The 115,853-nt window shown below is 44.8% G+C and overlaps 4 protein-coding genes and 1 pseudogene across 9 annotated transcripts; 1 reads left to right on the forward strand and 4 right to left on the reverse strand.

Annotated features, from left to right (window-relative positions):
• Window positions 1-22,616: 22,616 nt before the first annotated feature.
• On the reverse strand, window positions 22,617-26,428 carry ITGB1BP2 (integrin subunit beta 1 binding protein 2). Its single transcript, XM_060003110.1, has 11 exons — window positions 26,313-26,428; window positions 26,009-26,058; window positions 25,863-25,919; window positions 25,640-25,785; window positions 24,667-24,761; window positions 24,502-24,560; window positions 24,289-24,359; window positions 24,070-24,169; window positions 23,686-23,799; window positions 23,375-23,437; window positions 22,617-23,013 (listed from the first exon to the last, which is right to left on the reverse strand). Exons 1-11 carry the CDS (start codon window positions 26,374-26,376, stop codon window positions 22,786-22,788), a joined length of 1,047 nt encoding a protein of 348 aa, XP_059859093.1. The 5' UTR covers window positions 26,377-26,428; the 3' UTR covers window positions 22,617-22,785.
• Window positions 26,429-26,993: 565 nt separating this feature from the next.
• NONO (non-POU domain containing octamer binding) lies at window positions 26,994-40,609 on the reverse strand. Of its 2 annotated transcripts, XM_060002783.1 has the most exons (12): window positions 40,506-40,609; window positions 39,767-39,823; window positions 34,957-35,116; window positions 33,628-33,821; window positions 32,090-32,391; window positions 31,101-31,196; window positions 30,709-30,905; window positions 30,281-30,365; window positions 29,749-29,851; window positions 29,129-29,168; window positions 28,791-28,900; window positions 26,994-28,056 (listed from the first exon to the last, which is right to left on the reverse strand). In XM_060002783.1, the coding sequence occupies exons 3-12, from the start codon at window positions 35,105-35,107 to the stop codon at window positions 27,922-27,924; spliced, it is 1,413 nt and encodes a 470-aa protein (XP_059858766.1). In that variant the 5' UTR covers window positions 35,108-35,116; window positions 39,767-39,823; window positions 40,506-40,609; the 3' UTR covers window positions 26,994-27,921. The 2 variants fall into 2 exon arrangements, with proteins under 2 accessions (XP_059858766.1, XP_059858767.1); XM_060002784.1 differs by lacking the exon at window positions 39,767-39,823 and having other exon boundaries at window positions 40,506-40,591.
• Window positions 40,610-52,431: 11,822 nt separating this feature from the next.
• On the forward strand, window positions 52,432-66,789 carry ZMYM3 (zinc finger MYM-type containing 3). Of its 2 annotated transcripts, none has more exons than XM_069540308.1 (25): window positions 52,432-52,533; window positions 53,290-53,975; window positions 54,959-55,002; window positions 55,326-55,398; window positions 55,828-56,122; window positions 56,356-56,533; window positions 56,887-57,105; window positions 57,398-57,548; window positions 57,782-57,897; window positions 58,065-58,151; window positions 58,279-58,429; window positions 58,682-58,854; window positions 59,057-59,222; window positions 59,872-59,969; window positions 60,052-60,214; window positions 60,491-60,603; window positions 60,744-60,918; window positions 61,103-61,249; window positions 61,698-61,801; window positions 62,131-62,299; window positions 62,585-62,736; window positions 63,331-63,445; window positions 64,033-64,287; window positions 65,077-65,194; window positions 65,311-66,789. In XM_069540308.1, exons 2-25 carry the CDS (start codon window positions 53,309-53,311, stop codon window positions 65,501-65,503), a joined length of 4,122 nt encoding a protein of 1,373 aa, XP_069396409.1. In that variant the 5' UTR covers window positions 52,432-52,533; window positions 53,290-53,308; the 3' UTR covers window positions 65,504-66,789. The 2 variants fall into 2 exon arrangements, with proteins under 2 accessions (XP_069396409.1, XP_069396410.1); XM_069540309.1 differs by having other exon boundaries at window positions 55,332-55,398.
• Window positions 66,790-67,680: 891 nt separating this feature from the next.
• LOC132418176 (large ribosomal subunit protein eL33 pseudogene) lies at window positions 67,681-68,013 on the reverse strand (annotated as a pseudogene).
• An 8,196-nt stretch (window positions 68,014-76,209) lies between these two features.
• Window positions 76,210-82,828, reverse strand: GJB1 (gap junction protein beta 1). Of its 4 annotated transcripts, none has more exons than XM_060003020.1 (2): window positions 82,744-82,828; window positions 76,210-77,729 (listed from the first exon to the last, which is right to left on the reverse strand). In XM_060003020.1, the coding sequence occupies exon 2, from the start codon at window positions 77,711-77,713 to the stop codon at window positions 76,859-76,861; it is 855 nt and encodes a 284-aa protein (XP_059859003.1). In that variant the 5' UTR covers window positions 77,714-77,729; window positions 82,744-82,828; the 3' UTR covers window positions 76,210-76,858. The 4 variants fall into 4 exon arrangements, with proteins under 4 accessions (XP_059859003.1, XP_059859002.1, XP_059859004.1 ...); XM_060003019.1 differs by lacking the exon at window positions 82,744-82,828 and adding an exon at window positions 80,420-82,157; XM_060003021.1 differs by lacking the exon at window positions 82,744-82,828 and adding an exon at window positions 78,779-78,799.
• Window positions 82,829-115,853: the final 33,025 nt, after the last annotated feature.

Below are 115,853 nucleotides of genomic sequence, written 5' to 3' on the forward strand. Positions count from 1 at the left end.
AAACATTAGTCTAAATGGACTTAATAGATATATATAGTACATTCCATCCAAAAACAGTGGAATATACATTCTTTTCTAGTGCACATGGAACATTCTCCAGAAGAGATCATATGCTAGGCCACAAAACAAGTTTCAATACATTTAAGAAAACTGAAATCATATCAAGTATCTTTTCCAACCACAACACTATGAGTCTAGAAATCAACTACAAGAAAAAAAATTGCAAAAAAACACAAACACATGGAAACTAAACAATATGCTACTAAACAAACCAATGGATCACTGAAAAATCAAGGAAGAAATTTTTAAAATATCAATACCTGGAGACAAATGAAAATGAAAACACAATGATCCAAAATCTATGGGACACAGCAAAAGTAGTTCTAAGAGGGAAGTTTATAGTGATACAAGCTTACCTCAGGAAATGAGAAAAATCTCAAATAAACAACCAAATCTTACACCTAAATGAACTAGAAAAATAAGAACAAACAAAACCCAAATTTAGTAGAAGGAAAGAAATCATAAAGATTAGAGAGAAATAAATGAAATAGTGACTAAAAAAAACAATGGAAAAGATCAATGAAACTAAGAGTTACTTCTTTGAATAAAAACAAAAATAAACAAACGGGACTTAATGAAACTTAAAAGCTTTTGCACAGCAAAGGAAACTATAAACAAGACAAAAAGACAACCCTCAGAATGGGAGAAAATATTTGCAAATGAATCAACGGACAAAGGATTAATCTCCAAAATATATAAACAGCTCATACAGCTCAATATTTTAAAAAAACAAAAAACCTAATCAAAAAATGGGCAGAAGACCTAAATAGACATCTCTCCAAAGAAGACACACAGATGGAGAGGCACATGAAAAGATGCTCAACATCACTAATTATTAGAGAAATGCAAATCAAAACTACAATGAGAGACTTCCCTGGTGGCGCAGTGGTTAAGACTCCACGCTGACAATGCAGGGGGCCTGGCTTCGATCCCTGGTCAGGAAACTAGATCCCACATGCATGCTGCAACTAAGAGTTTGCATGCCACAACTAAAGGAGCACACGTGCCGCAACTAAGGAGCTGGTGCACCAAATAATAAATAAATAAATAAAAAACTACAATGAGGTATCACCTCACACCAGTTAGAATGGGCATTATCAGAAAATCTACAAACAACAGATGCTGGAGAGGGTGTGGAGAAAAGGAAACCCTCTTGCACTGTTGCTGGGAATGTAAATTGATACAGCCACTATGGAAAACAGTATGGAGGTTCCTTAAAAAACTAAAAATAGAATTACCATATAACCCAGCAATCCCACTCCTGGGCATATACCCAGAGAAAACCATAATTCAAAAAGACACATGCACTTCAATATTCATTGTAGCACTATTTACAATAGCCAGGTCATGGAAGCAACCTAAATGCCTGTCAACAGAAGAATGGATAAAGAAGATGTGGTACGTATATACAATGGAATATTACTCAGCCATAAAAAAGAACGAAATTGGGTAATTTGTAGAGATGTGGATGGACCTAGAGACTGTCATACAGAGTGAAGTAAGTCAGAAAGAGAAAAACAAATATCATATATTAATGCATATACATGGAACCTAGAAAAATGGTACAGATGAACCAGTTTGCAAGGCAGAAATAGAGACACAGATGTAGAGAACAAACATATGAACACAAAGGGAGGAAAGTGGGGGTGGGGTGGGATGAACTGGGAGATTGGGATTGACATATATACACTAATATGTATAAAATAGATAACTAATAAGAACCTGCTGTATAAAAAAATAAATAAAATTAAATTTAAAAAATTTTTTAAATTAAAAAAATAAAATTGTACCCTACAAACTTGCCATAAAAAAAAGTTAGTTCTTTGAAAAGATAAATGAAATTGATAAACCTTTAGCCAGACTCATCAAGAAAAAAAAGGGTCCTGGGCATGCCTGATGGTGCAGTGGTTAAGAATCTGCCTGCCAATGTGAGGGACACCGGTTCGAGCCCTGGCCTGGGAAGATCCCACATGCCGTGGAACAGCTAAGCCCGTGCACCACAACTACTGAGCCTGTGCTCAAGAGCCCGCAAGCCACAATGACTGAGCCCATGTGCCACAACTACTGAAGCCTACATGCCTAGAGCCCATTCTCCGCAACAAGAGAAGCCACCGCAATGAGAAGCCCGCGCACCACAACGAAGAGTAACCCCCGCTCACCGCAACTAGAGAAAGCCCGCGCACAGCAATGACGACCCAACATAGCCAAAAAAAAAACAAAAAAACAACACCACAGGAACGAATAGGATCATAAGAGATTACTACAAACAACTATATGCCAATAAAATGGAAACCTAGAAGAACATTCCTAGAAATGTACACTCTCCCAAGACTGAACCACAAAGAAATAGAAAATATGAACAGACCAATTGCCAGTAATGAAACTGAATCAGTAATAATAATTTAAAAAACTCCCAAAAAACAAAAGTCCAGGACCAGATGGCTTCACAGGTGAATTCTACCAAATATTTAAAGAAGAGTTAATACCTATCCTTCTCAAACTATTCCAAAAAATTGCAGTGGAAGGAACACTTCTGAATTCATTCTACAAGGCCAGCATCACCCTGATACAAAAACCAGACAAGGATATCACAAAAAAAGAGAATTATAGGCCAATATCATTGATGAACTTAGATGTAAATATCCTCAACAAAATATTAGCCAACCAAATCCAACAATACATTAGAGGATCATACATCATGATCAAGTGGGATTTATCCCAGGTGTGTGAGGATGGTTCAATATCCACAAATCAATCAGTGTGATACACCACATTAACAAACTGAAGAATAAAAATCTTATAATCATCTCAAAAGATGCAGAAAAAGCTTTTGATAAAATTCCACATCCATTTATGATAAAAATAAACTCTCCACAAAAAGTGGGTATATAAAAAAAAGGGGAATTCCATGGCAATCCAGTGGTCAGGACTCTGCACTTTCACTGCCAAGCGCCCCGGTTCAATCCCTGGTCGGGGAACTAAGATCCCACAAGCCATGCAGCACAGCCAAAAAAAAAAAAAAAAAGTAGGTATAGAGGGAACATACCTCAACATAATAAAGGCCATAAGCCCACAGCTAACATCGTACTGAATGGTGAAATGCAGAAAGCATTTCCTCTAAAATCAGGAATAAGACAAGGATTCCCACTCTTGCCACTTTTATCAGCACAGTATTAGAAGTCCTATCCACAGCAATCTGACAAGAAAAAGAAATAAAAGGCATCCAAATTGAAAAGGAAGGAAAATTGTCATTTTTTACAGATTGCATGATACTATACATAGAAAATCCTAAAGACACCACCAGAAAACTACTAGAGCTCATAAATGAATTTGATAAAGTTGCAGGATACCAAATTAATATACAGAAATCTGCTGCATTTCTATACACTAACAACAAACTATCAGAAAGAGAAATTAAGGAAACAATACAATTTACAATTGCATCAAAAAGAAGAAAATACCTAGGAATAAATCTAACTAAGGAGGTAAAAGACCTGCACTCAGAAAACTATAAGACACTGATGAAATAAATTGAAGATGACATAAACAGATGGAAAGACATACTGTGTCAATGGATTGGAAGAATTAATAGTTAAAATGACCATACTACCCAAGATTATGTACAGATTCAGTGCAATCCCTAACAAAATACCCATGGCATTTTTCACAGAACTAGAACACATAATTTTAAAATTTGTATGGAAAAACAAAACATCCCAAATAGCCAAAACAATTTTGAGAAAGAAGAACAGAACTGGAAGAATCATGCTACCTGATTTCAGACTATACTACAAAGCTATAATAATCAAAACAGCATGGTAATGGCATGAAAACAGACAAATAAATCAATGGAACAGAAAAGAGAGCCCATAAATAAACCCACGCACCTATGGTCAATTAATCTATGACAAAGGAGGCAAGAATATACAATGGAGAAAAGACAGTCTCTTCAATAAGTGGTGCTGGGAAAATTGGACAGCTACAAGTAAAAGAATGAAAGTAGGACATTCTCTAATACCATATACAAAAATAAACTCAAAATGGATTAAAGACTTAAATATAAGACCAGAAACCATAAAACTCCTGGAAGAGAGCATAGGCAGAACTCTCTTTGACATAAATTGTAGCAATATTTCTTTGGATCTGTCAACTAAGGCAAAGGAAACAAAAGCAAAAATAAACAAATGGGACCTCATTAGACTTAAAAGCTTTTGCACAACAAAGAAACCATTGAGAAAACAAAAAGGCAGCCAACTGAATGGGAAAAAATATTTGCAAATGATATGACTGATTAGGCGTTAATATCCCCAATATATAAATACCTCATACAGCTCAATACAAAAAAAACAAACAACATGATTAAAAAGTGGGCAGAAGACCTGAACAGATATTTTTCCAAAGAAGACATACAGAGGTTCAACAGATACTCAACACTGCTCGTCATCAAAGAAATGCAAAATCAAAACCACAATGAGATACCACCTGTCAGAATGGCTATCATCATAGAGACAACAAATAACAAGTGTTGGCGAGGATATGGAGAAAAGAGAACCCTAGTACACTGCTGGTGGAAATGTAAATTGGTGCAGCCACTGTGGAAAACAGTATGGAGATTCCTCAAAAAACTGAAAATAGAACTACCATACAATCCAGCAATTCCACCCCTGGGCATATATCCAAAGAAAACGAAAACACTAATTTGAAAAGATACATGCACCCCAATGTTCATAGCAACATTATTTACAATAGCCATAATATAGAAGCAAGCTACGTGTCCATCAACAAATGAATGGATAAGGAAGATGTGTTAGACAATGAAATTTTGCCACTTGCAACAACATGGATGGACCTGGTGGGTATTATGCCTAATGAAATAAGTCAGACAGAGAAAGGTAAATACTGTATGTTATCACTTATATGTAGAATCTAAAACATCAAATAAATGAATGAATATGAGAAAACAGAAACAGACTCACAGATACAGAGACAAAACTAGTGGTTACTAGTGGGAAGAGGGAGGAGAAAGGGCAAAATAGGGGTAGGGGATTAAGAGGCACAAATTAATAAGTATAAAATAAATAAGCTACAGGGATATACTGTACAGCACAGGGAATATATCCAATATTTTATAATTTAAATGTGACAATCTATAAAAATTTTGAATCACTATTATATACCTGAAACTAATATAATATTATAAATCGACTATACCTCAATAAAAAAAAATTGTTAATAGTTGGCAAGGATGTTGGGAAACACATCCTTAAATATACTGTTGGTGGACTTATAAATTAGTACATCCTCTTTGGAAGGCAATTTGGCAAAATCTATTAAAATTAATAACGCACATAATTTAGCACTTACACATCTAGGATTTTATCCTACTGATATACATATTGGCAAAGATGCATGAATAAACACATGCAGTGCAGTAGTATTTATAGTAACAAAAGACTGAAAACCATTTATATATCCATCAATAGAGGATTTGTTAACTACATTATGATATATCCATAAAATGGAAGTTCATTTTAAGAAAGCAGACTTCTACACAGCAATGAAAAAGAATATATATATATATATATATATATATATATATTTTTTTTTTTTTTTTTTTTTTTTTTTTTTGGCCACGCTGCGTGGCTTGCAGGGATCTGAGTTCCCTGACCAGGAATTGAACCCAGGCCCCCGGCAGTGAAAGCCTGGAATCCTAACCGCTCGGCCGCCAGGGAATTCCTAAGAACAAACTACTGATATATTCAAAATAGATGAAGCTCACAGACGATGCTGAATGAAAGAAGCCAGATGCAAAAGAGTACACACTCTGTATGATTCCACTTATATGGAACTCAAATAAAAGCAAAACTAATCTATGACTATAGAAGCCAGAAAGTGGTTAATCTTGGGACTGAATAATGACTGAGAGAGTTCACAAGGAGCTAGCCTCTGTAGTGCTGGAAATGTTCTGCATTTTGACTTGGGGGAGGTTTCATAGATGTATACATACACAAAAACATATACTTCAGATTTGTACATTTTTCTATATGCAAGTTATACTTCAATCAATAAAAAGAAAGAAATGAGGGGACTTCCCTGGTGGTCTAGTGGTTAAGACTTCACCTTCCAATACAGGGGGTGTGGGTTCAGTCCCTGATCAGGGAGCTAAGATCCCACATGCCTCGTGGCCAAAAAACTAAAACAGAAGCAATATTGTAACAAATTCAATAAAGACTTTAAAAATGGTCCACATCAAAAAAAAATCTTAAAAAAAAAATAAAGAAAGAAAGAAATGAGGTAAATTATATACTGATATGGAATGAATTTCAAGACATATTTTAAGTGTGTATGAAGATATATATCTCTGTCCATATACACATATATGGCGCACTGGCAGTAAAGCAGAGGAAACAATTACAACTCTACTGGGTAATTTGCTAGAGCAGACTTTTGCTCTGAAGTCATCTGATCCCTCGTGGCCTACGGCCTTAGTTTTAAAAACCCCATACTTACAGGTGATGTCTAATTGGAGTTCAGGCAAAGAAAGAGAAAACAGTAGAGCAGCAGTATTTGAAAAGAAATAGCTGAGAATTGATGAAAAATGCCAAGCTTAAAACTCAGGAATCCCAAACAGGAAAAAGAAAACAAAGAAAGAAATCCCCACCCAGACACATTTTAATGAGACTTAAGAACATCAAAGACTTTTAGAAGTATACTACTTATAGAAGTATACAATACTACCTATGACATATTCTTGCCCCTCAATAGAGGAAAAAATAGAACCTAAATCTAAATCTAATCAAGCCTCTAGTTCTAATCAATATTCAGGAAATATAAGGAACAGGGAAACATTACCACAGGGATGCAATTACTAAAATCCATTTTATGCAAAATGCTATAGGACAAACCACCCAGTTTCTTGAACTAATAAATCCCATGGGAGAAAAAAAAAGGGGGGGGGAGAAGGAAGGGGCACCTATAGATTAAGAGATTTGAGAAACATATCAACCAATTGCAGTGTATAGCCTGTATTTGGATCCTGATTCAAACAAAGTAAAAATAAACACACAAACATTTATGAGACAATCAGGAAAATTTGAACAATGACTGTACATTTGATGTCATTAAAGAATTGTTAAGTTTTTAGAAGTGGTGGTTTTGTTGTAATGTTTAAGAAAAGTCCTTATATTTTAGAGATACATACCAAAATATTTATGGATGAGATGAAATAATATGATGTGGGATATTTGCTTCAGAATAATCTTGTGTGGGTGGAGGAGCAGGGGTTAGTGAAATATAGATGAAACGAGATTGGCCATGAGTTAATAATTACTGAAGCTAGGTGACAGGTACATGGGAATTCAGTATACTATTTTCTTTACTCTTGTATGTTTGAAATTTTCTATAATGAAAGTAGGGAAAAAGAGCCAAAAAGAAAAGGCAGATTGATTACCTACAAATAAATGACTGACAGCTGATTTATCAACAAAAAAAATCGGGGTTTAGAATAGTGTTTATAGTATGCCACTATTTGTGTAAAAAATAACATATTCACATATATGCTTATATTTGCATCAATTTATCTCTGGTAGTTCACCTAAAAATTGTTAATAGGAATTGCTTCTCGGTAAGGGAACTGGGAAACTAGGGAATACAAATGGGCAACTCTTCACATACCATTTTGTACCATTTGAATATTTTACCTTATGCTTGTAGTACCTTAAAAATATTTTCTCAGTAGGCTAGGGACAGGAGAATTTTATAACTTGATAAAGAATATAGAAAACAACTGCCATCATCATACTTAATAGTGAAATACTAGTGGCATTCACCTTAAAGTCAGAACAAAACCAAGAATATTCACCTGCTTTCACAACTATTACTGAACGTTGCTCTCCAGGTTCTAGTCAAAGCATTAAGACAAGAGAAGATAAGTTATAAATGTTGGGCTTCCCCGGTGGCGCAGTGGTTGAGAGTCCGCCTGCCGATGCAGGGGACACGGGTTCATGCCCCGGTCCGGGAAGATCCCACATGCCGCGGAGCGGCTGGGCCCATGAGCATGGCCGCTGAGCCTGCGCGTCTGGAGCCTGTGCTCCACAACGGGAGAGGCCACAACAGTGAGAGGCCCGCGCACCGCGATGAAGAGTGGCCCCCGCTCGCCGCAACTGGAGAAAGCCCTCGCACAGAAGCGAAGACCCAACACGGCCCAAAATAAATAAATTAATTAAAAAAAAAAAGAATCCGCCTGCCTACTGAATAATATTCCACTGTCTAGATATATCACAGTTTATCCATTCACCTGCTGAGGGACATCATAGTTGCTTCCAAGCTTTGTCAATTATGAATAAAGTTGCTATAAACATTTGCATGGAGGTTTTTGTGTCGCTGTAAGTTTTCAATTCATTTGGGTAAATACCAAAGTGTATGACTGCTGGATTGTATGGTAAGAATACGTTTAAAGTTGTAAAAAAACCACCAAACTGGCTGTGTTATTTTGTATTCCCACCAGCAATAAATGAGAGTTCCTGTTTCTCTTAAAAAAAACAGAAAAGAAAAGAATCTGTCTGCCAATGCAGGAGACATGGGTTTGATCCCTGGTCTGGGAAGATCCCACATGCTGTGGAGTAACTAAGCCTGTGCGCCACAACTACTGAGCCTGCGCGCTACAGCCTGCAAGCCATAACTACTGAGCTTGCGTGCCACAACTACTGAAGCCCACACGCCTAGAGCCTGTGCTCCGCAACAAGAGAAGCCACTGCAATGAGAAGCCCACGCACTGCAACAAAGAGTAGCCCCTGCTCGCCACAAGTAAAGAAAGCCTGCGCACAGCAACGAAGACCCAACGCAGCCAAAAATAAATAAAATTTAAAAATGTTGTAAAGTAAGCGTCATAAAATGTCCTTGTTTATATATGTTATATCGATAATCTAAGAGAATGAACTGATATACTATTAAAATTAAACAGAAATAGAGTTTAAGTTTTAAATCAATAACTTTTCTCTATAAAAACAATATCCAATTAGAAAATATAATGGGGGGAAAAGATCCCATTCACAGCAGTGAAAAAAAAAATGATAGGAATAAACCTAACAAGAAACGTACAAAATAATGACATGAATAAAATTAGAAAATATTACCGAAGGCTCTAGGTATGAATATTTGACAAATGGATAGATGTATAATATTCCTGAATGAGAAGTTTCATAATTTAAATTTTTTTTCAAAGAAGTATAAATTCCTATAACAATCTCTTTGGGATTTGAGAGGATAGGGTGGGAGTACTGAACAAGTTGGTTCTGAAGTTCATCTGGAAGAACACATAAAAAGAGCCAAGGAACTTTTAAAAGATAGAAATGAGGGAAGACTTACCTACTAGATATCAAATTATTATATAAAGCTGTGATATGGTTCAAGAATAGACAAATATATGAATGGAACTGAATAGAGAGGCGGTTACGTGTGAGAATTTAGTATACAACAAATATAGCATTCCAAATCCTGTCTGAGGCACCACTGAAAGTGTACCAAAATAATATATAAAATATGTACAAACCCAAAAGGACAAAAAGTTCTTGGGGTTTTCTAGATGCAAGAGAAATGGTAGCTGAAATAGTAGCTGGGAAGAAATTTTGGTCTAGTACAAAGGATACAGATAAGAAGGGGCCATTTTACCAGTAAAACTATGGAAAGATACAAGACACCAGGTACAGCAGAGGATGGACATGACATATGGGGCTGAAAACAGAGTTTAATTGAAATTCTGTACATTAATACAGTAAACCCCCCCTTATTTGCAGGGGATACTTTCCAAGACCCCCAGTTGATGCCTGAAACCACCACGGATAGTACCAAAACCTATATATACTATGTCTTTCCCCCTATACATACCTATGATAAAGTTTAATTTATAAATTAGGTACAGTAAGAAAATATCCGAATTGCCAGCATCTACTCTTGCACTTTGGGGCCATTATTAAGTAAAATAAGGGTTTCTTGATTACAAGCACTGTGATACTGAGACCTCTGATAACCTCCAGGAGGTTACTAAGTGACTGATAAGAGGGTAGTGTATATAGCATGGATATGCTGGACAAAGGGATGATTTACATCTGGAGTGGGATGTCACAAGATTTCATCTTGCTATTCATAACTGTGTTCAATTTAAAACGTATAACCCAATCAAAAAATGGGCAGAAGACCCAAACAGACATTTCTCCAAAGAAGACATACAGATGGCCAATAGGCACATGAAAAGATGCTCATCATCGCTAATTATTAGAGAAATGCAAATCAAAACTACAATGAGGTACCACCTCACACCAGTCAGAATGGCCATCATTAAAAGTTCTACAGGGCTTCCTTGGTGGCGCAGTGGTTGAGAGTCTGCCTGCCGATGCAGGGGACGCGGGTTCGTGCCCCGGTCCGGGAAGATCCCACATGCCACAGAGCGGCTGGGCCTGGGAGCCATGGCCGCTGAGCCTGCGCGTCCGGAGCCTGTGCTCCGCAATGGGAGAGGCCACAACAGTGAGAGGCCCGCATACCGCAAAAAAAAAAAAAAAAGTTCTAAAAACAATGAATGCTGGAGGGTGTGGAGAAAAGGCAACCCTCCTACAATGTTGGTGGGAATGTAAATTGGTACAGCCACTATGGAGAACAGTATGGAGGTTCCTTAAAAAACTAAAAATAGACCTACCATATGGCCCTGCAATCCCAATCATGGGCATATACCCAAACAAAACTATAATTTGAAAAGATACATGCACCTTTATGTTCATAGCAGCACTATTTATAATAGCCAAGGCATGGAAACGACCTCAATGTCCATCGACAGATGAATGGATAAAGAAGTAACATGGATGGACCTAGAGATTATCATACTAAGCAAAGTAGGTCAGAAAGAGAAAGACAAATACCATATGATAAAACTTATATGTGGAATCTAAAATACGACACAAATGAACCTATCTACAAAATAAAAACAGACTTACAGATATTGAGAACAGACTTGTGGTTGCCAAGGGGGAGGGGGGTGGGGGAGGGAAGAACTGGGAGTTTGGGATTAGCAGATGTACACTATTATATATAGGATGGATAAACAACAAGGTCCTACTGTATAGCACAGAGAACTGTATTTAATATCCTGTGATAAATCATAATGGAAAAGAATACATATATATATGTATATATGTATAACTGAGTCACTTTGTTATACAGCAGAAATTAAATACAACATTGTAAATCAACTATACTTCAATAAAATTTTTTAAAACTTATGAATTGCTTATTTCTGGAATTGTCCATTTAATATTTTCAGACAACATTTGACTGAGGGTAACTGAAACTGTGGAAAGTGAAACCATGGATAAGGGGGACTACTGTATTCAGTAAAAAATGCTTACCCTTTCCTGTAACCAGAGGAAGTGCAAAATAAAAATGAGATACCATTATTTGCATATCTGGTTGGTAAAAATATTTTTTAATGATAACATAAAGTATTGATGAGGGTATTAGGGAAAATGGTACCTCATACACTGTTGGGTGACCATATAAATTGAAACAGCCTTTGTGGAGGGAAATTGAGCAGTATCTATTAACACTTTAGATGTGTAAAGATGTATATACTTTCCTTCCAGCAATCCCACTTCTAGGAATCTATCCTCAAAAAATAGTAGCACAAATATTCAAAGATACATGTATAACGATTTTCATTGCTGCATAATTTGTAACAATAAAAAATTATAAACAACTTGTGTTCACCAATAGGGGAATAGTTAAATAAATCATGGCATATCCATATGATAAAGTACTATGCAACACAAAAAAGCATGTCAGAGATCTATATATATTGACATGGAAATATCTTAAAGTACAATAAAGTGATATGCTTAATGATTAAGTAAGTTACAGAAAAATATTATAGAATGATTCCAAATTGGCCAAAAAGAAAAAACAAATTTCTCTATATAAATGCAGGTATCTGCTCAGATTTTTACTGTCTGTACATGTTATATGCCAATATCTGTTTGTAAATATATAGAAAATATTTGTAATGATACACACCAAACTGCTAACAGTGACTTTCTCTGAGAACAATTTAAGTGTTCAAATATTGTATTTTCCATTTTTTTCACATCTGCGAGTATTTTTGTTTTTTTAAAGATGAAGGGAGCTCATACAAAGTAAGTTGAATGTTTAAGTGTCACATTGAGGCAGATGATACTCAAATCTATCTTCAGCGCTGACTTTTCTCATGAACTCTAATTTTGCATTTACAATTCACTGCCTGCTAGCATTTCCACTCTTATGCTTTGCCATCATTTCAAACTCGTACCTAAAATAAAATTCATTAGCGGATTATTCAAATAATATTAGTTCTAGTTCTCAGTTTTCCTGTTTCTGTTAAAAGTACTAGCCTTCTACCGTTACTTAAGTTTGAAGCCTTGGAGTAATTATTTTATACCCTTCCCTCCCCTATCAGAAAAAAAAAATCAAGTCCAAGTTTTTTTCTTCCTTTTAAATAATAACTTTTGGGGAAAAACAAAAGACCCCAAATAGCCAACGTAATCTTGAGAAAGAAAAATGGAGTTGGAGGAATCAGGCTCCCTGACTTCAAACTATACCACAAAGCTACAGTAATCAAGACAGTATGGTACTGGCACAAAAACAGAAATATAGACCAATGGTACAGGATAGAATGCCCAGAGATAAAAAACCCACACACATATGGTCACCTAATTTACGACAAAGGAGGCAAGAACATACAATGGAGAAAAGACAGCTTCTTCAATAAGTGGTGCTGGGAAAACTGGACAGCTGCATGTAAAAGAATGAAATTAGAACACTATCTAACACCATACACAAAAATAAACTCCAAATGGATTAAAGACCTAAATGTAAGACCAGACATTATAAAACTCTTAGAGGAAAACATAGGAAAAACACTCTTTGACATAAACCACAGCAAGACCTTTTTTGACCCACCTTCTAGAGTAATGGAAATAAAAACAAAAATAAACAAATGGGGGGACTTCCCTGGTGGCACAGTGGTTAAGAATCCACCTGCCAGTGCAGGGGACATGGGTTCGAGCACTGGTCTGGGAAGATCCCACATGCCACGGAGCAACAAAGCCCATGCACCACAACTACTGAGCCTGTGCTCTAGAGCCCATGAGCCACAACTATGGATCCTGCATGCCTAGAGTCTGTGCTCCGCAACAAGAGAAGCCACTGCAATAAGAAGCCTGAGCACCACAATGAAGAGTAGCCCCCGCTCGCCACAACTAGAGAAAGCCTGTGCGCAGCAACGAAGACCCAATGCAGCCAAAAGTAAACACATAAAATAAATAAATTTATTTAAAAAAAACAAATGGGACTTAAACTTAAAAGCTTATGCACAGCAAAGGAAACCATAAACAAGACAAAAAGACAACCCTCAGAATGAGAGAACATATTTGCAAATGAAACAACAGACAAAGGATTAATCTCCAAAATATACAAACAGCTCATGGAGCTCAGTATCAAAAAAACAAATAATCCAATTAAAAAATGGGCAGAAGACCTAAATAAACATTTCCCCAAGGAAGACATACAGATGGCTAAGAGGCACATGAAAAGATGCTCAACATCACAATTAGAGAAATGCAAATCAAAACGACAATGAGGTATCACCTCACGCCAGTCAGAATGGCCATTATCAAAAAATCTAGAAACAATAAATGCTGGAAGGGGTGTGGTGAAAAGGGAACCCTCCTGCACTGTTGGTGGGAATGTAAATTGATACAACCACTCTGGAAAACAGTATGGAGGTTCCTTAGAAAACTAAAAATAGAATAGAACTACTTTTTTTTTTTTAATGATGTCTTTCTTGGTCAGGACATTTCAGCTGGCTGCTTTTTTTTTTTGTAAGATGTTGGGGGTAGGAGTTTATTAATTAATTAATTTATTTTTGCTGTGTTGCATCTTCGTTTCTGTGCGAGGGCTTTCTCTAGTTGTGGCAAGCGGGGGCCACTCTTCATCGCAGTGCACGGGCCTCTCACTATTGCAGCCTCTCTTGTTGTGGAGCACAGGCTCCAGACGCGCAGGCTCAGTAATTGTGGCTCACAGGCCTAGTTGCTCCGTGGCATGTGGGATCCTCCCAGACCAGGGCTCGAACCTGTGTCCCCTGCATTAGCAGGCAGATTCTCAACCACTGTGCCACCAGCAATCCTACTCCTGGGCATATACCCTGAGAAAACCATAATTCCAAAAGAGACATGTACCATAATGTTCATTGCAGCACTATTTACAATAGCCAGGACATGGAACCAACCTAAATGTCCATCGACAGATGAATGGATAAAGAAGATGTGGCACATATATACAATGGAATATTACTCAGCCATAAAAAGAAATGAAACTGAGTTATTTGTAGTGAGGTGGATGGACCTACAGTCTGTCATACAGAGTGAAATTACTCAGAAAAACAAATACCAAATGCTAATGCGTATATATGGAATCTAAAAAAACGGCACTGATGAACCTAGTGGCAGGGCAGGACTAAAGATGTAGATATAGAGAATGGACTTGAGGACACAGGGTGGGAGGGGGAAGCTGGGGCGAAGTGAGAGTAGCATCGACATATATACACTACCGAATGTAAAATAGTTAGCTAGTGGGAAGCAGCCGCATAGCACAGGGAGATCAGCTCGGTGCTTTGCGATAATCCAGAGGAGTGGGATAGGGAGGATGGGAGGGAGGCTCAAGAGTGAGGGGATATGGGGACATATGTATGCATATGGCTGATTCACTTTAGTGTACAACAGAAACTAACACAGTATTGTGAAGCAATTATACTCCAATAAAGATCTATTAAGAAAACAATACCTTATATGTTTCCTTCATATCTTTCTTTGCCACCATAATTCAGGCCCTTCAATCAACAAACATTTATTAAGCACATATTATATATGTGCTAGGCAGTTTTAGGTGCTGGGTATAGTGAAGAAAGACATATGCTAGTGAAAGAGAGAAATAATGTATAAGCAAAAAAATAATTATGCAATAATATTGTTAGCATTTATAATGCTTATCCTGTACTAGGCACTGTGATAAGCTATGAGATAGATATGTTATCTCATTTAATATTCTTAATGACCCTATGACATAGGCACCGTTATTAATCCCATTTTATAGTTGGGGAAACTGAGGTCCATAGCTCTTAAGTAGTTTAAGGTCACATAGCCAGTAAGTAGTCAAGATTTGAACCCAGGCAGCGTGATGTTATAGTTTGTCCTCTTAACTGTTATGCTATATTGCTTCTCATGTAAGGAAACCTCAGTTGATGATAAGGGATATGGGGAAAATAAAACAGGGTAATGTGAGAGTAACTTGGAGAGTGGGTGCTTATTTAGAGAAGATGGTCAAGAAAGGCTCTACCTTTTTTTATGGAAGAACTCAAGTTTGACCTGTGAAACTTCTCACTCAGCAGTTTGCCAATTGCATAGGCATCATGCAGTTACTCTATCTGTATTTCCTGCAAATTGGCAGCTGGATCCAAAGACTAGATCAAACTGAGGTTCCATCCCTTTCGTATGACTACAGGATAGACATAATGTCTGATGTCTTTTTATAATCTTAGAAGCTGCTGATGCTCACTATCTCTTTATCAAGGATTGCAAAATGGTGATATTCTAAGTTCATTTCTTTTTATTAATTGGAATCGTTTTGGAAAACATGTCCTTTCATCTACTATTTTGTTACCCAGTTCATCTAGGAAAGGAAGGATAAATGCTTGATTCTCTCCCTTTATTGATTAAATTTTGAAATAATGAATTGTTTCTCTATCATGAGTGGTGATATTTGAGCTGAGACTTGTGAGTGACAAGAAAGAGCCAGCTATTCAAAGACCTGGAGGAAGATTATTCCAGGTAGGGGGAACAGATAGTACAGGGGCACTGAGGAAGGAGTGAGTTGCATAAGTTCAAGGAACACAGAAGACCAGCAATGGCCACATTACTTTCACTCCTACCTGTGTTATGGACTGAATGTTTGTGTCCCTCTAAAATTCATACATTGAAATCCTATCCCCCATTGTGATGGTATTAGGAGATGGGGCTTTGGGGAGGTAATTAGGATTAGATGAGGTCATGAATGGGATTAGTGCCTTTGTAAGAGTCATGAGAGAGCTTGCTTCGTGTCTTTGCTCTCCACCTGATAGATGTCCCTCACCAGAACTTGACCATACTGGCACCCTAATCTCAGACTTCCAGCCTCCAGAACTGTGATGAATAAATTTATGTTGTTTATAAGCCACCAAGTCTATGGTACTTTGTTATAGCAGCCTGAACTAAGACATATCTCTTAAATCCATTATTCTCTCCTCCATTCTTACTACCACACCCACTTAGTCTGAGGTCTCATCTTTCTCCCCTGCACCACTGTGATTATCTTCAACTGGTTTCACTGCCTCCAAGTATCTATCTCTTCCACCCTAGTCAATTAACTTCTTACCTACCAAAAGCTTTCAATTCAGTGTATAATTCTTTTTGGTGTGAACACATCTATAATTTTATTAACGGATGTCACTGGCAAAATAACAGTGATTTAATGGAAGGAGGTGTTTGCTGGAAAGTATGCTGGACACCAAAGAGCACAGGCTTTCTACTCAAACCTGGATTTGTGTCCCAGCTCTGACACTTGATAGCTATGTGACCTAGAGAAAATTACATAACCCCCCTGAAGCTCAGTTTCCTCAACTATTAAAAAAATAATAATGCTTTTAATACATTGTTGTGAGAATTAAATGAGAATATAAAATCTCATTTGATATATATAATATAGAGAGATAACAGAAAAAATGTGTATATATATATATATATATATATATATATATACATATTTTATTACAGTGCTTAGATCATAGTAAAGAGTAGGGTTTTTTTTGTAATTACTCCTCCCACCATGTGTCTTGCAGAATTTCCAGCTTTAGTGATGAATTCCACCTGTTTAAACTTCAGTCATTGCTAAGAGCTGTCTGACAGCCATCTGAGAATATCCAAAAGCTAAGGACCCAACGGGGATCTTTGAAGAGGAGCTTGATATCACATCCCTGTAGCCTAGCAGAGTCCCTTCGACAAGCCTATCTGGGAACCAGCGAGGCCCTTAGTTGATCAGTGATATCTCACACTGATATAACGCTTTCCCAACCACTTTTTGTCTCTGATCACCTCATCCCTAACCTAAGTGGGACCCCTGGGCACTTTACCTCTCACTTCATCCAGATCAGTAATTATCTCCCAGTTACACCAGATTTAGTGTTACTGACTCTGGGACCCCTGCTTCCACTGTCCTCTTTTTCCCTTTCTGCTCCCAAAGTCCAAGAACACTGCTAGAGGGAGAACCAAGCAGACCAATATGAATTCATGCTGTCCAATTTCAACTTGGCCCTTGCAGCTGCTCAGCAACCCTTTTATTTGTCTCATACATTCCCTGGCACTCTCCCCACAGAGGCTGTTCCAGACCTTCCTCTTCTCATATTCCAGCTCCTCCTGTTCCACTCCTTCAGACTAGTACACAAACTTTCATCAGATGTTTGACAATTCAGTAACATTTTAAAAAGCTTTTTAATGGAGAATTTAAAACATGTAAAAAAGTAGACTGGATAGTATAATGAATCCCCATTTACCAAACACTCAGCTTCAACTAGTATCAACTCTTGGGCACTCTTGTTTCATCTATTTCTCCGTCCTGTAATATTTTGGAGCAGATCCCAGACATGACATCATTCCATACCTAAATATTTCAGTATGTATCTTTAAAAGTTAAGGATCCTTTTAAAAAAAATCATAATGGTAATATCATTAGCACACATAAAATAAGCAATATTTCCTTAATATCATCAAATACCAAGTCAGCATTTAAATTTCCAATAGTTTCATAAATGTCAAAAGAATTTTTTACAGCTTTTTTGGTTTCAATTAGTATCCATATAAAGTCCACACATTGTGATTGGTGGATATGTATTATATGTCACTTTTAAACTGAAGGTTCCCCTTCATTTCTTTTTTTCCTTGCAATATTTTTGTTGAGGAAGTTGGACTGTTTTTCAGTAGTTTCACAGTCTGGGTTTTGCCAATTCCATCTCTGTTGTATAGATTAACATGTTTCCTTGACCTCCGTTTGTTGTATATATTGGTAAGATCAGTAATGTCTGTACAATGCATATTCTATATTCATTGTCCTGCTTTCAATGGTGTGAGGAAATTGTCCATGTGACCAAAGAAATGGAAGGTGTCTGGCCCGGAGACTTACTCAGGAAGGAGCTAGGACCTCTTTAGCAGGACTGAAACAGATGGCTCGATAAATAGTAACTGGAGGTCCAGGCAAGATAGAATGGGTGAGGGGCCATGTAGTGTCAGATTTCTACTCTGCTGGTATGTAGAGCAGGACAGTCAGGAAAGCAGATCATGCTGAAGTCAGAACTAGAAAAGGAGAGGTAGCACTTGAGGCAGCAGGTGGGATTATTTCTCAGGGGATTACTCTACTTGCTATACTCTGTTTTCTAAATATATTGTACTCATTTTCACCTCTGTGCCTTTGCCCCGGATGTTTCCTCTGCTTGGAATATCATCTCCTGTCTCTCCACCTATCCAAATCCTACTTATCTTTAACAACCAGTACAAGTTCCCTCCTTTCCGTATTTTTGCTTGTGGAGTCATAAAGTATCTCTGAAAGGATAAATAAGAGATCAAGAACATTGATTGCTTTCCCGGGAAGGAAACTGGATGGCTAGAGGACAGGGCTGGAAGGGAGAAAGATATTACTGATTTGCTGCAGGAGGGACAGTTAATCAGATGAAAGTGTCTAATATAAAATCTGTGTAAGTAGAAGCAGGGAGATTGGAATTTGTAGTCTGAGGAGAAAGAAGAAGTTCTGGAACAGCCTCTGTGGGGAGAGTGCCAGGGAATGTATGAGACAAATAAAAGGGTTGCTGAGCAGCTGCAAGGGCCAAGTTGAAACTGGACAGCATGAATTCATATTGGTCTGCTTGGTTCTCCCTCTAGCAGTGTTCTTGGACTTTGGGAGCAGAAAGGGAAAAAGAGGACAGTGGAAGCAGGGGTCCCAGAGTCAGTAACACTAAATCTGGTGTAACTGGGAGATAATTACTGATCTGGATGAAGTGAGAGGTAAAGTGCCCAGGGGTCCCACTTAGGTTAGGGATGAGGTGATCAGAGACAAAAAGTGGTTGGGAAAGCGTTATATCAGTGTGAGATATCACTGATCAACTAAGGGCCTCGCTGGTTCCCAGATAGGCTTGTCGAAGGGACTCTGCTAGGCTACAGGGATGCGATATCAAGCTCCTCTTCTAAGATCCCCGTTGGGTCCTTAGCTTTTGGATATTCTCAGATGGCTCTAGAACAATGACTGAGGTTTTAATTAGTAGCCATGTGACCTCAGGCTAGCTATGTCCTTCTCTGAGCTTTGGTTTCCTCATCTATAAAAATTGGGGATAATAATACCTACCTCACAGAGCAGATGTGAGGATTAAATAAAATAATGTGGGTAGAAGTGCCCCACACAGTGGCATTCTATACATGATACTTTACTCCCTCAGCAGGTGAATACAATCTTCCTTAATCCTAAAGTTGATGCAATGGTATGGTAAATATGTTATCACTTTATAGACTAGCAAAACCTGACTGTCAAGAAAAATCCTATTTTCGGGAATTCCCTGGCGATCCAATGGTTAGGACCTGGTGCTCTCTACTGGGACCCGGCTTCGATCCCTAATAGGGAAATTAAGATCCCACAAGCCACGAGGCAGCTGAGGGAGTAAATCTGACTCAAGCGAGACTCAAAAAAGAGATATCAGTCCCCTAAATTAAGAATCTACATTTAAGGGGATTCCCTGGTGGTCCAGTGATTAGAACTCGGCGCTTTCACTACCACGGGCCTGGGTTCAATCCCTGGTTGGGGATCTAAGATCCTCCAAGCCATGTGGCGCAGCCAAAAAGAAAAAAATCTACTTTTAAAAAGAAAAGGCCGGGCTTCCCTGGTCGCGCAGTGGTTAAGAATCCGCCTGCCAAGGCAGGGGACACGGGTTCGAGCCCTGATCCGGGAAGATCCCACATGCCATGGAGCAACTAAGCCCATGCGCCACAACTACTGAGCCTGTGCTCTAGAGCCCGCGAGCCACAACTACTGAGCCCGCACGCCTAGAGCCTGTGCTCCGCAACAAGAGAAGCCACCGCAGTGAGAAGCCTGCACCGCAACGAAGAGTAGCGGCCACTCGCCGCAACTAGAGAAAGCCCGTGCACAGCAATAAAGACCCAACGCAGCCAAAAATCAATTAAAAGAAAAAAAAGGCCTATAATGCCTTTTTAACTCTCTTTTAAATCATGTTCAAAATCCTTGATCTAGCATTTTAGGCTCCTGCCAATCTAGCGACACTTCACTTGACTTTTTTGTTCCCTTGCTTAAACATACCCTTCTGAGGGAATTCCCTGGTGGCCCAGTGGTTAGGGCTCTGCGCTTCCACTGCAGGGGGTATGGGTTCAATCCCTGGTTGGGGAACCAATACCCTCTGATATGTTAGCAGTGGTTACAAACAGCAAAAGGACTAAGCTTGGAGAGAATCTGAAGAGGAGCATTTACTTCTTACTCCATATACTTCTGCATTGAGTCTTTTACAGTGACAATATGTATTGCTTTGGAATTTATAATAAAACACAAAAAGTAAAATAGAACAACTTCCTACCCAAGCCTGGCTCTCCCTACTCTTCCATATCTATCCAAATTTCTCATTCTTCAAATTTCCATTCAAAATATATTTCTTAACCCTCACATTTATGGTTAAGTGGTTTTCAACTAGGGTGCTAGGACAATTCAATGGGGACAGAATAGTCTCTTCCACAAATGGTCCTGGGACAACTGGATATCCATATGCAAAAATGTAAAGTTGGACCCCTACCTCGTACCACATACAAAAACTAACTCGATGGATCAAAGACCTAAATGTAAGAGCTAAAACTATAAAACTCTCAGAAAACATAGGAGTAAATTTTCATGACCTTGGATTAGGCAATGGTTTCTAGGATATGACATCAAAAGCATAAGCAACCAAAGGAAAAATGGATAAATTAGACTTCATAAAAATTAAAAAATTTTGTGTATCAAAGGACACCATCAAGGAAGTGTAAAGACAACACAGAGAATGGGAGAAAATATTTATAAGTCATATATCTGACAAGAGACTTGTCTCCAGAATATATTTTTAAAATACAACTCAATAAAAAGACAAACAACCCTATTAACAAATGGGCAAAGGATTTGTATAGACGTTTCTCCAAATAAGATACAAATGGCCAATAAGTACATGTAAAGATGCTCAGCATCATTAGCCATCAGGGAAAGTCAAAGTAAAACCACAATGAGATTCTACTTCACACTCACTAGGATGGCCGTAATAAAAAAAGACAAGTAACAAGAGTGTTATTGAGGATGTGGAGAAATTGGAACCCTCATACACTGCTGGTGGGAATGTAAAATGGTGCAGCCTCTTTGGAAAACAGTCTGGCAGTTCCTCAAAAGGTTAAAAGTTACCATTTGACCCAGAAATTACATTCCAATTACACTTGGTATATATGCAAGAGAAATGAAAACATATGTCCACATAAAAACTTGAACATGAATGCATGGGAGCATTATTATAGGAGCGTTATTCATAATAGCCAAAAAGTGGGAACAACCCAAATATACCTCAACTGATGAAGAGATAAACACAAGTGGTATATCCACACAGTGAAATATTATTTGGCCATTAAAAGGAATGAAGTACTGATACATGCTATAACATGGATGAACCTTGAAAACATTATCCTAAGTGAAAGAAGCCTGTCACAAACAACCACATATTGTATGATTCCATTCATATGAAATATCCAGCATAGGTAAATCCACAGAGGCAGAAAGTAGATAAGTGGTTGCCTAGGGCTATGAGTTTGGGGGGGACACTGGGAGTGACTGCTAATGGGTACAGAGTTTATTTTTGGAGTGATGAAAACATTGTAAAATTGATTGTGGTTGTACAACTCTGAGTACACTAAAAAAAAAAAACCCTGAATTTTACACTTTGAACGGGCAAATTGTATGGGGTGTGTATTGTATCTAATTAAAGCTGTAAAAAATGTACTTCTTCCATGGAGCTTTCCCTTTCTACTACAGTCCACATTAATCACTCCATTCTCTCAACTCCTACAGCTTTTCAAAACTGTACTGCACAATTTAGCACTCAGTTAAACTACCTGATAATGTTTATTATTATCTCATGTAGAGCCTTGACTTGTCAGCCTGACTACAATTTTCCTGAGAGGAATGAATGAGTCTTCTGTTTCTCAGATACCTCTAAACCACCTAACATATAACTGGGCACATAGTAAGTACTCAGTAAATACTTGGTGGTTGTGAAGAATTGATTACATGTGCTTTTTTCACACATGTGTGTTGCACACACACGGAAGTTGGAGGGAACGAATACAATCTTAGATAGTGAGGTGAGAGAACGACACTATGTGAAACTGCAGAATACAAGATTTATTTAAGGGAAAAAAACAGAATGGTTGGGACACTTTTGTTCTCCCCTCCTTCTGCCTCCTGCTGCTCAATGACACCACATGGCCAACCATATCCTGGTCTCTGAGATCCTAAGGGAGTCACTGAGGTCCTATCTAGACACTTGACTGTCTGGTGTCACTACTCCCCCATCACTTCCTCCTCTTCCTCCTCCTCTGTCCAGCTCAGGTCATCATCTGAATCCTCAGATTCTTCCTCATCCGTCTCTAACCCAACCCCTGCCTTAGCCTTCTCAGCCAGTGCATCGGGGTGCTCCAGCTGGGCCCAGGATCCTGGGTCAGCCTTGACCAGGGAGATTTCAACCCGAGATGGCATCAAGGAGACAGAGCTCTGCTCCACGTTTATGACCTGAGGAGGAGGGAAAGATAGTGGAACACAGAAGAGAAAATGAGGAAATCAAAGGGATTGGAGTCAGGGTAGGATGGTGATGAATGACAGGGAGAAAAATAAAAAATGCAAGGTGGGGAAAAATATAGGGAAGAAATAAGTAAGGGAGAGAGAGAAAGAGGAAAGAAAGGGGAGTTGGGGGGGGAGAGGGAGAAAAAGAGGGAGGAAGAGGGAGAGAGAGAGAATATCAAAGCAAATGAAGAGAAAACCTCCACTTTCCCACTACAACTCCTTCCCTCAAGACACCCTCTATTCATTCCAGCCTGGCCCTTCTTTTTACCCCATCTGCCTCCCCCTCCTGTGCCCCCTTATCTTCACTTACCCCCCAGAGCTTCATCTGTGCTTGGAACACACGGTTACCATCAAAGACAATGTGGACATGAAGCTGAGAGAAAAGAATTACAGGGGTAGTAACAATCCCAGAAGGTCAGAACAAGTAATTACGACAGAGAAGCAGGCCAGTGGTGTAATCCCTACATCCACGGGTCAGCCAGATAACCCTGACCTAACAGCTCTACCTTCCTCTCAGAGGACTATGGAGCCTACATGTTTACTGCCTACGACGACTCTGCCTGTAAGATTATAATATCACCCAATTCACTGGCTTCCCATCCAGCATCAGACGTTCCTCACCTCAGTTTGACTGGCCTTCACCCAGTTGAACGCAGGAAGTGGAATCTGGCCGTATACAGTCACCACTACTAAGGAATCTGTCTGGTGCCAATCATGACGGCAAGACGCTGGCAGCTAAAAAGAAGACGTGAAAAGTGGGTGGTAAGAATGAACTCTTAACCCAAGGGGCGTTCTCATGGTATATGTGGAGAAGAGACAGAGAGTGTCAGAAAGATTAACACTACCTCATATTGCAAAACCACTGGGCTGGTAAAGGATAAGGAGCAGAATCTTATTTGGTCCATGCAAAAGGGAGAAGATACAGAGCTTGGCCATGAGGTACAGGGAGAAGAAATTATTTTGGAATTGGGTTCTAATCAAGAGTTCAGGAAAGTCGGGACTTACCTGCTTCCCCCAGTCATGTCTACCAACTCTGCACCCTGGCTGTGCCAGGAATGCCCCAAAATCCAGGGTCTGGATACCACAACAACTCCAAGATTTCATCCTGAGGTAGGAATAGAATTCAACTGACTCTCCTTTCCCGTCCCCACAAGCCCCCACTTCCATCTTAAGGTCAACATTGGGAGAAACCTGTCTCACAGCCCACCCAGTCCCCTCCATCACCCCTCATGGAATCGAGGTGCTCCTGGGTGGTAGGTACATGGAGTAGCATCACTCTCCGGGCCTTGGTAAACCTAAGACAGATAAAGGAGAATCAGGAAAAGAATTGGGTCATTTAAAAATGTACCCTATGCAGCCTCATATCTATACCCAGTTATCCCTCAGGCATGGCATCTCTCAACCACATGCTTGAGTCCTCCACAAACTCTCACTCACAGCATCACATCCTGGGTTCTGGCAGCTGGCACCAGTCTGGATCAGACTACTGTCAAGTCCTGGGCAAAGGAAACAGAGTCAGGAACCCTATTCATTTCCTCCACCCAATTGCCACTTTCACTAAGTTCCTGCCTGTGAAGCCTGTCCTACTAAAGACCCACTTACCTGCTCCAGGTTCTTGGTCTAATTCCTTCTGTTCCAGTGCCATTCCCAGGGCTTGGGATATATTTAGCGGAAGCAGCTTTGGAGGCAACTCTGACCTAGGGAGTATGGGTGGGGTGATTTAGTCCTGACCCACTAACCGTGATCAACAGCGCCAACCTTCCCACCACTGGTAATGGAATCGAAGAAGTCTGGTGAAAGTGGAGCAGGGTTAGAGAAGATGGGTAGCAACCCCATTGCCAATTTTCTTCTCTGTGGACATGCCAAATCCTTGAACCCTGGGGAATTCTCCAGGGCTCCTCTTGCCCATCTATTCAGTTGCTCTAAATCCAACCATATTTCTCTGCAGAACTGCATCATTCCCTCTTCTTCTTCATCTAATTAGTTATAGACCTAATATGACTTTCTTCTGTTGCTCATACTATTTCCACAAAATTAACTTATTCTTCTCTGCAGTCTCCTGGCTGCCAATACTACTACATCCTTTTCTTGATGCAAACCTTATTTTAAAGCTCTTTTCCAAAAGAAAAAAAAAGTCATTCTCAACAATCCCCCTTGTATTATAACTAAGTATGTATTCACGAGAGGCTATCTACTCTATTGATTCAAAATACCTATCCCAGGACTTCCCTGGCGGTCCAGTGGTTAACTGTGCTTCCACTGCATGGGCACGGGTTCAGTCCCTGGTCAGGGAACTAAGATCCCACATGCCAGACGGAGCGGCCAAAAAAAAACCCCAAAAAAACAAAACAAAAAAACCCCACAGAATACCTATCCCATCACCCCGTACCACTTTAGCACAAAGGACATTATTTCCGGACACAAATTTCACCTAAGGCACCAAAGATACACCAAGCCTTGACCCTTGGGTCTCCTGACACCTCTAGTGACTAGTCCCCAAACCTCAATGACCCATTAATCACCCCTAGTAAGCTCCGTTAATGTAGGAAAAACCCAGGGACCTCCTCCTCTTTACTTGGGCCTCTCTCGGCGCAAAGTCTCTGCTGACTTTGGAATCGTATTCGGAGGTTTTTGCTCCTGAAGTGAACTGCTTGTGGCAGGGCCCTCAGGTTGAGGGGTCTCAGGGAGCTTCTCAGCACAGTGTGGTCCCACAGTACAGCCCTAGTACAGATAAGGAGAGAGGATTAGGGATAGAATCCTTCTGTTAGGGGCAGAATCCCAGGAAGTAAAGAATTTACCTTGATGTTTAAGAACTCAGAGAAATCTACAGTTCGCTTCCGGCAGCAGGACCAACCCTGATAACAAGAGATCCAGCTCAGCTTAGATTCCTGGCTATATTTCTTTTGCGAAATGCTCTTGCTATCCCCCCTTGCCTATTCCTCACCTTAAGTGCATCATGGAAGATTGGGACCCCAGGGTGATGGCAACAGGAATCTGTGGATACCGGTAGAAGGATCAAGGAAGGAAAGATACTATACCACACATCACTTCTTACCTTTTTTCCAGGTTTATATGCTTACAGTCTTTCCATATGATGTAAAAAAAATCAGTAAAGACTGAAAATCACTCAGACCAATTAACTATGGCAGGTACACTAAATTTTTCTTTTCTTTCTTCCTTTAGCAGAGTGCCCACAGCTGACAACTCCCCCAGCACTCAGAGCTCCTGGCAAGGTCAGGATTACTCACCAGGAAGGTTGGTTTGGGGGTCAAAGTGCTGCCCACAGCCTTTGTTACGGCAGAGTAGAGACATGGAGGCGTTGGTAGAATTATTGAAAGGGTGTTTCAAGGAGTCTGGCTGCCGAGTGGGGAACACCTCTTAGTCTGGAGGCTTTTAGCTGCCTGGAAGGGCCAGCTGTTTCTATCTTTAGTTCAGGAGGCGTACACCTCCTAACATGGGCAAGGGAACTTCAATTGGTCTGCCCAGCCAATAGGAAAGAGCTCGGGAACATTTTAGCTCTGAGGCTCAAGAAAAAAGGATCAAGCAGAGTAGGGCTTGGAACTTGGGTGAGGTCAGCTAACCACTGCTGAGACGGTTTTAGATTTACCATGCCAATTCCAAGCCTCTGACATACCAGCAGCTGCTCAGAAATGAATACCAATTTTGAGCCCCCTCCCAGCTTGAAGGTATCCCAATTCCTCCAGCCCATTTTCTCCCTTTCAGAGCAGCAGCTTTCCTCCCATCCTCATTACTTCTGTGTACCACCAATAGCCCCGGATCTTTGTCAACCACTTCAGTCATAGCATGCATCCAACCTCCCCATGTTTGCCTGGATAGATGATTAATACTTTAAGCAAAAGGTCATAAAGGATTATTCTTACAGCCTTGTGCTCATCTGAGACAGAACTCCCCTCCCTCCTTGCCCCTTCAAAAACAGCACAGAAAATTAAAAGGCTTAAAATGTATTTTAATAAGTTGATGTTGCATTACTTCATTTCTCAGAAAAACTCCAAAGGTATCAGGGACAAATCAATCATGGTACACCAATAAAAAATGCACAGCATAACTACCTAAGATAGGCAAAGCTAAGAGCTACTGTCTGACCTTCAGCATACAGCAACCCTATTCTCAAGATTGTACTAGGCCTATCAAGAAAAGCTGTGAACAGCAATATCATAGACACAAAAGGGCCATTTCTGAGTTGTCCTTACCCAAGAAAAAGATGGAGGCAAGTTTAACACAACAGTTTTTTTAAAGATATACTAAATGAAAATCTCTAAGAGAAAATGTCTTCCTTAGGACACAAAGGCATAATATATGGGATATAACAGAACCGTATGTATGTTGCCTGTGACCTCTGTGGACATCTGCCTGAATTCCCACCTGGGAGTGAATGGAGCAATGGGGCCAAGGTCATTGGGGGATGTTTGGTTTTTGTGGTATATGTGGCAGTGTCTCTGGGATGGGGGGTGTAAGGACAAGAAAGCAAATAGAACAGGGTGGACAAAGAGTGGAATGATTAAGATTAATGGCCCTAACTGGATCCATTTTGTCATGGCTCCCCGCCCCTCAGGCTCTCAACAATCACATGAGACTTTAGGAATGCACCACACAGAACTGGTTAGTTAAAGGATATACCACACAGAACTGATTTGTTAAATATCGCCCCTCCCTTACCCTCTGCCTCCAGCATACTCCCTAGAGTACTACAGGCAGGGAAGACCTAACTATCGGGAGGAATCCCTAACACTTTTCCAGGGTAGAATTCACCTAGTACACTTTTCCAGGGTAGAATTCATCTAGTCCAAAAAGGGTCCTTCTTTTAAGGGTTTTGGGAAACTAGACACTGCAATTTTATTAGTATCGGCGACGTTTGTTTGGAGCAAATTCAGCTCCAGGAGCTGCACGGTTGAATGCAGGAGGGGTTCCACCAATTGCCCCAATTCCTTCCATTGTAGCAGCTTGGCCAAAGCGTTCAGTTGTTGGTGGGGTCTTAAAGAGAAAGAGAGCAATGTTATAATAGAACCTATGCCCTAGCTTCCCACCCATCTGTAGTCCCTCCCCGGAGGCCATTTCCACCCAACTATTCAAGGCTCCTGATGGTAGGGTTGACCAAGCCTGTTTAGAACTCTAGTGGCTATCCCTAAAAGGAAAGTAGCCTGAAATACAGTCCTACCCAACCATCCTACCTTTAACTTTTTATTCGTATTTCTACATGCTAAGCAATATTACATACTAAATTCCTAGGCTGGATAAGTGCTAGCCAAGTCCTTTTTCCTGAACCAGGTATATGGACGAGGGCAGGCCATCACTCTTCAGCAACCTTAAGCCTATCTAATTGAAACATTTTGACAGTAGAACTAAAACCACCTCAGGATTGTATGAGCCATAAAGCTTTTGGACTCACATCTATTTTATGTGATAATGCCTAGCCTTCGTTGCCTTCCCTCCAAAGAAGAACCTGTTCACCCAGGGTAGCAACTAAACAGTCAATCAAGACTACCCAGTCAGACAGTTATTTGCTTAACTCCTCGGTAAAATATAGTCTGAGACTGGGTTTGCACAAGACTCCAAACAAAGATCTTGAGGTAATATTTCATGGATAACAGTGATCCTAAAAACTGTTATCTGTAGCAAAATTGTGGCAGGCCCAGGGATCACGAAGGCAAAGTCTTTCCTCCTCCTATTACCATTTAGAGTTACTATAAGGCCCTGCAGTTTATTACCAATCCCAAGGTTCCATCTGGCATCATAGTGGCAGGTCCTGGAGGAGCTGGGGTACCAGCTGGCACAGGAGCAGGGGGCATAGCGCCTCTGTTGTTTATGCCCATAGCACCTAAAGCAGAGCAGTGTGATCAGTATAGGAGACAGAGATTGTCAGTCTTTTTCTATGCCAAAGGAAATAATTCAAGATCTCTGGGCTAAGACATGTTACCCTCCCACCAAAATGATGCTCCCAGAAATGTCAAGCCTCTTAAATTTGGACTAGGTAGGAGAAGCTACCTAGTTTACCAGAGACGAGACAAAAAAGGAAATCAGAGCCATTAACCCCTTAAGTCCTTACCTCCCATAGCCATCTGGCCCATTCGTATCTCCTGCTCTCTCTGAAAAACAAAAAATACTCAAGACAGTCCACGACAGCACTGCATTCATTCTACCACAATCCACTGAGGCCCACATACTAAGGGAAGTAGACAGTGATAACACATCCTAAGTGCACTGAGACCAAGCTGAGGAAGAACATCAACAACAGCTCCTTGAACTCATTACAGCTGTACAATGAATTCAAGATTAGAGCTACTAGGACACAAGTCAGAGTTTCCTATTAGGAACAGAAGGAAAGATGAAAGAAAAGGAGAGACATAGCTGATTTCTTCTAGGGCTCCAACCTGTACAGCTGCCAAGGACATCAGAAGACCAGTCAAGGCTGCTACAGGACTGGGTCTATCTGATCCTGCAGTCACTGAGTTTAAACAGCATACAATGGCCTCCCAGCTTTTCATCCTAAATTGCCTGTGAGGCAAGAGCTCCTCTTCAAACCTTACCTTTCCTTCCTATGAATGCTTCTTTCTATAAGGAGTGTCATAGAATGGAAAAATTGGTCATAGCCTAGTGTGTTTTTAATAGTCCTAATGGACAATTCATGATGAGTTTTTCATATCATGGGCACATGGGAGATAATACCGCATCAGGGAATGTTCCCTTGAATCCTTCCTGCTGTCGTCGCATCATTTCTTCTTGTTGCCGCCGCATCTCTTCCTCACGGCGCCTGCGCTCCTCTTCCTGCCTACAGAGAAGTCACCAAGATATTTAAGCAGAGGCATTCCAAAACTCGAACAGATTATCTTAATAGGGGACTCAGCCAAGGAGATCAAGAGCCTACTGAAAACTATCATAGCTCTCCAGGAAACTCACTGTTAAATGTGCCCAGCCCTAAAACAACCCAGATGTGTCCTTCAGGGAAAAAAGTTCTTTCCCAAAGGAGCCAGTCTCATAAGATCAGCACTCAGCTGCTTTCCTCTTTAGCGCAGTCCCAGGAATTCCTAGAACCATGGGTACCTGAAACATCTCCCATCTAAAGGGAGAACTTGAGAAGCAGCCAGGAAATATTTGCCAACATATTTACAAATGCATGAGGTAGCATGGTGGTAGGAAACAGGAGAGAGACATTACATTTTAAAGTTGTCAGATAAAAAGGGTTGGAGAAAAGAGTTACCTGAGCTCCAGCTGCTTTCGTTTTTGCACTTCTTGGTTGTGCAGCTCTTCCATCCTCCTAAGTTCTTCTTGACGCCTCATCAAATCTATGAAAACAACAGACTGACTGAGCGTATTCTTCATGATCCTCATATAGGCCCAGTAATTTTCCATAAAGATAGATCCAGAAAGCAAAGGGGATATTTAATCCCTGAGTGGCCATCCGAGGTATCCAGATTCCAAAAATGAAGTCAAACCTATTATTTCCTTCTCCACAGAATCCAGTATCCTCTGCCACATCTCCAAGCTCATTTGCCTACCAAGATCAACAAAATATTTCAGAGAATAAAAGTTGAAGTTTAGGCCTTTCTCTACTGATTGATAAAGAAACTCCTGAAAAAAGTTACTCTGTCCTTCTTCTAGTTATAAGACTTACAGGCCGATACTCACCCTGCCTCATTAGCATGACCTGGTGCTCATGGCGAGCAGCCTCCATCTCCATCTCCAGCTTCTCACGAGCTTCCTTAATGTTTCGGTCCACTTGGTCCTGCTGCTGCTTCTCCATCTCAATAAGTGCCTTCCAGCGCATGGCATACTCATACTCAAAGGAGCCAGGCTGTGCAAATCTGGGTGGCTGCTCTCGCTCCCTATACACAAGGTTCCTAGGTTACTAAAACTTTTGTCCAAGATTTTCCCAACAAAACACTACATTCCTCCTGAGGGCCAAGACGATGGCTGCCAGTGAACACATACAGCAAAGATGTGCCTCTTTTACACATCTCTTTACAAGCTTCCTTAAGAACAGGCAAATACCTAACAGGGAATCTATCAGGACCACATACTTGTGAAATTGCTGGTTCTTTATAACCAGCTTCTCTGGGAGTCCCTCTTCATCATCTAACTGGTCCATGGGCTCCACAGTCACAGGTCGAGGAAATCTGGGAGAGAGACGCTCAGTGTTAATCAAATTACACCGGCACAGTGAACTAGTTAGGGGTCAGGACTGGACAATTAAACATACTTCTGAAGGGGTTTTTATACCCAGTCCTAAGTAACCATGCCCTTTTAATGGCATCATGTGGAATCTGGGGTTGACAGGATAGAGTCAGGTTTCAGATCTCTGAATACAGTCTTTAAGTAGGTGGAGGACTTAAGTGCAGCCTTTATTTATTTATTTTTAAATTTTATTTATTTTTTTGGCTGCATTGGGTCTTTGCTGCTGCGCATAGGCTTTCTCTAGTTGCGGTGAGCAGGGGCTACTCTTCGTTGTGGTGTGGGGGCTTCTCATCATGGTGGCTTCTCTTGTTGAAGAGCACTGGCTCTAGGCACACGGGCTTCAGTCGTTGTGGTGTGTGGGCTCAGTATTGTGGCGCATGGGCTTAGTTGCTCCGTGGCACGTGGGATCTTCCCGGACCAGGGATCAAACCCATGTCCCCTGCATTGCCAGGCAGATTCTTAACCACTGGGCCATCAGGGACGTTCCAAGTGCAGCCTTTATATATGGTATCTACAGAACTCAAGGTAACGACTTGGGGTAAATACTAAGAGAGGTGCTACATGCACAAAACAACTTTTTAGAGTTCTAAAACTTCACCATAAGGGGAGACTTAACACTGATTAAATGACAACCTACTGAAAGACTGCAAAGGTTTATTTTTAAATCCTCATACCATTTCCATTAATTTAAGAGTACACTGAAAACTCTACTAGAGCTGAATTATATCAAAAGTCTTTAAATGAACACAGGAACATGGTTCTTAGAGGCTAGCTCCCCAGACCACAGAAGGAAGTAGCATTTAAGGTATGTTTCTGAAAATGACCCCTCACTCACGTGGTTAGCAGGAAGGAGCCTTCACTGCATCTGTCCAGAGCTTTCCGAGCCGCTGGCTTCCCTGAGAATTCAACAATGCCTTTTCCTGAGGGCCTTCCTCGATCATCCACAATGACTACAGCCCTCTCCACCTGGCCGAACACAGAAAAGGCTTCCTCCAGCAGTTCATTGGACACATACTGAGGAAGGTTTCGGACTGTAAGGGATGCACTATGGCAGGCAAAGCGCACACGCAGCTGCTTTCCACGGAGCGGCATGTTGTCCAGTTCCACTTTGGCAATCTCTGCTAGGGTTCGTGTTTCCTAGGAAGCAGAGGAAAGTCAGAATAACTCAGTTGGACAAAGATCACGTACACAGCCATCAAGAGCCTCAAGAAGAATAGCTCAATGTCTCCAAAAAAACCCAAAAAACCCTTGGCAACAAGCATACAAAGAAACATGGATAGAACTGGAAGAATGGAGTCAGGTGTTTCAGATAACTCTTTGGTTAGCCTAATTTCTCTGATGGCCTTGCAATATATCAACTGGAAATTCTAGAGTTAATACCACTTACATGGTCACTGGTATCATAGGCTATTCCCTGAAGTGTTAACAGATCATCTGGACAAGAATGACCATCATAAAGCCTACCCTTAAAATACAGCAGCCAGAATTATTTTAATTTTTGCTAGCTACATACAAGTTTAACCAGAATCACTATGCCCTACAAGAGGCCTCTTTAGAACCACAGACCTTGATGGGACCCTCCACATTACTGAAGAGGAAGCTGAGCCCTAGAAAAAATGACTTGCCTATATAGTTAGTGGTAGATCTGGAATGAAGACTAGTTCTGACCGTAACATCCAGTGATCTTGCTAGCACATTATGTCCCTCATTTATGGAGATAGATAATGCCCAGAAACGTTTCCCCCATGCACTTAAACAAATTTCCTAAATCAAATCAGATTTTTTTAAAAGATCTACACTTAAAATTTTTTAAAAAATAGATACAAATAAAACTGTTCCCTCAAGGTTTTGACGAATCTTAAGTGAGATAACATATGTGTAAGGGCTTTGGAAATAAATTATATAAACCTTGATCATTACTAAAATAAAAACCTTTTTTCATTTTTTTTTGGAAAAAAGTCTAATTTATTAAAATATTTGTGGGGAGCAGTAAATAGAAGGGTAGAGATAAAACAAAATTAACTATGAGTTGATAGTTACTGAAGCTGGGTAACGAGTACATGCAGGTTCATTATACTATTCACTCCACTTCTGTATGTTTGAAATTTCCGAATTAAAACAAAAAAAGTTCCAAAGGGCATACTTTATCCCCAGAGTCCTAGGCAAATAAACCTATGTTGTCCTTGAAACAAAACAAAAACCTATGAGGAAAAATTAAAATAAAATCTGCATTTTTGTCCTGTTCCGCCAACTGTAACTATAAGCTTTTAATATCATCTGAGAATTATTTCTACTGCCTAACTTTCCATATCCATCATTGCCCAGCTTCCCCACCTTTTAGAGCACATGCTCTAAAAGCCCACAGTTGCTCACCAAGCGGATAAAGCCAAAGCCCTTGTCCTTATGAATGAAGACTTCGCCTGCCTTCCCATATTTCTCAAATAGTTTCCTCATTTCCTCCTCAGTGATGTCAGGAGGAAGATTGCCCACAAAGAGCCGGCTACGCTGGGTGAAGGTCTTCTCTCCTGGTTTCCTAAAATTCTTCAGGTCAATAGTCAAGCCTTCATCTGAGAGAAGACACACAGTCACATTCTCAAAGAGTTACAACTGCCGCTAGATGGGCAATATAATTGCTGTAGAGAAGTCAAACACCATTTCCCAATGGAATCTATCCACTAACCACTTATCGGTAAATTGCACCTTAGAATGTGAAAGCAGTAGGCAGAGATCTGGGGAGACTTCTTAACAACTCTACTATGGGCCAGGAGCCACCCCGGACTAACTCAGAGACAGAAAGAGAAAATTAAGCAAGTCAAGGAGCCCTAGATCAGAAGAGATCAGATTTTTACATTTAAAACATAATTGTTCCATTTCCCAATCCCTCACTAATCTTCATAACCTTAACAGTTCCCATTCTTTCAGGCTTGGGGTAATGGAATGAAAAGAATGAGTTAGGAAAGAGTATTCTTTGTAGGAATCTCTGGAAATAAGAGGGTTGAGGTTGGTTGTAGTCTTAGAGGCACACAACAGGTGCTCAAAATTTGCTGAATGGATGGAAACATACCTTTAAAGACCTTTTACTCTGATTAAAAAATGGGGTGGCACAGAGACTTCCCTGGTGGCACAGTGTACAGGACTCCAGGCTCCCAATGCAGGGGGCTCGGGTTTGATCCCTGGTCAGGGAACTAGATCCCACATGCATGCCAAGGCTGGGAGTTCGCATGCCACAATTGGGAAGCCTGCCTGCTGCAACTAAGACCCAGTGCAATCAAATAAATAAATAAATATTTTTTTAAAAAATGGGGTGGCACAGGCCCCAAGATAAAAATATAATACTTAATACCAGATTTCTTCTCCATTAAGTCTTAAAGACCTTTTCTATATTTTCTCTATGTACTAGTCATCTGATGCTTACCTCTAAGAACCAAGCTCTGAGGTAAAGCATGCAGCCATCTGTCTAGCAACAGAATGTGCTAATGCAGCAAAGCAACCTGTACTCAACTGCTATCCTACATGTCTGCTCCTTATTTCAGAGAATCAGCCTTTTTCTATCCTAAGTATTAAGAGGTAAATAGAGAAAAGAACAACAAAGGTGTGCTACAAAGGCCCATTACTTTATAATCCCAAGAATCTAATCTAAAAATCCAGAAACTATTCCCAAGAAGGGACCTATTTCTACCCCACTACCTAGCATGTACTCACTTTGGCTGCTGGCTTGTTGCCCATTTGCAGGTATTGGTGGAGGTGGTGGCTGCTGCTGTTGCTGCTGGTGGTGCTGCTGATGGTGATGCTGATGATGTTTCCTCGGAGTGTGGTTTTGTTTCTCCAAGTTAAAAGTTTTATTGCTCTGCATTTTTGCACCCTAAAAAGAAACGGTAGGTCAAATACATTCAGTGCTAAGAGCACAATCAGCCATCTTCCTGATGACTTGTATGTCATTAATCACCTTTGGTATTATTTTTAACAAGTATGGCAAAGGAGTACAATTCAAAAATCTAAAAACCACCAGCACTAGCAGTTATGTTGTACATAGAAACTAGACAAGTACTAGATAAGAACAGCTTGCACTAGAATGACTTGAGGAAACTTCCAGTTCAATAACTATATGGATTAATAGGAAACTACTTTCCCAAAAGAATCTACTCCCTAAAAATTGGCCTTATCATAATATTAAAGCACACTTTAAAACACAATGACTAAAACAGATTCTAGTTATCACAAGGACTAATAATAAGTCTTGTTCTTCTCTGGTACCTTGCAGTCCTAGCCTACAGTAGATACTGTGGAATGAACAGCAGGAAGAGTATGGGCTGTGGAGTTAGACATACTTAGATTTGAAGCATGGTCCTAATACTTACTTACTAGCCATGTACTACTTAGTAAATTACTTCTGCACCAGTTTCTTAAGCTGTTACAAAGGGAATAATAAAAATACCTACCTCTTAAAGTAGCTATAAAGATTAATGAGTATGTGAAAACACTAGTTCTGTACTGGCATATAGTAAACACTAGGTAAATACTGCTATTAATCACAATGGAAAAATAAACGACTACCAAAGCAATAAAAGCAGCAAATACAAAATTATACAATCATAAAATCTTAAATTCTGTCATTTAAAAATCAACATAAGGGAGTTCCCTGGTGGCCTAGTGGTTAGGATTCTGGGCTTTCACTACTGTGGCCTGAGTTAAATCCCTGGCTGGAGAACTGAGATCCCATAAGCCACACAGGTGTGGCCAAAAAAAAAAAAAAAAAAAGCAGCATAAAATTAAATGAAAACTCCTGGTATAATCCAGACTGAATACAAACGTTGATGGTTTTAAAATGGAAATTTCCTAATGGATCAGGTTAACAAAGTGAGGACCATCTTCCTCATCCAAAGGCAGTTCTCCAGTAAATTAAAGGGCAAAATCAATCCTGAATCTTTTCCCCTCAACACAGGACCCTCCAGTCAGATTTAACTGAAGGAAAGATGCAGAAAAGGACCTTTTCCCTGAATACTCTATTATTAACATGATTCCTTTAAAAGAAATTATATTCCTCAGACAAAAAAAAATGTGACAAAGGCTTACTAACTGTTGATTTTGGATTATGGGTATATAAGAATACTTCTATGTGTATAAAAACTTTCTAATACATTTTATATCATATCCCACCCAAACTGAAAACATCAATGCAATTAAGTTCTGTATCCAAAAGTTGTTTCATAAGACAATAGGTAACAAGAGCTATCAAGATGTTCCTATTCTTTTAACTCAGGAATTCTACTTCCAGTAATTTATCCTAAGAATATCATTTTAAAATTTAAAACTACATCCAAGAAATACTCACTGTTATGGGCTTTCTGGTAACAAAAATGATAAAAATGACTCAGGTACCCAAAATTAGGGGCAGTGTTTTTAATAAATTGTGGTACATCTATACAATGGAATGTTACACAGCATTAAAAATTATAAAGACCATGTAAACATGAAAAATGTTTGATGCTTTAAGAGGGGAAGTGTTTTTTTAAATGCATGAATGTAGATAAGAAACAGAAGGTGGGCAAAAATGAAATCTGTCCTGCTTGTAGATTGATAATTTTTTTACTAATTTTTTAAACTAATTCATTCAACAAATATTCACTGAATGCTTCCTATTTGCTAGGCACTATTCTAGGTGCTTGGGATGCCTCAATGAACAAAGCAGATTCTTGCCTTCAGCAGTGATAGCCTTCCAGGGAGAGAAAACAATATATATAATAATTAAATTACACAGTACTTAAGAAGAGGTTAAGTGTAGGGGAAAATAAAGAAAAGGGGGTGGAGGGGGGGGAAAAATGGACAGGGAGTGGAAGGGGGAAGATTGCAATTTTAAATAGACCTGTGAGGTTAGCCTCACTAGAAACCTGACATTCAAGCCAAGACTTGAATTCTCATTTGTATCATTTCATTAATCTTTTGTTTCTCATTAATAAGGTACAAAATACATCTTTAACATAGAAAACGTAGAAATAAAAATAAAGAAAACCCCGAAGACCCACCACTACAAAAGTCACTGTTAACATTTTGGTATACCCTTTCAGTCACTGATTTATACATTTGTATGTATTCTAAATGGTATATTCCATGTCACTAAATCTTCTACATTTACTGTTGGCAGACAAAGTATTCAGCTGTCAACCAAGCCCCTATTGTGTTGGGACACTTGGGCTGTTTCTAACTTTTCACCATTATAAACAATGCTCACAGCTAAATCTTGGGGCACCTCCATGACTAAATATTCCTCCCACAATTTCCATTTTTGCTTATTTACCTTCAAAACATACACTATCATTTCAAAACTGTAATCATAAATGCATTGTTGTATATTCACCCTTTCCCCATTTCTATAGTGTCAACTTAATTATACTTGTTAATGGCTACATAAAGTCCAATTGGATGTACACTAATTTACTAAACTACTCTCTATGAGACATTTAGGCTGTTTTCAGCTTTTTCCTATTAAAATGCTGAAATAAATACCTTCTTGCTTATAGCTTTCTGTTGATTTCCTTAGGATAAATTCTTAAAAATAGAATAATTAAATGCCTTTGTGACTCTTGCCACATAGTGTAACAACTTTAAGCACCATGAATAAGTGTACCAGTTTCACAGCAAATGGGATACCTTAAAAAATGTTTTTAAAAACAAGATATAAAAGTAGGAAATTTAAAGTCTACTCCAGCTACAGGTGAGGATAGGTAAGTGGGCGTTAGAACCAGATCTTTTCCTATTTGAATCCCATGAATCAAACACCTCCATTCCCCTGACCTCAAAGTGGCCTACAGCAGAAACTTGAATTATCCACAGCCATTTCTCCAACTAGTTCTTACCTCTGGCTAGAATCCAAGGAGCCTCTTTGTTTTTTCCTCCAGCCTTTAATATAAGAGTCAGTGGCCCCAGCCTCAATACCCTGCATCCCATTCAGGAACCCACAATGTATATGTTAACAGAAATCCTTATAGCGATCCACTCAAAACTGAAATATTAAAAACTCTATATTTACATCCTAACCACACCTCACCACTCCATTTCAAAAAAAGCCATTTTACAACTTAGTAGAAATGATCTTGAGCACTGGGATGTCCTAAACCATTTAGAATTACTTCAAGGGAGGTTATTTTTGGTTTTAGAAAGTGTAGCCTGGTAGTTAAGATGATAATACCAGATATTTATTGACCACTATATGTCAGGCACTGTGCTAAGTCCGTATTATCTCATTTAATGCTCATAACTATCATTCTTCTGAATAAGAAAACTGATGCACATCCAAGGTCACACAAAAATGTGATGGAGCACGGAGTAGAACTCAGGTCTGTTGAACTCTAAAGCTCATACTCATCCCTATGCTACAAACTGTGTAATCAAGCTCACCTTGATTTTAGAGTTCAGAATCTAAAAAACTTACTAAAATGTCACTTAACTTCTGAGCCTCAGTTTCCTCACCTGTAACATCTATCTCACAGGGCTGGTTATTTTGACTAAATGAGGTCACTTGTTCCTGCTGGCAACCACTACCCTTAATTCTACATATGGTGGGTGCTCCAGTTAGACAAATGTCATCAATTACATTCTTCCCCTGCTCTTCTGCATTCTAGCAAAAATATTTTTACAACCAAACTGCCTACCTTTGTGTTGAATAAATGTCTCCATACTGCCAATCTTTATAATCTTTCCCTTCAGTTTTTTATTTCCCAAGCAGGCATTCAACGGTGAACACTAAATATTGTATAAATCACCTAAAACAGTGCCCACAAAGTAGCAAGTACTCAGTAAGTGTTGTCCCTATAATGTACTTCTGATGATGACCACCAATATAATTTGTAAGTATGTGCAGGTATCTTGGTAATAAATTCACTGCCCCCTAACCACTGGGCCTCTGAGAAAAGAACACAGCATAAAGATCATTAGTAAGGATTTCTGTCTACTTATCTGCCCTTAAGTCTAACCCTGATGGACTTTCTTGAGAGAAAACACATATTTATGTTAGAAAAACTGGTGCTATTTGCAACACAACTGCACAAATGTTGTTCAGGTACAGACCAAACACTACATCACATATATCTGAAATCTAAATAAATGTCCCCTTAATTTTCAGGAAAAGGATCAACTTTTTTAGTGGAAACTGTGGGGGTAAATCTAGTAAAAATCTACCAGACGGAGATGGCTGCCTGGATGTGGACCAGCCTGAAAGCTGTAGGAGGCACTGGCATGGTAAGGTCCTTTCCTAAGAGTCTCTTAAGACCTTTAGTAATAAGAAGTCGGACAAAGAAACAATGTAAGTGCAACCAGCACCCTCCCATTACAGTTGCCAGACGTATCAAATAAAAACACACTACAGTTAAATTTGAATTTCAGGTGTTAAAAAATGAATGATTTTTAGTATAAGTCCCATGCAACGTATACTAAAAAATAATCTGTTGCCTACGTGAAATTCAAATCTAACGGGGTGTCCTGTATTTCATCTGGCAACTCTACCCCCTACACCTACCTCAACTTCCACCGAAGATAGCAAAGTGCCTCCCAGTCCTCTCTAACCTCGACTTCTCTGTTAAGAACACAAAGAAAAGCATCAACTTTCGACAATAATTTTTCCAAATGTAAAATACCCAATAGAAAATCCATAACATTCATTTTCATTTTAAAAAGTGATGTCATAGATGGGTCGAGTAGCTAGGCAACAAGACCAAAAAAAAAAAAAAAAGCCTCCAGGAACCTGCCTAGGAAAGCGGCGAGGTCTGGACTAGCACATGAACTTCCCAGCTAAGAGTTTCTACAAAAAAACATCGCTGGGAGGGGGGGCGCTTTCTCCTCCGGAATTAATGGCCTCAAGAGGTCGAGAGGAGGAGCACCCGACAAAGCGCCTCCTCCTGCAGCCGCGACTTCAGGGCTCTCGGATAATAGACCCCACACCCTCAGGCCCAGGTCGGCTCAAGGGCCGGGGAACTTACTGACAGGGCTCAGATTCCAAGATGTGTCGCACAAAGAAAAGAGGCGGGAAGGGAAACGGGAACCAGGTTAGAGCCGAAGGCGAGGCGAGGGGAGAGCGATGGGCCTCCGCGGGTGGGCTGAGGAGGCCGTGTGGCGGCGGGGACAAGGCCTTAAGAGGCCTCGGAACGAACGGCCCAACTCCCTCCAAACCCAGCCTCGCTCTCGCCTCTATCTTCACCGACTGTCGCGAAAAATCCTACTCCCCTCTCGAACAAGAACTAAGTCGTCCCCAAACTCACCCTCTACCGACTGTTTTCTCCTCAGAGTAAAGGCGACGCTACACGGCCTCTACCGTCCCGAGAAAAGAGCGCGCGACCGCCGGAAACCAGACGACGGAGCTCTGTGGCTCCCAAGGGCTACAAAGTGGCGTTCTCTATTGGTTTTCTTACCTGCCAATCAACGTTTATCTCCAGAGGCGGAATCGGTTTTCCACGATTTCTTCGATCTTATTGGCTACCGAATGCGAAAGACTTGAGTTCGTGTGAACGACAGTTGGGGACAAAGAGCGAGGCTTTGTACCGAGTGCGCATGCGCAAGTTGCGTCCGCTAGAGGCGGAAAAGGAGGGGGGAGGGGGATAAAGGGTTGGAAGGAGAGACATCAACGGACTGACTGAAAGACCGAAAGACCAAGTGATGGGAGGGGGAAAGGAGAGGGGAAAAAAGGGAGAGAGGAAAGTGGAAAGAGAGTGAAACAGAAGGGGAGAAAATGTGCGCGTAGGCGTGCTCTGAGAATTCCTGCACTGCGCCTGTACAAGAAGCTAGAGTAACAATGTCATTGTATTCAGTGTAGTAGATCTAGACTTTTCCTACTGAAAAAATGCCCCGCCATGTTTCTTTTTTCACACTTCCTCATTAGGGCTTGCACTCTGACACTCCTTACTTAATCTGATTTTCTAGTTGCTTCTCCTGCTGCCAGGTTTACTCCTAAAGCCCAGCTGAAATAGTCATCACTATGGCTATGGTTATAGAAAGGGATGGGGGAGGGGGATCGATACTTTAGTCTCTGTGTGATTACAAAGAACTGTAACCAGTACCCTCATTTCCATGGTAACCAGGGAACCCAGCAGTCCAAACATCACTATTCTCATGATTTACAGAGACTCAACAGGTGTCATCATTGCCATGGATACATTGTAGGCCTCCAGATCAGACTGATTCTATATTCCAAAGGATGCCAATTAGGTAATCACCTTCATTTTTCAGTAACGCCTAACTAGCCCTGTGGTTAATCAAGGGCTACAACACTCAAGTGATAGGTGTTTGTAGTTAATTCCCACTAATTAACTAATTCACACTCAAGGTTTCAGGGTGTTCCGACTGGCTCCACCTTATGTGGGGGCACAGTGATCTAGAGCCTGTCTAGAACCTTCTGCAATGACAGAAATGTTCTATATCTTCTCTGTTCAATACAGTAGCTACCGGCCATATGTGGCCATTGAGGGCTTGAAATATGATGAGTGCAAGTGAGGAACTGAATTGTTAATTCCATTTCATTTTAATTAGCTAAAATTAAGTAGTCACATATGGCTAGTGGCTACCATATTGGACATATCTAGACCAATGGAATTGTTATTTTTGAGAATAAATAACACCTCTATTATGAAAAAAGAATTCCTCTATTCTGAAAAAGCCATTTTTTCTTGCTTACAGAAAAAAAAATCAAACAATACCCAAGAGTAAAAAGAGAAAAGTCTCTCCCTCTATTCATCCCAGTGATTACAATTATGACATTATTGCATTTCTATTTTCTATGTACTGTCCTGGTCAAAGGGAAAACTTCATACCTTTTTATACATGTAGGATTAAGCTATACATACTTTTCTGAGCCATGACTTTCTCACTTAAAATACTTTAGCTATCTTTCCATATAAATGCATAAAGATCTATGAGGACTTTTCATATCTAATATTTTAGAGACTCCAGCATGATGGTTTCTAGTATCTGTTAAGTGAAAAAATACATAGTTACAAAAAAGCTACTATGGGACTTCCCTGGTGGCACAGTGGTTAAGAATCTGCCCGCCAATGGAGGGGACACGGGTTTGTGCCCTGGTCCAGGAAGATCCCACATGCTGTGGAGCAACTAAGCCTGTATGCCACAACTACCGAGCCTGCATGCCACAACTACTGAAGCCCACACGCTACAACTACTGAAGCCTGCACGCATAGAGCCCATGCTCAGCAACAAGAGAAGCCACTGCAGTGAGAAGCCTGCACACCACAACAAAGAGTAGACGCCGCTCGCCGCAACTAGAGAAAGCCCGCGTGCAGCAACGGAGACACAATGCAGCCATAAATAAATAAATAAATAAATAAAGCTACTATGGATTCAATACCATTTTAATGAACTTATACTTTGTTAATCACAACAGCTGTTTACACCATTGAAAAACTAAAATAACAAATGAAAAGAAAAATTGTTGTACTTTTGTGTAGCTCCTCAAGGCAATCACAACATAAGCAGAGAAATGTTAATGTAAACAAATAACTTCAATACTGTAGGCAAATAAAATAATAGTATCATATTAGAGGTAAAGGTAGCTCGGCTTGAGTGGATCAAGAATGCCTTCACAGAAAAGAGCACCTTTGAATTGGGTCTTAACTAAGAAGTTGAAGTCAGAGAGATCAGTGTGCAAAGGGTCAGAGACAGAATGACCTATGTTTTAGGTAATTTGTCATGGCTGAAGAGAAGTGGGGAGGCTGAGTGACAGGAAATTAGCCTAGAGAAATAGACATAGGCCAAACAATTAAGGGCCTGTGCCATGCTTAGAATTTTTTACTTTAATCTGTAGGTGATGGAGAGATATTGAAGGGTTTTGTAAAAATAATGGGTTTTTTTTCTGATTTTAAAAGTAATATATACTTATTGAAGGAAACATTCAAAAATACACAGAAGTATATTGGGCTTCCCTGGTGGCACAGTGGTTAAGAAAAAGAGAATAACTTCCGGGTTAAATTCCCTGAGAGCCTTGTCAACAAGGTGTTGAATTTTTTTTTAAACTAGTCCCTTATCAGCTCTGTAGATGTGGTCCATGAGTTTTGGTGGACGTGTTTTCATGCCTTCTTTTAAAAGCAAAATAAAGTTAGTCCCTTCTGGCCACTGTTAACTTCCACTGAGAGGCTATAAAAGTGCTAGCAACTACAGATACTTTTTTAATGTGCACTGACTGAAATCCCAAAGAATAGCAAGCCCTTATTTTATGAGGCTTTCACTGATGCTGGGTGTCCCCCCACCAAATGCACACTTTATGTTATGAACAAGATCCTTTGCGTGGTGTGGATTCATTGCTAATCTATGCTAGGAAAAAAAAGATACCACTGGAAAATGCATTGAGGAAGTCAGCTGAGAATAATATACTCATACTTATGGTTTTTCTTTTCATTACTACTCAGTATACTGAAGCATATTGTTCATGTTGAGGACGAGTAGATTGGTAAAGGGAATGAATTAAAAGACATTTATAGGTCTCATATTTTATCACTGGTAAATTACCTCTGTTTAAAATCATATGCTTTGTGGCAACCTTGAGGGGTGGGATAGGGAGGGTAGGAGGGAGACGCAAGAGGGAGGAGATATGGGGATATATGTATATGTATAGCCGATTCACTTTGTTATACAGCAGAAACTAACATACCATTATAAAGCAATTATACTCCAACAGAGATGTTAAAAAAAATCATACGATTTCATAAAACAGATTGCTTTTTTTTTTTTTTTTGGCGGTACGCGGGCCTCTCACTGTTGTGGCCTCTCCTGTTGCGGAGCACAGGCTCCGGACACGCAGGCTCAGCGGCCATGGCTCACGGGCCTAGCCGCTCCGCGGCATGTGGGATCTTCCCGGACCAGGGCACCAATCCGTGTCCCCTGCATCAGCAGGCGGACTCTCAACCACTGTGCCACCAGGGAAGCCCCACAGATTTGTTTTTTTTTGTCTCCTTTTTTTAAGTTTTATTTTTTTATTTTTAAAAATAAATTTATTTATTTATTTTTGGGTGCCTTGGGTCTTCGTTGCTGCCTGTCGATTTTCTCTAGTTTGGCGAGCGGAGGCTACTCTTCGTTGAGGAGCAGGGGCTTCTCATTGCGGTGGCTTCTCTTGTTGTGGAGCACGGGCTCTAGGCGCACAGGCTTCAGTAGTTGTGGCACGTGGGCTCAGTAGTTGTGGCTCGCGGGCTCTAGAGCACAGGCACTGTAGTTGTGGTGCATGGGCTTAGTCGCTCCATGGCATGTGGGATCTTCCCGGACCAGGGATCGAATCCGTGTCCCCTGCATTGGCAGGCAGATTCTTAACCACTGTGCCACCAGGGAAGTCCTGCCTCTCTCTTATAACAACACTTGTCATTATATTTAGGGACCACCTGGAAAATCTCCCCATCTTAAGATCCTTAACCTGGGATTGCCCTGGTGGTCCACCAGTTAAGACTCCATGCTCAGTGCAGGGGACCCGAGTTCGATCCCTGGTCAGGGAAGTAGATCCTGCATGCCACAACTAAAGATCCCGCACGTGGCAATGAAGAGCCCACATGCCACAACTAAGACCCGGTGCGGCCAAAAGATAAATATTAAAAAAAAAAGATCCTTAACTTAATCACATCTGCAAAGTCCTACTTTTTTTTGCCATATAAGGTAACATTCACAGGCTCTAGGAATTAGGACATGGATATCTTTTCTTTTTTTGGGGGGGGGCGAGTATTACTCAGCTTACCACAATCACCCTGGCAACAGTATGTAGAAAAGATTGGAGGAGATAAGCTAGAAGATAAGCACACCGGCTAGAATACAATCATAATAATTTCAGGTGAGGGACTTCTCTGGTGGTGCAGTGGTTAAGAATCAGCCTGCCAATGCAGGGGACATGGGTTCGAGCTGTGGTCCGGGAACATCCCACATGCCACAGAGCAACTAAGCCCATGTGCCACAACTACTGAGCCTGTGCTCTAGGGCCTGCGAGCCACAACTACTGAGCCCACGTGCCTAGAGCTCGTGCTCCACAACCAGAGAAGCTACCACATTGAGAAGCCCATGCACCACAACAAAGAGTAGCCCCCACTCGCCACAACTAGAGAAAGCCCGCGCGCAGCAACGAAGGCCCAACGCAACCAAAACTAAATAAATTTATAATAAATAAATAAAATAAAATAAAATAATAATAATTTCAGGTGAAAGGTGGGGAAGGCCTGAACTAAGACAGTGGTTGTAGGGATAGAGAAGAGGAAACCAAATCTAAATAATTAGAAGGTAGGATCAAGGGGACTTAATCAATTAAACATAGGAGGTAAGGAGTAGAAGACTAGAATGATTTGAAGGTTTCTGGTTTGGGTGCCTGGTTGTCTGGTTATAACCAGGACAGGAAATAGAGGCAGAGGGTAAGTCAATTAGTGCATTTTGGTTTAAGGTGAGAGGAGCCAGCCAAGCAACAGATGAAAAGTGTCAAAGCAAGGCTCTGAGAGGTCAATTTTTTTTCTAATTATCATTATCAATCACATAATACTTATTGAATATTTTTAAGATACTGAACATAATAATGTGGGGTTTTTCAGTACTAAGGATGACTTCTGTCCTCAGTAAATTACCAAGTAACTAGATAAACAGGTAACATCAATCAAAAAAAACAAAAAACAAAAAGGGAATGGCCTAGTGTACAAAAACTGTAAGTGGATGCCACCTGTATTCAACATTGTACTAGAGGTTCTAGCCAGGGTAATTGGCAAGAGAAAGCAATAAATGGTATCCAAAATGGAAAGGAAGAAGTAAAACTATCTCTACTTGTAGATGACATGATCTTGTATACAGAAAATCCTAAGAAATCCACTAAAAAAAGATTAGAACTAATAAATGAGTTCAGCAGGGTTGCAGGATACAAGATCAATATACAAATGTCAATTGAATTCCTATTTACTTGCAATGAACAATTTGAAAATGAAATTAAGAAACAATTCTATTTACAATAACATGAAAAAGAATAAAATGCTTAGGGACAAACTTAACAAAAGAATGCAAAAATATACTCTGAAAACTATAAAACATTGTTGGAAGAAATTAAAGAAGAGCTAAATAAATGGGCTTTGATTAATCAAATAAGTGTTAGCAAGGATGTGGAGAAACTGGAACTCTGCTGGTGGGAATATAAAATAGTGCAGCTACTTTGGAAGACAATTTGGCAGTTCCACAAACAATTAAACATAAAGTTACCATTTGATCCAGAAATGCCACTCCCAGTTATCTTTTTTTTTTTTTTTTTTGGCTGCATTGGGTCTTCGTTGCTGCACGCGGGCCTTCTCTAGTTGCGACGAGTGGGGGCTACTCTTCGTTGAGGTGCGTGGGCTTCTCATTGCAGTGGCTTCTCTTGTTGCGGAGCATGGGCTCTAGGTGCGTGGGCTCCGTAGTCGCAGCGCACAGGGCTCTAGGGTGCACGGGCTTAGTTGCACCACGGCACGTAGGATCTTCCCAGACCAGGGCTCGAACCCATGTCCCCTGCATTGGCAGGCGGATTCTTAACCACTGCACCATCAGGGAAGTCCCAACTCCCAGTTACCTACCCAAGAGAACTGAAAACGTGTTCACATAAAAGCTTGTAAAAGTGAATGTTTATAGCAGCGTTATTCATAATAGCCAAAAGGTACATCAACTGATGAATGGTTAAGCAAATATGGTATATCTGTACAATGGGATATTATACAGTCATAAAAAAGTAATGAAGTTCTGATACATGCTACAACATGGATGAACCTTGAAAACATGCTAAGTGGAAAAAGCCAGTCACAAAAGACCACATATTATATGATTCTATTTATATGAAATGTTCAGAATAGGGGAATCTATGGAGAAAAGAAGTAGAACAGTGCTTGCATAAGGCTTTGGGAGATGGAGAGATGGGGGAAGATAGCTAAAGGGTACAAGGTTTCTTTTTAAAATGATGAAAATGTAAAATCGACTGTGGTCATTAATGGTTGCACATATCTGTGAATATACTAAAATCCATTAAGTTGTATACTTTAAATGGGCAAATTGTATAGTATATGAATTCTATCTCAATAAAGCTCTTATTAAAAAAAAGAAAGTATAAGTGGGACCTAAAGAAGTAATAATAACCTAAGTTGATTTCCCAAGGGACAGCACCATAGCAGAAAGTCCTGTAGAGATCCTGGAACCCATATAGACCCTAGGGTGTGTGTCTCATAAAGTCAGTTGACCTCCTGTGGAGTGAATTAGGATATGTTGCCTCCCAAATTGGGAGAGATGTTTGGACAGGAGAGAGTGAATGTTAAAGAGTGGCGTGTACTCAGAATCACACTAAATCAGACTGCCACCGTTGGACTTGCTGATAAGGAGGAATAGGCGCGCTTTTACTACATTTCACTGATTTTTCTTCATTTTTTTTAAAGTTTCAAATAATACTGTGTTTTAAAACTTTCTTAGCAATACAAAAAGAATTTTGCTCTCAATAGAATATTCGTTTGATAATTTTCACTGAAGCAGTGTTATTGACTCTCTGCTTAATTTTTTATTGAAGTATAGTTGATTTACAATGTTGTGTTGATTTCTGCTGTACAGCAAAGTGATGCAGTTATACATATATACACACTCTTTTTTATATTCTTTTTTAAATTATTTTTATTTATTTTTGGCTGCGTTGGGTCTTTGTTGCTGTGCGCAGGCTTTCTCTAGTTGCGGTGAGCGGGGGCTACTCTTTGTTGCGGTGCACAGGCTTCTCGTTGCGGTGGCTTTTCTTGTTGTGGAGCATGGGCTCTAGGCACGCAGGCTTCAGTAATTGCAGCACACGGGCTCAGTAGTTGTGGCACGCAGGCCCTAGAGCACGTGGGTTTCAGTAGTTGTGGCTTGCGGGCTTAGTTGCTCCTAGGCATGGGAGATCTTCCCAGACCAGGGATGGAACCCATGTCCCCAGCATTGGCAGGTGGATTCTTAACCACTGTGCCACCAGAGAAGTCCCTATATTCTTTTCCATCATGGTTTATCACAAGATATTGAATACAATTCCCTGGGCTGTACAGTCAGTAGAGCCTTCTTTTTTATCTATTCTATATATAATAGTTTGCATCCATTGACTCCAAACTCCCACTCCTTCCCTCCCCCAACCCCCTCCCCCTTGGCAACCACAAGTCTGTTCTTTATGTCTGTGAGTCTGTTTCTGTTTCATAGATAGGTTTGTTTGCATCATATTTTAGATTCCACATATAAGTGATATCATGTGGTATTTGTCTTTCTCTTTCTGACTTACTTCACTTAGTATTATCATCTCTAGGTCCACCCATGTTGCTGCAAATGGCATTATTTCATTCTTTTTTATGGCTGAGTAGTATTCTTCTTTTTAAAGATAAAGATGAAGATTCCTTATCTTTGCCTGCCTGCCTTTGCTCCCCTCTTGCTTCACTCTTACCTCTTTCCTTATATCATAGAAATATTACTACAATTTGAGTTCATTGAGGCTTTTTTTCCCCTCTCTCTCCCTTATTCATTCATCCAACAAACATATCAAGGACTATGCTAGATGCTGGAGACAGAGATGAGTAAGAACTGGTCCCTATTGTTGAGGAGCTCACGGTCTAGCAGTTCCCCAAAGTCTCTCTAAATGGATATTTCCTTTTCTTCATTCCATGGTAATTTAGAATGGTATAAGACATTAGATAAGAATCCATATGTTTCCAGAGTCGGTTCTAAAGAGTGAACTTCACTCTAATCAAATGGCTGCCAAATAGAATAGATCCAATTGTTTGATCAAGTTACATGTAGCCTTGCCTGTCATAAAAAAATAATAAAAGTTTGACACCCAGCGTAGTTCAGTAAAGCATGGCACATGCAAATGATGGAATAATATACAGCCATTACAATTATGTTGTAGAACATATTGTACAAGATAATTCCAATTTTGTAAAAAAAAAGTATGCAAAAAGAAAACAAAGGACTGGAAGGATATACATCAAAAAGAGTAGTGGTTATCTCCAGGTATGATGGATAGGATAAAAGTGATCATTGCTTTCTTCTTCAGATCTTCTATGCTTTCCAAAACTTTTACAGTGAACATTTATATTTTTGTAATCAGAAAAGTATATATATAATTAAAATGAAAGAACTCTCATGAAGACAGGGACTGAGTTTTTACCTGTCTTATAGTATTACAGAGCTTTAGGAGTGCTTTATAAATGGTGAATAACAGGTAACAGAATTGAGTACTATGCCATAAATGTAACAAGGCTGAAAATGAGAGTGTTGAATTGCAGGCCATACTCTTACTCAACACCTTCCCTGTCATCCCCCATCAGCCCATTTATGTTAGAGCTTTTCATCTGTGGCTGATACATACTCAAACCTATCAACTATGGGCACTCTTGGCTTACTCAAAGAGAAAAAGTAGATATTTATTTTAAGGACATGAAGGTTCCAGGGTGTGAAGTCCCAAATCTTTCATAAGTCAGCTCTATTTCTCTTATAATAGTAACAAGTATCTATTAAACACCTGCTATATGTCAGGCAAGTGCACACCTCAATCTTAGTAGCATTGCTATGCGGTATCATTATCCCCAGTATTTCTTTCCAGTCTTTGTCTAAGTATACATGTATATAGAATTTCTCTACAAAGTTGGTATCATATTTTAACTCCTGTAAAAAATGTAACATTATATCTGGAGCGTTTTCATGTCTCATTTGCTTTTTTAATAGACTTTATTTTTTTTTAAAGAAGATGTTGGGGGTAGGAGTTTATTAATTAATTTATTTATTTTTGCTGTGTTGGGTTTTCGTTTCTGTGCAAGGGCTTTCTCTAGTTGTGGCAAGTGGGGGCCACTCTTCATTGTGGTGCTCCGGCCTCTCACTATCGCGGCCTCTCTTGTTGCAGAGCACAGGCTACAGACGCGCAGGCTCAGTAGTTGTGGCTCACGGGCCTAGTTGCTCCATGGCATGTGGGATCCTCCCAGACCAGGGCTCGAACCCGTGTCCCCTGCATTAGCAGGCAGATTCTCAACCACTGCGCCACCAGGGAAGCCCCTGTAGACTTTAATCTTTTAGAGTAGTTTTATGTTTGCAGCAAAATAGTAATTTGTAGTAACGGTTGTTAATTACTACATCCATTGTATGAATATAACCAAAATTGATTTGACCAATCTTCTATTGTACATTTAGATGGTTTTCTTATCTCTGTTTTAAAGATGAGAAAAATAAGACCTGGTGACTTGACAAGAGACAAATCCAAAGTCAACTGGTTAAAAAGCAGGCAGAGTTGAGATTAGAATTCTGGTCTATCTGTCTCCAGAACTCACACACATTGCCTCTGAATACACCATCAGTCCCCTTTAGATTGTCTCCCCTCAGTTTGAAACCAAGCATTCTCCACAACCAGAGCAGTCAAGGATCCAAGCATGTGTTGAGAAGGGCAGGCAATACAAAAGAACGACGTGACCCAACTGAGATGGAACAAATTGAAAATGCAAAAGGAGGTACAGGGACACAGAAATAAGCAGAAGGTGTGAGATGGGTGCACAGTATACTGGTTAAGATAAAGAGAAAGCTGCGTTTGGGAAACCTAAAGGGGAAAACTCTTGCTTTTATCTCTGTATATAGGAGAGAGCAAAGATAACCTCAAGGCCATGGGGGGAGCCAGGAAGGATAAGGTTTCTGAGAAAGTGAATGAGATAAGGGAGGATAAAACTCCGGAGGACTACAAGGCTAGCAGAGGCTTAGTGTGGGAAGGAAGAAAGGCCCAGGTCAAAGAGGCAGGCCAGAGCAGGCACTGGACACCAAACCTAAAAATGTGATGGGACTCCTTTCCAGCCTGAGCCTCTTCTAGTATCTCAGATACTAAATACCCTCCAGCGTTTAGGGGTCGGAGTGGGAAAGTGGAGAGAGCGGGGATTGTAAAGTGCTCTAACTCTAATGGGGACTGAGAATGGATCCTGGCACACATTTTTTAAAGCCAGTAGGCCTAATGCTAATGCCTCCTCCCCCTACCCCACTTCCCTAGCTTCAACCCCAGCCACACCCACACGCTAAGGACCATCCAGGAGGGGGAGTGTGTGTGTGCGCACGCGCGTGCGTGCTCGTGCCTAAGAGAGCCTGAGAGACAGAGACGAGACAAAAAGAGACCGGGAGAGAGAGAGTGCGCGCCAGAGTGGGGGGGGGGAGAGAGAGAGGGACAAGGACAGAAAGAGGGAGGGAGGGAGACAGAGACAGAGAGACAGAGAAAGGAGGAAGGAGAGCTGTCGGCATCGGTGAGGAAAACTACTGAAGAGATAACGCTGGGGGCTCCTGCGCGAAGACTCAGGGAGAAGATCTCAGAACTTACCCTAAGACCGTGGAAGGAGTGGGGGAATGTCTTTGCAGGACCTGGTTTTGGGGTCATCAGGCAGTAACGGTTACTGCATAGGCGTTGTCACTGAGCCAGAGCCATTTAACTCGCCCTGGGTGGCTGGAGACCAGGCTTAAGACACCCCACAACTCTGAGTCTCAGAATGGTTAGGGGGGCCCGAGGCTGCAGACAAGGGGAGGAGGGGCACGTGAGGGTTGGGTCACTGCCTCCCCCCACCCTTCGCTGTCACTCATTACCCCAACAGTCGCCCAGGGGGCGGGCCCCGGAGAGGTGGGGTTGGGGGGGAGGGTAATCTTGGCAGGCGCCTGCGGCATGGCGTAGGTAGGGACTGTTGAGGGGGGCGGACGCCGGGGGGTTGAACACGAGTGGGAAGCAGAGAGAGACACGGGGAGGGGGAGGGGACCGGGAACCATTTGAATGAGAGGAGGGGATCACGGGTAGAGTGGGCTCCAGGAGGTAGGGCGGGCACGGGTGTTGACGGGGGCCAGACTCTCAACCCAGGTAAGGGAAGCAGGTGCGTAGATCTGTTTTTTGTGGGTTAGTGTACTCGGCCCTTTGGTGGAGAGGGGGTGCCGCCTTCCCCGGGGGCGGGCTTCCAAGCTCCGGAGGCTAGCTTTTCCTCCTCAACTAACGGGGCCCCGGGCGGGGGCTCAAGCTCCATCTCCAGTGCCGAGGTTCCACTCCACAATTTCCAGGCATCCACTGGGCTGGGAGTCTCGCGCCGGGGGCCGGCGCTGTCTCGCGAGCCCCCTCCTCGAGCCAGCCAATGGGGTTGGTTGCTGGCGCCGCCCGCCCGCCTGGTGCAGAGCGCTGGGCGCTGTGAGCGGCGCTGCCATTTAAAGGGGCCGCGACCCCTGTCCCGGCTGCTAGGGAGGGAGGTGGAGAAGGAGCGCGGGGCCGTCGCTGTCTGCAGTTCTAGGCTTGTAGCCTTTACACTAACCCTGCCGCAGGTAGGGGTCGAGCCTGATAAAGCCGAACCGAACCTGCAGGCGGGTTCTCGCAGTAGCCGGGAGGGGGGTCTAAGGAGAGATCGTAGCTCCAAAATGTCTTCCTGTAAATGCCTGAGGTGGGGGGTGGGCAACAGGAGAAGGAGGACTGGGGGAGCAATAGGAAAGGGGGACTGGGCTGAGGAAGTGGGCGACCCTGAAAGGTAACGGGGGGGGGAGGGGTTAGGAAGGGCAGTTTGTGGGGGCGAGGGAAGGGCTGAGGGAGGACCATGCAACGCGGGGAGGGGGGGTGGGGCCAGACAGGGTGGGTAAAGACTGGGCAACTGGGGGTCTCTAGGAGAGAGGGGAGGGGATAGAAACTGAGAACGCGGGGGCGGGAAAGGCTCCTGTTGGCAGCGGCCCTGGGAGACTCTAAGGGGGCGTTCAGCCCGCGTTGTGGGGGGGAGTGAAAGGTGAGGGGGGAGGGGAACTGGGAGTTGCAGTGGGGTGGCGGGGGCTAGGCGGGCGGGTGGAACGACGGACTGCCTGGCGAGTGGGGCACAGGGCCAGGGCGGGGAACGCCTCTCCCCACAGGGGGCGCTGTATGTTGGTGGGGGGAGTGGTCATTTGCACTAAAGCCTGTGGAAATGCTTGTCTGTTGTGGTGGGGGCGATTCAAGAGAAATCCAAGTGGATGATGGGGTGTGTCCCAGAGCCTATATAAGAAGGAATTCTGGCGAAGACCACCTCTTCTGTCCTCTTTTCTACCCCTAACCTACAGCCTATATCCAGTCATCCTCATGGACCCCAGTGATTTCCCCAGTCCGTTTGACCCGTTGACCCTGCCAGAGAAGCCCCTGGCTGGAGACCTTCCAGTTGACATGGAATTTGGAGAGGATCTACTGGAATCCCAGACTGCCCCAACTCGAGGATGGGTCCCCCCTGGCCCTTCTCCATCCTCAGGAACCCTGGACCTGCTTGATACCCCTGCTGGCCTGGAAAAAGACCCTGGAGTCCTGGATGGAGCCACTGAGCTGCTGGGGCTGGGAGGGCTGCTCTATAAAGCCCCCTCCCCCCCAGAGGTGGACCATGGTCCTGAGGGGACCCTTGCATGGGATGCAGGAGATCAGACCCTAGAGCCTGGACCAGGGGGCCAGACCCCTGAGGTGGTGCCACCTGACCCAGGGGCTGGGGCAAATCCCTCTTCACCTGAGGGGCTACTAGAGCCTTTGGCTCCAGATTCTCCAATAACCTTGCAGTCCCCACATATTGAAGAGGAGGAGACCACCTCCATAGCTACAGGGCGAAGGGGCTCCCCTGGGCAGGAGGAGGAGCTTCCCCAAGGGCAGCCACAGAGCCCAAATGGCCCCCCCAGCCCTTCAGTGGGAGAGACTCTGGGGGATGGAATCAACAGTTCTCAGACTAAACCTGGGGGCCCTAGCCCCCCTGCACACCCTTCCTTGCCAGGTAGGTTGCCTGATCAGCTGGAAAATCAAGGATGGGGAGAGGGTGGGGGTAAGGAGGGTGGCTGTGTGTTTGGGGAAGAAGTTGTGGGAGGAGGGTGGAGAGATAAGCGTAGGGATGTGTATGGAGGAGTTGGGAGTTTGGAAGGAGGAGTGGGGGTGTGGTGAAGAAGGTTAAGGAAAGTAGGGGTAGGGGGAGCTCAGTGGCTGTGGAGGAGAAATAGGAGTGAGTTTTCAGGGGGTGAGTTGAGAAGACTGGGTTCGGTGGCAGAGGTTCCCTTTTTCTTCCCCCAGTGGGCTTTTGGTACCAGGGTCCTCCTTCCTTCGGGATTTGGGGAGGACACCAGGCTTCTTGGTTCTAAGATCTTTCTAGCTGTTTTGTTCTAGATGAGACTGGGGTTTCTGGGTTTGATGAATGATAACTAGGCTCTGGAGCCACCAAGTGCATAGTGATTTCAGAGGAATGGTAGACATGCAGGGCCTAGGATTGTGTCTCTGATAGGGGAGGGCCAGCCTAGACTTGAGAGGCTCTCATTTCTCCCCAATTCTGCCTAGTGTTGTGCCTCTTCCAGGCTGTGACCAGGGTCTTAGGGCTTATATAACCACCTGAGTCCAGGGGAACCTCCCCATACATTAATGCTTCCTTTTTCCCTTGCTACCTTTGGGTGGTTGCATTTGTTTTTGTTGATAAACTATAAATGCTTGATGAAAGGTGTGTTACTTGTATTTCCTTAACTCCCAATGATTGGGACAGAAAGCTGGTGGGAAGGTAGGATTTTTTTCATGGAGAATAGCTGCGCGCCGCCCCCCCTCCTTAGTGCAGAGCTCAAGGTAACCCTGAGAGGGGCCCCAAGAAGCCACAGGCACTCGAGTTTTCCCTTTCAGTTTTGAGTAAGTTCTTCCCCAGGAATGGAGGTGGGGGTTGGGCCAGGGAGGGGGTGGTGAAGGCAGGCTCAAGATTTAGGTTGCTTTCTGCTTCCTTTGCAGGAGATGGCCTGACTGGGAAGGCAAGTGAGAAGCCGCCTGAGAGGGTGAGGGGGGGAGGGGATTGGAAGGAGTCTGGTTCCCCCTGTAGCTCTGGGAAGGACAGACCCTTCATTTTCCCTCCCAGATGTTGCTCTGTGGAGGGTGTGTGTGAGGAGAGTTAGGAGGAGGGAGGGAGTGCTTGTGTCTATTGCTTCTTAAGGAGAAGGTCCAGCCTCCTTTTCTCCCCTCCTCCTAAGGGCAGGGCCAAGGGTCCCTACTCTCCCTTCCCCCTCCTATTTCTGTACCCCCCCCCAAACCCTGTACTAGTGCAGCTGGCCCTTTAGCCTGGCCCTGGTGTCAGCTTTCCTCCCCTCCCCATGTTTCCAAGGTGCAGAAGAGAAGCGAGCGCGTTAGAAGAGTAGAGCCTCCAAAACCTGAGGTTGTGGATTCCACTGAGAGCAGTGAGTAGGCCTTGAGGAAGTGTGACCCAGTGGGATGTGGCGGCCACGGATCTCAGGGCTCCTGTAGTGCCGCACTCTGCAGAGTGCAAAGCGCCTGTCTCTGCTCTGGGTTGGCATGGGAACCAGGGGCAGTGGGGGAAATTGAAAACAAGAGCAGTGAGAATGGAGTTTCCTGTTTCAGCTCTGCCATCCCTGTCCCTGAATCTTCTCACTTGGATCCCTTCCTTCCCCTCCCTGGGAGGTTACAGAGTAACTAAGGGAGAGTGACACCGGGTGGCTTGAGATTCCAATGTAATAGGGGCGGGGTATAAAGCCAAGAACTACAGGGATTGGGGATCCCAGGATCAGCTGAGCTACCTGTTGGTCAGGTGATGGCTGGAGGCCTGGTCCCTCAGCCTTTTCTCCCCGCCCCTCCCCCCTCTTCCTCAGTTCCAGTGTCAGATGAGGATTCTGATGCCATGGTAGATGACCCCAACGATGAGGACTTTGTGCCATTCCGGCCCCGGCGCTCTCCTCGCATGTCCCTACGTTCAAGCGTGGCACAGAGGACTGGGCGCTCAGCGGTAGGCACCAAGATGACTTGTGCCCACTGCCGGACACCACTGCAGAAGGGCCAGACGGCCTACCAGCGCAAGGGGCTGCCACAGCTCTTCTGCTCTTCATCCTGTCTCACCACCTTCTCCAAGAAGCCCTCCGGCAAAAAGACCTGTACCTTCTGCAAGAAGTACGTGAGGGTCCCGGGCTGTGGGGAGGGCAGGGATCGGGCTGGGAGTAAAGGGTGAGACAGAGACTATGTTAGCAAGAACCTAGCAAAGTGGAACTGGGAGAGAGGTGATTTAGGGAGGGGGTCCGAGAGTATTTTGGTTCTGTGGTCATTGATCCCAGAGGAGGGGGGTGGAGGCTGATGAAATGAGAGGGTGGTACTGAGTGAATGTGCAAACCTGTCCCCACCTCCAGGGAGATCTGGAACACCAAGGACTCAGTTGTGGCGCAGACTGGTTCAGGAGGCTCCTTCCATGAGTTCTGCACGTCTGTCTGTCTCTCTCTGTATGAGGCCCAGCAGCAGCGCCCAATCCCCCAGTCTGGGGATCCCGCCGATGCCACTCGCTGCAGTATATGCCAGAAGACTGGAGAGGTGAGGAAGCTCGATGGGGGCTAATTTACAGAGCCTGGCCAGCCCTGAGCTGCCCCTGCAATCCTGGGGCTGCAGGGGCCAGGCCCTGTGGAAGAGGGGAGTGGGGAGGGGTAGCAGCCATCGTGAGGGAGCGTATTCAAGGATAGAGCTTCTCCAGGATGTGTGCAGCTGGCCTTCCTTGCCTCCCAGGACCTCACCATCAAGTCGGCAGCCCGATGTGCAGGTTGGGGGGTCCCTGGGCCCACTGTCTGCTGTGAAGGTCTAGGGTGAGGCGGGGCGGGCCGTCCTTGCACTAGGGTGGGTGGTGGTGGCCAGGCCCTAGCTCAGGGTATGTGTGTGTGTGTATGTGGCAGGTCCTGCACGAGGTCAGCAATGGCAGCGTGGTGCACCGGCTCTGCAGCGACTCTTGCTTCTCCAAATTCCGGGCCAACAAGGGACTGAAAACCAACTGTTGTGACCAGTGTGGGGCTTACATCTACACCAAGACCGGGAGCCCTGGCCCCGAGCTCCTCTTCCACGAGGGCCAACAAAAGCGGTTCTGCAACACAACCTGCTTGGGGGCGTACAAGAAGGTGGGGCCGAGGGAGTAGTGCATTAGAGGGCTGTGGAAGGGGGTGCGGTCCTTGGGTGAGAAATAAAGGTGCCTGATGGGTCGAGGGCTGGGAGAAATAAAACGAATAAAGGGGGTTTCAATTGTATCTGTTATGTTTTATTTTTGAAGCTGGCTGGTGGATACACAGGTCTTTGTTATCTCATCATCTATACTTTTTTTGTATGCCTGAAATATTTCATGTTTTAAAAATTTAAAAAAATAAAAGTGAAGGGACAAATCCAGCCTCAGCCTCTCCTTCCCCATCCTCACAGAAAAACACACGGGTGTACCCATGTGTCTGGTGCAAGACCCTGTGTAAGAACTTTGAGATGCTATCCCATGTGGACCGTAATGGCAAGACCAGCTTGTTCTGTTCCCTGTGCTGTACCACCTCTTACAAAGTGAAGCAGGCAGGGCTCACTGGTAGGTGCAAAGCCCTCTTCTCTGAGACCCCTGCTGGCCTTCCTTCCACCTCCCATACTCCCTTCTTCTAAAGTAACCCCTGCTGCCCGACTTCAGCCCCAACCACATCTTCCCGTGGATTTCCTGTTCCATCTCTGCACTGCCTTACACCTTCTGTGTGCTCTCTCTCTCTTTCTCTCTCTCTCTCTTTCTCTCTCTCTCTTTCTCTCTCTCCTTTTCTCTCTATGCCCCAGGCCCTCCCCGACCCTGCAGCTTCTGCCGCCGCAGCCTCTCTGACCCCTGTTACTACAACAAGGTTGATCGCACAGTCTACCAGTTCTGCAGCCCCAGCTGCTGGACCAAGTTCCAGGTACTCCAAACCCTGGACCAGGGATAAAGGGTGTGGCGACGTAGAGAGGGTATGAGATTTGGGGTAGGTAGGCCTGGGCAGAGCAAAGAACAAGCCTGACTTCCCCTACCCCTACCCGCCCACCACACACATCTTGCCCCTCCCTTACTTGTCTTCCTTCCCTCCAGCGCACAAGCCCCGAGGGGGGCATTCACCTGAGCTGTCACTACTGCCACAGCCTCTTCAGTGGCAAGCCTGAGGTCTTGGACTGGCAGGTAAGATCCCCACCCCCACCCACATCTCGCTACACAGAGACATCTGTCTGAAGGGGTCCTTCCACTTGGCTCTCGCCAGGTCCAGATGTCACAGCCCTGTCCTCCCCGCCCTGTGCCCCTGTCCCAGGACCAGGTGTTCCAGTTCTGCTGCCGTGATTGCTGTGAGGACTTCAAGCGTCTTCGGGGTGTGGTGTCCCAGTGTGAGCACTGCCGGCAGGAGAAACTCCTGCATGAGAAGCTCCGATTCAGTGGGGTGGAGAAGAGCTTCTGCAGCGAAGGTAAGGAGATGGGGAAGGGGCAGAGGGCTCTGTACCTCACAGCTGGGGAGAATGGCAGATTAAGTAAGGAGGGCTTGCAGTGTGGTCTGCGGGGCCAGGGCCTTCTGCTCAGGATGCTCTACCCCGTCTGTCCCCAGGCTTTGGGCACGGGAGGTTGTTAGAGGTTTCAGGTGCACCGCCTTGAAAAGGTTGGGTCTCACGGCCATGGAGATTTCTGCGTCTCTGGACTCTTCCCTCTTGCCCCCTTTCCAGGCTGTGTGCTGCTGTACAAACAGGACTTCACTAAGAAGCTGGGATTGTGTTGTATCACTTGTACTTACTGCTCCCAGACCTGCCAGCGCGGAGTCACCGAGCAACTGGACGGCAGCACCTGGGACTTCTGCAGCGAGGACTGTAAGAGCAAGTACCTGCTGTGGTACTGCAAGGTAAGGGGGGCAGCACGTTACAAAGGAGGGAAAAGGTGGCAGGGAGCATGGGCTCTTGTGCTGCCATCAGGGTGTGGGCTGATCTCCAGGGAGGGGGCTCCGGCTTACCCAGCCTCCAAGGGGAGCAGCACGGCTTATCCCAGGGCAAAGGGCCCAGCACATTTTAGGGAGGCAGGTCTGACCATCCTGTTGACACCCTCAGGCTGCCCGGTGCCATGCCTGTAAGCGCCAGGGGAAGCTGCTGGAGACCATCCACTGGCGTGGGCAGATCCGTCATTTCTGCAACCAACAATGTCTGCTACGTTTCTACAGCCAGCAGAACCAACCCAACCTGGATACCCAGAGTGGGCCCGAGAGCCTCCTGAACAGTGAGTCCTGGGCAGGGGGCACAGTCTGTTAGAACTGGCCTGGACTCTTCTGATCCTGGGCCTGGCCCCTTTCTTCTTCCTCTCCCGCTTTCACCTCATCCCTGGCCAGAGGTCCTGGTACTGCATTCTCTTTCAGCTTCCGGACTGTAGAGGTACTAGAGGAGTCTCGTTTCAAGGTTCTGAGAGTTAGATCCTACTGATTTTCTATAAAGGATTTATTGTAGGGAATGGGTACCTGCCCAGGTAGGGTGGGGCATATGGGGGCTGTGGTTAGTTTTAAGAGAGAAGGAAGTGTTGGCATAAGCTCTGCCTTTAGTGAGAGTGAAGGCTGTTGTTTCTAGAATGTTACCCTGGCCCCTCCGCACTCCAGGGGTACTAAACTCCTGAGGGCCATCTAAATGGAAGGCCTTAAATTATGGGTCATTGGGGGGACACTATTTTTCATCCTTGGCATCCAGGAGCAAAGAATCTTTTTGGCCACTATTGCTGGGACCTAGAGAAGACTAGACCTGGGGGCGGGGGTGGAGGGAAAATTTGAGACTTCCCATTCGTATTTGGTGTTCTCTTAATGAAGCTCTCCTGGAGCAGGGGTGAGGAAAATGGAGAGCTAGTGCCTCAGCTGAGAGCTTTCGTTTGCTTTGATCTACAGGTCAGTCTTCTGAGGCGAAGCCCCAGACACCCTCTCAGACCAAAGTGGAGAACAGCAACACTGTAAAGACCTCAGAGGAAAATGGGAATCTGGGCAAGGTCAGGGCAAAAGCCAGGGGGTAGGATGGTCTCAGAGGAGGGTACCGTAGTCAGCAGCACTAAAATTCCTTTGTCTTTGCAGATCCCTGTGAAGATCCGAACAGCCCCCGCTGCTCCCACCCCTCCTCCACCCCCACCGCCCCCAGCAACACCCCGCAAAAACAAAGCTGCCATGTGTAAACCACTGATGCAGAATCGGGGGGTCTCCTGCAAGGTGGAAATGAAGTCCAAAGGGAGTCAGACAGGTGAGTGAGGGTGCCGAGACGCCACAGGCTGTATTCCATGGTCTTGGGCCTCCAGCCCTGTGCCTGGGAGCTGGACAAGGGGGTTTCTTAGGTGGCCGAAGCGTCCTGCATATTGTCGTCCTAGAATCCCAGAGTTGTCTCTCAACATTTGGTTCAAGGGCAGTTTTGTGACACTGAGCACGTGTTAGAGCTTTGCGGGGGTAACAAGCACCAGGTCCTGGGTCAGATGTGACCCATCTGGCAGGCGCTCTGAGAAGACCCCTTTTTTGTCAGCAGAAGAGTGGAAGCCACAGGTGATCGTGCTGCCCATCCCAGTGCCCATCTTTGTGCCAGTGCCTATGCATCTGTACTGCCAGAAAGTCCCGGTGCCTTTCTCAATGCCTATCCCGGTAAGTTTTCCTGCCCTTCCTGGTGGGGGCCTCCTTTACCCTCCCAGGCTTGAGACCCACCCTGCCCCCTCCCTCTCACCAGCCGTTCCTCTCATCTGCTGGTATGGTTCTTGGCGTTTAGTTGGGATTCGTGCCTCCAGGTGCCTGTGCCTATGTTCCTGCCCACTACCTTGGAGAGCACAGACAAGATTGTGGAGACCATCGAGGAGCTGAAGGTGAAGATCCCTTCTAACCCCTTGGAGGCCGACATCCTGGCTATGGCAGAAATGATTGCAGAGGCCGAGGAGTTAGACAAGGCCTCATCTGACCTTTGTGGTATGCCATGGACAGCGGCGGTGAGGGAGACAGGGTGCTGCCAGTCTGTCTCTGCCTAAGGGGGCGGAGAGTGGTGATCTCGGTGCCTGGCGGGATGGGGGAATAGTTGGGATCAGCCCCTGAAAGCCAGTTGAGGGCGCCAAGTAGGAGCTGCAGGGACTAAGCCAACCTCTCTGCCTCCCAGATCTCGTGAGCAACCAGAGTGCAGAGGGACTTCTGGAAGACTGCGACCTGTTTGGGCCAGCTCGGGATGATGTCCTGGCCATGGCCGTCAAGATGGCCAATGTGTTGGATGAGCCTGGGCAAGACTTGGAGGCGGACTTCCCCAAAAGTGAGTAGGATTCAGGGCGTGCCCGCTGTGTACAGTAGCATTTGCGCTATCAGGAAAGGAGTGTTCCTTGTTACCCCGAGCATGACCCTAAACAGAAGACTGTCACAGGGAGTGGTGCCAGAGATACCGGGACAGGCAGACTATTCTATGCTTGAATCTTGTTGTTGTTGTTTTTTTAATTGTGGTAAAACACATAACATAAAATTTACCATCTTAACCATGTTTAGAAGTTTACAGTTCAGTAGTGCTAGGAACGTTCCCATTGTTGTGAGTTTTTGTGTGTATGTGCCTCTGAGCACGTTCTCAGTATATAGCTTTGTCCTGGTGACCACGATGAAGCTGTCTGGGAGGCTCATCTCAAGTCAGGTGAACAAGTAGCAGGGGTGGGGTGGGAGGACTACAGGGTTGAGGTCTTAGAAAATTGATTTCTTCTTCCTTTCCCCTCTAGATCCTTTAGATATTAACCCCAGCGTAGATTTCCTGTTTGATTGTGGCCTGGTAGGGCCTGAGGACGTGTCTACTGAACAAGACCTTCCCCGAACCATGAGGAAGGTGAGGGCTGGGGCTGCTGTATCCACAAAAGAGGGATGGAGGCTCAAAGGGCGGGGTGGGGGGTGGCTTTCGTAGCCAAGTCAGCAGCCTTAGTTTCGCCTTCCCTAGCCTCCTTTTTCCACCACTGTGAGTGCTAAGGTACAGCCAAACTCTGCTCTCTCCCCAGTTCATCAGAGGTTATAAGAGCTGTTCCTGGGGTTCTGCGCTGTGGAAGCTTGCTGTGTTCTTTCATCAGTCCCCACCTCCCCTGGTGGTGAACACTGTCCTGACTAGCTTCCATGGTGCCCTGGCCTTACCTCCACCACTCCCTCCTTTCTCTTCCCCTCCAGGGTCAAAAGCGGCTGGTGCTTTCAGAGAGCTGTTCCCGGGACTCCATGAGCAGCCAGCCTAGCTGTACTGGACTCAACTATTCATATGGTGTCAATGCTTGGAAGTGCTGGGTGCAGTCGAAATACGCCAATGGAGAAACCAGCAAGGGTGATGAGCTGCGCTTTGGCCGTAAGTACCCAGGCGGGGAGCAGGGGCAGAGCTGTGATTCAGCTGTAGATGTCTACAAGTGATAAGGCTGTGATCACTTAAGGGTATCCTGTGAAGATGGGGAGCAGTTGCAGAATAAGGGGAGATGCCATCTAGGTTTCAAGGCTGAGGGCTCTTTGTGTAATTGGTGGGTTTGTTCTGGAGCTGGACGTGACTAAGGGGTGAAGGGGTTAATGGTGGAGCTAAAGGAAATTCTTAATGTGCAGTTGTCTTAATGCCAGCCACCTCCACTGTGTATCACTGCAGCCAAACCTATGCGTATCAAAGAGGATATTCTGGCCTGCTCAGCTGCTGAGCTCAACTACGGTCTGGCCCAGTTTGTGAGAGAAATCACTCGACCCAACGGTGAACGATATGAACCTGACAGTATCTACTATCTGTGTCTTGGCATCCAACAGGTACCCCTTGCGCCCTGCCTCACTTGCCGTCACTTAACACAGCAGGCAGGGTCCCACCAGAAATGATCCTGTCCCACTCCCTGTTCCTCACCTTGTTTCCTGCCTTGAACAGGCAGCTTGCCTCTCATCTCCTACTCTAGACACGACAAGAAATGAGAATACTCTTCTAAAATCAAAGCTGTGTTCCAGGACTTTTGACCAAGGAGCAGTCTTCATTGCTCTGCGGGTCCCTTTGTCATCCTGAAACTCACTTTAGGAGGGGAGGGATGGGCAGAGCTGGGTTCCCTGAGTGGTGGGGTAATGTTTGGTTCCCACTGGGAGACGTCAGCCATGCCTCAGCTGACAAGGGGGTCTGGGCTTGTGAAGAAGCGGCTGTGACACATCTCTTCCAGACTTCCTCCTCTTCCAGCAAGGCCTCAGCTCCTCAGAGCTGTAGGTATACCTGGGGAAAACCACTCTGGATCACTAAATCCAGCAACTGTTTCCCATGGGCTCCTAATGGTCAAGGTCGCCATGCATGGGGCCTTCGGTCTCATCGTCTTTCCTCTAGGGCCTAGAGTCTAGCTCTATGTGTGTCTGTTTTTCTTTTTCCAGTACTTGTTGGAAAATAACCGAATGGTGAACATTTTCACGGACCTTTACTACCTGACTTTTGTTCAAGAACTCAACAAGTCTCTGAGTACCTGGCAGCCCACACTCCTCCCCAACAGTAAGGGACAGGGACTTAGCAACCCCTCCGCCCTTTCCTCCTTTCTTCCAGTGCACCATTCTGAGTCCAGGGCTCTTGGGTCTGCCACTCTTCACAGAAGGGTCTGAGCATAGACGTGTGTAGTGGGGTCCCTCAGGGTTAAGAGCTAGAGGAGCCAGAGCCCCTGTCCTTGAACATAAGGAGGGGATCAAGACTTAGGTCTGAAGAGCTATCTCTGGGACCCAAAATGGTGACCAGGGTTTGAGTGGTAAGTGAAGGAAAAAAAGGAAGAAGTTGTGGGGCTCCTCAAGGTTTACGTCGACCTGCCTGTAACCTGAGGATGGTGAGCAAAGCTCTGAATGCAGGTGGAAACTGTTAAAAAATAATATCCCCCCCCAAAACCCCCCACCCAATACCGAACCAAAACAAACCCCAAAATCCAGCCCTCCTGTGCAGTATAGCGAGGCGTCAGGGTTTTACGTGCAATGGTCCCTCACCGAATGAGTCTGGCATGCCCAGTGCTTGTGAGCCGGACATGTGGGAGCAGAAGTGGTTGGGTTTGTGTAGTCAATCCCTCCTGACCAGCCTCTCCCCCTTGCCCATTGCAGATACGGTGTTCTCCCGAGTGGAGGAAGAGCACCTCTGGGAGTGTAAGCAGCTGGGGGTCTACTCGCCCTTTGTCCTTCTCAACACCCTCATGTTCTTCAACACTAAGTTTTTTGGGCTGCAGACGGCTGAGGAACACATGCAGCTCTCCTTCACCAACGTGGTGCGGCAGTCCCGCAAGTGTACCACCCCTCGGGGCACCACCAAGGTGGTGAGCATCCGCTACTACGCCCCTGTCCGCCAGAGGAAAGGGCGAGGTACGAAGCTGCCCCCTCCTTTGCTTTTCCCCCCTCTCTACTTTCCCCTTCCGTGCCCCACTGTGCCACCAGGTTGGCCCTCTCCATTGCCCCTAGCTTCTCTATCCTTCCGTTCCTGGGTTTGCAGAAAAGATGAAAACAGCCAGTCCTTCAATCCGATGGGCAGTGGCTATTGCATAAATAGGAGGTCACCAAGCTGCCTGTTTCCCACTTTTCCTCATTTCAGGGCAGTTTACTTTTGGGGCTGGGGGGTTGGGTGTTGGACAGGTGGGAAACTGTTAGGTGTGTTTGGCTGAGGGGAAAAGTTGACAAGAGTGAATGACAGCCTTTCCATCGCTCTTTGCTAGTGGGCATAACTGCCACAGCACCTTGGTTTCCATTCTGGCCCTGGAATCAGTTCCCAAGGTCCCTTCTGAACCTGAGCCTCTACCAGGACTAGTGTGCCAGGGGCTGGGGCCATCGCTGTTTATCCCAGAAGGCAACCCCAATCTTGCAGTAGGGTCGTTTTGTCAGTTTTTCCGTGTAACTTCTGAGATCACCTCTTCAGGAAATCAACTTGGGGAAGATGATGGAGACTTTAGCAATGAAAACCAGGGTACACTGCAGAGCAACACCCTGCAGAGCGTTGGGTTGGTACAGAGAGACTGACAGACTCTTCTTCTGCCTTTATTTCTCCATGAGACTGTTTTGTGTCCTGAGGCCTTCCCCCTGTGCCCTAGACTGTGCTCTTGGAGGTGCCTCGTTGAGACTGCACTTTTAAGGAGTCTGGTTCATTCGTCTCCTTCACAGACACCGGTCCTGGGAAACGGAAGAGAGAAGACGAAGCCCCCATCTTAGAGCAGCGTGAGAACCGCATGAATCCCCTCCGCTGCCCTGTCAAGTTCTATGAATTCTATCTCTCAAAATGGTGAGTTGGCAGGTTCGCAGGAATGGCATTAGCGGGGGCGGGGGGACCCACAGGCTCTACTTCGCCCAGGAACTGATCTCTGTCCTCCCGCCCCACCCCCACCCCTACCATTGCAGTCCCGAAAGCCTCCGGACTCGCAACGATGTGTTCTACCTGCAACCTGAGCGGTCCTGCATCGCCGAGTCACCTCTCTGGTATTCTGTGATCCCCATGGACCGCAGCATGTTGGAGAGCATGCTCAATCGTATTCTGGCTGTGCGTGAGATTTATGAGGAGCTGGGTCGTCCCGGGGAGGAAGACCTGGACTAAGCCCACATGCTTCCCGGATCCATCTTTCACACCAATGTCTGTCCCGTGGCCGCGTCCCACAGGGCGATTGGCCCAGGAACCAATGCTACTCATTCTGAAGGGCCCTGACTGCCCTTTTCTACTCATCCATTCCCTGCCTTCCCTAGGAATCCCTGGCTTTTGTCTTCTCCCAAACCACTTGACAACCGCAGGGCCCCAGTTCTCTGTACTGAGGGACTGGTCTCCCAGTGATGGGCAAAAACCAGCTAGGCCATTTTCTTTATGTTTCAGAGTAAACCCCTTCTCCTGGGGCCAGACTCTGGGTGGAGTGTTAATGGCTCTGGTGATCCTGTTGGCTTTGGGTTTCCTGACCCATCCCACATAGGTAAAGGCCCTTGTTCCTAGGTTTGGCCAAGGGAAGAACCCAGCTGCCTTCTCTGCCCTGTGCCCACCCCCTTCTCTACTCTTCCCCGGTACCAAGCTAAAGGGTCTTGTATGAAAGATACGAGAGAAAGCATGAAAGTAACGAGGGGACCATTTACCTAAAACACAGAGCTTAGGCACTCTTCCCCTCCCATGAGATAACTGGTGGTTGGAACCTCCTCGCCACCTTGTTCCCCCTCTCCACCCCTGCAAGCATCAACCCTTGGTGCTGCGATTAAAAAAAATCTTCCAAATGCTTTCTTTCCCTCAAAGGCAGAGAATGACTCTTTAAGTATGGGGAGCAGACTCCTGTCCCCTTGGTTTATGTGTTTGTCTCTCTCTGCCATCTTAGGTTGGCATGAGCCATGGTGTCAACATGCTTAGCCCCCTTCTGTAACTGCTTCCCTTTAGTTCAGTGGACAGAGTTCCCAAGGCAAAAACTACCTTGTGACTTGGGTTGGGGCTGGGTTCCCCACTCTTGTTCTTCCCCCATCGTGAGAGCCAGGCCAAGCCTGTGGGGGCCCTGGGTCATGCAGGATGGGATCTGTAGTCAAAGGATAGGTGAGGAGCTGTGGGCGTGGGTCCTGCCCCCACTGCCTCCATCTCCTCTCTTCCCCATCTTGCCTCTGTAGTTCCAGAAAACTCTTAGCACCTGGCAAAGGGGGTACCCAGTTCTTTCCCTGTTGGCTTTGCTGTTCCCCCGCCTCCTTTTTGTGTTTTTATAACTGTCACCAGTTTAGCCACTGTTTAAATTGTATATATTGTTCTGAGGCGCCTGGCCTGTCCCTTCAGTGAGCCATGCCCGCCCTTGTGTTGTAGTGAGAAGCTGTTGTCACGACTAACCTTCTGTCTCTGGAATTGTTTGTTTCAAATAAAGAGTTAAAATTGTCTTTTGCCTTCACTGGGGGAGGGAGAGCAGTGTATGGAGAGGTGAGGGATATAGAGGAGCAATGCTGGACCACTTCAGATCTCTCAAGGTATAAAGAAGTGAGGTATCCCACCACAGGTTGAGAATCATTTTTACCCAGCTCACTGAACGGCCCCACTAGGAGTATGGGCCTTGTTATAACAAATTTCCAAACACTTAAGGGAAAAATTTATTCAGCAGCTGTCTATTAAGGACCTACTATGTTTAAGGACCTAGATTCCATGTTTCAGAGAAGACAGAGATTAACTAGACCGGGATCCTATCCCCAGCAGGCTCCCGGGCTAGAGGGGAGACAGAACGGTGCACAGTTAGTTGCAAGACCGGCAGAATGAAATAAATACCTAGTGCTATGGGAGAGCAGAGGAATAAGGAACTCATTTCAAGTTTACAGGGGGGTTGTGTGCAAGTTCACGAAGGGAGGTGACATTTGACCTGGGCCTCCAAGTGTAGGTAGGAGGGGTTGGGGGACCAGCACAATCAAAGGCTGCGATTTTCTAACCCGGGAGGGACAGGATCAGATCTGTTGCTTTAGGGAGGAGATCCCTAGGACAATATGAAGGATCGGAGGTGGGGCAGATCTGAAAGCCGGGGCAGATCTGAAAGGCAGGACAGCAGTGAAAGGAGTGTGGCTAAGAGATTCTGTAAGCCTCGATGGGGATAGAGAAGCAAAAGAGAGGATGAATTCAAAATGAGTTTCAGACATTGTGAAGGTCAAGTCTGCAGGCTATGGAGGAGTGGGAGGAATCGAGCATGAAACCAAGGTTTCTAGCCTTGATGATTAGGAAAGTTAGATACTTTTTTTTTTAACAAGAAAACAAATCCACACTTTATTTACTTTTCAATAAGTTTAACTCCTCAAAGGGTACGGCGTCACACGGATTCTGTGTCCGATGGCCTTAGCACGAAGGTTCCTTCAGAATTTGGCACGAACCATGCCACTGATTCCATGAGTGCGAGTTACCTTTCCCCAGATTACTCTGGTTTTGTTAGGTTTTCCACCAGGAGTTACTGTGTTGTTCTTTGCTTTGTACACCTAAGCACATCTCTTGCCTAGATAGAATTCAGTTTCATCTCGAGCATAAACACCTTCAATTTTAAGAAGAGCTGTAGGCTCCCTCTGGTTCTGGAGACACCGCTTATAGTCAGCAAAAGTGGCCTTGGGCCACAACCTTCGAGACATATTTGTCGTTTTAGAAGTCCTTTTCCCAGCAGGCCTCCATTAACCGAGTTGGGAAACAGAGGCAGGGTTTTGTTGTTTTGTTTTTTGGGTTTGTTTGTTTTTTCAGGGGAGTAGGGGTAGGAGGAGGTTGGTAACAAGTTGAGGTTTTGATCACGTTGAGTTTGAGACTCCATTGAAACATCCATGTGGTGGGCTGTGCAACATGGCATAACAGAAAGAACACCCAAACTTGAGTTTTTAATCATAGCTCTGCCACTAAAACTTGGGCAAGCCTACCTTTCTGTGTCTCCCCTAAAAAATACATTCATATTCTGCCCTGACTTTCTCACAGAACTGTTGCAAGGGTCAGATGAGAAAATGGATATGAAAGCAATATTGATGCTAGATATTACCATATAAACTAGGCAGTTGGAAATGTGGGTCTGAGGCTTAAAAGAGAGATGAGTTGTCTGTTTTTTTCCAGCTTTATTGAGATGTAATTGGCATATAGCATTGTATAAGTTTGAGGTGTACAGTGTGTTGATTTGATGCACTTATATATTGCAAAATGATTATCACCATAGTGTTAGCCAACACCTCCATCCTGTCATATAATTACTGTTTCTTTTTTGCGATAAGAACTTTTAAGATCTCTCATAGCAACTTTCAAGTATATGATACAGTGTTGTTAACTATAGTCACCATGCTGTACCTTAGATCCCCAGAACTTATTCATATTAGAACTGGAAGTTTATACCCTTTGACCAACATCTCCCCATTTCCCCCACCCCCTGGCCCCTGCAAACCACCATTTTACTCTCTGTTTCTATGAGTTCAGCTTTTTTTGGATTCCACATATAAGTGATATCACACAGTATTTGTCTTCCTCTATCTCGACTTGTTTCGCTCAGCATAATGCATGAGGTGTCAATTTAGAAGTCATCTACAAAGGGCTCCTAGCTGAAGCTCTGGGAGTGGACAGGATCATTCAGAGGAAAATAAGGAGAGAAAAGGACAAAAAAAATGGTACCTTGGAGAATATCTCCGGTTAACCAGCGAAAGGAACTGAGAGGGAGAGACCAGAGAAGTAGGAAGAGCCGCAGATCTGCCAGGTGCCAAGGGTAAAAGCACCTGATGAAAAGCTATCCTCATACCCCAGGCCAGAATGGAGTCTGTTAATTTGCTTTCACCTTCTTCCATCCTCAGCAGGGCCCAAAGCCATCTGGCTCTCCTACCTCCTTCCCCTACTGGAACGGAGAAGGGTTTGATGTCATTTGTGCAGCTAGATTTCCGCTCTGTGCCCACCCTTGTGCTAATCACTAGGGATACGAAGATGAGTAAGAACTTGGAGTCTGTTCTTGAGGACTCCCCAGTCTGATAGGACCAAGGCTGGGACTAAGGTGAGGCAATTAAGGTACTTAGGGTGCAAAGTTTAAGGAGGCACTCACTGCTGGGGTCAGGCGAGTATAGGGTTGGCATTTGAGCAACCCCGAGAGCGAATGCCTCTTTAGATTTTGCACCCCAGGTGCCTTGATTGCCTCACCCTAGTGTGACCCTGGGGAAGACTCACATGTCAATAAAATGGTCAAGGTAGAAGGTAATTGTTATTCATTCTGTCCCAGGGAATCAAGAAAGACCACAGAGGTGCTGTGGGAGCTGGGTTCTCATGAAGAGTGGATAGTTTATCAGGCAGCATAGAGGTACAGTGTGCACAAAGGCATGGAGATAAAAAAGATCTTGGAGTGTCTTCAGGGAAGGATGGTTGGGCTACAGAGGACGTGGAGAGGGCACAGTAAAAGGGGTGAGGAATGGTGGGAGCTGTTGCTGGGGAAGAAGAGATCGGGTTGTGAAAGGCATCCAATGCCACGCCCTGCTAGGGTGACCAACCATCTCAGTTTGCCCAGGACCTTCCCAGTTTTAGCCATGAAAGCCCAGCAACCCGGGAACTCCCCCGGTCCTGGCAAACTGAAACAGTCATACCTTATCCTCAAAACAGTGGAAAGCCATTAAAGGATTTTCACAAAGAACTGGCAGGGTAGGCTTCATGTTTTAAGGTAACTCTAGCATGTCTGGGTGGGTGGAGGAGAACTGGGTGCTGAAGAAACCTGGGAGGCCAGTTATAGGGAGCCAGTGGCACAGAAATGGGTACGTGCTTTGCCTATGGCCTCTGGCAGACGTGAGTTCCAGATCCCCGGCTCAGCCCTTTCTTTCCTAGCTGTTTGGTCTGACCAAGTTACTACGTGGCCTGTTTCCTCTTCTGTAAATTGGGGCAATAATGGTGCTTACCTCCATGAATAGTGAGGATTAAGGGAGATACGGTTTAGCACAGTGCCCAGCACACAGCAAGCACTTAATAAACATTAGTTTTTTTTTATTAATTAATTTATTGATTGATTGATTTTAGTTGCGTTGGGTCTTCGTTGCTGCCCGCGGGCTTTCTCTAGTTGCGGCGAGCGGGTGCTACTCTTCATTGTGGAGCGTGGGCTTCTCATTGTGGTGGCTTCTCTTGTTGCGGAGCACAGGCTCTAGGCGCGTGGGCTTCAGTAGTTGTGGCACACGGGCTCAGTAGTTGTGGCTCATGGGCTGTAGAGCGCAGGCTCAGTAGTTGTGGTGCACGGGCTTAGTTGCTCCGTGGCATGTGGGATCTTCCCGGACCAGGGCTCAAACCCGTGTCCCCTGCATTGGCAGGTGGATTCTTAACCACTGGGCCACTAGGGGAGCCCCCTAAACATTAGTTTTTATTGTCCACATTATCAGTCAGGAGATAATTTCAAGGCCTGAAGGAAGGCAGCAGCACGATGGGACTGCTGAGGAGGAAAGGGACTTGAGAAAGATGTGGGAGGCTGACTTACCAGACTTTCTTCGTTGGTGAATTGATTATATTTTAGCATGAATGATTTTTTGTTGGCATTAATCCCCCAAAGTATCTGCTTTTCAAGACTTTTATCTCTAATTGTGGAATGAAAGTCTTTGTCACCTTGAAGGGAAGGCGGAGGGGAAAGAGAAAGGAGCAAGGGAACTGCTGGAAAACCAAGCATGTGTTTGAGATCCCTAAGGTTAAGGGAAAGAAATAGTGGAATTTTCAAAAGCTTATCTTGATTTAGGGGGTTGAAAGGTAGGGGTTCTGAATAACTCTCTTGCCCCATCTTGCCTGTACTCCCCACATTGCCTTGCTTCCCAGGGATGGACAGTTTCTGCATCCTGCTCCAGGCAGAGATCTCAGAAGACACCCTCTCCCTCCAGACTGCCCTTCCCTGTCTGAGCACAGGACAGCCCCTTCCTCAGCTTTCACCGTTTCTCTCTCTTAACCTTAGGGCCCCCACAAAGCACATCTTGGTTTCCAGCAGTTTAATATTTTCATATCGTACTGAGCTTCCCCCACTTCACCCCTCCATCATGAAACCCTTCCTGAGGCAGCGTAGAGTGGTTACTTTGGTGTAGAGGAGATAGCACAGATTTTGGATTAGAATAGGCCTAAGTGTTCATTCTAGCGCTGCAGTTTTCAGCTGGACATATTACTTAACCTCTCTGACCCTCCATTTCCTCACCTACAAGCATGGGTATAGTAATAGCTATGTTGCCATTACTGAGATGATGTATGTAAGTGCTTAATTTGGCACCAAATCTGGTCCATACTGGATGCTCCATAAGGAGCCTCCTTTCCTTTCATCCGCCTAAGTTGTTTGTAAGTCTGGGAATAAAGTTTCAGACTTTATTATGATTGAGACACATGCTTTTCATTAAAACTACATTAAGAATTAAGACCGCCACCCCGACAGCCATCCTTCCACTTATATCTGAACGTGGCCATATGTACCACTACGTGTGTGCAAACATGCTGACTTGCGTACTTCAGCACACACACGGCAATTGACAACTAGACAGTCAAGAAAGCACCGTTAGGTGAGACAAAGAGTTTAGTTCAGTGTTTCAAAGATCTGGTGAATTGTTGGAGGGTGGCAAAGATGGTGAGAGGAAATAGAAATACACACCTGTATAGAGCTTACTATCAACTAGGCACTATTCTAAGTGCTTTTTATGTAATGAATGTATTTGATCCTCACTACAGCCCTGTGACATATGTACTATTATTATCTCTATTTTACAGAAGAGGAAACTAGGCATAGAGTGGCCAAGCGACTTGGTGAAGGTCACTATGCCGTACCAACTTTTCACAGGGGCTTTAGTTGACATGGAAGACATCCGGTCACCGTCCTGAGTAAATTACCCTTTCTCTCTGAAGTCCATTGAAGTCCACTGTCAAATCGCTCTGCCATTTCTTCCACAGTTCACCGTCAACCTTAATGCATCGATATTGGATCTCCTCAAGATCTCCACAGTCTGCCTACCATGATGAGTACAGAATTGCCTACAAGTCTAGTAGGGGCCTAACTTTTAAAAAAAGAAGGGTCCTGCCTGCGACAGCTGAGAGTTCAAATTCCTGTGTAAGTTTCTCCACACAGCTTATGAGACCCTTCATGACCTGGCCCCAACCTACTTTGCCAGTCTCACCTCCTATGATGCCCCCCACTCCCCATCCCCGGCATTCTTTGCTCTAGAACACACTCTACTCCTTCAAGACTCTGAGCCTTTGCACATGCCTCTATCCTCTTCCCTGCTGCCCTTAATTCAACAGGCTAAGCACCTACTGTGTGCTAAGGTTGTGAAAGTAATTACCACACAGCTTGACAAGCACTCTAATCAACCGCACTACTACAACGTCCTGTGGGGATTCAGAATGGGGAGAGGACTCCTTCTCCCTGAGGGACTTGGGGGGAGGGGGCAAGGAGAAGAGAGTTGAGGGCTTCACATAGGAAATGACCTTTGAGCTGAGCCTTGAATGATTAGGAGTCTGCCGGTCAAGGAAGGGGAAGGAAACCGCTAAATTATCTCTGGCTCCTCCATCTCCCCACACTCAGACATCAAGTCCTGGTGTCGATTCTACATCTGAAGTGTCTCTTACGTTGGTCTCCTCTTATTCCTCCTGCCACTGTATGAGTCCCACAGGCCCCACTTGGGCTATTGCCCCAGTTCCATAGCTGGTTATTCTGCCTCTCATTTTTCCAACCCCCAATCCACTGTCTGTAGCTGCCAGAGTGAGCTCCCCAACCGCAAATCTGAAGGTGGCACTCCCCTACTCAAAACACTTAATGGTTTCCACCAGCCATAGGACAGTCTTAACCCCTTATAGTGACGTACAAGGCCCATCATACGATGGTCATAGTTTATCTGTCCTACCTCCCCTCTAGCCATTCCCCTCCTCAAATCCCGCGCAGCAGATTATTTGTCTAAGTCTGAAGACAATACCATACACTTTCAGACATCTGTGTGGTTTCTGCCTGCTTTATTCCCCCTCCCTAGAGTGCCCCAATCCTTTCCCCACCTGACAGGTTCAGACTGGCCTAGTCCAGGGATCAAAGAGAGCCCAGCTTGGTGGGCTTTTATAGCACCTTCTCTCCCACAGGTCAGGTCTGGCATTTAAGTACTGTGGAATCAGTAAATGGAGCAAGCAGTCCCTTCTAGCCACCACTGTGTGCACCCAGGCTGTCTGATTGGGCATCTGAATCAGTTCATGGTTGCCATGCCAATTCTCTATGGAGACTGCAGCCTGCTTTGAAATCCCAACTCAGTTGGCTGGGGCCTTGACTACTCTCCTAGTTCGGCCAGTCCCTTCATCCAGGAGCTGACTCTGTTCCTTTGTCCTCAGCTCCTCGTATCTCTGCACACAGATGCCTTTAAAAGACCATAAATGTCCCTAGAAGCACAGTGCCATGAGAGAGAGTGCAAGAAGCTCCTATTACCAGCCCTTTTCTACCTCCAGATCAGACCCTTTGAATAGTGACCCTTAAATGGATCATGCTCAAGAGAAGTTTGCGACATCTTCTGGACTCTGCTGTTTGGACTGCTGTCCATTCCCTCGGGGAGCCAACCCTACTGTTGCCAAGTTCCTTCCACTATCTCCAGCCTAGCTGAACCGGCCTCACTCCTTTCTGGCTCTTTGTGAGTTCTAGCATGCCCTAAGGCTGTGGCCTCAGTGCTCGTGATACTATCATTCCTTACTTTACAGTGTGTAACCGGCTTTTGAACACATCTTGTTTGATTCTCACAAAAGCTCTGTGAAAGAGGTAGAGAGGTTATCATCAATCCTATATTGCAGATGAGGAAGCTGAGACTCAGAAAGGGTAAGTATGATGTGTCCAAGGGGCTAGAGCGCCAGGTTTCCGAATTCCATCGCCGTCTTCACTACCCTGGTCACTCTTCCAAGTGTCTACTGTGTGGCAAGTACTAAGCCCCGCTTGCCTTCTGTTTCTCCCTTACACGATTGTGACAGAACAAATACAAAAGTCAGTCCTGGGGTTAGCCCGCCACACCCTCCTTGCTATCTTGTGTACACCAGCTCCCCTCAAGCTTCCTTTGGCCTGCTCCCACCTGCTTCACAGCAAACAAGAGTGAGAGTCCTCCTTTTGGCTGGAACACCCAGCCCGGTAGCTTTATTGTTCCACCACTGCCCCCTGGAGAGGAAAGCCTGGATCTGGAGATGGAACCTCTTTCCAAGGGGGATTCGTAGACTCTTCTGAAGAGAAACTAGATGTCTGAGGTGAGGGATTTAACATTTCGCAATGTGAGAAGGGCATGAAGTTCCTTTGTTGAACCAGGACGGATTTTTAAAAAGAAAAGCTTTCTCTCCATGGCCTTTTGGACAGAGAGGAAATGCTGTTGTTTGTGTTGTGTTGTGTTGTGTTGTGTTGTGGGTGGGTGGATTTCAATAAGAAAAGAAATCTCCCTACCATGAGGGGGTGGGGACCTCTCCTCTGACAGAGTATGCTGTCTGTTTCTAAGGAGGAAGGAAATTTCTTGCAGGAAAGGAATGTCTGTCTTTTATGAGAGGGGGAAGCTCTCTCTCAGGATTGCTGAGTGTGTGGGAAAGGAATACTTACTCTCCTTTCTTTTCTAAAGGAGAAACCTCCTTGAATGAGGAGCCCTTCCAGGCTTTCTGTCTGAAGGGAAAAGACTGTTTCTGGAGAACAATTCTGATAAGATTATGCCTGATTTTCTCTTCCTTTCTGATATATTTCCCACAGGGAGTCAGCATTCTCTGAAAGGGAGTGTCACATTTTTTCTATTAAGAGGTAGGGAAGCTGAGGGGAGAAACTTACTGTGGGGAAAACTCTTACTCCGAGGGGCCATAGGTGAGGGCAGTGACTCTGTGATGGGGAACCCTCATGAAACTGGGGGAGTCCTTTGGGAATCCGAGGAACCCAGAGTGTTAACGGGAGCTTAGAGAGGTGCTAGGGCAGCCCTTGTCTGCTCACAGGGAAGCTGAAGCTTGGGGAAGGGAATGCCTTGCTACTAAGTGACAGAACCAGGAGTTGAACCCAGCTTTATCAAGGGCCAGCCTGGACCTCTTCCTACCACAGCTGACCGAGAGAGAGGGAGCTACCTGCTTCTTGGGCGAGTGATGCTGGCGAGGAAACTGCTGCTGCTGCTGTGAAATCTTTGACCTGTGTTAGAGGCATCTCTGGGGTGGGAGGCATTGATTCCTGAGGGAAGGAAACTGGGGAGGAGGGTAGAATCTGGGGCTATGTCGGAGGAAAGGGGTCAAAGTCACTGTGCAATCCAATGGGTGGCTTGGGGGCATCAGTCAGCAGTGAACGCTGATTTTCGAGGAAGAACAGGGTATATTTCTCCCAGGAGTGCAGGGGACGTGTGGATGGAGCCACGGGGATGCCGGCTACCCTCTCCGACTTGCGAACTTTCTCTATCATTTCCTGTCTCTCCAGGAGGAGTTGTCGTTTTAATCTTTTTAAAATCAGAGGAAGGGGCCCAAGGAAACTTTTTGAGGGAATGTAGATGTTTTATAATAGATCGTGGTCATGTTTATGAAACTGCCCACAATTACCAAAACTCAATAAACTGTATACTTAAAATGGATGAAAAAAATCACATCAGAGGAAGGGGTAAGTGAATTAAAGCCCAATAAAGCTGTTATTAAAAAATGAGAGGGGGGAACCCCAAACCAAAACAACAAAAAACAGGAGAGAATGGCCCTGGGCCTGGTTTTGCCCGGCCTGGGGGGTGGCGATCCCTCCTTGGCAGTCTCAGCTACTCAAGTCACTAACTCTTTTGCCCATTCCTTTCTTGATCAGCAAAAAGCCAAGGCCAGCTCATCCAGGGGGAGGTCAGAGGTTGCAGGAGAAAGAACTTCACAAACACACAAGCCACCTCTTCGTTTACTGTAAAATCCTGTTTAATGTGTAACATTTCAGGCAGAGAGAGGCCTTAGGGACTAGAGGCAAAGGCAGCCCTGACCAACCCCCACTCCAGCTTATCTGCCTGCTTCTCCCCCCCTACCTCCTCCACCCCAGACATGTCCTCCTTTTCCTCGGGCCCGGCAAGCACTCTTCCTCCTTTTCTTGTGTTTGCTACCCTCCCTTCTCCACCCACACGTCCACAGCACCCTCCCTCCACTCCACTTGCCCACATCCCTCCCTACTGATGTGACTCCAGAAACAGGGTATCTGACAGCACAGGGTTAAGATTAGTTTCATAATTGGAGATGTTGTCAGAGCATCCTACCTCTGGTCCCCAGTGGTCCCAGGGAGAGAGAGAGTGAAGTGGAAGGGGTGCGGGCAACGAGCACGGCCCACACGCCCAGTAGCCTTGAGTGCTGGCGTGGGTGGCCTCCAGCTCCCCACCCCTTCAGCCCCTGAGGCAGAAGGCCCTGGGAGGAAGGGAAGTTGGGAGGGAAGGAAGGTTTTGATGGAGCAATCCCTAGCAGTCCGAGGCCTGTGCACCGGCAGGGGAGAAGGAGGGGCAGGCCGGTGCAGGGTGGGGGACGGGATGGGAGGTTGCCTGGTCTGTGGCATCAGCAGGCTGAGCAGCGGTCGCTCTTCTCGGCCAGCCCGGCCCCGGTGCCGGGGCTGCGGCGCAGTATGTCTTTCAGGGAGCCGTCCTGCTCGCTGAGCAGCTTGTTGATCTCGTTCTGCTTGTACTCAGGTGAGAGGCGGTGGCCGAAGCCCCCGGAGCCCTTGCGGGAGGGCGGATTGGAGCGGCGCTGGGCTCGGCGGGCGCAGGCCCGGAAGATGAGGTACACCACCTCGGCCACGTTGAGGATGATACAGATGCCGGAGGCGGCCAGCATGAAGACGGTGAAGACGGTTTTCTCCGTGGGGCGGGACACGAAGCAGTCCACTGTGTTGGGGCAGGGGTAGGCCTCACATTTGACCAGCCGCACCATGGCATAGCCAGGGTAGAGCAGATAAAAGACGTACATGAAGGCGGCCTCGAACAGCAGCCGGAAGACCACGCTGATGACATAGGTCCACCACAGTGTCCCTGAGATGTGGACCTTGTGCCTCTTCACCTCCTCCAGGTGTAGGGGGTCCCCGTGGCCCTCAAGTCGCAGCATTTTCTTTTCTATGTGCTGCTGGTGAGCCACGTGCATGGCCACGAGGAGAGCTGGGGTGGAAACCAAGATGAGCTGCAGAGACCACAGACGCACATGGGAAATGGGGAAAAAGTGGTCGTAGCAGACGCTGTTGCAGCCAGGCTGGAGGGTGTTACAGATGAAGGAAGACTTCTCGTCACCCCACACGCTCTCGGCAGCCACCACCAGCACCATGATTCTGAAGATAAAGATGACCGAGAGCCACACTCGGCCAATGGCAGTAGAATGCCGGTTCACACCACTGAGCAAGGTGTACAAACCCGTCCAATTCATCCTGCCTCATTCACACCTGCAAAACATGAGCCACAGAGCAAGCTGTCAGGAAGCTGGGGCCGAAAGCCAGGCACCATGACACTGCCTGACACTCCCTTACCCCTTCCAAGAGCCAGTGACAAGAAAGGAAGAAGGAGAGTCATAGCTTTCCTCACCACCCCCTCTCCCGTGCTAGCCTCTCCTTCTCTTTCTCTTCCTCCTCCTTCTCCTCCCTCATTCACTTGATGACTTGACCTCCCTGAGCCCCATCTCCCTTCTTCGCCTTCATCCAACATTCTTTCCTCTCCTGCCCTTTGTTGCCAGGCCCATCTTGTTCTGCTGTCGGCCCATCCTCTTTAGCTCCCCCTCCCCCAGCTCCTTAAGTCTGGACCTGGGGCAAACCCAACAAAGCCTCATTACCTTGGGGAGCGCCTATCCCTGAGGCCACCCAGACAGGTCCCCTATGGTCTCATGTCTGTGCAGGGGGAGTGGTCCCTGGGTCCGCGCCTGCGTCCCAATTCATCGCCGCCCGGTGCTGGGGAGTCATATGCTGCTTTATACCCAGTGTCTGCACAATGGGACCTTTGTGGGGCTCTGAACAACGCCCTTTAGAATTCAGATCAAACGCCCTGACTTCCGCCCACCCTACACACAGAGCACTTGTGTCCCAGCGCCGGACACCCAGCCTGCACCCACCTGTTCTGTGCCCGCCCGGTCCATCGCCGCACCCGCCCCATAGCCCCACCAGAAGAATGGCCACAGCGGGGCGGGCGGGGGGGAAGATGGAACAAAGACAGGTGCATGTAAGAGGGGACCCGGGGGAACCAGGAGGCTCTGGGCTGAGGCCCTCTCCGGTGACTCTACTAGAAACTTAGATTCAGCAGGATTTTTCCTAGGCTTAGATCCCCTCCAGGGAACGGGTGAGCTTGAGCTTAGGAAAGGGAGCTCACATTTATCAAGCCAGGAACTGTGCTAAGCGTTTCCCCATACATTCTTTCTTTTGACCCATTTAGCAAGCGTCTAAGGACTGTTACCCCAGTCTTTCCAGCTGAGGAAGCTGAAGCTCAGATAAGTTAAGTAACTCACTCAAGATCACACAGCTGAAGTGTTTGAGTAAGATGAAACACAAAGGTATCCGCAACAGAAGTCTAGGCTCTTTCCACGGTATAATCCTTGTGCTTTTGCTGATGGTGTCCACAAAAGCGAAGCCTAGCCGTTAATGACAACAACAACAGCAGCAGCAGCAACAAAAGCAAAGGCTAATGCTAGCCATAAAAGCACAAGAAACAAGGAAGCTGCTGACCAGTGCGTACAGTCCAACTCCAGTGTCATGGAGCAAACCCTGACCATCCCTCCTTGAGCCCATATCAAGGGTGGCCAGGTGAGGACAAGCCAGGAGGAGAAAGCAAACGTTAAGCAAGCAAACAGAAAGTTAGAAGATGGAATAGGTAAGAGTCACCTAGCTTTAGGTGTGAATCCTGGTTCTTCACTGGCTACGACTTTGGGCTGAGTTACCGAACCTCTGAGTCTGCCGTGTTCATCTATAAATGGGGCTAATACCCAGTGTTATGGTGAGGTTCAAAGAAGCAACCTGCAAAAGTTCTTAGCCCAGCTCCAATATCATAGTTGGTGATCAAGGGAAGTAAAAACCTTATCAGGAAGAGAATACAATGTGGCTTCGGAGGAACTAAGTGATCTGCCAAACCCAATATCCCTCTTTTTTCCTTCCCAATGCTGTTGTTGACCTATAGTGTCTCTCTGAGACAGAACAGACTGTTCCATTGCTGCCCTGCCCCCAAGTCAAGCATACATGGTAACTCCTGGTTTCCTGAGCTTGCCGGTTGCTCTAGGGAAGAAATTCCCCTCTGTCCCTTAGGCAGGCAAAGAAGGCCTCCTTCTACCTCCCACCACTTCTGCCATTAAGTTGCAAGGAGATCATGCTGGAAGCCGGGAACTGGCTGTGAGAACACACAGACCTGGATGCAGGGGCAGTGGTTGTTGTAGGGGAAAGGGTAGGGTATTAGCAACTGGAAAAGCTGTGGGGAACGGAACGGAATGACAGGAACTAGGGGACAAAGGGACGGCCCATGGGAGATAGATTACGTCCCTGAACAAGTTTCCTTCATTTAGCTTAACAAAAAAACCTCAGCCAGTTTATGCTGTGGGCCTAAACCAGTATGGGAAAAGCAGGGACACAGGTGCCCTTTCTCCCAAGCCTGGGATTCTGAAGGCAGAGCTGCTACAGGAGGTACCCCGGGAAGAAACGCTTCATCCAGTGAGACGTGTTAGAGTCAAAAACAGGTGGTCGAGGAGCATTATTAAGAATAACCATTTCCTGAGCCCCTGTTATGTGCCAGGCCCTTGCACGCACACGATCTCATGTGAATCTCAGAACAACCCCGTGACGGAGGTGTTATTTGTAATCCTCATGTCACAGACGAGGAAACTGAGGCAAAGGAAGGCGAAGAAACTTACCCCAGTGTCACAAGGGTCATGCAGTATGGGTATGACTCCAGAGCCCATACCCTTTCCCATAAGGTTTTACTGCCTCAGTAAATCATTTTTCTTTCTATGAGTGTGTTTCAGAAACAGAGAGATCGAAGACTGGTCTGGCTTTTATTCTCCTCTAGCCCTTCTCCCCTTTCCTATAACTGACAGCTGTTTTCCTCTCCTCCCTTCCCAGGGCTTTCGGGGGCCTCCTGATTTGCTCTGTTTCCCCTTCCTTACCTTTCTCCAGCTGCTTCCTCAAGCCCCAAAGCAAACTTCATGTGTTCTCTTCTCTCTGTCCCTCAGCGGTGCCCCACAGACAGCCTGGCCACCCCTGAGTTTCTAGGTTCTTGTAGCTCTCCGCCTCCCATCTTCTTGAGCCCTCTGGGACATATCCAGGAGCTCCCTTTGGGGCCCCTAAGGACCCTTGTGCAGGCACTGGGATCTCAATTTTTGCTCTCCCTTTGGAAGGAGAGCTGATCCCTATGTCAACATCAATACCTCAAGGGTTTCATTTCAAAACCATCCAGGGGACTTACCTGATTTTGAAATCCAAACTGTTTTTGTGACTTTGGGTTAAAGTCCAGGTATTGATATGCTCTGTGTTGCTCCAGGAGTGTTTTGCTCTCATGTTTAATTGGGCAAGACTTCTCTGACCATGTCAGGCTCTGGCCTTGTCCTCATATTCAGGTTTGCCCAAGCACTCGAGCACAGTTCCAAATCAGGAGATCGTCCTTAGTGCCTCCAACTAATATTATACCCACTTCTCAGACAAGGCAGTCGAGGCTCAGGGAGGTTAAATAACTTACCTCAATGACAACTGCACTGCTGCTAAATGGTAGAGTCAAATTTCAAATTTGTTCTCCTCTGACCCTAAAGCCTTTGTACACTGGCAGCCTCTCTTCCTTAAAGGACGATGCATTCTGAGACCAGGCCCATAACTCAAAAACGTATACTCCTTCCCACATGTGCCAGCATGCGTGGGTATGCGTGCACACACGCACACTTTCATCAAGTCTGTCTCTCTCTTTCTGCTCCCACCTCTTCCCTGTACCTCCTTCCAACTCCTTGTGTCTTTCTGGTTTGGGGAAGAGAGGCCCGGCTGGGCTGGCTGAGGTTACACTCAGCTTCAGACTCCACACTCCCTCCCCTGTTTCACAGGCAGCTTCTGGCCAGGAAAGGACAGGGACCTTTCTTTGAGATTTTCTTCTGAATTCTGGGCTGCCTTCATCAGTTTGGCGTGGCTAAGACCAAACTCCTCCAGCCCTCTGCCTCTTCACCTGCTTCTCTTCCCTGCCTACCCCCTGTGGTTCCACAGCACCTCAGTCGCTGCACTGTTCCCTCTACGCTGCCATACGTATTCTGTGGCCGGGCTTGGGTCAGGGCCAATCTAGCTCATTCCAGTTTTCTTCTTCTCTCACTCTGCCATGGTCTTTCCACAGAACTCCTGCTAATATCAGCTCCCTTCGTCACTGTTTGGACTATGCCGTCTTACGGCTCAATCAGACTATGCCCTCTTACGGCTCCATCAGCTATCTGACTTCCTGTTGCTCTCTACTTGGGCTTATTATAGCAGCCACCATTTATGAAATACCTACTGTGTGCTAGAAGTGGTCTGTTCCTTAACTCTTATCCTCACTACAACCCTGTGAGCTGTGGGTTATTGTCTGCAATTCACAGAGGAGGAGATGGAGGCTCAAAGAAGCTGAGTAACTTATCACACAGCTGGTAAGCCAGTCCTGGAGCTCAGATTAGGATTCATGTTGGCCCCTCACCAAAGCCTGGGTCCCTTCCCCATTGCTCTGCTGCATCCTCATATATACTTCTCTCCATTCAAACCCCTCTTGTCTCTATTCTCCTCTCCCCATCTCATTTTCTAAAAGTCCATGCATTCTGAAGTACTATTCCCAACAGCTGGAACAACTTTTAAACAGCTGGGGGGGGGGGGAGCCACCCGTCTTTTAGATCTCCCAGTCATCAGTTACTCCAAGCTCAGCTTGAGTCTCCCTGTCTCCCTCAAGAAGATGGAAACGCATGCTCCCAAATCTTGGCCCCGTTGGCTGGTCCTCTGGGCCTGCTGAGTGCACTGTATTCATCCGCTGACAGCCCCCATGTTGGTTGCATGCCTGGTTTACCTTCTAATCAGGGAAGGAAGACAGCACCTGGCAGTGCCCAGAGGCCCCACCGAACCCTAACCCTGTGTGGCAGGAAATGTCTTAAAGAGATAAACTTGGCCACCCTGAGCTTGGTGGGGGCCCCTCAAGTCTTTCTGGGGATTTGACCCTGTGGAGATGAGGGGGATTCTTGTCTGGGAAAAAAAGAGTGAGAGCAGAAGCAACACGGAGCCTGGAAAGAGGATGAGTTGGGGGTTACAGAGAGAAACTAAGCAAGCCTGGCGGGAGGGGCCTCAGCCCAGCTCAGAGGGAAGCAGAGGAGGGATCTAAGTGGCTGAATGCTGAGCCCAAGAGAAGGCAAAACCCAGGCCTCTCCCCAGCCCCCGCTTCTGCCCTCCTGGGCCACACCAGCCCCCGGGGCCCACCTCCCTCAGCCCCCAGCTTCCTCACCTGGCTGCTGCTGCCCTTTCCCAGGGAATGTCTGCAGGCGTGTCTGCACTATGTCACTAGGTACTGTCAGCCCAGTCCAGGGGAGGGACAAAGAGTCCAGGGCTGGAGCCAGATATGGCCCACAGCCCAAGAGGAACCAGACAAACATTAACCAGCCCTACTTCCTCCCACACACAATCATTAAATAAGATTGATCCCCTGAGCTCCCAGTGGCTTTGGAGACACAAATCACATAGCCTGAAGTTACTGCCCTGTCCCAGACGAAGAGAGGCATCATCGTCGCCCATGTATGCATATTTAGCCCAGTCTGGGGGGCTGAACTGGACCTGGGCTCATTAACAGCCCTCAGCCTTCCCCCACCCCTGGCCATAGGTAGATCCAATGTGTGCCATCCCTTCCATCCCTTCCAGCTCCCAGTCTTTAAAATGATATGACTATGGGGAGGAAAAAAAAAAGCCATGGGCAATGCTTACTGGCCCCTTGAGGCTGAGGTGAGAGACAGCAGTGCTTCCCCCACATGGCAGTACCAGGGTGCTCTGTGGCCCTCTGTTTATTGCCCATGCCCTGAGTGGCTAGGGATGGACCAAAGTATTTCCAATCCCATCCCAGAACCCCAAAACCTCTTCAGAATTGCCTTCTACCCTCGGGGCCAAGGCAGTTGAACCACAAAATGTATCGTGTGCAGCAACAGATCTTGGCAATCATTAAGGTAAACAGAGAATGTCAACCATTAACTGAGGGATCAGTCCAGTTTGAAGGAAGGTTTACCTGAAGATCCTGCTAATTCTGTGACCTGAGGGGCAGTGAAGAAATAAGTGAAGTCAGCAGAAACTGGTCACCTGCCTTCTCTTCACCCCAGCCCAAGCTCACTGCCAGAAAGAGAGCCAGAGCTCTGGCTTCCCTTGGCCATACCCGGGCATATGGGTACATCAATTGATAAGTCTTCACTGGACACCTGTTTGGTACCCAGTACTGGTTACATGCCAGGGGCAGATGGCAGGAGAGGGGAAAACATCCTAACTGTTCTTAAGGAATTTATCAACTTCCGGAGGAGACAAGACCAAGACTCAAAAGTTGCCATGAGGGATTTCCCTGGTGGCGCAGTGGTTGGGAATCTGCCTGCCAATGAAGGGGACATGGGTTCGAACCCTGGTCCGGAAAGATCCCACATGCCGCAGAACAACTAAACCCGTGTGCCACAACTACTGAGCCTACGTGCCACAACTACTGAAGCCCATGTGCCTAGAGCCTGTGCTCTGCAACAAGAGAAGCCACCGCAATGAGAAGCCCTCGCACCCCAACGAAGAGTAGCCCCCACTCGCCGCAACTAAAGAAAGCCCATGGGCAGCAACAAAGACCCAAAGCAGCCAAAAATAAATAAATAAATAAATTGTGTCTGTGTGTGTGTGTGTGTGTGTGTATACATACATAATAAGAGTAAAGTATGGGTGGGAGTTGGAAAGGTAAAGGGTAGGGTTAGCATTCCGGGGAGGAAGAACACTGTGAGTAAAGGCACAAAGGTAGGAATGAGTGGGGCATGTCTGGGAGACAGAAAGGAGACAAGACTGTGTTGGGTGGCTGTGGACAATACCATCAGTCAGCTAAGGGGCTCAGAGCAGGAAGGATATTTAAAGTCAGGTAGGGAATTCCTTCAGTGAGTGTCTGGTAAACGTGGTATAAGGCAAAACTGAACTAGACACCATGGGGGACAGGCTGAATGCCATTCTTTGGCGCTTGGCAGTTCCTGCTGAGAGTACAGGTTGGAGTAGATAAAGAGGACTAGCTTTTCTTGAGTACTTAATGGGTGAAAGGCAACGTTCAAAGTGCTTTGCAAGTATCACTTTGATTCTCAAAATAGCCCTCTGTGGACTTCCCTGGTGGCGCAGTGGTTAAGAATCCGCCTGCCAATGCAGGAGACACGGGTCCAAGCCCTGGTCTGGGAAGATCCCACATGCCGCGGAGCAACTAAGCCCGTGTGCCACAACTACTGAAGCACGCGGGCCTAGAGCCCGTGCTCCGCATCAAGAGAAGCCACTACAATGAGAAGCCCGCGGACCGCAACGAAGAGCACCCCCTTGCTGCAACTAGAGAAAGCCCGCGCACAGTAGCAAAGACCCAACGCAGCTGAAAGTAAATAAAATAAAAAATTTATTAAAAAAATAGCCCTCTGCGGTATATGTTATTAATATTCCCATGTTACAGGGGAATTAAGGCACACAGAGGATAAGTGACATAACTGAGGTCACCCAGCTAGCAAGTGACAAAGCAAGATTTGAACCCAGGGAGTCTGGCACCAGAGCTTGTTAGTTTAACCATGACATCACAGCTGATGAGCTCTATAGGTCCCATGGAGTATCTGAGTGAGAACTGGTCCTTGACTCTAGAAGGGTCTAAGCTAGCAGGAGAGATGAGAGGTATACCCGAGTACCTACAACAAGGGAGTATGTCCTAAATGACATACGTAGATATGAGGGGCCAGAAGGCATTCAGATATAGGAGTATTAAGGTAGGTTTTATTGGAAGAGGCAGAGTGGGACATGGGTCATAAAAGAGATAGAGACGCCAGGCATTCCAGGTGACAGGAAGCTGTGAGATGTTTAGGGAATGGTGGGCAGACCTGTTTGACCAGAAGAGAAAGCTCCTATAACAGAGCTCCTAGGAAGGGAAAATACAGGTCAACATCAGTGTGTACTCATTGTTTCTTAGAGTTCGGACATGGTTTCTCTAGGGTGCTTGCAGTTCTAGGCTACAGGAAGTCTTTTAGAGTAGTTTGTAGCTGTATAAAAAATACTATTGTTAGAAGCCACTTATCCTCTGCCTGTTTATTGCTGCTTGAATACATCTTCTGGATGGGGTGCTGCTGCAAGAGAGAGGAAAGGCGAGGGGAGAGAATGGAGAGCAAGGGAGAGGGAAAGAGGGGAGGAAAACGGAGAGGAGAGGAGGAAAACTGTACTGCAGGGAGCAGCGCAAATCCATTTGCTTCTGGTAAGCAGTTAAAATCAGCGTCTGCCTTGAATCCTAAGTAGACCTTCTTCTTGCAGTGGACGTTTTGGGGGAATATTAAAATTTTTTTTACATCAGACTGCTTATTTCCTCAGATTCACTCAGGGAGATCTTCATTAGATCTGGAAACATACAAGATAAGAGGCCCTAAACATAAGCCTGCTGTCTCCGGTGTGGCTCAGACATTAGCCCAAACAAGGGCTTTCCCCATTCTGTTCCACCCAGGACCAGGACAGTTGCTGGAAAAAACTGATCACTTTATTTCAGAGCACATTTCACCAGCAACATGGTCATAGTTCAGAGGTTCTGAACTCATCAACAGAATCAGCAGGCCTGTGGGAGCTCTGCTCATCACACCCCAGAGCAGTGCCGGCTGCCTCAGCACAGCGATCTTGAGGCTTCCCGGGATGGCCTGCAGCAGTACTGAATTGCATGTGGAGTCCATCATCCAGTCCGTCCCTGGGCCTCATTACTGAACAAAATGTGGCATTTTGTATGGCTTTGATCAATGAGACAGCATTGCTGTATGGCTCAGCAATCAAAGGGGACAGCTTCCCATATAAATGTTGCTTAAGACACACAGGCCAAAAAGATCTTCCCAAATGGGTCCATAAGATTAAGGAAATGGCTAACCCTGAAAATCTGCAGAACATTTCAAAAGTCCCCACCCCAGCTCAGGCTGTGGAAGGTTATGCAAACTGTTTCCATAAGGGCTGCTAGGGAAAAATGGAAGTTTTCCTGTATTCATAATTGGTTTTCGTTGTCACAAATCCTTTTTAAAGGACACATATTATATGAATGAGTTTGTGTCTCAGGAATTCATATTCTTAGAAGAGGTCAAGAAGGGGGAGTTATTGGGCTTCCCTGGTGGTGCAGTGGTTAGAGTCCACCTGCTGATGCAGGGGACACGGGTTCGTGCCCCGGCCTGGGAAGATCCCACATGCCGCGGAGCGGCTGGGCCCGTGAGCCATGGCCGCTGAGCCTGCGCGAACGGAGCCTGTGCTCCGCAATGGGAGAGGCCACAACAGTGAGAGGCCCGCGTACCGAAAAAAAAAAGGGGGGGGGGAGTTATCAATATTTTTTCAAGAGAGTTTCTGAACAACTGGACACAGTGTACCAATTCACTTGACATTAAGCATATACCTTTTGCTCTCAGGACAGTTTGGAGCAGGGAACAAAGCAAAGTTGCTTCAGCCGTCCCCTCAAAAAACCTGAGTGTAAAATATCCTGAAACCAGCCCCACATGGTCAGGATAGTGCACTCATTCTACCAACAGTAAAGCTTATTGATTTCTTGGGAGTAAGAGCATTAAGCAGCACCATATCCGCTCCCTGCAGTTTGAAATTCACTTTGCCTCCATTTTTGTATTTTATCAAGACCCGAATTCCTGGGGTTTGAGGAATGGTACTGTATTTCACTGGCGTCTGATCACTGCACCAAAAGAGGGTATGCTTGCAAAAGATTCCAGAAAATTGCACATCATTTCAGGTAGCCAAGTGAAACAAGGGTAATGGGAAATTGGAACTTTTGGGCTCCCATCTTAATGCTACAGCTTGATGTCCATTTCCTGATCTTTCTGCTTTGGGGTACAGTGTGCTGTAGGACCCAGGGAGCGGTGCAGGGGAAGAAAATTCCTAGGTTGCATCCAATCCCAAGGGGTCTAGACGTAGCATGACAGCAGTGAGGAATCAGAGAGGAGTCCAGGTTATAGCCAGAAAAATGGGGCCAAGAGTCAAGTTTGAAGGGTGAAGCAAAAAGGACACAGAAGAATTTAGCTTGTTCTGCTAATTGTCCAAGTTTGTTAATTGTCCAACCTGATGAGCTGACTCCCTGCCCATTAAGCTGCTAATAGTTTAGTACTTTCTTTCCAGTTTCCTTTCTTTTTCTTTTCTTTTTTTTTTGGTCGCGCCCCACAGCTTGTGGGATCCTAGTTCCCCGACCAGGGATCGAACTTGGGCTCTCAGCAGTGAAAACTGCAGAGTCCTAAGCACTGGACCACCAGGGAATTCCCACCAGTTTCCTTTCTTTACATATACACTGATCACTGAAATCATACTGTATATAAAGGGGATTTCTTTTTCATAGGATCCTTTTCCAGGACTTCCAAGTAGAAATGTATTGGTTCATCACCCACCCCCTCAAACTGATAATCCAATAAAACATGTAAATCAGGCCCTAAATAGAAGTCCCGAGGCTCATCATTTCTGTCTAATCTTTGGACTTCTCTGCTCTTCCCTCTGTCACCCAAGTTTGTCAGCAATAACACCATGAATGCCTCATCCAGAATCCCTCTGCCTCAGCAATCAGAGCCACTGCCCCTCTTATTTCTCTGAACCACCCAGTGCTCTTATGTCAATACCTAAGGGAGTGCCAGGCTGCTGATGACACCCTGAAGGCCAAGGCTTTTGTTGACAAGCATTGCTCATAGGAGGGATGGTAGGCTGCCTAGGTAGGAAACCCAAGCACTTTTCCCCCAATTCCACCTGCCCCAGTCAACTCTGCTGCCAATTAAAGGACTGATTCCTAGGCCCATTCATATCCCTGAAATCATGAACCCCATTGCCTTCTGCCTAAAGCTGCCCCTGTTCCTGTTCATGTACATCCATCCACCCTACCAGGGATAGGGAGTCAGCAAGTGTGTTACAGGGATTCCTGGATAGCCTCACCAACCTGGATTCCAGGGAGAGAACTGTGGGTCAGAGGGGTACCCCTAAGAGCTTGAGTCCAACCTTAACTCTCATCCATAATGCTTTGAGCCAACTCACCTCCAGCCCCAGCCAATACAGTGGTGTGTGTGTGTGTGTGTGTGTGCGCGCGTGTGTGCGTGCGCGTGCGTGTGTCACAAGGAGAAAATAGGATCTACTCCTATATATCTTCTTTAAACTGCCAAATCAGTCCCTGCAACAGGCTCTGAGCACTGTATAAAAGAGGGAGCTCTCATACCTCTTCATCCTTTACAGCCTTCATTCTAACTTGCCTACTTTCCTTAATTTGTTCCTTGCACCTGAATTGGACAATCCTGCTCCCAAGCCTCTCAGACAAAGATTTTGTCTCCTTTCTGTTTCCATCCTCATCTTGCCTTTTGTTTAAAGATTATGGTTCTCCTCTATGGCTTTGCTGCTCTGGGCCTCCACATGTGAAAACCTCTTCTATTTGGATGCCCCTAGGATCCTTCTCCCTCTGCTCGCCCCAGAAGCAGACACATCCTGAATCAGGATTCCATAATCTATGGGGCCTCTGCCTCAGATAAAAAAATAAGAGCTTCAGATTCTCTGAAGAGGCCTCCATTTTGGTTGATTTTTCCTCCTACAAAAGACAAGGGTGATTGAGCTACTTCATTGTCTCCTAGGCAATGGATGTTCAGTGGCATTGGATTTGCCAGCATGAGGGCGCTTTTCAGAATGTCAAGTGGTTATTGATTGCTGAATCTGTGTTGGTGCTTTAATAAACATAAACTGCTCTTTCTCACTGTTGACATTTCACTTCACAGTGTTGGGGATGGGTTGAGCTGTAGCATGCACTGAGGTTTGGCATTACTCCTAGAGAACAACATTGTCTACAAAACTGAGTTACACACCTTGATAAAGAAGCCCTGACTGTTATCACATGAGTCACAAGAACTTCCACAATGATTTCATACTTATCACAAGATTTTGGGGAGGGCTCTTTCCCAAGTATTAACCCACACTTTAAACTAGGTAGCCACATACGTAGCATTGGAGTGTTTCACTCAGTTCTAATGATCGTAAGTTTGTCTCTGAGCCCGGAAGAGCAATTTCTGACGTTGATTCCTAGAGCTGGCTGTTGTTTCCAATTCCACACTATGCTGTACCCCTTACACTGAAAATTTGAGTGTCAGAAGACCTTCATAACCTACCCCTCTTCAGAGTGCTTAAAGCCACCACACATAGTGTGAGAGTCTTAAACTGGATGATATCTGAAAGTGGGCTTCTGTCCTATGTCTTTTCCTTCTTAACCACCTTTTTAAAAATTAATTTATTAATTTATTTTTATTTTTGGCTGTGTTGGGTCTTCTTTGCTGCACACAGGCTTTCTCTCGTTGCGGCGAGCGGGGGCTACTCTTTGTTGCGGTGCCGCAGGCTTCTCACTGCGGTGACTTCTCTTGTTGCAGAGCACAGGCTCTAGGCACGCAGGCTTCAGTAGCTGTAGCACATGGGCACAGTAGTAGTGGCTCACAGGCTCTAAAGCGCAGGCTCAGTTGTTGTGGTGCACAAGCTTAGTTGCTCCGTGGCATGTGGGATCTTCCCAGACCAGGGCTCGAACCCATGTCTCCTGCATTGGCAGACAGATTCTTAACCACTGTGCCACCAGGGAAGCCCTTAACCACAGTTTTTGAATGACATGTCTATACTTGCCGTCTACACTTCTTCATCTCCCGTTCACTCTTCCATTCCTCTCCAGTCTGACTTCTGCCCCTGCTCCCTACTCCATTGAAATAGTTTTCACCAGGGTCACTTTGTTGCTAAATCCAATGGACATCCCTCAGAACTAGTCTTACTGACTCTGAGGTGTTGGATTCAGCTGACCACTCCCACCTTCTCTAAAGTTCCTTCTTTGATTTTTTCCCTTTTATATTAATTTTTTTTTTTTTTTTTTTGCGGTACACGGGCCTCTCACTGTTGTGGCCTCTCCCGTTGTGGAGCACAGGCTCCGGACGCGCAGGCTCAGCGGCCATGGCTCACGGGCCTAGCCGCTCCGTGGCATGTGGGATCTTCCCGGACCGGGCCACGAACCCGCGTCCCCTGCATCGGCAGGCGGACTCTCAACCACTGCGCCACCAGGGAAGCCCTATATTAATTTTTTTATGTTTGCTGTTACACAAGTAATGCACGTTCCTTATGGAAAACTGGAAAATACCAAAACAAATCATAAAAATAGTCTGTAACAGGAGCCTGCGAGCCACAAATACTGAGCCCACGTGCTGCAACTACTGAAGCCCACGCACCTAGAGTCCATGCTCCACAACAAGAGAAGCCACCGCAATGAGAAGCCCGTGCACCACAACAAAGAGTAGCCCCCGCTCACCGCAACTAGGGAGAAGCCCGCGCGCAGTAACGAAGACCCAACGCATCCAAAAATAAATAAATAAAATAAATAAATTTATATTTTAAAAAAGTGTTATTCTAGGGACTTCCCTGGTGGCGCAGTGGTTAAGAATCTGCCTGCCAATGCAGGGGACATGGATTCGAGCCCTGGTCCGGGAAGATCCCAAGTGCCACGGAACAACTAAGCCCGTGCGCCACAGCTACTGAACCCACGTCCCTAGAGCCCATGCTCTGCATCAAGAGAAGCCACTGCAATGAGAAGCCCGTGCACCGCAACGAAGAGTAGCCCCTGTTCGCCACAACTAGAGAAAGCCCGCATGCAGCAATGAAGACCCAACGCTACCAATAAATAAATAAAAAAGAAAAAAAATAGTCTGTAACATCACCACCCATAGATAACCATTACTGCAAGGTGTGAAACCTTAGTCATTTTTCAATGAAAATATATACATATACTTTTAAAATAAAATTGTCATTATAGAATGCATATTATTTTTATGAGGTATAATTGACATGTAACATTATATTAATTTTAGGTGTACAACATAATGATTCAATATTTGTATGCACTGTGAAATGATCACCACAGTAACTCTAGTTACCACACATAGGTACAGAATTTTTTGTGTGTGATGAGAACTTTTAACATCTACTCTCTTAACAACTTTCAAATATGCAATACAGTATTATTTACTACAGTTACCATGCTGTTCATTACATCCCCATGACTTATTTTGTAAGTGCAAGTGTGTACCTTTTGACTCCCTTCATGCTTTTGCCCACCTTCCACCCCCCACCTCTGGCAATCACCAATCTGTTCTCTGCAATATGTATTATTTTATATCCTCTTTCACTTGCCATTATATCATGACCATTTAAAAAATGTCATTAAATATTTTTCTAAAACATATTTTTTAACAGCCTCTTCCAATCCATTCTCCAAACTTTATTCAGAGTGATCTTTCTAAAATATATATCTGATCATATCCTTCCCCTGCTTCAAATGCCCCATTGGCTCCTCACTGCCTTTAGGATAAAATCTGCCTATAACACCTCTTCCCCATTTCTTTGCCAACTCTTCATTCTTTGAAACTCAGCTCAGATAGTCTGCCCTTCACATACAAAGGTTGAGGAGAGGTGAGAGGTAGCCAGTAGCCATTTATGCTAAATTCAGGAGTTTAGGTATGGTTCCGTCCCCTTTCTCTATCCCTCATTTCCTCCTCTGTGCTGTATATCATAGTCCACCATATTGTCTGTTTACTTGTGTGTCTCCTCTATTAGAATAATACTTTTCTTTTAATTAATTAATTAATTATATTATTTATTTTTGGCTGCGTTGGGTCTTTGATGCTGCACGTGGGCTTTCTCTAGTTGTGGCAAGCAGGGGCTACTCTCCGTTGCGGTGTGTGGGCTTCTCATTGCAGTGGCTTCTCTTGTTGTGGAGCATGGGCTCTAGGTGCGTGGGCTTCAGTAGTTGCAGCACGTGGGCTCAGTAGTTGTGGCTCGCAGGCTCTAGAGCACAGGCTCAGTAGTTGTGGCACACCGGTTTAGCTGCTCCATGGCATGTGGGATCCTCCCGGACCAGAGCTCGAACCCGTGTCCCCTGCATTGGCAGGCGGATTCTTAACCACTGCGCCACCAGGGAAGCCCCTAAAATAATACTTTTTAAAAAAAATTTAATTAATTAATTTATTTATTTTTGGCTGCGTGGGGTCTTTGTTGCTGTGTGTGGGTTTTTCTCTAGTTGCAGCGAATGGGGGCCACCCTCCATTATAGTGCATGTGCCCCTCATTGCAGTGGTTCTCTTGCTGTAGAGCACAGGCTCCAGGAGCGCGGGCTCAGTAGTTGTGGTGCACGGGCTTCGTTGCTCCGTGGCATGTGGGATCTCCCCAGACCAGGGCTCGAACCCATGTCCCCTGCATTGGCAGGCAGACTCTCAACCACTGCACTACCAGGGAAGTCCCTAGAATAATACTTTTTAAAGGCAGAGACCATTCATCTCTGTATCGGTACTAGGTACCTGGCACGTAGTAGGTGTTTAGAAAAATTTTAATGAACGACAATTGAATTAATGATGGATGTGGCCAACAAAGAAATGAAATTGAGTTTTTCAACCTGTTATTAAACTGTCAACATGAGAATGCAGGGAATTCCCTGGCAGTTCAGTTGTTAGGACTCTGCTCTCTCACTGCCTAGGGCCCGGGTTCAGTCCCTGGTCTGGGAACTAAGATCCCACAAGCCGCGTGGTGCGGCCAAAAACATGAGAATGCAAATCGTCTTTTATCTAGGCATTACTCCAGGCATCACTTCCAGAATTGGGATGATCTGCAGAGTGGCCTTAGCTAAAAGCTCCATCCAGTATGTCCTGGAACAGATCCTGCTACTGAGAGACCATAAAGGAGTGTCACACATGCCAACCTACTTGGCCTGCATCACCCATCACAGTTACCCACTCTTCCAAGGGAAGTGATCCAGGGAGCTCAGTCAAGAATCCTTTTCCATACTACTCAGCCATAAAAAAGTACAAAATAATGCCATTTGCAGCAACAAGCTGCAAGTAGAGATTATCATACTAAGTGAAGTTAGAAACAGAAAGATAAATACCATATGATATTACTTATATGTGGAATCTAAAATATGACACAAATGAACCTATCTATGAAACAGAAACAGAATCACGGACGTAGAGAACAGACTGATAGTTGCCAAGGGGGTGGAGGTTAGGGGAGGCATGGAGTGGGAGGCTGGGGTTAGCAGATGTGAGCTTTTATATTTAGAATGGATACACCACAAGGTCCTACTGTATGGCACAGGGAACTATATTCAATATCCTATGATAAACCATAATGGAAAAGAATATAAAAAAAGAAAATGTATATATATATATATACACATATATATATAAGTATGTATAACAGAATCACTTTGCTGTATGGCAGTAATTAACACAACACTGTAAATCAACTACACTTCAATTAAAAAAAAAAAGAATCCTTTTCAGGGAAAGATTAATTTCTGGATCATGATAGCCTCCCTTTGCTAAAGGCTCCAAAGAGGTTCTGCTTCCACCTCCTCCCCTCTTCAGCACCAGTCTCTGCTCTCTCCAGCTATTTGTAAACCCGCTGGCCGGGGACAATGGACCTGCATTGACCTCAGCTTATTTTAAATAAGGTGTGGATAAGAACTTTATCTGAGTTGTGTCACGTCTCCTACCTTATCACCCTCAAGCAAACTGTCAGGTTGAACCAAGGCTTCTCCGAAGCACACTGTTGAAGATTTTCCAATGAGGTTTCCCAGATTTTTCTTCTCTCAACATGTCACTCCATGTTCAGCAGCAGGAGTTGGCTTTGCTGAATTACTAATGAGGTGATGTCTCAAGACTTGGCTCCAAAGTTTTCCTCTCCTTTTCATTCCTTTCAATAAATATTCGTTAAGTACCTATTGTATGCCAGGAACTCTGTTAGGGGCCGTAGGGGATGCAAAGATGAATAAGACAAGTCTCATTAGTTGTTTAAATAACCAGTGTGAGGCTTCCCTGGTGGCGCAGTGGTTGAGAGTCTGCCTGCCGATGCAGGGGATACAGGTTCGTGCCCCAGTCCGGGAAGATCCCACATGCCGCGGAGCGGCTGGGCCCATGAGCCATGGCCACTGAGCCTGCGCATCCGAGCCTGTGCTCCCCAACAGGAGAGGCCACAACAGTGAGAGGTCCGCGTACCGCAAAAAAATAAATAAATAAAAAATAACCGGTGTGAATAAGTGAAAAGTGTTAAACAGAAGTATAAGCAATATGTTGTGGGAACACAGGTGAAAAAAAGGGGGACAGGAACTCTCTAAACACTTATCTATGTTGTCAACTACTATCACATATGTTATCATAGAGATTAATTCTGACTGGGGAAATCTGAAAAGTATTCATGCACTAGGACATTTAGTTGGGCCTTGAAAAATGAATAAGAATTTGACAAGAGGAAATCAAAGTAAGACTCAAAGTTGAAAGAACATTATGTAAAAAGGCAACAGGGCATGAAAGTGCATGAGCTGTTCAAAGAACACAGAGTTTTGGGCATGGCTGGGTCATGAAGTATAAAAGGGTAGTGTGGGTAATGAAGCATGGAAAGGTGGGCTGGCAGCAGACTTTGGAGGAGTTTTGATGCCTAGCTTAACCATTTGAATTTTACTTAGGAGGCAATGAGGAACCACTAAAAGCTTTTCGATGAGGGGAATGACAAGATGGAAATGAAGCTTTAGGGAGATTAATGTGGCAGAATGAAATGGGGATGGGTAAAAAAGAAGTTGCAAGAGTAGGTAGAAGGTTGTGTCAATAATCCAGGCACAAAGTTACAAATATTCAGTCTTGGGAGGTGGCAGTGGTGACAGAACCAATAAGATTGCGAGAGGCAATATGGTGCAGGACAAAGCCCATGAACTGGGGACTCCAATAGCCCTGGGTTCCAGTTCTGACTCCTATTTACAGTCAATGGGGATTTACCTTTCACAGATTCAGGTTTCTTTTCTGGAAAAGATGAAGCTTAGAGAAATAATTATCTTCAAGTTCTCTTCCAGCTCTAATGGCCTGTGGTTCAGACTAAGTCACTTGTCCAATAACACAGAGCCAGGATTTGCTCCCAGGCAGTCTTGTGTCTAGGGGCAGTGTGCTTAACTCCTATACGACTAATTGACCAGATTTGGTAAGGGATTAGCTGTCTCGGAGAATGAAGGTGCCATTGATATGACGATGGAGTCAAAGAAGGAAGCTAGCCTTGTGGGGAAAGATGATGTTTCAGGCATGCTGAGTATGAGGTGTTGGTGGAACATCTGACTAACTGTTGAAAGGGTGGGAGAGCAGCTCTGGAGAGAGGCAAGGGTGGGAGATTTCAAGTTGGTGATCAAAAAACCTAAAGGCAATCCTAGAAGCTGTGCAAACCAATGAGTTTATAGAAAGAGGAAGTGAGCATAGGAGAGCAAAGAGCAAAGAACTATGGGAAGTGAGAAAAGGGGAAAAAAAGGCAAGGAAGGAACAACTGACTGTGAACCTTGAACCAGCTACTTCCATTTTCTGGCTCTTCTGTCTCCTCATTTGTAAAATGAGGGGGTTGGCACAAGTAAGCGATAAGACTGAGACATCCTATGCATAATCAGAGAAGATAGAAGAGAAGAGAATGCCATGGAAACTGAAGAAGAGAGTTTCTAAAAGAAGGTTTGAAGAGGTCACTTGCATCCAGTGGTGCAGAGGTGTCAGGAATTGACGACTTAGATGAAGGCACTGCGTTTAGCAGTTTAAGGAGATCCTCTCCATGGACTTCCCTGGCGGTCCAGTGGTTAAGACTCCATGCTCCTAACACAGGGGGTGCAGGTTCGATCCCTGGTTGGGGAACTAAGATCCCACATGCCACGCGGTGTGGCCAAAAGGTTTAAAAATAAATAAATAAATAAAAAGATCCTCTCCAAGGTAAGGACTTCTCCCTCTCTCTCACACCACTAATTTTGTGTACAATATTCTGCAAAATTCCATTCTCTGCTCTTCACAGTGGCTCAGCCAGTCTCCGAGATTATAAGGTGACTCAAAAATCTCTGGTGTGTGGGACTTCCCTGGTGGTCCAGTGGTTAAGAGTCCGCCTTCCAATGCAGGGGATGCTGGTTCGATTGCTGATCGGGGAACTAAGATCCCACATGCCACAACTACAGAGCCCACGCTCTCTGGAGTCCACGTGCCACAACTAGAGAGAAGCCCCCGCACGACGCAACGAAGAGCCCATGCACCACAAAGAAAAATCCCACATGCCGGAACTAAGACCCAACATGGCCAAAAATAAATACATAAATTTAAAAAAAATCTCTGGTGTGAATCAAAAATCTTTGGTCCAGGGACTTCCCTGGTGGTGCAGTGGTTAAGAATTCTCCTGCCAATGCAGGGGACGCGGTTTGAGTCCTGGTCCGGGAAGATCCCACATGCCGCGGAGCAAATAAGCCTGTGCGCCACAACTACTGAGCCTGTGCTCTAGAGCCCGCAAACCACAACTACTGAGCCCATGTGCCGCAACTACTGAAGCCTGCGTGCCTAGAGTCCGTGCTCCACAACAAGGGAAGCCACCACAATGAGAAGCCCGCGCACTGCAATGAAGAGCAGCCCCCACTCGCCGCAACTAGAGAAAGCCCGTGCGCAGCAACAAAGACCCAACACAGCCAAAAATAAATACATAAATAAATTTATTTTAAAAAAATCTCTGGGGTTTCCCTGGTGGCGCAGTGGTTGAGAGTCCGCTTGCCGATGCAGGGGACACGGGCTCGTGCCCCGGTCTGGGAAGATCCCACATGCCGCGGAGTGGCTGGGCCCGTGAGCCATGGCCGTTGAGCCTGCGCGTCCAGAGCCTGTGCGTCCAGAGCCTGTGCTCTGCAAAGGGAGAGGCCACAACAGTGAGAGGCCCGCGTACCACACACACAAAAAAATCTCTGGTCCATACCTTCCTTTTGCACTTCAGTTCACATTTCTAACTGCCTATTAGGCATTTCCATCAGTCACTGAAATTTAGCTGGCAGTAAAAATAATAATATTAAACATAATAGCTAACATTTATTGAGTACTTACTCTATTTTGTCCCATATGGTAGGCATTTTATTATCCCCACTATGCAATGAGGAAACAGACTCAGAGATGTTAAATAACGTGTCTAAGATCACACAAATGGAATGTTGCAGAACCAGGATTCTTCCTGATTCCAGAGCTCGAGAGCTTAATAATTCACTATGATCAATCAATCACAAAGTCATAATCTTTATTTTCTAAATCAGTTCAACTGCGTTACTTTGCTATTTGTTTCATTCTCCTTCAACATCTTGCCACTCTCTTAGAACAGGTTATCAGCCCCTCGTGATCAGACAGTTATGAAAGTCTCTCAGGTCCACTTGCAGTTTGACCCTTCCAATTCTGGACATGTGACTAATCTAGCTTTAAAAAACTCTGGAAGCTTCCCATTACCTCCATTAAAGTCCAAACTCACTAACATGCCCTTTATCTGTACTGAGCCGCTAGTCATCCCCAAACATAGCAGAGACATTGCTGTCTATAAGCCTTTGCCTATGTGTCCCTCTACCTAGAATACCCTCCCTACCCGTCACCAGAACTTCCACTCATCTTTCAAATCCCAGCTCTAATGTCATTTCCTCCGTCAAGACTTCTCAGATTCCCAACCCCTTCTTCCAACAGAAATTATATTCCCTCCTCTGTGCTCCCAGACCTCTATGTCTGTCTTCTACTACACTATGAGCACCTTGGGGACAGTGACCTCACCTTGATCTTCTTCATATCCCTAACGACCAAGGAAGGCACCCAATAAATGTCTGCTGGAGTTGAAAGGAATTGTAATACTCACCTTCTGTATATTTGTTATTTAACATATGGTAACTGGTATTGCTACTGCGAAAAGAAATGCCCAGATTCCAGTTTTCAGGAAAAATAGTTCACACTCACTATCTTCACTTCCTTACTTCCCACCATAATTCAATCCCTGCATTCTGGTCTCTGCCCCAACCATCAGCTTTCATTATGCTCGTAAGTGGCTTCCATATTGGAAAAGCCACAGACATACTTCAGAGGGAACTTCTCAGTAGTATTTGATACTAAGAACAAATCTCGTTTCTAGAAAGTTACTCCTCCTTTGACTTCCGTAATATCATGCTCATGATTTTACTCTTCATTTTCCTCCTCTGGCTTCTCCGTCTCTGTAGATGTTGCCCAGAATTCTAGCCTCAGTGTCTTCTTACTCCAAGACTCTTGCTGAGTGATTTACTTGACTCTCTTGCTTTCAAGTACCATCTGTTTGTTGATGACTCCTAGAGCTCTATTTCAGGTTTTGATGATTCCTTTCCACCTCCACCCCTCCAGCTCATTCCAGCTATTCCCAGTGTGAACATCCATTTCTCTGCAAACTCGCATACTCCTCTTCTGGAATCTATGCAAGGTCAATAGATGAATATATCTTCATATATAGTCTTCACCTCACATCTGGGAAGGTTTTTTTTTTCCTTTCTTTCTTTTGGCTAAGCTGGGTCTTTCTTGCTGCACAGGGGCTTTCTCTAGTTGCGGAGAGCGGGGGCTACTCTTTGTTGCGGTGTGCGGGCTTCTCACTGTAGTGGCTTCTCTTGTTGCGGAGCATGGGATCCAGGCGAGTGGGCTTCAGCAGTTGTGGCACGTGGGCTCAGTAGTTGTGGCTCGCGGGCTAAGTTGCTCAGCGGCATGTGGGATCTTCCCGGACCAGGGATTGAACCTGTGTCCCCTGCATTGGCAGGTGGATTCTTAACCACTGTGCCACCAGGGAAGTCCCTGGGAAGGTTTTTAATCCATTTATATGCTATGGTGAAGGGCAAAGTTGCTGGGCACTCCTGTGAGTGTATCAGACAGTGATTATTTGTGGATATAGTGGTGTCCATCATAAGCACATTAAACTGAAATGAATGAATTCACCTAACGATTTAGAGAGAGAGAGAAAAATATTTAAATAGTCCAGATCCCACCTTTGCCACCCCTCCGCCACTATTCCAAATCAACCCTGTAGTGAGGTACTATAGGAAATGTGGATCTAACGTTTTCTCCAAATTGCTCTCCAGCCCCATAGGAATTTCATGACACCAAGTGGGGCTTGAATTTACAGATTTCCCAGCAACATGGTTCCTAACTGCATGTGTACAACTTCATCAATGGCTCAGCTCAAGAAACAGCAATCTGTCGCAAGCTCTGTTGAATTTCTTGAGATAAAGTATGTTGGTCTCCAGCGTGATATCTTCCTCATGGGTTTTTAAAGGGTGGGTTTAACTACTGTTGCTTGGGAAGAAGAAAAAGGGAGGAGGAGTTGATATAAAGGCAACTGAAAGAAACATGTTAAGTAAATAATAGTACAAGTGGTCACATGGATCTGTCAAAAATTGTGAAGGTTAGGCTTCCCTGGTGGCGCAGTGGTTGAGAGTCCGCCTGCCGATGTAGGGGACGTGGGTTCTTGCCCCGGTACGGGAGAATCCCACATGCCGCGGAGCGGCTGGGCCCGTGAGCCATGGCCGCTGGGCCTGCACGTCCGGAGCCTGTGCTCTGCAACGGGAGAGGCCACAGCAGTGAGAGGCCCACATACCGGAAAAAAAAAAAATTGTGAAGGTTATTCTTGAATGACTAAAGCTTGGGAAATATTGCCAGGGTACTCAGGTGAGAACTGGGCTAAACTGTCCTGGGGGAGTCTTGCAAGACACTCTTGCATTGAGTTGCAAAAAAGATTAAATTACAATCCAAAGGGTTTGTGGAGGACGGATTCCTGATCCTGACTTGCTGGTATCTAGGAGAGGGCTAAGGGAGGCTATGCAAGAATGCAAGTGTATGGGCAGGCCCTTCAGGAAGAGCTGGGCCAGGGCAAGGACCGAGGCAAGGGTAGAGAAGCCCTGACCTTCCTAGCTCTAGACCTGTGTTTCCAACGGCCTTCTAAATATCTCCTAGATGTTCCTCAGGCACCTCTATTGGTATGCTGGAGTCAGCCTGTACTGGCAGTCAGTTGTTAATTTTTTAAAAAGACAATTTTTTTTAGAGCAGTTTTAGTTTCATAGCAAAACTGAGAAGAAGGTACAGCGATTTCCCATATACTCCCTGCCCTGACACATGATAGCCTACTTCACTATCAACATCTCTCACTAGAGTGGTACGTTCAAAGTCCATAGTTTACCTTAGGATTCACTCTTGTTGTTGTACATTGTATGCGTTTGGGCAAATGCATAATGACATATATCCACCATTATAGTATCATACAGAGTAGTTTCACTGCTGTAAAAATCCTCTGTGCTCTGCCTATTCATTCCTCCCCCAACTCCAGCCCCTGGCAAGCACTAATTTTTTCACTGTCTCCAAAGTTTTGTCTTTCCCAGGATGTTATATATTGAAATCATAGTTATGTAGCCCTTTCCAATTGGCTTCTTTCACTTAGTAAGGTGCATTTGAGGTTCTTCCTTGTCTTTTTATGGCTTGATCACTCATCCCTTTTTATGAAAAATACTCCATTGTTTGGGTGTACCACATTTTATTTATCCATTCACCTAATGAAGGACATCTTGGTTGCTTCCAAGTTGTGGCAATTATGAATAAAGCTGTAATAAACATCTCAGTGCAGGTTTTTGAGTGGACATAACTTTTCAACTCCTTTGGGTAAATACCAAGGAGTGTGATTGCTGGATTGTATGGTAAGAGTATGTTTAGTTTTTTAAGAAACCACCAAACTGTCTTCCATTTTGCACACCCACCAGCAATGAATGAGAGTTCCTGCTGCTCCATATCCTCACCAGCATTTGGTATTGTCAGTGTTCTGGATTTGGAGGATTCTAATAAGTGTGTAGTGGTATCTCACTGTTGTTTTAATTTGCATTTCCCTGATGGCATACAATGTAGAGAATATTTTTGTATGCTTATTTGCCAGTTGGTTATCTTCTTTGATGAGGTGTCTGTTAAGGTCTTTGGCCCATTTTTAAATTGGGTTGTTTTCTCATCATGGAGTTTTAAGAGTTCTTTGTATATTTTGAATAACAGTCTTTTATCAGATGTGTCATTGTCAAATATTTTCTCTTAGTCTGTAGCTTGTATTCTCATTCTCTTGACATTCTTCACAGAGCAGAAGTTTTTCATTTTAATTTTAAGCTTATTAATTCTTTCTTTCATGTGCCTTTGGTGTTGTATCTAAAAAGTCATTGCCATACCCAAAGTCATCTAGGATTTTGCCTATGCTATCTCCTAGGAGTTTTATTTTTATTTACTTTTATTTTTTTATTTTTTGGCCACACCACGTGGCATGCGGGATCTTAGTTCTCTGGCCAGGGATCAAACCTGTGCCCTCTGCAATGGAAGTGTGGAGTCTTAACCACTGGACCACGAGGAAAGTCCCTAGATCCATTTTTTGGATGTAGATGTCCCGTTGTTCCAGCCCTTGTTGAAAAGGCTGTCTTTGCTCCATTGTATTGCCTTTGCTCCTTTGTCAAAGATCAGTTGGCTATATTTATGTGGATCTATTTCTGGGTTTGTATCCTTTTCCGTTGATCTTTTTATCTATTCTTGCACCAATACCACAATGTCTTGATTACTGTAGCTTTATAGTAAGTCTTGACGTTGGGTAGTGTCAGTCCTCCAATTTTGTTCTTCTCCTTCAGTATTGTCTTGGCTATTCTGGGTCTATTGCCCAGAATAAATTTGCTGATATCCACAAAATAACTTGCTGGGATTTTGATTGTGGTTTCTTTGAATATATATATCAAGTTGGGAAGAACTGGGAAGACATCTTGACATTATTGAGTCTTCCGGTCCATGAACATGGAGGATCTCTCTATTTATATAGTTCTTTTTCACTTTTGTTCATAAGAGTTTTGTAGTTTTCCTCATATATTGTATGTACATATTTTGTTAGATTTATATCTAAGTATTTGATTTTGGAGGGTGCTAATGTAAATGGTATTGTGTCTTCAGTTTCAAATTTCACATGTTCATTACTGGTATTTAGGAAAGTGACTGACTTTTGTATATTAACCTTGCTATAATTGCTTATTAGTTCCAGGAGTTTTTTGTCATTGTTGATTCTTTTGTATTTTCTACATATCATGCCATTTGCAGACAAAGATATTTTATTTCTTTCTTCCCAATCTGTATAAATTTTCTTCTCTTTTCTTGTCTTATTGCATTAGCTAGAATTGCCAGTACAGTGTTGAAAAGGAGTGGTGAGAGGGGACATCCTTGCCTTGTTCCTAATCTTGGTGGGAAACTTCAAGTTTCTTACCATTAAGTACGATGTTAGCTGTAGGGTTTTTGGTAGATATTATTTATCAAGTGGAGAAAGTTTGCCTCTATTCCTAGTTTACTGAGATTTTTTTTTTATCATGAATCAGTGTTGGATTTTATCAAATGCTTTTTCTGCATCTACTGATATAGTCATGTGATTTTTCTTCTTTAACTTATTCATGTGATAGACTACCTTAATTGATTTTAGAATGTTGTACCAGTCTTGCATACCTGGGATAAATCCTAATTGATCATGGTGTATAATTCTTTTAATACATTGTTGAAGTTGGTTTGCTAATATTTCATTGAGGATTTTTGCATCTGTGTTCATGAGAGCTATTTGTCTGTAGTTTTCTTTTCTTGTAATATCTTTTTCTGGTTTTAATGTTAGGGTAATGCTGGCTTCGTAGAATGAGTTAGGAAGTGTTCCTTTTCATTCTATCCTCTAAAAGAGATTGTAAAGAATTGGTATAATTTCTTCCTTAAATGTTTGGGTGAATTCACCAGTGAACTCATCTGGATCTGGTGTTTTCTGTTTTTGGAGGGTTATTGATTCAATTTCATTAATAATTAGGCCTATTCGGATTGTCTATTTCTCCTTGTGTGAGTTTTGGCTGCTCGTGTCTTTCAAGGAATTGGTCCATTTCATCCAGGTAGCCAAATTTGTGGGCATAAAGTTGTTTGTGGTATTCCTTTATTATCCTTTTACTGTTCATGGATCTGTAATAATGACCCCTCTTTCATTTCTGATGTTAGTAATTTGTGTTCTCCCTCTTTTTTCTTAGTTAGCCTGGCCAGAGGCTTATCAATTTTTTTTTGAGGCTTATCAATTTTATTGATTTTTTTTCAAAGACTCAGCTTGTTTTTGTTGATTTTTCTCTATTGATTTCCTGTTTTCAATTTCACTGATTTCTGCTCTACTTCTTCTTTTTTTCTTCTTCTGTTTATTTTACATTTAATTTGCTCTTTTCTTTTTTCCTGTTTCTTATGGTGGCAACTTAGATGATTGATTTTAGATGTTTATTCTTTTTTTTTTCTTTATTCTTTTTGAATACAAGGATTCAATGCTATAAATTTCCCTCTAAGCACTGCTTTTGCTGCATTCCACACATTTTTGATAAGTTGTGTATTCATTTTCGTTTAGTTCCAAATATTTTAAAATTTGTCTTGAGATTTCTTCTTTGACTTTTGTGTTATTTAGAAGTGTGTTGTTTAATCTCCACATATTTTGGGATTTTTCCAGTTAACTTTCTATTATTGATTTCTATTTTAATTCCACTGTGGCCTGAGAACAGACATTTCTCTCTACAGCCACCCCACCTTTTTGATTCTTGTTTACAAAATACATCTCATCTCATTAGATTTGGCCTGATTATTTACCTAAATGCAGCAAAAAAATGGTAATTGACCACATAGGCCTTTTAAAGTTTGCTTTGCTGGAACTGTTCATGAAGAGTCTCATGTTAGACTTTCAAAAGCCTTCTGGAAGCCAAGCTGAGAACTTGCCATCAGATTTCACTTGCAGTACCTATAGATGTGGGTGAATTCCTCTTTTCTTGAGGTCTCCAAAATATCTCAAGATTCCTGGGCCTTCCTTGCAAGAAGTGACCTTCTTTACTCACCTGTAAGTCTGGGAACCCTGTAAGCCAGGTACCAGGCCAGTTTTCTCAAGAGGACTTTGTAAGTATTGGCTCCATAAAGTCAACCTTAGTTCCTTAAAGCTGTCTGGTCATATCTGATTCTGTGCATATCATTTTCAAATATGACATTCCAATCAACGTCTTGGTTATATATGCAATGTTTCTAATTATGTCCTGTTACAAGGAGGACAGATCCCTACTGAACTTATGCAAATAATTATATTGCCATGGAAATAAGAATACTCAATAAGAGTTTTCAAATTCTGGAGAGAGGACTTCCCTGATGGCAGAGTGGTTAAGAATCTGCCCGCCAATGCAGAGGACAGGGTTCGAGCCCTGGTCTGGGAAGATCCCACATGCCATGGAGCAACTAAGCCCATGCACCACAACTACTGAGCCTGCGCTTTAGAGCCTGCAAGCCTCAACTACTGAAGCCCATGCACCTAGAGCCCATGCTCCGCAACAAGAGAAGCCACCGCAATGAGAAGCCCATGCACCACAATGAAGAGTAGCCCCTGCTTGCCGCAACCAGAGAAAGCCCACACACAGCAACGAAGACCCAATGCAGCAAAAAATAAATAATATAAATTTTAAAAAATTCTGGAGAGATCAGTTAGGGAGAAAATATAAAAGTTTCATTTCTGTTTACAAAAGTACAATATACTAGTTGTCATGAGTATAGTTAACTAAAGAGAAAAGAGAAAGGGGTTCCTTGAACCCAGCAGCGATATTCCAAACAAAAGCTATAATCATCCTTCATCAGTTCATTCAGTGCCATATAATTCATTCTTGTCCTTCTTGATCTTGGGTTAGCAGCTTAATGAACCCATTAGTTCTCCACTGGAGTTCTGAAAATCCTAAGTCCACTGGTATGGTCTCAAAATTATTTCAGTAATGCCATCAGAAGCCTGTGCCCCAGATTACCTGGCACAGTCCTTTCTGGGGCTCTGAGACTGATTGTTAAATTTTCAGGAATTTTGTGAGTGGGTTGACATCACATTGGTAGCTTGAAATTGGCTACGGTGGGTGTATTTACACCACAGAAATCAGTAAGTTAAGGATCCCCCCCCAACCGCCACTCCAGAGCTGGTAGTTAAGCATTTACCAGCACAATACCAGGCACCTCCAACTCAGCATATCCCAAACTGAACTCCTTATCTCCTCCCATAAAACCCATTCCTCACCCTATATTCCCAATCTTTATGTGAATGATGTCACCACAGATCCAGTTGTCAAGCAAGAAAACTTTGGCACTGTCCATGACTCCTTTTTCCCTATCACTCACCACATTAGTCACTGAGACTTGTCAGCTCTCCCTCAGAAATATTTTCCTGAACTAATCTTCTCTGTCACTATTTTAATTCAAGCTCCTATCATTTTTTACCTGCACAATTGCAATAACCTCCTGAGTGATCTGCCTGCCTGCAGTACATCTGGGCACTATTTCCCATGCAGTCTTCCCGAAATACCTCAGTGCAATCCCATCACTTGTCAACATAAAGACCGCAGCTGGGTCTCCTTTACCTGTGGGAGAATGTCCAAGATTGTCAGCAGCACCCACAAAAGCCTTCATAATCTCGCCTCAGGTCTTATTCAGCTTCATATTCCCCACCCCTCCCTACTGTATACCCCATGATCTGGTATGAATTGCTTATTGTTCCCCAAATGTGGCCTATTCTCTCAAAACTTTAAGCCTTGGCCCATGGTATTCCCTCTGCCTGAAATCCTCTCTACCACTCAGAGCCTGGGAAATTTCCCCTCTTCTTTGAAGACCTAGCTCAGAGTTAATATTCTCTGTGAACTCCCCAAGGAAAGTTAGTCTCCTCCCTCCTCCACACACAGAGTCTGTTTGTTCCTCTAATATAGAACTAATCACCGTTTTGTAGCTATCCGTTTTATAAGTCTGTCTCCCCCAACTAGACTGTGTCTTACCCCAGAGCCTAGCACAGCGCTTACAACCTAGTGAGAGCTCAAAAAATGTTGTTGAAAGAAGAGATGGGAGGATGAATGAATGGAGTTGATTCCTAGCTCTAATAACTGGGCTGTTTCCTGGTTTGTTGTATAGAAGGCCATACTTTAAGCCCCATTCAGGTGCTCCCAGCTCCTTAGTCCTACCTTGGTGCCCTGTCTGGCACCTTAGTCTTTGCTAGAATAGTGCTTCATCTGGCTCTTGCCAGACCTTTTGACATCTGGCATCCTGCTCTGGAAGCCCAGGCCCCATGGCAGAGCCTCTGTCACTGGCTGCCAGAAACTCTGGCTGCCAACCACCTGCCTATCTGGGCTTCCTCCTAGTGTCTGCTGTATCCTGGTTACCCTGATGCTTGCTCTACCTGCCTGTCTAAATAGCTGACTGGGGACTCTGCTGCTGCTTCTGGGATCTTCTGCTTTACCTGGTCTACTTTCAGAGTCCTGGCCCTCCTGTTTTGCTTCCCCTGCCATCAAAGGAGTTCCATTTCTATCATTGTCCAACTAGAAGATTAGGTAAAGCATACTGATTAAATTCATGGGCTCTAGACTCTAACTGCCTAGATTCAAATCTCACCTCTTCCACTTACAGCCAGCTGTGTGATCTTGGGGCAAGTCACTTCACCTCTTTGAACCACAGTTTTCTCATCTACAACATGGACATAATAATGATACCTACATCATAAGGCCAATGTGAGATGTAAATAAGATAATGTACTTAACACAGTACCTGGCACATAGTACGTACTCAATAACTATTTGCCATCATTCTTATTTTTATGTTCCCAGTATCTAAGACAGAGTTGGCATTCAACAAGTGTGTGTTGAGAAGGGAGGAGGGAAAGGAATAACAATCAGTGGTTATTAAAGCTTTCCTGATCAAAGTCTACTCCATCTGCAAATTCCACTCCCACCTCAGGATGTAAATCCCTTGTGGCCATTTGGTTCTGTCACTCAGCTATTTCTGAAATCGCAACTCCTCTAGGAATCCCTTACAATTAAGAGCCAATAGCTTTGCTTGTCCCAATCTACCTAGATCTAAAACTCTCACAACTGCCCACCCCCACTTTCAGCACCATTACATGCATTTATCCTGATTCCTTAGCCACAAACGGCATTGATCCCCAGATGTGTCACTGGCATGAACATCTCTGGAATCCACATTTTACCACATTAGCCCACTTCTCCCCTCCCATCTCCATGTGTTAGTGTTTTATGCATTTTCCGTGTCATTCACTCCTTGTTGCCTTCGATGGTCAGGGCAAGGACTGTGTGCAAACTAATGAGGATAGACAGAGCTTTGGACAGAGGAACACTTCCGAATTGTTTTTGATGAAGATGAAGGAGAGAAGGTGCATGCAGAAGCTGAGAAAGGGACAGGATTTGTGTCCCCACTTACTCTTCACCCCAGCAGGGGCAGAAAGCATGCTGCCTCTTTCTTGTTCATTGGCTACATTCCTCTCAGAGGCCAGAGGGGCAAGCCTGGACAATGCAAATGAGCTGTGTGGATGGGACTTAGCCAAGGGGCCTCCAAAGGGAGAGCAGCGGGGCTGCCGAGGAGGGAACAGAAAAGGAAGGTGCCTTACATATTTCTCAGCACCTTCTTTTCCCCAAGCAACAAACTACTCTCTTCTCCCAGAGACACAATACCAAAGTGCATAAGCTCTCCCTGAATAGATGCCCGAGCCTGAGAGCACTTCGCAAACTGGGTGGTCCCTGAGTCTCTAGGCTTTGGTATGATACTCAGACTCCAGGGAATTTGTTGTGCACCCACTCTGCACAAAGCCCTATACAGGCAGTGTTAAACCTAGGCAAACTGAAGCTTTCAATAACAGGCTTTAGCTGTGGCATAAGAGACAGAGAGAAGTGGTGATGAGCATGTGAGCATGAAAGAGCAACTGAGCCTACAAGTGCCCAAAGGGGACAAATTCAGCCAGTTCCTTGCCAATTTCCTACTATCGATTTTCTGCTGGCGTCACTTCACCCTATCCGGGGAAAGCATGCTGTGAGGACACTTGCCCAGGTGAAACTCCATTCATTCACTTATTTAAATGGACGGGGTCAAGGACAGCTTCTAAGTTCAGTCCCAGCCCCCTACTTGTTTTGCTCACCGCCCCCCACCCCCAACCGCCCACTTCCCTCTCCACACCATTAACGACTCCAAGTCTGTTTCCCCTTTAGGGCCGTAGTCCCCAGCACAGCTGTCGTATGTGCCTGATGCAGATGCCCAAGAGACCCACAGAAATGTTTGAAAACTTCCAACCCTAATCGCGCCTCCCCTTGAGTCCTCCCTCTGCGAGGCCAGCCGCTGAAGCAGGACTACTTGACCTTTGCTAGGAACTCAGAGCTGCCTGCGGTTTGGAATTGAACTGGAAACAGAGGCAGAAGGCAGCCCCCATCACCCCATCATCATTTCTCACGCGAAAGAGAAAGCTCAAAGAACAGTGACGGGTTAAGCTCCTTATAAGGAAACGAACCTTCCCGTTCCTGCGCGGAAATTGTTTTCTGCTTCTGTATCTTTCGAATACACTGTAAAAACTACACTTGATAGGATTCACAAAAACCATTCTCCCAAGGGTGGGGGACAGCTTGGAGCCGAGAGAGATAGGACGGGCGGGGCGGGTGTAAGTAAGGAGCGTCAGCGAAGAATTTAAGGGATGAGTCATCAAAAAGAAGCTGGGAAAGAGGGCGGAACAAGTAATCTGAGCTGGGAAGGAGGCGAGCATTCATTAGGCAGAGACCGTGTCAATCACGTCTGCTCCACAAATGACCTGAGAGCCTCCCAGGCTTCTCCGACCGGAAAGAGGGTCTCAGTGGGCGGTCGTAAGGCTTTGAAATCGGAAAAGACAGAGCGCGAGCAGCAGTCGGAGGAGTCTGATGTAGCGCCGGTAGGCTGCTTGGAAAGATGGCGTTTGCCATCAAGGTCGCATGGCTACTTTAGGGGACTAAGAGAAATACTAGTGAGAATGATAGGAACAGCCAACTAAGGATTCAGATTTTCAGAAGCAGTCTCGAATCCAAATATTTTTTTGCCAGTTAAACTCATAAGCACACTTAGGTTTGTCAGAACGTAGGTCCTAAAAAACATAAAAACGATATGCGAAGGGGTGGAGTTTCACCGGGGCTCTTCTCTCAGGGAGCAGGAAAGTGTGGGAGATCCCAGGGCTCAGGGTGACTGCACAACCAGAAGGCAGCTGGGTGCCTGCCAGGAGGCAAGGTGGGAGGCCGATTCTGCCTGGGACTGCTAATCTCACCAGATCTATGTCAGGCTAAAGTCTAGGCAGCTTGGTCTAACTTCTGGCCTCTCACCTGTTTTGCAAGGTTGCCCTGACACAAAAGGACTTGGTTGGGTTCCCTGTACATTGCACCAGGTAAGTTCACCTACAGTTAGACTTCAGCTGATCCAGGATAGGATAAGGATTGTTAGTTAACCCCTAAACCCATTTGTTTGTATGTTCTTTTGTTAGTCTTCTTATCTGTTTCCTAGCAGATGTTACTTTAAAAAAATTGGCAACCCAGTTGTAGCTAAACTACAGGATAAAAAGGGATTTGTTAACTTCTTGGCCAGTCCCGTTTGGGGGCCTCCACTCATGCCACCCTGTATTGTAGGGACCAGGGAAGAGCTGGGACATGTAAAAGTAGTGATCTGAGAATGAAAGCATTCTAATCTAGCTGATTCCTTCCATTTGCACTTCAGCCATTTTCAGTCTCCCACCCACAATCCATAATCCAAACAGAGCTACCCAGGATTCCCAGCACTCAGAGGAGCCTGCAAAAGCTGTGCCTGAGAAGATGGGGGCACAACAGAAAAGCAGACTTCAAGGGTACCTGAGAATGCAGGCAGTGGCAGAGGGATTCACCTCTTCACTAGCTCAGTCTTGTCCTTACTCAGCTCCGGCCATCCCAATTCAAGCGACCCCCTCAATCTACCCTCTACGATTACCCCATTGTGAGGCATCATCAGACCAATTCGGTTTTAGTTTTATCGATCGTTTTGAATCTATTCAGGAATGGGGTTTGAGGGCAAAAGGGGCTACCGTCTGTTCTACTCTCTGAGGCCCCCCCATTCTCCCTCCCCTAACCTTTTAGAAGGGCTGTAGGAAGCCTAAGTATAGCCTCCGGGAACAGATTTCTCTTGGAAGAGTTTGGGCTCAGTCCTTCTAGAACAGTATAACTCAAACGGGAGGAAACAGAGGTGAGCTCATGGGGGAACCAGACCTTTTTACTGTTCCTCCCTTGGCCACCCTAGAGGCTGACAACAATGTCTCTTGGTCAGATCTGAAAGAGAGATCTTGTAGCATCTGTTACGGATATTCAAGCCATCGTAAGAAAGTGTGTGTGAGTGGGGTTGGGTGGAGGAAGGGGGACACAGCAAACATAATCCTGTAGTACTTGGGTAAGCACACATCTCCAGGGGTACTCTGGGGGAAACTGGAGCTTTAATGACAGAGGAAAGGATGGCCATGAGGCCTGCCTGGAGCAGCATTTTCCCTTTCTTCCTCTTCTTTTCTGTTACCCAGACCCCAGAGTGACTCTACCCTACTGGAAGGAAGCTTGCCTCATCCTAGATGCTGGGCGGCGGTCCAGTGCTCTCAACTTAGGAAGGAGGCTGCTATATTCCATCTCGGACACCAGGTGGCACCAAAGTATAACCATAACTCCAAAGAAACCGGCAGGAAATGGACCTTGAGAGAGTCCTTGAACTATTTTCCTCTCCCTCCCCACTCCCCACGTGGAATTGAAAAATAAGAAGCCTTTCAGATATGGTGGATAACTCTCATTCAATAAAAACGCTTGAATCTTTAATCTTCCAGCTGAAGATTCCAAGGATTTAAATGCAGCCTCAGTCCTCACCCTTCTCGGAGACCTATTTCTCAGCGGCAGATAAGGAAAATGGGACTTTCCTGGAATCATTTCAGATGCCTCCACCCTCCAGAAGAGTTGTTTTTCTTCAAGGTGGTCAGCTGAGGAGTAGCAGACATCAAACCTCGGCGGCTCTGCTCAAATCCTGGGCCCCCTTCTGAAGGGCTGAGTGCTCTGTCATGGGCATGCTAGGAATGACCATGTCTAAACAAGTTGTGATGTGGCCAACCAGCCTCATGGCCTCTTACAGTCAAACAGGACTGCTTCCAGCCCCTCAGACACGCTCCATAAATCCCCATTCCCAGGCTCCTCCACCTGGAATTCTGTCCACTCTCAGCTGTTTTTATCTGTCAGATTCAAGGCACTTGTTGAGGTGCAGATAGAGCTCCATGAAGCCTTCCTTCACTTCCCCCAGTCTGAAGGGACCTCCACTTTTCTAAATTACCATAACAACTTGTGCCATTTGCCCTATTCTTCTACTTTATGTTATAGTTGTTTTTGAACATGTCTCCCCTACAAAATTATGAGCTCCCCAAGGGCAAGGACCATATTTTATGTATCTTTTTTATACCCTGTACTGATGAACACAGTAGGCACTCAATAAATAATGATAATAATATCTTACATTTGTATGGTGCTTACAGTTTACAAAGCACATTCACATCCATTTTCCCATTTAATCTTCACAACAACCCTGTGAGGTAGGTGTTATCATCCCTGTTTTACAGATGAGCAAACAGACTCAGAGAAGTTAAAGAACTTGCCCATGGTCATACAGCTGGGAAGAGGCAGAGATGGGTCTGAATGCAGTTTTTCTGACCCTAAATTCAGTTCTTTCAACTTTCTCTACCTGAGCTGGTGGCTGGAAATTCCTTCCTGGAGACTGAGGTCATGGAACTCATCATGGGACTGGGGAAAAGGGAGGGGAAGATCTAAAGGTCAAACTCCTTTCATCTCTGCTCCATTCGCTTCTCCCTCCCTTGTTTCCAAAGAGGATTTCAGAATGCAATCTCACTTTGTTTAAGAATGTCCTGGTGTGAGATGTCCTTGTGGATAAGAAGAAAAAATGTGGGGTGAAGATAGGACAGTAAAGGTGTATTCACAGCCGGTGACTAGTGGATCTTCGGAGGCCTGAAGGGAGGTCCCTGGCCTGTCCAATAATTTAATTAACAACTTGGATCAGGACATTGATGGCATGCTGGTCAAATTTGTAAATGATGCTGGTTTCAGGAAGATCCCAAGAGGCCATAATGAACCAGGAAAATGAAATGTGAAGTTTCATAATCTAGTTCATCAAAACCAAATGCTTCAGTGCAAGGGAGGAGAGACGTGACTCTGTGTGAAAGGGTTCCAGGTGTTTGAGGTGCCTGTAGGCTCATTATTTTTGACATTAGCTGCCTGCAATGCTAATGAATTCAGGGCTAGGATGTGGGAGATTACAGTTGTGCTTTCTTCTCTGCTCACTAGACCACAGTGGAGGACTGTCTTTAGCCTTGGACACCACACAAGAACAGGGGCATTAGCAACCTGGAGCATGCACAAACGACGGAGACCAGGAGTGTGAGGGGATTTTAGAATCATCGTCTGTGAACCTGGAGAAGGGATCAAAAAGGGGATGGTGGTGGATCCAGATCAAGTTTTCAAATATTGGAAGCTTCATCATATAGAAGAAGGAGTCATCTTGTTTTGCTCGATAAGAGGGACAAAGGGCATGTGCTCTGGGAAAACATATTTTGACTCAGCCTAAGGAAGAACTTTATGATGGTTCAAGATGACCAAATATTATGCAATGGTCGGCTTTGAAAGGACAAGATATTCCCATCACTGGAGGTATTTAAACAGAGAGAGGCAAGATAACTATTGGCAAAGAGGTTGCAGAGGGGATCAAGCATCAGATCATAAGGGTGAGGAATTAGGCAACCATTAAGTCAGCTTCTGACACTGTAATTTGGGGATTCAAGTCAGGGGTAGGGGTGGGGGCCAGAGGTGAAAATCGTTGTGGCCCTCAAAGTAGGTACCTCCCAACCAGTTACTATCTCTGCTTCCAGCCTGCCCTGCACAGAGACTCCAGTAATATTTTTCTGAATACTTTATCATGAGACTTTCCAGCTCACGTATCATAGAATCCCAGTAACTCTAGAGGTCATCCGGCACAGTCCTTTATCAGATGCTTTCTTTGCCTTTGAATCACCCACATGGAGTGATTGTCCAGTCACTGTTTGAATATCTCTGGTGATGGTGAGCTGCCTACCGTTTGGGGTAGTCTATTTCTAACTTCAGAGACTATTACTAATCATTAGAAAGTTCTTCCTAAACACAGCGAAATGCTTATATCAGGCTGTTGAGATTAGGAAATTTTTTCTTCTCTGTTTTTGAAAAAGTCGGTAGTAAATTTTAAAAGGACTTCAAGAGGCTGGAATCATGAGCCAAAATTTTTATTATCATTTTTTTCATTATAAAAAAGAAAGAAAAAAAGCCTCTTCCTCTGTTGAACCAAAATCTGCTTTCCTGTAACTTCCACCCATTAGATCTCAGAGCCCTTGGAGTCATACGCAGAATAAATCTACAGCTTCCTCTTCACCATGAGCCCAGTAATGATTTGCTGACAGTAGACAAATTTCTCTGGGGATTTGCTAGTCCCCTCACTATTCTCACCACTCTTTCTCTGGCTGTACTTTTGTTGACATGTCCTTTGAAGTGTGATGCCTCCATTGAACGGAGGACCTCAGGTGTGGTCTGACCAGTGCAGAGTAGCACAAGATGATCACCTCCTTTATTCTGGACGTTATACTCTTATTAATACAGCCCAAGGTCACAATACTTTTTTTTTTTTAAAGATTTGTTTTTTTGATGTGAACCATTTTTTTTAAAGTCTTTATTGAATTTGTTACAATATTGCTTCTGTTTTTTGGTTTTTTGGCCGCGAGGCATGTGGGATCTTAGCTTCCCGACCAGGGATCGAACCTGCACTCCCTGTATTGGAAGGCAAAGTCTTAACCGCTGGACCACCAGGGAAGTCCCCACAATACTTTTTGTAACAACCAAACCGTGCTTTTGACTCATGGATCATGAAGAGTTTTCATTTATTCTAAAACCCTCTAAGCAACGTCTCTCACTTCCTACGGTTGTACTGTTACATTTTGGAATTCAAATAGGTGACTTCATATTTGTCCCTGTAAACTTTGATTTTGTTATAGTGAGTCCAGCCTCATGACTGGTATATATCATACCAGCCTCTTGACAGCTCTACGAATTCTTTTTCTGTCATCTCACATTTTGGCTCTCTCTCCCAGCTATGCGTAATTTTCAAATTTGATCTAGTGACATTAAAACAGAAAGAACCCTTTTGTGTGTGGTCGTTCAACTGCTTAAGAATCGCTTAGAATCCCCACATTTCTTTATATTGTCCCAAGAGTATGGTGAGAGAACGTTTTATTGAACTCCAAATACATTGTAGGGGTAGCATTCTCCTCATCTGCCCATCGAGTCACCCTATCAAAGGAAATGAGCTTGAGTGGGGAATGACTTGTTTTTCCTGAATCCATGCAGAGGCTGAGTGATCTTCTCTTCCTTTTGTAAGTGCTCACCAATCCTCCTTTTAATCATTTGTTCTCGAATCTTGCCTTCAATCAATATTTAACTCGTTGATCTCAGTGACACCACAGCAGTGTGCATCCCTTTCACCCTCCATGGGGTTTTCAAAGACATCACCAGTTGTCCTGCAACTTGAGCTGCAGGTCATCATAATGCCCTGGGCTGTTATTGACCTAAACTATGAGATGGAGTTGCTCAGAGCAGCTAAAGGCTCTCTGGGACTAGACTGCCTTGAGGAGCCTCTCTCTGGGGCTCAACTTTGTCCCTTTGACTCTGAAAATCCTTCTCTTTGCAGAAGAGAAGGAACACAAAGGTTGCCTAGGAGGTTTTGATTCCTCTCTGTAAAACCATTAACAAATGAAAAAGGGCGCCCCATCACTCATCTGGTAACACCCAAACTCCTCAGCTGTTATGAAGGCCTCCACAACCTACCTTTCCAATCTGATTTCCCACCGTTTAACTTGAACCCTCTACTTCGGTCAAGTCAGTTCCCTCACTGCTCCTCAAGCACATCTAGACCTTATCTCCATGCTCTGGCTGAGGACTTTCTCCCAATTTGGAATGCCCACTATTCCACCCATCTACCCAGATCTCATCATAGCCTTTCTTGCAATTTCTGTAACTCCTTTAACGTTTAGCATACAATTGAAGTCACAGAGATTATGCATGTCACTCATTTGATCATAGTTCAGTTTTGTCTTCCTGACAGTATGCACACCAAAAGGGGTATGTTTTATCCCTCATGGTATATAAACCAGCACAGGGCCTGGCCTATAGTCCTGATAACCATCTTCACTTCCTACAGAGATTTTCCACAGTGACCAACCTCTGGCCCTTCACACATACCACAAGTTCAGATCCCAAGATAGCTGTGTCCAGCTCCTCAAAGGACTAATATAGAAACTAGATAAATCTAGGGATGCAGGCTGGACCTGGTCTAGGCACTAATGATTTTTGCAGTGTGAAATCAAATCTAACTATACCCTCAGCCCTTTAAACAAGAACCTGGGCTTTCTTAGCTGGGCTCAGGGCTGGCGGTCTACAAGGGGGCCAAGAACACTCAAGGCACCCCGGGACAGCACTGACTGTCAATTAGACTGAAACCCTGCCTGCCTTGGAGGTCACTCAGACCTTCTGAAGGTGTGAAGACCAACTGTAATCTCTCACTGATGGGTCCCAAATAGGATTGGA

This window comes from Delphinus delphis, chromosome X (assembly GCF_949987515.2).
Source record: "Delphinus delphis chromosome X, mDelDel1.2, whole genome shotgun sequence".
In the NCBI taxonomy this organism is placed as follows: domain Eukaryota; kingdom Metazoa; phylum Chordata; class Mammalia; order Artiodactyla; family Delphinidae; genus Delphinus; species Delphinus delphis.

Coding starts and splice junctions, on each gene's coding strand:
- ITGB1BP2 (XM_060003110.1), bottom strand. CDS start 26,376: ATGTCTCTACTCTGCCGTAACAAAGGCTGTGGGCAGCACTTTGACCCC. Junction 25,786..25,862: donor CTGAGTTCTTAAACATCAAG/GTAAATTCTTTA, acceptor TATCTGTACTAG/GGCTGTACTGTGGGACCACA. Junction 24,762..25,639: donor TTGCGCCGAGAGAGGCCCAA/GTAAAGAGGAGG, acceptor CATACTCCCTAG/GTCAGAGTTGCCTCCAAAGC.
- NONO (XM_060002783.1), bottom strand. CDS start 35,107: ATGCAGAGCAATAAAACTTTTAACTTGGAGAAACAAAACCACACTCCG. Junction 33,822..34,956: donor GCAACAAGCCAGCAGCCAAA/GTGAGTACATGC, acceptor GTCTTCTCTCAG/ATGAAGGCTTGACTATTGAC. Junction 30,366..30,708: donor GGTCATGCTAATGAGGCAGG/GTGAGTATCGGC, acceptor TTGTTTTCATAG/ATTTGATGAGGCGTCAAGAA.
- ZMYM3 (XM_069540308.1), top strand. CDS start 53,309: ATGGACCCCAGTGATTTCCCCAGTCCGTTTGACCCGTTGACCCTGCCA. Junction 56,534..56,886: donor TATGCCAGAAGACTGGAGAG/GTGAGGAAGCTC, acceptor TGTATGTGGCAG/GTCCTGCACGAGGTCAGCAA. Junction 58,855..59,056: donor ACCTGCTGTGGTACTGCAAG/GTAAGGGGGGCA, acceptor TGACACCCTCAG/GCTGCCCGGTGCCATGCCTG.
- GJB1 (XM_060003020.1), bottom strand. CDS start 77,713: ATGAATTGGACGGGTTTGTACACCTTGCTCAGTGGTGTGAACCGGCAT.